This window comes from Astatotilapia calliptera, chromosome 14, assembly GCF_900246225.1.
Source record: "Astatotilapia calliptera chromosome 14, fAstCal1.2, whole genome shotgun sequence".
Taxonomy (NCBI): Eukaryota; Metazoa; Chordata; class Actinopteri; order Cichliformes; family Cichlidae; genus Astatotilapia; species Astatotilapia calliptera.
The window spans coordinates 33,041,641-33,152,092 of record NC_039315.1 but is presented as its reverse complement, the minus strand read 5'-3'; the positions used below and the strand labels follow the sequence as shown (position 1 = coordinate 33,152,092).

Sequence of the window (110,452 nt, the reverse complement as noted above, 5' to 3'; positions counted from 1 at the left end):
TTTGCTCAGCTTGTTTATCCTCTGCTGTGCACATGCTTCCATAAATCCAGCCAGGCTGTGCAGGTTATAATCAAACAGCAGGCAGAGTGGCAGAGGTGGACTTCTACTAGCCAGTGCTGGGAGGCCAAGCGAGCTGGCTCTCATCTTAGGAGGACACAAGCCCGCAAGGTAACACACTCACAGTGCTAAAGCCTGACACACAGAGGAGTAATGTTTCTCTCTCACACACACAGACCCACACAGACAGCCTCACACCGATCCTTTGTGTTTATTCAGACATTAAACAGCAACCAACAGAGAGGAAGAGACAGCAGCCATGTGTGAACTAGCAGCTGTAGAGTCAGAAGTGTGTGGGCGATGTCCTCCATGTTTATAGATCAGAGTTAGAATGTCGATCAGTATGGAAACATGCACTCTCTTCAAAACAAACTGTACACCCATAACATCTTATTTAATCCTCTACTGTACAAAAAGTCTCAATTTTTTGTACCAACAGATTCCTTATACAAAAAGTTTTTTTTGTTGTTTTTTTAAAGTAACACTGTACAAACGCACGATTCTCCATCTATCATTGCTGCACTTTAATGTACAGTATGTTGGCTTGCGTTATATGTACTCATCATACATTCAGTTACTGTGAATGTATGATGAGTCCCAGGTTGTGTGAAATTGCTCAGAGTTCATGAGGAAACATGGGAAATGTGAAGTGTCCAATAGCAGAAGTTCTCCAGGAGAAAAGAAAGAGCTCATGTTGTTCCATGTGCTTTCAATTCTGGTGAGGGAACTCAATCTTTTTTTTCTTTTGTCTGATGTTTGACTGATTGATATACTGGCTCCTTTGAGATGTAGGCTGAATGGAGAGATCCATTTGGCGTTTCACTTTGCTACACATCCTGAGAAAAACACGAGTCTACTTTCTTCTTTTTGTGTGGTTTTTTTTTAAAAAGAAAAAAAAAATCAACAAATTTAAAAAACTTTACAAACGCTCACAATAACAAGAGACCAATGCATGCCAGACGATACAGTCATGACGATTGAACACTGACCATTGCTCTCTGCAGCCACAAGAGTGCAGCAGTATGACACAAATCCAATACCAAACAGAGAGAACACTGATGATCTGACAGGCACGAGGATGCTACTCATCTCAGCTTTCTTGTAAATCGGTCAGTTTACATTCTGGACTGAAATCACATGAGTTGTGAATTTTTAATCTTCACTGAGCATTAATTTTTCTAGTTGATGCTACAAAGGAGAGAAACAAGTGAGAAAACATGTTGCTTGATTAAAAATCTAATAACTGGGAGATCTTTGTGTGTGAGCTAAATACAAAAATAGATGATTTGAAAATAAATGTAAACATAGAAAAATATATGTAATCAAATGATACAGTGTATACATACATAATCATATAATACACACACTCACACGCACACTCACACACACACGCACGCATATACACAATAAATGGTCACGTGACCCATGCTTTGTTCGATTAGTACAGTTATTAATGGACAATCAATATAAGAACTCAACATATATGATGATAATGTTGAAAATATATATTTCCTTCCTGTGTCTTTCTTAGTCATGAAAGGGCTGAACGCTGTACCATCCTTTTGGATCTGGTGATGTAGGAGGGGAGTGGGTGTTTGGATTGGAGTTTAAACATGAAGGTCATCCCATGCCAGATGGAGAGGTCACCAAACGGAGCATTTGTGTGTGGGATTCATCGGGGAACTCTTCGGACAGTGGAAAACACGGGCAAACTCATCAAAATGAGAGACGCTGCCGATCACTCTACAGAAGGAGGAAACACAGGAAGCGCTAGTAGTGATGCAGAGAATAAAAAAAATGAAGAAAAGCTTAAGAAAGGTAATGTAACCAGCCTCATTGTGCCTATTCTGAGGTAGTTCAAACTGGCAAGTTGAGCTGCACTGCATCGTACCCACATTACCCACACCAACATTCCCCATCTCTCCCTCTGGTATGTCAGTGGCCAGCATCCAGGTGTGTTTCACAGTACCTGTAGTGCTCTGGTGCATGCTTGTCAGTTAGCAGTTGCAAGTAGATGGACTGAGATCTTCTCTTCATACACCAATTCTGAAAAGAGAACATTGCACTTTAGTTGAAGTGGGACAGCCTGTGCTGAATATATTCTCTTTCTCCCATTTGAGGAAGTGACTTGCATTAAATACTATTTTGAGTTACCTATTATTTCTTTTTTTTAAAAAATACTAAATACTTCTACCACAAAACATTTCAGAGGGAAGTGCAGTGCTTTTTGTTTTAAGAGCTAAAGCAGGTACTTTTCAGATGAACGTCTACTTCCTGATCTTTTCAGGAGCCCTTATAAAAAGCAGCTGGAGCTCCCTGTAGTTAATTGGAGCTGTTAGCAGTTTTACGAGAATAATTCCCTTCAACACATCTGAGCAATGTTCCCTCTAAGCTGCGCGCGCAACTGTGCACTGCTGGCACGGTCTCTGCGCACAGAAAATCTGTGTTGCGCTCAAAAAAAAAATCTAACCTGAAATGAAATTAAAATTAAAACTTTAACAATTCTGTTTTGCAGTGTTAGTCATTAAGTGACTGGCTGCTCCCATATGGGATTAGAACGATGCCACCTTATCCCATAGTCCAGCCAATAATGCGATTCACATTCGTATATACGCAGCTAACGGGCTGACAGGCTATGACAGCGTCTTTATGTGCCGGTGTTTTAGCTAGCAAAGCGGCGTGGCTGATGTGGAGCGAAGCCACGTTAACGACAGCGTGTACAACCATTGGAGATGTGAACAGGACAGACGGAACAATTGACAGAAAAAGTGTGGACTTTATACGTAAAACCAGAGTTATGTTAACAAAACCAAAAAACCCCACCCTTTCCTATTCGTCGAAAAAAGTACCATGTCGACCAATCAAAAAATTATATGGCAACATGGCATTTAGCTGTTTAGGAAAGGGGGAAGTTTTAGGAGTGACGGTGGTGTTTTGAGATGTGAGGGATTTGTGATGTTTAGCGCAAATCTTGTGTAGTTAGTGTGCAGTGTAGTCAATAGTTTTGTTGTGTGTGTCAGAACAATGAATGTTACAGGTGCTACAGCAGTGATACATCTCCTGTTGTCAGGCCTGCAGGTATCAGGCTTGTGATGTTCTCCTTTATCTCATAGTGGACAGAAATTATTTTTGGAGTGGCACAAATGATTTGTGTGGCATCAAATTTGATGCAGAACACCTGGTTGTTCTGTAAATAGTTTGAAATGTTTATTTAAAAAACAAACAAAAAAGAAAACGCCTTGGCTGCATTTTTAGGTAAACAGCTGCAAAATACTTTGTTGTTAGCATAAAGCAGTTACTTTTTTGTTGTTAGCATAACTCAGTTACTTTTTTGAAGAAGTAAATATATAAGTAATTGCACAACATTGGTCATTATATAATGTATTTTGCAGACAGAGTTACAGGACTCTCTCCCAGACCACAGACTCATACTCATAATACAAGTCAGAGCTTTATAAAAAAAAAAAGAAAAAAGAAAGAAAGTTGTGTTTTCAAATTTGGAGTTCAAGTTAATTTTACTTCCAATAGTGTTAACATACTACACAGGTCATGAACAGGATTTTTTTTCAATTTTCATTGTAAGTGGGCTAAAGCAGTTAATTAAAAGTAGTCTAACATAAATGCTGTAATTTGATTATTTAAATAAACGATGTAACTTGGATGGATTCGATGCTGGCGTGACCACAGTGTACACGTCTAATGTTGCTCACAGTGGTCCAAGGGAGTTTGTGTGTTCACTCAGACACATGAAAAATTAGAGGGAGCATTGCATCTTAGACAGTTTTATTAAAATACCCAGATGAGGTAAAATTACCCAGAGCTCCGTGTCAAGTTATGAACTCTAAATTAAATGTCTCAGCTGTATCCATTGTGGTTAAAGTCAGTTCCAGCTCGACTGCATAAATACTTCTCTTCTTCCTCTAGTCTATCCTGAGCAACTTGCCAGTCCATGTGTTAGACAACACAGCTAAACAGACAAAAGATTAACACTCATCACTAGACCTATCGCAATTTAGAATCCCAAATTAACAAATCTTCATGCTTTTGCAATGCATACAAACGTAAATGTATACAATGAATATATAGTCATGGAAATGTTTTTAAATATTTGGCCCTGTGGGATTCTTGAGGAATCGTTACCCTGCTAAGCAACTTTCAATAATTCAAGTTAATTTTATAATACTTACTTTAAATGAAATAGGTTACTGAAGTTCTACATTCATCCTTTACTTACTATAGGGATCTGGCAGCATATTGTAATGTCAAATATTAACAATTTCTGGCAAAGAACTGGTAATAAAATGAATCCTTGCCAAAATTTGAACTGATCAGACAATACTGGATAGTATAGAGGTGAGGTCTATATGTCCTATTTAAACACACATGAAATTAAACAAATCCAATTTTTTAAGCAACTCAATTTAAGGACATCACTTTGAGTGAAACAAACATAATTTTGTCATTTTGTTTACCAAAAAGTAGAAGCAACCCTTAAAAATACATAATATATGCAGCCTGATATTTGCTACAAGTTCTTTGATAAGTGAAAAAGCTTGTTTGTTGGCCTGCTGTGCAGATTCAAAAACTTGACCACATTCATTTTGGTTGAGGTGGTTGAATTGCCTCAGGCGAAAAATTATGCCTGTTATTCACTCCAGACACACACACAGACACACACACACACAGACACACACACACACACACACACACGACATTTCAAACAAATCTAAACCCATAACACGACTTTCAAATCACTTCCCTGTGGCAAGAGCTTTTGAAAAATGTCCTAAAACACTGCATGTTGCGTTATTAAGCGTGTCTAGATTTTGCCTCTGTTACATTAATCCATGAATTTCAACGATGAGTCATAACAGTTACGAGGAACATGGGTGGTATGGCGCTCAGAGACACTGTACTGTCGTCAACACTTTTGCTGTTTTGGATCCCTCCAAAAGTTAATGCTGCCATCAGCTAATGTTAGAAGCATTAGCTCCTACCTGCCCTCTGTGATCTGCAGCTCCAGCTGAGGAGGGCAGCGGAAGGATTTAATATGTAAATGTAATGAAATACGCTGGTGTGAATTCTGTGGAGAGGACTTTGGTGTACCTGTGCAAAGGCAATAAAGAGCAGCTGTTCATGGGTGTATTTGAGGCCAGGCAGGGGTCTCTCTGGACCATGTTCCCTCACCCACTTCTGATATGCCTGGGCAGAGAGAGAAGGAGAGTGTGATGGTAGCTGCTCAACTTGTGTCTTAAACAGTATATATTTTTAAGTTTAAATATGAACCAAAACCAAACAGGACCTCTAATAAAACAGTCATTATGTTTACTTCCATCAGTCTAACCAGCTGACTCAACTAACAGGAATTATGACCCTACTGGTGCATTCAGTATCACCATTTACTTATTTTAAAAGCCTTCATGTGCTTCCTTTTAACTTTTGTATCTGTGTGCACAAAACACTCCTTATTTCAATGTGGGCTGCTCAAAATGAAAATTAATTATGCCGCACCCTGGATTTTCCACTATCTGAGAAAACACACATGCAAGTATTCAAGTAAAAAGGAATTCAAATCAAATTGTTTGTCTTTTATCGTGATTCAGGGGCACTTCTGCTCTTTATTTTAATGCAAACAAAGCACAGTGGTTATGAAGAATAAAGAGAGGCGGATTTTGAGACAGAGCAGAGACTCATGGGTTGCCTACTAAAAGAGTGAATTCTAATTTCTAGAGTTCTCGGAGCCACACAGTGACCAAATTTGAAGAATGATCGTATCAGTCGGAACTTACATAGTATGACAGTTTCAGCCCTCCCATATCTGCTATGTTTTCTCCCAGTGTCAGACGGCCGTTCACCTACACACAAAGGTAAGTCGTAAAACACTTTACAGTATGTCATGTACATAAGGGATGCAGTTATTCAGCTGTAGAAATACAGTTTTTTATTTTTTTTTATTTTTTTGGTTTTGTTTTTACAGCTTGTACCATTTCACAGAAACATATTTGCTTTTAGGAAGTAAATTTTTTGTTCCAATTACATCACTTGAGATTAAAAATAAATCTTATCTGTCATATCTTTGCATGTATCTATAGGCTCCAGGAACCCAGGAAACTGAGCTAAGCTTAGCCAAATGTCTGGAAAAAGGTGTAGCAGCTAGCGTCATGCTATCCCTAACTAAAAAAAATACCCATGCAGGAGCTCTAAAGAGCACTAATTTGGTTATTTTATAATTGTTTGGTTCCTACGTGGCCTACATGTGTGGAGAGTCATGAACCCAGTTCTTTCCCTTTGCTTAGCTTGAACTAAGCCACATACTGTAAGCTAATCATCCGCTAGGCCAAACTTCATATTTAAATTACAGATGTTAAAGTGGTATCAATCTTTAACTCTTCGCGTTAAAATGGATAAATGCAGTTTTCAAAATGTCAGTCTGATTCTTTACATTTTAAAAAAGTACATAAATAAAGTGCTATTAATATTAGGTGTTTCACAAGGCAATATACCTAGTAACATGTTACGAGACCATTAAAGTTCGTATTCTTTAAAGCTGATAGGCTGGAGAGACATGGATTAAAAATAAAATGGTCAAAAGTGAAGTAGCAGAAACCAAGTTTTTGACTTTTTGACATCTGAGATATCATTAATCTTATGTCAACTGTCTTGCTACCATTTCAATAGTTAGTGATGTTTTTTTATTCAAAACTTGTAAATCCTTATACACTGGCTCTAGATTATTTTCTTAGACCTGACTTAGGTCAGTTACAGATTCATACTGTCTCTAAAATTGGCAGAGCACTTCTTTAGATACAGTAATCATAGCTCTGCTCAGACAACAAAAGTAGCATTGATCAGAGTTAACAAATCAAGGTGCATCAAATCACAGAAGGACACTAACTTTCTATATAAACCTAAAATCAAAAACACATATGTCGTACTACTGTAAAAATTGTATGCACAAGTAGCGACTCGAAAAGTGTGTGTGTGAAAGCCCACCCTCTGACTATAAACAGTGAAGTTATCGTAGAGCTTGACAATACATTCGGCCTTCTTCTGGAACTTTTTGTAGGACTCTTCGGTCCACCACTGTTTGAGGTTACCATGGCGGTCGTACTGGCCCCCTAGGGACATGAACCATTGCATCACTAAGATGAGGGGCAAAAGGGCGAGTGTTAGCATGAAGACAACACAACCTGCAACTTTCCTTCACAGTCCAAAGATCTGCCCAGCATGCCCAAGCCATTAGTGGCAAAACACTGAAAGATGTGGAGTTGATAGTGGTTGATGTATCCTGTTCATGAGCCAACAGAACAAACGGTCCTGCCAAATTACATTTGTACTTTTACAATTGATGGTGGACAATCTGGAAGAGGAGCTTTGCTTTTTTTTTCTGTGGATCTCACAGGGCAGCGCATTTGACTGGAAACCAAAGTTAAAGATTGTGCCTCAAAATAGTCTTTGCTGCACATCTGCCCAATAGAAATGTAATAAATTATATATATAAAAATAAATCACAGAACCTTTTTCAGTAAAATTGAACTTATCAATGCAATGATGGTAACACAAATGGGGAAAAAAACTATAGATGTTCAGATCTTATTGCAGTGGGTAATGGGTGAAAGGTTTGTGATTCTTACCCCAGTCATCGTATCCATGTGTCAGCTCATGACCGATAATTGCTCCTATTCCTCCATAATTCAGAGACCTGAGTTGGAAGGAGAAAGATGAACCTTACACAAACTCAAACTTTCTTGATATTGACAGCTCCCTGGATATTACACTGTACACTGTATATGTATAAACATTCTTTATCGGACTGTTTGCAACTGAACACAATCCAAACTGATAAATGGTAGAAAACTTAAGATTTGCTGTCATTTTGCTGACTTCATCCACTGTTTTTGTAGTCACTATTGTTCTCCAGCTGAATTGTGAGAACGGTGCTCACCAAAGTTGGTGGGTCTTTTGGAAAGTATACTGTTTTGGCTGAAGATGGTAGTTTTATATCTGTTTTTTAAATAAGTGGTAAACCTGAAAAACCTAGCTTAGTGTGAAGCTACTGGAAGCTAAATCTTGGGTGAAAATGTTCTAGTTTGAACTTGGTATTACAGATGTCCAAAGTCTGGACAGTATGTACATTCCCGCGACTTTAGAACAAGGCTTTGTGCCTTTTGATTGATTTAAAGTCTCATTAAAGTCAGCTATTTAGCCCTTTCTCTCTGTTCCCTTGTCCCGTTGTCCTCCTTAGGAAATCTGCTCAGCCAAGCTAGGTAAAAAAAGAAAAACAGATGCACTTGAGATCTAATTTGGTTCAGATTGCTATCTATCACATTTGCCTTGCTCAATTGATTAGAAAACATCAAATTTTAGCTTGACGTGAGGAAACAATAAGCGCTGGGACCTTTAGCTGCACTGTGAACGTAAATCATCATTTTTAAAAATTCAGCACCAAGTAAAACAGGGACATGCCCACAACTCGTATACATTTCTCTCTTGTCGCCCCCTGCTCCCAGAAGGCAGCAGGTCGCTTCACCTCTCCTTCACCCTCACCCTTGGCTGGGGTGAGGTGTCTTTGCAGCACATGCAGAAATGGAGAGCGATGAGAGGGCAGACTCGGGGCTATTCACATGGCTACATCTGAAAATGACTTTCTGACAGCTAGTCGATACGCTGCCTCACACTGGGCTCAACTCCCTCGCTAAACTAACTGGCTGATTGAAGCTTCATTATACTTGACGTGATAGTGGAGAGCGGTGTGTGTGTGTGTGTAAGTGTGTGTGTGAGAGAAATAGGGAGAGTTTATGGGAGGTTAGGGCTACTGCAGTAATAACTTCACGGCGACAGGTGCACACACACTCACACGCTCGCTCTCCTACAATCATTAATTAATATTGATTAGCATGCATGGGAGCAGGTAGTGGAAGTAGTAGTGATCACCCCTAATGAAGACATAGAAATGTTAGCTAATGTTGGGCACACCAACCGTTAGGTCCAATTAGCCCATATTTGTGAGTGTGTGTGTGTGTGTTTATTCAGAGGAGCTGTATGAATGCAGCAGGTGTAGCTACTTGGACTGTATTGTATGTATCTGCTCGAAATGCTGCTCAGTAGTGGCGGCAGTGAGTTGCTGCTTTGGTTAACAAAGAGAGTTGAGTGTTGAGTGGAAAAATAGCTGTTTACCCACTCTTGCCTCAGTGCCGCACTGCAATGCTTTCTTTATGACCACACTGAAACTCTCTGGATTGATTTCCCTCCTTCCAGGCAATAGTTTAGTTCTAATTCACATGAGTACTGTATGAAAAACTACTTGTGGAGAGTTAAAGCTTACTTTTGACTGCTTTGCCACCACCGTGAACAATTATATTTCTTTAATTCCAAAACTTTTTCTAATTGGTTAGTTAATCCAAACAAATCAAACTTAGATTCTGTTATGTTCATTTCAGCTTTTATTCTTGGTCTGTAAAATAGCTTAAAATAGCAGTTCAAAGTAATTCCTGTTTGTCTCAAAACCGCCACAGGCCTTTACACCATCCACTGACTGTAATAAGCTATTGTAGTGTCTCCAACTTTAAAATAGATTTTCTTCTGATTGGCTGAACAAAAGACAGACCAGGAGGTGGCTGGGGCTTAAATGCTCATAGAAGGAGTTGTGTGTCTGACCACAGTCAATGATAGCTGCTTTGTCTGACATCATACAGAGCCAAGAATAGAAGAAAGGGCGAAAACTTACTATTTAGAGCAGTATGACGCCTAAACACACATTACTTTTTCATACTTTGGCCATGTTTAATATGCGCAGAGTTGTGGTCAGAACAGTTGTGGTCACATGTTTAAATTCATCATGGACATCAATGTAATTTGGGGATTTTAATGATTTCTTTGATCTCTTTGGTGGAGGTGGAATGATTATTATGCAGCACACATATTTAGTGACTTCAAAAAATAAAACTTCGAAACCAAATCTGAATTTATTTTGGATTTTCTTGATTCCCTGCATGGTCAAAAGTATGTGTCACAGTATAAGGGTACACGGGAAATAAAGCTTAACATTTCTGCTATAAATCACGAAAACCTGCTTTACCTTGTGGCCATAACAACTCATTATGTTTCGAACGATCTGTTAACATCTGTGTGACTAAAGTAGAAAAAAAGTGGTGGCTCGAAAGGAAGTGAGGTATTCCATGAACTCTTGGTATGTTCTGATAAACTATCTGCAGCAAGATACATTTGAAAAGCCGAAAATCATTAAATATACAGTATTAATTTTTAACTGTCTAAAACATACAAAACTGCCTGATCCTTTAAGAAAAATGCAACTTCATAATTTTAAAAACAACTGAGAAAAAAGGACTTATAGAGAGAGACGGGGAGGCTGTCTGCTTTCATGCACCATCATATTACTCAATGGGCTCAAATTTAGGTGACCTCTAAATGACACCTGTTCCATTAGCGGGACCTTGTTCAGTAATTGAGCTCTTGGTGGGTAGTTAAATTGGTTTAATCAGGTGTGGTGGGACTGGAGGGGAAGCAGAGGCTTCCCGGAGTAACGCAGGCTTCAATGACCTTGTTGTGGCCGTGGGGATGTTGTTGGCTCCCTGCAGACAGCAGCAGGGAAAAGGCAGAAAGCATAAGAGAGCTACTTACTGTGGAAACTCTGGGTTGTAAAGAGTGGGTTGAAGGATTCCAGCAGGAAAGACTGTAAGAGATAAAAAAAAGCAACACGAAGGCAGTCATTTAAAATTCTGATATGCTAACACCAAAAGCTAAACCCTAAAATGTGCTAATTAGCCACTTGATAGAATAGAGACTCGTTTAGAAAGAAAAACTGCTTGAAGGAAATGGAAAACACTGAACCTTTATACCTGCCATGCCCAGGGTATTAATATAAATATGTCAATACACAGAACTATCTAGAACAGCAGAAACTCTAATTTGCCACTCTCAACAGCTTCCTCGACAGTCATACATGTCCATAAGTTTTACAACTTTTCATACTGATTTGTCCTCCGTGAACATTCATACAACACTAAAGTAACTGAGTAAAAAATGAACAATTGAGAGTTCCTTTTTTCACAATTTGCTATTGAAATGTCTATTTTTAACAATGTGTCGACAGTAAAAAAAAATAAAACAAAACAAACAAGATATTTTCTGTGAATTAAAAAATTATTATTGTAATTCAATAACAATTACTGTGTACAATAATTATCTGATTTTTTTTGTAATTTTACACCTTTATTTCTACAATTTAAACCCAAAGACTTGTGCCTTTTTCTTGTTCTTACATTAAAATATCCCAGGGCCCAAGTGTGTGGTTAAACTTCTTTACGCTGACAGAAAGGGCAATTTCATGGATCTGCCCCGTTAAAGATCAAAGTGAGGTAGATGTTGCTCACGATGTAAAGTGAGTTTGACAGCCCTGATCTAGAACCTAATAATACAGTTGCTGCAGAGGACAGTTACAGAAACTACCTCTATTTGCCCAAATGTACATCTGTGATAATAAGTTTGCATAAAATCATTATTAACTGTAGAACACAGATGGCTTCAAAAAACAAGATTTGGATGCACAAGTTTGCATTTATTTAGGATTTTCTCTAATCCACAGAGGACACAGGATATTTATGCCTGTGATGAATGCATGTAAACATCTGACCACAGCTGTAAAATCTGAGCAAACCCGCAGAAGCAATGTAGAAACCAGTCTCATTAGAAGCAAGTTGTTGCCTCTACCAGAAAATAAACTGGATTCACCAAAGTCTCTAATCTCTTGAACTTTTCCACATTTTCATACACTCTTCAAAAAACATTCAGTTTGTTAAAAACACTGTCATCTCTAGAAGTCCAAAAGAGATTTCAAATGGCAGCTCCTGGCGCCCTTTGGAGCTGTCAATCTTTGAATTTAATCCAGCCTTAAATCTTGATGTATCAGATTGTGTTTGACAGGCTGTTTACAGGATGTTAAGCGTCATGTTGTCTGTGTTCTCTAAAGGTCCTGAAAGTACAAAAAGAAAGTGATAAGCGTTGTTGTCATTGGCTGGAGAGAGCGTTAATCCACTGAGTGGTCAAAGGCTCGCAAACAATCATATCCAGGACTACTTCATCTGACTTTACAAAAATCTGACCAATACTGTATGAAGAGTATTGATTCTTGTGAAAATGAAAAAGCACCTGTAGAAGAGAAAATATGTCCCTGGCATTGAGGACAATTTGGGTGATGACCAGGTGATCACTGTGTGCAAATCTGACCAATACTGTAGGAGGAGTAACGATTCTTGTGAACTATTGATGGGTGCACAATCACCATAAGCTATTGGTCCTTTAGAAGGATAAGCTAAAAATAGATCCCTTTCTAAATATAAACCTATTAAGAAAAGTTGTTTTGTTAACAAGGTTACTTTTAAGGTTAGGTTTGCCCACCTAATAAACAATATCTTTCTCAATTTTATTGTTCAAAATCCCCACAAAGCAGCAGGAACCCTGGATTCCAAAACATTTTATTTTTAGTATTACTCTCGACAACAATATTGTTATTTTGTGCATAAAGACAACTGTCTCTCCTAGATAAACAAGTAGTCTGCAGATGCCAGTTAATATATCACAGCCACAGGTGTAGTGCTATTTGTTTAATTACAGACTTAGTTGAGAACATGAAGTAATCCGATTTACCATCTTCTTCAGTTACATACTGCTTACACCTCTCTCCTCCCTGGCACTGTCTTCTCTCTCTTTCTCATTTTTTCCTGTAGGATAGTTTCCTATAGTTTCCTGCTCTTTCTTTAACTTTGATGCCATCTCTCTCCCTTACACACTCACTGGTCTGGACTCCTACAGCTTTTCACAGAGTTAACGTCAGAGCTACAAATCTATCTGACAGCTCAGGATGAGTGCAGGATTCCTCCCGAGGTGGGCTGCGTTATTATAAACTACTCCACTGTGTAAACCTGAAATCTGTGTTACAGTTGACTTGTACTATGAGCAGAATAACACAAAACATTATTTACCATGAGAGCCCGACCTATCTGCGTATTGAACTTAATAACTGTGTCACATGTTTAAAGGTTTCTGTATACCATGTATTGCTTGCTATTTATTAAAGTCAACATTAATAAATTGCAGTTTAAGAGCCAGACATTAATTTTACACACTTACAAAGTTTAATTGCTGCATTTTGCCAGAGATTGGATTTTTTACAGTACAAATCTGTGAGAGGAAAAGCAAAACTACATCAAAGTGATTTGTGGAGCTCCACAGCTTGTGTTCAATTCTATAATTTGGCTAACACTCTTAAATGCTGCTAATCTATTGGCTCACTTTAAAAATATCTTGATTGGCTGCATGTGTCTTGGCTGCATGGGTGGCTCCCTACAAATATTTAAAGAAGTCAACTGAAAAAAAAGTTCACGGGCCAGATTTACTAACGCTCTACACCAGAACCAGAATCTCTTTTAGTGTGAAAAGGCCACTGTCAGCATTTAATGAAGAGGCAAAGTGTGAGTTTTGAGACTGAAAGCTGGGGACATTAATATTTTTTGTGGCTGGCCTTATTGGATGTGTATTGTTCCTCTTTCACAGCACAAAATTTTGGAGAATATTTAAAAAAGTCCTACAAATGCTAAGGTTTGCATTATGAAGTTGAATGCAAAATTTAATGCTGAAAAACGTATTTTGGCTGTGGGATTTGTGATTGTTGGAACATTTATTTATTTGGATTGAAAGAATGTGTCATTGAGATGGGTGGATGAGCCAAAACTGTGCCAAAACTTTGGGTCCGTCCTGAAACTCTTCAGCTGGTGGTTGGATGTGGTTGGATTAGTCCCTGCTCTTCAATAATAATCTAGTATTTAATTAAAACCAGGCAGAATGGAACTTTCAGGTTTTTAGGCACATTTCCGCATGAGGATCAGATTCAAACAACTCTGCATATCCTTTCTCAGCAGTGTGCAGACAGAGCAGTCTTCATGTAGTTTATCATCATTATTTGAATAATTTTTTGGTATCTTATTTATCATGATTACATCCAGTAACTGCCATCCTTATGACCTAGTAGAGACTGGTAGGCTGTGGAATCTTTTCTTAAGCAATAACATTTGTTTGATTTATTTTGTTCAAACATTAAAAAGATGTGCAATTCTTGCATCAAAAAAAATCCTTTGCTCAGAAAGTTCAAGAAAGACATCAAGCAGGTGCTGGTGGTACATGAGCATAACTTTCATTTTGGACCTTTCGATCAACCAAGAAACGATGGTCAGTCAACCTTGATTGCGTGGAACACTATCACCACCTTTCTGGAGAGTAAGTTATACGTTTTTGACTAGCACCAAAATAGTACTTTAAACAAAAGACTTATTGAATTCAATAACAGGCCCTATAAACAGTGTTCTTAAATATATCTTGCAATTAATCAGTTTTACAACCTTTACACAACAGTTTTGCTAAGCATAACATTTCCACGTCAATACAACTGAAGTGGTGTCAGAAGCTCCCAAACTGCTGTGGTTAATGGAAAACAAAATGAAAAGTTCACTGCCGATGACTGCAACCCTTTGTGAGCTTATGTGGCTCAAAGAAGCAGCTGATGCAATATTACATCATCACCTACGTATGTCAATCTTATCTGATGCAATCTGTGAGAAACATTAGCATACACTTAGGATGGCAATTACAATTTTCTTTGAACACCAGTGTATATACGAGTGTTAAATAGGAACTTTTAATTAAACCGCTGATCTGTCTCCATGCGGCGTAAAGGAAGCCAAAGAGTCACACGTGCAATTAAAAAGGCCAACGTTATTTTTGATAGAAGAGCAAACTGGATGAAAAGAAATACTGGGGAAGAAGAGGAAGAGCTGACGGCGGACTGGATTAAGCGGAGCAATAAGAAAGAGAAATCAAAAATTTGTCTAGGTCCTGATGACTGTGTTTGTCTGAATCCTCCTGTCCTCCAGCATCAGCTTGCGAGCGGGCCATTGATTTTTCTGCAAGAGATTTAATCCAGCAGGCAGGCAGACGCCAGCAGCGGGCCAATCTTGGGAGAAAATGAGGGGGAGGGAGGGGTGACACGGCAAGGCTAGATTTGTTAAAACTCGGGAAGGTGTTACTGCTTGTTTTTCCTCCAGGGGGGTATTAGGTATGTGAGGTGGAGATCGAAGTAGAAAGTGAGCGATGAGAGGGAATATGATATGAGGAGGTGGATTTTTTTCCCCCCTCCCTTCTTCTCGCGGCCATCGTATTTGGCTTGTTGGAAACAGACGGCAACATGGTGTAATTGTGTGTAACTAATGCGCAGTCCACGTCGTGGTGCAGAATGGAAATGGAGGAAGGATTGCGTTTGTCTGTGTGTGTGTGTGTGTGTGTGTGTGAGGAAACAGATGACAGAGAATACAGAAATATCAGCACATACACTGTTAAGGCACACACTCACCCATTTGGTTCTTGTTAGGGAGGTAGTAGGCATTAAGCGCCTGTGGGGGGAGAAGCCACCTGAGGAGAAAAAAAACAGTCAAACAAACAGGGTTTTACAGAAGGGATTCCTCTCTCTCTCTCTCACACACACACACACACACACACACACACACACACACACACACACACACACACACACACACACACTGAAATCACCACTGAAAACACACCCAGATCTGGAACAGAATCCAAAAACACCTCTGTGTGTGTGTGTCTCTCTCTAAACCCCCTGGTGAGAAGTATTCAGTGTGTGGGGTCCCACGGCTAAAGCTCCTTTCTGCATATGAAAACACGGACAGTTCCTTTATGGTAATCCACTTAAAGCCAGTCCAATCGATTGTCACGAAATCCCACAAATGACTAACGCTGAAAGTGTGAGATGCCCTTGTTCTAGGAGTGAGAGAATGATGGCTGCGTGTGGACTGCACAGAGATTGAGGGGAGACAAACACAATGAAAATAAGTAGTATTTCTTTCTTTCTTCCTTTTTTATTTCACCGCGACAAAACCGAGTGAGTGATGAAAGGTTCACTTTTTGGATGATAAGGCGAGGAGGGAGTGTGTGATTTAACTCTTCAGGGTGTTGAGTGTTGGCTAATGATACAGTTGTTTTGAGCACCTTGGAATACTAATGTGACTGTAATGTGTTGTCATAGCAGAGAGGCATTCAATTCAGGCATACGGGGCTGTATTTTAGAAAAATGAGTTGCATGTCCCACAGCACTTTTCTCCTGCCTGGCTGCTGCAGATAAGTAAATCAAATGGATTTTCTGCAGCTGTGTGTGTCGACTGGTATCTGTTGCTTTAATTTACAGGCACGTCAACAAATGTGTCCAACTAGAAAGGGATTCATGGGGACACATGTACAGGATGTCTGCCATGTCGGAAACACACTCTCGGTCGGTGAACTGCAGCATCCACTGAGAGCCTTGTTTAATTGCTCGCAGTGCTTGTCAGTGAACCGGTGCAGCTCAGTGTCTGTGCTAGTGAAATTGTGACACTCACGCTGTTTTGTCCACTTTTTCGTGAATTTTCCTGACAGACAGCTTGATGTTGAACTTGATGCTGTTGAGGATGTTCTTGAAGTAGGCCTTCTCGTCCACGTCGAACTGCACAGCAAACATATGAAATGAGTCAGAATGAGAACACTTTCATTACATTATGAATCAATAATAAAATCACATTTTTGGAAACATGCCCATCAGATTCTTCCATCTTTTACCATTTGTGACATAAGACACAAAAGCTACTTTTGGGTTTCCACAGTGGGCAGTGCTACAGGTTTGACTATAATGCCAGGTGCCCTTTCTGATGCAAACCCTAAAGAATTTGTGTCTCTTCCCACGGTTGAATCAGGCAGTGTTAGGTGAATGTGTAAACCACTAGTCTATTAAGCCCTTTTTAGACAAATAGCTGAAGAAGAAAGCTGAAATCTCGTCTCTTTAGAGAAAATGGCCACTGATCACTTGTATTTCTATGATGAAATACAGGGTCTATCAAACACAGTCATGACTGTGCAGCTGTTCACCAGTGGCAATCAAAACGTACCGTTAGAAGGGGAAAATTTGTGAGTTAGCAGCTGATAACAAGCTCAAAAAAGTATGAGACAGATCTGAAAATCATATAAATGTCCAGATGCTGTGCATCCAGAGAAGGACCGGTTGAGCACTGACAATAAAATGTTCAAATTCTTCAATCGGTTAAGAGTTTAGGTGTTGTTTTCAATAGCACATGCATAATATTAATCAAGTATCATCCCTTATAGCTAACAGTACTGCTATTTTCGTATATGTGCTGGTTACATCTTGTATTGATTACTGTAATTGTATCCTCTCTAGTTTGCCACACAAACTTCTACATATACTTTAACAGGATGAACATTGGTTCAGCTGCTTTTGTCATTACCAGAACCAATTCCACAGACCATTATTACCTCTGTCCTCCAACAGCTTCACCTATAAAATACCGAAATTAATGCTGCGATTCCATGCCTTACCTTCACGTTTTTCCATAATCTTGCACTTCTGTATCTCGCTGATCTGACCTAATCATCACCACTCCTTTATGTTTCTGATATCCTCCCCCTCTGTTATATAACCTCTCATTATGCCACCTGACTCCTTCTGACTTCCATGGGCCAAACAGATTTCAGCCGAGTGGCCTCTCGTCTTTGGAACTCACATTTGCAATATTGATTCTCTCCTTAACTTTAAAGCCACTCCTAAAACACATCATTTTAAGTTTGCGTATTCTATTTTTTAATGAATTATTGACTATTCAATTCTGAGATGTATCAACTTTTATTTCTAAGGTGTTTTCTAGCTGTCATTTTGGTTTTTGGTATTTCATTACTTATAAAGTGTCGTTGAGTGTCCCGAAATGTGCCTATGAATAAGATGTATTATTTATTTATTTATTTTTATTATTATTGTTATTATTATTATTATGTAGGAAGTGTCCCATGCAAATTTAACTATTCAGTTGCAAACCCAAACCTCTCCACTTTAAGCTGTTGAAGACTTTAGTAACATTTTAATGGGATTAATTAGTTCTCTCACTGTGGTGAATAAAATTCTATTTGTTTATTTGTTTTTGTGATTCAGTTTATGGTTGTAGCTTGCATACACATACGCACACAAATATGGTCAATTCTAGCTCTAAAGAACCAACATGGCAGCATTTTGTGGGCCAGTTTCCTTCGTGTCCTTTGTCACCTGTCTATAGCTTTATGCAACAGGTCAAGCTTTTCTACGAACACTATAACACTTCAGTCAATAAAAATGTTTTACATTATTGAATTTGGCAAAAAACAACAACAAAAACGTAAAAATTACACAGTCCCATTTTATGTCCCAGATGCCAGGAAATGGCTGTTTTCTAAAGATTAAACATTTCAACTGCAACTTGCTAATTAAAGCTTCAGATGTGCTCTTCCTTGCTGAGTCCAGTCTTTGTGCCGAACTTCATTTGTAAAATATTTCTATATTGTTTGTGAAAGTCTGCCATGCTGTGGGGTAATTAAGTTGTACGAATAGTGGCAAATAAAATGAATAAATAGTGGTAGTCTGCGTTGACTAGGAGGATCTTATTTTTGTTCCAGTACATGGCAGTACTGCTCCTCCTGCAGTGGCGCCTCAGTCCTGACATTAAAATGCACTTGCAGTAGTTTATTGTACACAGACCGATTCTGTTCGCTTGGCAAAAAAATGTAATGTATCTTGCTTTGTAACATCTCCATCCTTTACACTGGCAATAAACACACCATTGCTCATGCTTGCTTTTTTTGCTTGTTGAGTCTCACAGGGCTAGATGAGCTTCTGTGAGTTTGTGACAAAAATGCACATCTGTTGAAAATGATGGTAGCAGACTGAGGAACAGAACTTTCACTTACTTCAATAATGGATGAAATTGTTGACATATATTTTGGTGTTTTAGTCTATACAAAAACAAAGATAAACCATACTAATGAGCGTTAAAGGAGACAATCAGTTTGGTTACCTTTGGATTAAGCAGGCTAGCTCTTTCCTATTCCCCTTGCTGTTGCCTATGCTAAGCTCACTATCTGCTGATGACATCCTAAATTGTAACACATTACTTAAGGAAGGAATTCTTCAAAAGCTTAATTTTTATTTTTATTTTTGCATTAGCGATGTTACTTTAAGTGAACACACAATAGTGTGGACAAAGTCTTTCACACATGTGAAGTGATGAGGAACTCAAAAACTCTGGGGCTGAAAAATGAAGCCAACACTGAAGCCAAAAACTGCAGTTTCTCTAAAAGGACACTTCAACGGAGCGAGTCCCCATAGACTCCCGTGTTAAAGTATCTAAATAAACAACAATACAATCCATAATTACAGTCTGGTATAAAAAATAATGCTTAACAAAGTGCTTAACAAATTTATCAGACCGCATGTTATAAAAAAAGAAGGGTTAATATTTTAGAATCCTGTCAAAAACTTGTTTGAAACTAAAAATTATGTTGTTATTTAGTAAATAACCGAAATTTTGCATGTTAAATAAAAAGATAAACATGCACTTTACTATGCTAAATTATACCATAATAATGTGTCATAGAAAAACAACTGTAAAGACAAAGACAGAGTGAGGTAGAGCAGGCTGCTGGGCAACTGGATTAGCATAAGTGTGGTAAGGATGACCGCATGCTGCAGAGTGAAAAAGATGATGATGATGACTCACTTCATATTCTTGATCAATGAGCTCAGGTTCGAGCAGGAAGTCTGGGTATCCTGTCATCACTATCATGTGCTTCAGCTGGGTGAGAAGAGAAAGAAAATGACAGCTGAAGGGAAGAAAAAGTGGGGAGCAAACAACCAAACACCCCACAGCAACTAATAAGCACCCATACACACTTAGTTTAGGACACAGGCCCTGACAGAGCACGCAAGCACACACACACACATCTACACGCACGCACGCACGCACGCACGCACACACACACACACACACACACACACACACACACACACACACACACACACACACACACACAAAAGCATCTGCTAATCAAGCAAACCCAATGTAATAGGATTACAGGGAAGCTCTTTATATTCAGCATGGCCCTCTAAAAGGATTATAACTTCAGATTGTAAAAGTATTAGAAGGGATATCTTCCAGTGCAGACCCTAAATCAGCACTACAGAGAGATCCGGATTAGGCAATCCTCACTTCTCAATGTCAAGCCCTAGATGTATTCTATCACACACTTCTATCTAACAAGCAATCAGTCAAAGTCCCGGAAAGAAAAGAATCGCAAAGAAATAATTGAATCCTTTTCAAAAACTAATTGGATCTAGCAGAAGTCGTGTTTGTGATGCAGAGGCTCAGTTAGTGCTCCAAACCTTTGCTCTAGCAGCATCCTTGGTGGCTTCATCCATCCAGTCAAGTTCCTGCAGCCGGAGGTCCAGAGAGTGCTTTATGTCCTCTACCAGCTCCTGTACCTGTAGAGAGATCATCCCGCAATTCATTACGTGTTCATTTTAAGCCCCACATAAGTGTTCTTGTACTCTATTCTAGAGTAGCTTTGCATGATTCACATTTAAAAATAATCCTTATTTACAACTGGGTGTTGGTGCAGCTCCTTTAGTCATCCTATCTGAAATAAACTGTTTTAGCTCCACTCCCTTTAAATATATTTCCACTGTCAAATACTTTGTGGCAAATAAGTAATAGCTGCATCTGCAGTGAGCCTGTCATCCTGTGCTCCATCTGTAGCACGCTGGATTGTAGTTACTGACTACAGTTTGACAAACTACTTGGAGAAGCAAGGTAAACAACTGAACTGTGAGGGGACTGTCCACTACTAAACTGATTACAAAATGTCTTGGTCTTTCACACAAATGAAAAAATTAAATAATACTAAAACGAGCTGTGAAAAACTTGTTTGGTCATGGCGAGGCTGCTAATAAACATGATCTACAAGGTCCTAAATTAAGAAAGAATCTAAAACAACTCTAAAAGGTTGGAGTATTTTTGGTGACTGGTGACCTTTCGATTTAATGGCTGTTTTTTTTATCCCACTGGGCAAACTGATCAAGCCAAAGGGACTTGAACTGCAGGTTTATAGTGCTGATATCAGCAGGCAGAGAAACAACAGCTGTGACCAGCCCAGACAAGGAAGTTTACCATGTGACAAATGAGATGAAATTTAAATGTGTCCATTCATCCTTCCATTTTCTTTCTTATCCAATTCGGGGTTAGACCAGCCTACCCCAGCTGCTATAAGGTAAGAGAACACTGTAAAAACCTCTACAGTGGGGACGCCAACCCGAGATTTGAACCTATACTTGCTTGCTGTGAGGTGACAGTAACGTCTTTACTCCCTACTGCCTGAACTACCATATAGATGTATGGAAATGCCATAATTGACAGATTCATAGTATACCAGTGCTGATTCAACCATGTTGACTGGGTTGTGACTCCAAAAAGAGACGCAATTTCTGATGCAGATTCTCATGCCTCAGGTGTTTCTTTCCATACCTCCTCCTCCATCTTCTACCAGTGTCTAAACCTCTGTTAGATAAACTGTTTTCAAGGGCTTGTATTTAGAACGCAACAAATCCAAATAATTAAATAAATGGAAGGTCAAGCTACAAACTGCAGATGTAGTGTTGTTTGTGCTGGTGTGTCTATAACTAATTAGATTTTGATTACGTTAGGCTGCAAGTTTTTGTAGCTCCATTAGTGCAGTTTTTAATGTCACAAGAGTGGAAAGCAAACTTTATTGTCTGATATGTAATTACCTAAACTGTGTTGCTGAAAAGTGTTCAAACCAGCACTCAAGCGCTTACATCGCTTTCTCCGTTTTCCAGCTCAAGCAACTGAAATTGGACACTTTTAAGCCCCAGCTCTGCACGCAGGGTGATAAAACTTGCAGACTTTTGTTTTTATTTTTAAATTTCATACCGCAGAAGAAACCTTCTAAAACATTTTCATCTTAACCTGTAATTGAAGATCAAGTACCTACTTAGTGCCACTAATATAACACTAATCTTGACGTTTTTGGCATCGACTGTCCAAAACTTCTCCGGATTACAACTTGTGCTTTCTGGAACTGCTCTAAGCAGAAATGCTATTCCTAGACGACACCGGGACATATTGTGTCCTTCAGTTCGCTCCACATTGGTGATTCAGGATAACAAGGAGGCTCGTCTTTCCCCCTCTGTCTTCTGTCTTTCAGCGTCAGCTCCCGAGACTCATTAATTCTTGTTGGTGCTGAGATAAGCAGGATTGGTGAGTCAGTCAAGGCATCGCACATCGCCACCGGCTTTGCATCCGGTAATGCTCTTGTGTTGATAATGAGGGCTCCAACCTGTGTGGACGTGGCATGATCATACACAGCGACGTCTGTGAGCAGCGTGAGATATGACCGGTGTGGAAAAGAGTGAGGTTAAAAAAACCCAAAAGGCAATAACCTCGCTCAAGGCTTCCCTCCACATCTGCAAGAAAGAGGAAGATGATGTTTTGAGTGATTTTTTTAAATGACTTAGAGATGCTCATGGGATTAGCACCACTTCATCTGATGAGAACTTTCCCTACTGTATGCTTGATCATATAAATCCTTCCTCTCTGGTCTTTTATTAATCAGAAAGGCTCCACTAGCTTGAAGCATTTTTGAGATTTACACTTAGTATCTTATTAGAATCTTGAATGGAATTTAAATTTAAATTAATTGCAAAGTGTAAAGAAAGTATTCAGCACCCATAACTTATCCAGTTGGGCCAACTTTCTTTATGTGTTATAGAGCTTTGGTAGAGTTTTAAAAGGTTGCAAGACAGATAGCTGATGAGGGATGAAGCATGTACAGTGGACAGTGAGAGTATAAGAAGATGATGAAAGGGAGATGATGGAGAGCTTAAAGATAGAGCATAGGGTTACAGAGGTTAGAAATCCCATTGGGAACCATATCCCCATGTCCCAGAGTAGACATGGGACTGAGATGAGACTATGTATGGGGAAAGATTAATTTAAGCTGAAAGCGAACGGGACCAGAGGGCAGAGGTGAGGGGTTTAGTAATGACTGACCTAGGCAGAAAGCAAAATAGCGCATGAGAAGTAGAGACTAGAATCCAGGATTTTCAGATCCCACACCATAAAACAATGTCAAATCACATGGCACACCATCAAACAACAATCTGGCTCGAAATTTTCTCCAGCACCCAGGTTAGAATGACTACTTTAAAATTCTTTTTTTTAATCTATTGCTATTTTGCACTGCGTTGTCTCACTCGCGCATGACTATATAATTTCTTCTTCATCTTCTGTTTCACCAGCAGTTAGCAATACATTTAATTGGAGCAAGAAGTTGTACTGCCCTCTAGTGGAAGAGAATGTAATTGTTCTGTCCGTTACTCACTGCCGGTTGCTTAGAGTACCAATCAGGTGAAACCAGACATTCTTCCACGGCACACCTCTGTGCCACAGCACAGCGATTTGGAAACACTGGAATTGCATGTAGGAACAGAAACAGGGGTTTCATGTTTTGTGCTAATAATGCATCATGGAGTAAATGGTGCAATGGTGAAACTCATAGCTACACAGTGGGGTGACCGTGGTTCACGGGGTTGGGAAGTTTATTTCAGACAGTGTATGAACTGAGGTGCTGCACCTTGACCCTGTATAAGATCATGCACAGTGGCTCTAGTAGAATGCAAAAATTAAACTTTGTAATTTTTCACAATCACTTGTGAGTCACCCAGATTATTTTATGACTTCTTTTCTTGAAAAATAATGACCCCAAGTTTGGTTAAAACATTACAGTTTTGGGTGTATGAATTAATAAACTTATAAACGTAGTTCAGCAAGGCTGGGTCTCTGTTAAGAGCCTAAACTGCTAATACATTCAAACTGATGTAATATCTGTCGAGTTTCTAATGTTAAAAAAGTGGATTCAAGTCTGAGGCTGATTTCCTTTGAAAACAGCCTCTTTACTACTTTACCATCTTTACCACTACAGCGCCCCCTACCACCAGTCCACCCAGATTCCAGACCTTAGCCCGGCTCTCTGAGGAGAAGTGTTGCTGGACGAACAGGGCTCCCAGGGCCATGCCGAAGTGTTTGTTTGTCTGGGTGAGGCAGAGCCTGCCTAGTTCCAGCTGCTGCTCAGTGCCGTCAATCTCTCGGGAAAACTCATGGATGGTGCTGCGGAAGGCCGTGGACAGATGTTCACTCAGTGCTGCCACAATACGCCACAGCATGTAGTTATGAAGAACCCTAAGACAGAGGGCACAAGAAGTAGCTAGTTACATTATGTAGTTTAAGGAAAAAATATACTTTGCAAAAATGTTTTTGAGACATACGTTTCTAGCAGAGAACCTTACTTAGATTAGATATAAAATGACCTCAAGGAAAACAGTGCAGACTTCTATAAATAAGACTCCAGCGTCATGTGATTGTGTTTAACATTACAGGAAAAGGATAAAATACTTCAAGTGGCCCCTGGTAATTAGAAGTTGTTGCCAAGGATGAGATTTTAAATCTCAAAAATGACAGAATCATACCGTCATGACATCTAGCAAAGTTGTAACATGTTTTTAGTGTCAGTATAACAGACTGATGGTTTGTGGAGCTGACATTACAAGCAGGAAGTGCGAATCACTAGTATGGTGTCCATCCATCGGCTGCATTACATCCTGCAACACCTTGACCGCCCGGGAACGTATGCCAGGGTCCTGTTTGTGGACTTTAGTTCGGCTTTTAACACCATTGTGCCTGAACTTCTCTCCTCCAAACTCTCCCAGCTCAGCGTGTCACCAGCTACCTGTCAGTGGATCACCAGCTTCCTGACAGACAGAGAGCAGCAAGTGAGGCTGGGGGAGATCACCTCTGAAACTCGGTCCCTCAGTATTGGTGCCCCTCAAGGATGTGTCCTCTCACCACTACTGTTCTCCCTCTACACTAACGACTGCACCTCCAAGAACTCGGCTGTTAAACTCCTAAAGTTTGCAGATGACACCACTGTCATTGGCCTCATTCAGGATGGTGATGAGTCTGCATACCGGCAGGAAGTTGAGCGGCTGGTACTCTGGTGCAGTCAGCACAATCTGGAGCTGAACACTCTTAAAACTGTAGAGATGACAGTGGACTTCAGGAGACATCCCTCAACTCTGCTCCCCCTCACCATATCAGACAGCCCTGTGTCAACTGTGAAGACCTTCAAGTTCATGGGTATAACCATCTCCCAGGACCTGAAGTGGGAGACCAACATCAACTCCATCCTCAAAAAGACCCAGCAGAGGATGTACTTCCTGAGACAACTGGGGAAGTACCGTCTTCCACAGGAGCTGCTGATCCAGTTCTACACTGCAGTCATTGAGTCTGTCCTGTGCTCCTCCATCACAGTCTGGTATGGAGCAGCCACTAAACAGGACAGGAGCAGACTGCAGCGGACTGTACGGGCAGCAGAAAGGATCATCGGCGCCCCCCTGCCCTCCATCCAGGATCTGTACCTCTCAAGAACCAGGAAACGGGCAGGGAAAATCATCACAGACCCCTCACACCCTGGACACAGACTTTTTGATCTGCTGCCCTCTGGCAGACGGTACAGAAGCCTGCAGACCAGGACCACCCGACACAGGAACAGTTTCTTTCCCCTTGCCATCTCCCTTCTTAACAGTTGACCTGTCACACTGCTCCCACTGCCAGACTGCAGCTGCACCTTATGTACATTCTGTAGTATTCATTCTACCTCATTCATTTCTGTATTTTATGTATACAAGTTTAGATTAGTTATTTATAGTTGGTTTACACAGCTTTGTGTATGCATGTGTAATGTGTGTATATAGACACGTGTGTGTGTGTGTGTGTGTGTGTGTGTGTGTGTGTGTGTGTGTGTGTGTGTGTGTGTGTGTGTGTGTGTGTGGTTTATATTGCTGTGCTTGAGAGCCGCCATCTACCGGAACCAAATTCCCTGTATGTGTCTGCACATATACTTGGCCAATAAACACGATTCTGATTCTGATCTAATGAGACATTATTAAAACAACATTTAAATACCAAAGAGCATTACAGTCACATAACTACCACCAAATTCAGTCCTGTTGCTATGACACACTTTTAATGACAAACAGAAACAAGCTGAACTGTATTTTATAGGATACTGGTAAATACTAAAACAAAAGCATAAAAAGAGAAAAGTCAAATACTCCCTTGTGTCAGTTTTAAGCAAATTACCTAACATTAGCTAATTTTAACTAAAAACTGCTAGTTAACGGGTAGCAGTGAAAATCCTGAACTATACCAGAGTGTATTCATATTCCTTTTGAATAATGATTTTTACTTCTAAGAACAAGGCTGTGTTACTTTCAAAACCTAAATAGCATTGCTTTCTAGCACAGTTACGCCTGTGTTCTCTTTGTAAAGTGACATCCACTATATCTAACAGTAATCTAGTCCCATCTGGCCCAAACTGCTGTTTTTCCATCTGCCCTCAAAGCCATTTAAGAGTCAGAAAAGTCAGAGAGAAAACAAGAGGGAGACAGTGATCGAAGAGAATAGTGAGCAGTGAATAGTGAGGAGTCAAGAGGGCCCAACAGTTAAAGAACAACTCCCTCCAATCCAGACTGACTCACAGCAGAGGGGTGACGAAAATGTCGAGCGGGAGGAAAGAAAATGGATCATTCATTTATGTATTCAAGCTGTGTCTTCTTCGATGAAGTGCTGGTGTGTCCTCGTGCCCCCACTGGGAGCAAGCATCTACTCTGCCCTGCGGGGACAAATGCCCTCTCCTCCTACTGTGAAGCTCCATGCAAACCTCGAGGCATATTGTTGTTGTTTTCCTCATTTTTATACATAAAAAAAAAATTCCCTTTGCGTGACAGATATTAAATCAAAAGCGCCTTGGCAACAGCACCCTGAGGTCTTGCCAGCAAAGCACTTCTGAAGTGAATTTAATTGACGGGAAAAGGAAGAGGAAGGCAGGAAGTGGAGGGAGGGAGGGTAAAAAAAAACAAAAAAGGAGAGACTCAGGTGGTATCATCTAATCAGCACGAGTTACAGGTGGGGCTTCTTTGTTTCATTAGCTGGTTTTGTTGTCAAATATTTGTTCCACATTACTGAACATGGACAGGTGTGAGTTTATTTTTTTAAATGCATTTGAGTATCTGTGTATGTGTGTGTATGTGTGTGTGTATGTGTGCGTTTGGCACAGGGTGCCCAGCAGGGCAGCCACATGTGTGGAAGTCATCTATATGATAATAGTAAAAGTACAGCGTCTCTGCTGTTTGTGTGGGAGCGATGCGTGAGCTGTTTTACTCGAGGCATCTTTGAGGAACAGTAATGACTGTAATCTCTAAGAGTAAGTGCGGTTACTGAAACCCAAACTCGCATCTAAAGTTTGCTCATTTACAGGCTCATAATTTTGTTTTAGGAGGCTTCTGGAAAAGGTTTTGTAGGTAACAAAACAAAAACAACAAAGGGAGGCACATCCATCACACAAAAACTTTTTAAATTCTCAAAGAATCTAAAACATATATTTACAAGAACAGACACTTTTAGGGTACAGTTTAATTAATGTGCTAGTGTAGATATCAGTTGTATCTGTTTGCTTTCCAGGGGAATGTTCAGGTTTCAGGAATGGGATAACACATGCACCACCCGGCACCACTGGTTTAGAGTACTGTTAATTACATTGTCTCTTACATGACCATCAGGTGAGAACATGTAATGTACCTTGGTACTTTATTCAAGTACTTTATTAAAATAAAGTTTTAATGTTCTTGTACTTCTTATACTTGTGTTTCTGTTGTGCCAATTTTACCTCTACTTCACTACATGTTGTGTGAAACTATTAGATGCTGTCAGTACCATTTATTTTAACGTCTTAGTTAGCTTAGCAGGTTGTTTGTTATCCACACCACCTACTCTGTGCCTAAAAATGAAAGTCTGCTTTAATGCACTGAAGTAAAAGTACTTTTTTTAATCAGAAAAATTACTTTATTTTATCATAAGTAACAGCAGTTGGTTCTATAACCAATCTAATCATAGATTGGTTATATGAGTAATATCAGTATTAGATTACTAATACTGATATTACTGCGCTAAGCAACATTTTAGTATTGTAGCCATAGGCTGTGTATAAAAAATGGACATCATGTCTGTCTTTCTCACATTAAGACAGGGACATAAAATAACACATTTAGAAACTTTAAAGGTTAAAGTTGAATTTAATGTTTAGCATAAATCAGCAAACTTTCCCCCCCGAGATAAAAACTTCAGACTTTATAAACATTGCATCACATGATTAATAAACTCTTTCAAACACGTAAAATGTAACACTTGATAAGAGTGTTTTCGGCACCCTCATCCATACTGACAGGCACATGTGTGTGTACTTTGCTGCGATTCCATTACTGCACAGAGTTAAATGAAAGCAGTGTCAGTGAGAGCGCTGCACAGATCAAGTCTTAATCACCAGAGGACTGAGTGAAGGCTCATTAGCTGAATGGATTTTAATGGGGCTAGTTAGGGAGATGAAAAGACACTGTCCCCTTGCACTGCATCAGCGCATTACTGCAGGTAATGACCCTGACGGTAATGGAGGAGGGAGGGCCACCTCTCTTCCAGGCTTCACTAGAGGTAAACTATAATTTTGGCCTGACAGGAGAAACGTCTTGCGTTTGATTATTTTGTTAAATCATAAAATTAAAGTGGAATAATGGGATTCGGGCACAAGGCTTTAGGTTGCAAAACCAAAGCACAACAGAGACAACAAATCACATATATTTATACCTTTTAGTGGGGACTTACCCAAATTACCTGAGTGTAGCCTAACTGCACATAAATTTCAGCTAAACTAGGACTCAAATCATGCCTGCTGAAAGCTATAGCGCCATAAAATCTACTGTTTGGTAAACCACTTATTCGCAAAATGCTTTACGGCTACACTGAGCGTACTGTACATTTTTAATGGCATCCCACCCAGCAGGAAGTAAACCCTCCACTGCTGCTGCCCCACTTCTGTGTGCTGAAACGCACAAAAAAATGACAGATTCTCCCGCTCGCCTTCGAATTGCACATCCCAAACAAAACCGGATTCCCACACACACGCCCTCAAGAGTGACAGATGAACAGACGGAGCAGACAGAGGGAGCCGCAAGGGAGGAGTGTGTGTGTGTGTGAGAGAGAGAGACGCTGGTGTTGTCATTATGCTTTCCCCTTCATTGGAGGCCTGCTCATCTGGCTAATGGGATTGGCTGCAGTTGCCACTGTGCGTGGGGACCACATACACACATGCAATGGAGGGAGTATGAAGAAGAAGAGAAGGGTGGATGAAGGATGAGGAGACATGCAAGTGTGATTGCTCTTGTCAGTAGATTTGTATGATGAGAAAGACTTGAATGTGAGAACATGGAAGAGAAGAAGAATAAAGAGAAGGACCTTGGCTGTAGCTGCCTGTAAAGATGGAGGGCTTGCAAAACTGGCAGTGGACAAAAAAAAGAGAGAGTGAGAGCTGTCAGTAGCAACCTGAAACCACTAAGGTGAAGAGGAGGAAGGGAAAAAGAGCAATAAAGGAAGTATGCAAGATGGAAACACCTGGGAAGGAAGGTAAAGAGTGACAGGCAGATGCAACTTAAAAAAACAACAACTTTGGAGACAGTATAAAAAAGGAAACTGTCTGGAAGTAAATGAAGCAAAAGAAAAGGAATCAAAGTCAGAGATAAAAAATAATTGATGAAGGAAAGAAGCAGTGGTGGAAACAGAAAGTAGGAATAAAATGGAAGGAAGAGAGCGAGGAACAAAAAGAAAGCAGGGTGTTAAAACGAAGAAAGGGTGACTCATTAATTTTTAACCAGCCATCCTGTCATCCTACAGGCGGCTCAAGCACCTGTCTGTGCCATCTCCTTCTTCGCCTGTGACCTTTTCACCTCTCAATGTATTTTTTTCAGTTCCTTGACTTTAACAAGAATCCAAACTATCCTGCTTGGTTTTTTTTTGTATTTGTATGAATGTCAGCCTGTGCTCTTCCTTTGTGTGTGTGTCTGTGTGTTAGTAAGTGATAGAATCCAGTAGAGAACAAAATAGTTTCTGTTTTTTTAAGTGATCCATTAGTGGCCTTGCGAGAAACCAAACCTGCCCTCCATCTGCTCTACAGGATGATGACAACTGCCCAGCACCTCCGCCATGACCTCTTACTCCTGCTGTGTGGAGCTAACCTATTTCACTCTGTGGTAGTTGACAGGAAACACATGTTTGGAGGGAGAAGTTTCTTACTACAACTGCGATGAAAAAGGTTATATTTCTGTTTTCTTTTCCCACATTATGCATTATGGTACTTATTTGAATTCTGAGATGGACTGAAACACTAATTCTGCAATGGGAATCACCCTGTTCATGCAAACCTTAACCTTAATTTTGTAGGATAGCGTCAATACATGCTGATAGAAAGAATACACATCCAGAACTAGTCTATACTTTTTTCTTTTTTTTTTTGCATCAAGCACTTCACACAGAAAGCAGGTGGAAAATGTGTGTTGTACATAAAAGGCACCCCTCTTGCCTGAGAATGCAGCCAACAAAGAGGTGCCAAAAACTGCAGTTTCTGTCTGGAGCAGCCACTTAAGGCTGGCTCCAAAAGCAAGTCAATCCCCAACCACTGACATGTTAAAATCACAGAATTAACAGCAATAAAAAGCATGTTTATTTGGTCTCTATGAATAGTAGTGATGGGATTTCCGGCTCTTTTTAGAGAACTGGCTCTTTCGGTTCGGCTCACTAAAAAGAGCCAGCTCTTTCGGCTACGAACCGGCTCTTCAGGTTGTTTTGTTGCTTTAATTAATTTATTATTAACAATAATATAAAATCATGCACTTTTTTCTTTACTAATGTAAAGAAAAAAGTGGTTTTATTTATATATGTTTATATATAAATTAGAGATGGACCGATCCGATATTACGTATCGGTATCGGTCTGATACTGACCCAAATTACTGGATCGAATATCGGCGAGAAATAAAAAACTGTATTCCGATCCATTAAATATCAAAAAAGCACCTCACAAAACTTGCTACACGGCGTAACTCGGCTCATAAACGTAGCACATTGCAGCAGTATGCATCACGTGATAGAGCGGCTGTGTGTATTTGTAGCCTCACCAGCATTTCATCTCCGAGGAAGTTATCCCAGAGAGAAGTAAAGCAACTGTGTAAGTTCATCTCTGAATGTTTGTAAAGCATTCCCACGTTAAGCTTAACAACCGATATATGGAGCGACTGCCTCTTCTTGCTGCTACTTCAATCATGAAACTGCTTAATGATCAGCTGATCGGCTTTTCTGTCGGGAGTCCGTCTCTCTTCTTTGTTTTTGGCCCACTTCTCACCAGAAAGAGGAAACCAGCAGCTGAACAACAGCAGCACGTTTAAGCTTGATAAGCTGTTGTTAGAATTTATTTAATATTACTTTCTAAACCAGGATCTTTTTCTACGTAGCTGACGGCTGGTAACTGTGCAGGGGCGGATCTAGCAAAGTTTAGCCAGGGGGGCCGATAGGGCATGAACAGGGAAAAGGGGGCACAAAGACATACTTTTCTTTCTTATTCTCATTTAAAATGTCGAGCTTTTAATAAATAATTATCTGAAAGTTTTAATCTGATGTAAGATATATAGAAGTCCATTACTGTACATAGTAACTATTAAGTCTAATATACCCTAGTAAGCTATAGTACTTTTTCCTTTAGGAAGGTACCATCTGTGCAGTCTGCAATTCTGTTGAAGAAAGATGTTGAATCTATTTAATTATTCTTGAAAAATAATTTATTTCTGTGCATTTTCCCCCTGCATCAAATTAAATTTGATTACATCGATTAAGCATCAGGAGGTGGAGGGTGGTTCCTTATTTTTTTTTGCTGGGAGTTTGCAACCCTATTAGTTAGGTTGCTTAATATTTATGCTAAGTACTCTTTAAAATACCAGAATAGGGAGGATGGAATAGGTTTAAGTTTATTAGATTGATCAGTGTTGCTGAACTATGAAATATTTTGGGTGCAGTGTATTTTTTACATACAGGTATAACAGAATAGCTTTAGTGTTGTTATTTATTTAAACTTGAGTATAAACTTATACAAAATGCATATTAAAAAAAACGTTTTATTGATTAAAAAACACACTATATCGGATTCATATCGGTATCGGCAGATATCCAAATTTGTGATATCGGTATCGGTATCGGACATAAAAAAGTGGTATCGTGCCATCTCTAATATAAATATATGCGGTGGCCCCTAGAGACAAAACACGTACAAACTCCAAAACACATTTCTAGCATGAACTGAACATCCTTTATCATCTGCAACTGAAAATAGTTGTGGATGATAACTATACCTTTCTACGCTGTTGTCCCTGGCTCTCTTTCTCCCTCCTGCTCTGTTCCTGTGCTACTGAGTGTAACTACCGCCCCTCCCCCCTCTTCCCAGCGTAAAGCACAAGGCTCGCATGCTGAGTGAAGCGGAAAAAAAGTGCGAGAGAGAGAGGGTGAGAGAAAGAAAAAAAAAACAAACCCCCCCCCGGCTCGCGATAAGGAGCCGGCTCGCCTAGTTCACGTCAAAGATCCGGCTCTAAGAGCCATTTCGTTCGCGACCGACCCATCACTAATGAATAGACTGGCCCTTCTGTATGATGCAGCTGATCCAACTTTATTAAGACTTTAATTTAGGGTCACTCTGACTGGGAACATGCTGACCCAGACAGCTGAGGCCTTGCTTCTGTTAATTCCTGGAGAGTGAAGTGGGCCTCTCGACAGCCTTAGTACAGTTGGTACCTTTTGGATCAATTTATGGGAAATTTAATGTAAGTATCTCAAAAATATTACATGTTGTCTGGTACAGACTGTGCGGGAAAGGTGAATAAAATTAGGACATTTTATTAGCCTGTTACTTAGCACTTAGCAGTGGTCAGCTAATAACATTACATTACAAAGTTCCTCTAGAACACTGTAAACTAGCCGTATGATAGTTTATGTTAAAATTCCATCATTTAGAAGTATTCAGTTTGCAATGTCAAGCAGCGCTGTTTTCTTATGATAGTATTTTGCAAAACATGCTAATATGCGTATTTAAGGTAAACCTACATAGCTCTGCTAGCAAGGACGATGACTCCTATATTAATTGGTTAATAGGCACCTTTGGTTATTGTGACATCACTGGTATCACCCCAACCGGTTGCAGCAGATGGCCCCGCCCCTCCCTGAGCCTGGTTCTGCCGGCGGTTTCTTCCTGTTAAAAGGGAGTTTTTCCTTCTCACTGTCGCCAAAGTGCTTGCTCATAGGGGGTCATCTGATTGTTGGGTTTTTCTCTGTATCTACTGTACAATATAAAGCGCCTTGAGGCGACTTTTGTTGTGATTTGGCGTTATATAAATAAAATTCAATTGAATTGAATTGAATTATTGGAAGTTTAGCTTCACCTTCATGTTATCGGTAATTTTTATTTTGAAGCATGTGTGCAAAACTGGAAAGACCTCTTGATGTGGAAGCAAGTCTTCATAAGTTATGCTAATGAGCAACATCCCTCAAGAAATCGAATAGCTCACCATCCACCTTTGTTTAAAACCTAATAATGAATTTCCTGTGAGACAGAACCTGAGATGGACTGAAGGTGGGAGGAAGATGACAAGAAAGAAAGAAAGATAGTGAGAGACTTGGTGGTACAGGTAGGATCATTCGAGGACCATGGATGACGTGCAGATGGAGAGAAAAGAGAGCGAGAGGTGTTGATGGATTGAAACTGAGCTGTGGGATAGACAGATACAGTGAGAGAGGAGGAGATGGAGAAAGATGACGAGAGTTGGGAGAAAGAAACAAGTTTGTTGAGGGAGAAGAAACAAGAAGAATATCTGACACAATGAGGGAGAGGGGGAAACGGAAGAGTTCAAATTTTTACCACTGTTGGTGCAAGGAAGGCTATATCTGCCAAGAAAAGAAAAGAATATATGAAATAACTATTACGAATGGAAAGAGTAAAATCTTTTGTAAGCCAGTATCATGACGCAAATACAGAAAAACGTTTACGTTTAAGGAAATATATATATGGGATATTGCGTCACACTTCTCTTTACACTTTTAGTTAAAACCCGTCAATAAATGCTCAAATAGGTGTTCTAAAATCTGTGACAATAACTTTGACAATTCGTCAGGATGGCTCTATGATATTTGAGTCCATCTGCAGCTCCATGCTATTGTATTAAATGAAATTAATGAAATTAATTTAAAAAAAGGATTTGTTTTTTTAAATAGGGTACACTAAACTTACTGGACAGATAAAAACGTTGCTTCATCTGAGACTGAAGCTTTTACCTTTCAAATGAAATATAAATATTGGCTGCAATCAAGCATAAAACTCAGTGAAAGAGCAATGCTAAACTGCGTAGTTACAATAAAGTTTGATTGATTTAGGAAATCTTACTATTGCTTTTTATTTAAAACCGAAAACCTTCGTAAGTCAAATGTCTAAAAAACAAAAACAAACCCAAGTTAGTTGAATAATTCCCATTGATACATATTTATTTCATAGGTTTTATGCTTATCTAACATCTATTTCCCTATCAGAAACAGACTGCAGTGTTTTAAAGGTCATCAGTGTGCAAAATGGGCAAAATTCACTAGTACAGTTTAGAAATATTAGTTTGACTTCAATGCAGTCTAATAAATGGCACTTGTGGTGAGGTGGAGGACTGGAGTGAGCGTGTCATCTAGGGCTAGGCCACATGTGTGAGAGGTTTTAATCTTTGGTTTTAAATGGAAGCAGTTCAGACTGCTTTGAATCCGAAGGTTGTTTCTCCTTTGTGGCAAAGTGAGAACAGCATATCAAAATTTCTTTTCACGCGTACAAATGGAACTGAAAAGTTAACATTTCAGATTCTATCTTTTTCTTCTTATCCAGTTCAGGGTTGTTGGATGGCTGGAGCCTATCCCATCTACCATACTGGGAGAACATACAAACTCCACACAGAAAGCAATCAGCCAGTAGGTAGTTTCGATCCCAGGACCTTTTTGCTGTGAGAAGGTGCCAGAGTGGTTAGCACTGAGGCAGTAGTGCTACCACTATATCACCACGATGCCCCCATTTTAAAATCAGTGTTACTGAGTAGGTTTAGGTATTAGGCTGAGTTTAAAGAAAAGAGGAGCTAAAACTTCTTGTCAGACAGCGGGTATACTGACGGGCCACATACAAGCCAGTGTAACGTAAAATAGTATTTTTTTGAACTGTGAACCATGCTTCTCAAATGTGGTTCGAGAATAAAAAAGCTACAGTAAGAAATGAGCATAATGGGTCCCTTTACACACAGTGTTCCCAAACACCAGTCAGTTTAACAAGCAGAGGATGAACTGCAGGCAGGTTTACCGGGATAAATACTGCATGTATTGAGTATAAGGTGTGCAGCTCCACACTAAAGCCTATATCTGCCGATTGTTATAGCTGACTGCGTGCATGAGTGATAAAAGAGAGAAAACACAGGCTGTCAGATAGTCACTGGTGGAGAGAACAAAAGACAGAAGGAGAGGATGATTGAAACATTGTGCAGAATCTGTTACTAAAGCCATCGGGGGGATAGATGGACGTACCACTACAAGAGAAGATTGGTAAACAACAAGGGAAGAGACAGAGCATCAAACCTGGAGTCTGCAACCCGAAGAGACATGAATTGGTGGTGCTAATGGATGTGATGGTGGCAATGGTAATGGTAAGGGTTAGGAATCCCTTAAAGATATAAAGCTTACAGTCTTGTGATTATTTCACAAAGAGAAGACTTTGTGAAATAATAGGAAAGAACCTGTTTAAAAAGTGGAGCAAAAACAGATGAATTGACAAAATGTGATATGGAGGAGATGCTTTCACTGATGGCACTTGGACTAAATCACAGCAACACATCCTGTCATTCGTAGAAGCTAATGAAAGTAAGCAGGGATAACACAAAAGTGAACAATCACCTTTATTTAAATCCTTTAAAATGGATGAAAGGGGAATTAAAAGCCAGCAATAACTTAAGTAAAAGCATTTAAAAAATGCCCAGCAATCATTCATCTTTTGTACTCTGTGTCTTACCTCAAGCTACACTACGCTTTTGCAGCACAGTCTAGCAAAAAATACATCATGGTGTTTGTACTTGTCTAGAAATCACCCGACCTAGGTGCATGTCAGAACACTAATGTCTGGATGCAGTGGGAGATCCCAAAATACTCTTTAGGAATTGAGTAAAATTCTTCTGTGATAATCACTTATCAGAAGATTTCTTCTGTAGCTGTTACATTGAAGAAGTCCCCAAAATAAAACAAACTTGCATTTTTGTTTAAATGATGGTTGTATTTTGCTGTGAAAAACAGGAAAACATTAGCACACTGACCCCAGAAAGTTGATTCTGTTCATCAGGACGTAGTGCTTTCGGTATGTTAAACATTTCATCACTCAGCCTCAGCTGCAGGTTTCCCCAGCCTCATAAATGGTGCAGTTGCATAATGGATACGATTAGCTGTGAGCTCAGCTTCATGATCATTAATATGTAAATTGTCACGACCATCCATGGTATTGTTCTCACAGAGTTAGGGAATGGCTGCAATCACAGCAATGTAACATGGTGTAAGATCTTCTTCGATTCAGGAATGGTCATTCTATTTTCACATAAATGGCCTCCTTGACTCCTCATTTAAACCAGTGTTCCTTCCCCTCCAGGATGTGCACATGCTCATTATTAAACAAGTGGCCACTGGCCTGGAGGTTTAAATAGACCACAGAGTCCCAGCCCACTGTGGTAGCTCTTCTGTAGCTCCCAGAGGTTGTATGGGTTCCCTGATGTATAATTCACGGCTATCCTCCAGGCAACTCTGTTTGTCCCAGGGGACTCGATCCTTGAGGTGGACCAAATTTTGGCGCAGTGTGTTTTGGGGTTTGAAAGCCACCGAGATGCAGTGTTTTAAAAAAAAAAAGTGTCTCAGCTGTACACCTGACACATAAGGGATCACCAGTGGTTTTTGCCTAGACAGCAATTGTCCTTATTCTCTTCTGGGTTGCCTGGAGCATACTTTAGGTGCCTTCGCAGCTTTGATAAATGTTTAGCTGGATTAGCTACATGAATTCAGGGCCTTTTTTAATATGGCTGCTGTGTCTGTGGGGATGGTGTTTGTGTCCTGATGACACACAGTTGTGTTCCAGTGGATGGTGAGAGTTAAACGGTAAATACTGATGTTTATGCAATGCATTATCTTACAGGTTGAGTTTGTCCCCCATTACCGATGGAAATTTCACAGTCCAAGAATGCTAGCCTGTCATTTTTCATATCTTCTGTGGTGAACTTGATGTGTTTGCTCATAAGTTAATGTGAACCTTGAATTGTGGTACACCCAATCCATAGATTTGATTGTTACCCAGGTGCCATCAACATACCTGAACCGATCACTCGGTGGGGTAACAGAGCCTTTTCCCCACTGTCTCCATATACTGTTAACCACAATGTGTGATACTGGGGAACCCATGGCGCACCCATGTTTTGGTGTGATGTGAGTGCCTTCTTGATGCTGATATTGGACACTGGAGGCTTTGTATAACTGGGACAGGCTAAAGCTTTCATCCACAGTTGCAGTTGTCGCCATCGCTCTACTTTAACATTCGTATCTGCATCTACAGTGTTGTTATTTGTTATATTTGATTCTGTGGCTGTGATCAGTTCTACTAGCATATTTGCCTCTACATGAGAGCAAAGTTCGACCCCTTAGGAATAATGTCTTTCTCTACCTGAGTGAGTTGCTGTCAGACAAATTCTTCACCCACTTGTCCACTACCCCTGTGGCTTGTTGTTAAGGAAACTCTCTACTCTATGCTGATGTTTCTGGTGCCCAACAGCTAGATCCTGCCCGGTCTTACACTTTTCCTTCTGTGCTAAATGACCCTTCCTGGTAAATTTGAGCACCTGTTGAAGAGTAATATAAGTCTTTGATGGATCTGTTCCTCTTTCAATTGAACACATCACCTGATCAATGGAGAAATTAGTTAGTCTCACCTGCTCATTTAGCAGCTGACTCTGTGCCTTCTGGAGGACTTTGTTAGCTTGGTGGCCCTTGACAGATGATCTCAGTGTAGACTTTTAGGAGCAATCCCACACTGTCTGCATCTGAGACTGGATCTCAGGTGGTAGCTATAGTCTGCCGTCTTACATGCCGTATGCTCATACTCATGTACCAGCTTTAGGCAGTCCTTGCCAAAGTGAAGCAAAATGTCTTGATACGTGCTCAATCATCCAAGTAAGGAAATCCCAGGAAGTTGATTCTGTTCATCTGGATGTCACGTTTTCAGTGGGAGAAATGTTTCATCACTCGTCTAACTGACTGCTTTAGCCCACTGAAAAATCACCAGTGCTGAGTGATACAAAGCTCACAGTGAAACTCAGGCTTTCCTTTCAGTCTGTTTAATGTAGGCAGTTGCCATCTGTCAAACATCTGCGCTTCATCTGTACCTTCAGCCGGGTGTGTCCAGAATGTTCTGTACAGTCTGAATATTAAAATGTGATTTTTTCAGATTACAGTAAAATGAGTGATTGGTATATATTGCTGTTTAAAAACACTTAAAGAGCTGAAGTCACTGAAGAATAACTATTATTCAGTAACTATACTAACACTAGCAGTTCTTTTAGGCATTATAACATCATATAACATTCTGACAAATTTGCATTGGTTAATTCCCCTTATACATACCAATTCTGATTTGTAATTGCAAACTTTAATAATTATACCAAGCTGCAGGATGTCAGATAGCTAATTACTTGTTTGTAGAGTTGCACTTTGTGTTGAATTTTTTATGTAATATATCCTAAGATCTGTTATAAATTCTTCCAGGGGGCAAAAGTTTTCTGTTGAAGGTAACAAAGCTGGGTGGGTTGAAACTGTACCACAGTCAGTTATTTCAGCATTTCTTTTTTTTAATGACAAATCACACAATCATTAGCAAATGAGCCTTAATACAGACTAGAACTAAAAAGCTTTGTGTGACAGAGAAATTCAGATCTACGTAAAGCTGGACAGTCAACTAGATCAAGCTCTCTGTTATTCAGAGGAATTACTCAGATATTCAAAGTGTGGCTTGTAGGAAATTTGGTCTTCACTTTGAAAAACACTCATGCTGAATTGTATTGTTCTCATTCCGATTAACAAGCAAAGAAAATCTATTAATTGGGTAATAAACCTACACTGAGTGGGACGTAATTGAGAAAACAAAAGCAATCAGTCATTTCCACCATAGTGTCAATATTGCACATTATGATCTGTGAGCTTCATGAATAGTATGACAATATGACAATATGACATTGTGACCAACACAACCCCTGTGGAAATGCTGACTTTTGTTACTATTTCAATGTCACTCCATGACCTCTAATAAAGTAGACATGTTACAGTCTGACTTTTCAATTGATTACAAATCTTGTGTGAGACTGATCAATATTACACCAGCGTGAAGCCCATGACTTGCACAAAATCAATCAAAGGTTTCACAATACAATGTCACAAAGTTTGTAAATCTGAAACAGTGAACAGTGGTAATAAAGGAGCAGCACTGAATGTCCTCGCAACTTCATGAAGTGGTGAGTCATTAAATTACCAAAATGTCTGAGTAAGTTACGTTGCCACTTACTCAGACATTTATGTTGCTGGACAGACAGACATGCATCCTGTATCAGACATAAATGACAAGCAAGTAATCCACCCGCCAGTCATCCAGCCATTCAGCTGTGCATGAGGGCTGGGAGCTGTTGTGTATTTGTGTAGAGCACAGAGACTATTGGCGAGCTGTCAGTGGCTGTAACACACATCCTGACGTACAGCAGCCCTCTAAGGCCTCCCCTGGAGTCTGTCAGGAAGAAGAAGGGAAAGGAAAGAGTGTGTGTTTCTGTATATATATATATATATATGTGTGTGTGTGTGTGCTTATGTGTGTTTGTGTCCATCCATGTGCGTCTGCGTCTGTCTGAGACTGCAGGAGGTAGAAAGGTGTGGGGGTAGATCAATAATAATCAGCTGCAGTAGAACTGGAAGTTCACTCAACAGTGACTCTCCACACACACACACACACACACACACACACACACACACACACACACACACACACACACACACACACACACACACACACACACACATTAATGTGTACACAAATACATGCACAGCAGCACTCAAAAACCAATCCATACACCTTGTGACACTGCATTGTAGCCCAAACTATAGTGACAACACTCAAATAAAGGCAACCCACACACAGATACACACACGCACACACACACACACACACACACACACACACACACACACACACACACACACACACACACACACACACACACACACACACACACACACACATATACACACACACTTAGAACTACCTCAAACTAAAACGCTTACTCATACTCTCAAAGTACCACTTCTAAAATGCATGCGTCTAATCTCATTGATTTTCCATACATTTCAGCACCTTCATCTTTCTCTACCTGCTCCACACGCTCAACCTTCACCCTGCACCAATGCCTCTGATTTCTTTACCTCTTCGAAGTGGTCTTGATGATTTCAGAGACTTTCTGCATGTAATCGGTGGCGAGCACCACGATCTCTTCATCTTCTGAAAAGTTGTCATGGAAAATTCTGTCCAGCAAACGTTTCCAATGAAGCTGCAATAACAAGAGGGTGGTTTAGATTGTATGTAATCATACAGTTTAACCTTTTAAGAGACAAAAAATTGGATAAATGGATTATACTATGCATAAATACATAGTATGATCTACGGGACTATTGCTATTCAAAATCAAAGTAGGCCTGTATCAGCAACTCAGTCCAGTCAACCTAAACAACCATCTAAATAATTTGTTCCTATTCTTAGAACCTATACTGGTAACTGGATATATGCTGTAGGTAAATGGTTAATGGTAAATATTTAGGTTTAGGCAAAAAGAAGAAAAGAAGTTGCTTGGTGACTGTTTTCAGTTTTCAGTTTTATTTGTCATATGCAAGTTAGCACAGGGTCAACATTGCAATGAAATGTATTTTGGTGGTTACTGAACATTTCCAAGCTGACCAAACTGACGCCCAGTTCAGCAAGCTCCAGACTGAGCAGTACCAAGCAAACAAGGTGGAATTTCAAAGGGAATCTGGGCCTTCTGGTGCAGGTAGTGAAGCTAAGATGAAAATGCTTCTCTATCTGTAAACAGTTTCTTTCAAATGAAGTATAACTGTCAAATGCGATCAAGCATCCATCATGAATGTACAGTAAAAGTACAGCAATAAAGTATTGCTCCAACCAAGTGCTTTAAACACTGACTAACGTTTCAAACATGGTGAAACATTGTTAATAAATTTAAGTGTTGTTTTGGGGAATTACTGACCATGTCCAAACCAAACAAATTGAAAAGAGGCCACTTGACTACTTTATAACGGCTAACTGCTAAACTATACCTATGAAAAGTATTCGATTGTCTGCATTCATACACATATAAACTTGAGTGACATCATTTTCTTAATCCATAGTTATGGAACCACATTCCATGAAGTTCTCTATGCACTGTTCTTGAGAGAATCTGAAGGCCACATTAAGTTTGGAGGTCTCTAGTCATTGACTCTATAATTTTACATGGCCTACCACTTTGAGTTGCTGTCATTCCCAGTTGCTTCTATTTATACCAATAACAGTGGTAGGGATTTTCACAACTAGATTTGTTGCACAGGTGGCATCCTATCAGAGTACCACGCTGGAATTCACTGATCTCCTGAGACTGACCCAGTCTTTCACAAATGTTTGCAGAAGCAGTCTGCATGCTTAGGTGCTTGACTTTATACACCTGTGGCCATGGAAGTGATTGGAACACATTCAAAGATTTGGATGGGTGAGTGAATACTTTTGGCAATAAAATATATGAAAAAAAAAACCTTATTTAGTTCATACGACTAGGATGTAAGTTTGGGAAGCCCATACCTAGCACATAACCAAACACCAACACTGAACACAGTTCTCTAAGTAAAACCTAGTCCTGGTCCAATGCTCGGTATACATACCTACCTTCACCTATGGCTGGAAGCTGCGAGTAGTGACTAAAAGAAAAACAGTGCAGATATATGCAAACCCTTAGAGGTGGTGTGATGAGCTCAGTGACTTGGAAGGGGCTCAAGGAAGAGCTGCTGCTGCTCTGCATCACACAGAGCCACTTGAGGTGAGGAATCTGACTAGGATACCTCTGAAAATTAAGGTGTTTCAGGCATGTCCAGCTGGGAGCAGACCCCAGTTAGACACCTGGAGAGATTATTTCTCTTGCCTGGCTCAGGAATGCCGTGGTATCCCAGAGGAGCTAGAGGTGGCAGTAAGGCAGAGGGAGGCCTGGCTGTCTTTGCGACCCTTTCTTGGAGTGGTGAAATGAATGGACGGATGGAATTCTAGACTCCATTCACTATTGCAACATCACAGATGAGGTCACTAACCAAAAAGGTTACTGTGGCAACAGATGTAAAACATACATAAAACATGGGGCACTCTGGCGGTCCAGGGATTTAAGATTGTGAAGATAAAATGCAGTATCCCCATCGCCCATCATTCACTTTTTTCTTGCCATCACTATTGTCAGCTGCTGAATAATGTGTAATGTTGCATTGCATGTCTGCAGCAAAACTGAAGAAACATAAGACTGGACTCCAGATCCAGTCAAAAGCAAATATTTTTTCTTACAAAACACTGAAGTGATTTAGCAGCAGCCTCTGATCGAATCTCAAGCCTCTAATATGCTTCTTCCTATGTGTCCCTCTTTTTTCTCCTCAGCATCTCTCACACCCCTTTTATCCACATTCAAGTTCAAACTGTGTGTGGAGTTTCTTTCTTTCTTTTTTTTGGCTGAGAAACTAAAACTCAAACTGCTCATCTCCCTCTCAGTATATGTCCAGTTTCCATCTCTCCAGCTTCCCCCTTCAGCCATCCCTCAGCCATGAAACATAGTGAGGATTCTCTGTCACTGTACACGCTGCTTCACAGAAGAGCTTCCTCCTTCTCTTTCTCCATCTTTCCCGCTGTCTCCAGTGTCTTTCCCTTTCCTCTCACCTCCCTCCCTCACTTCAACCCCAAAACACCACCCGGTTTTCTCCTTTTCTTTCTACCTTCTTCTTTCGTTGTGTCCCTCAATCTGCTCGTCTACCCCTGCAGGGGGGACAGCTTTTGTGAATCACTTAGGCCTCGGTGTGTCTATGTACGTGTGTGTCTAAGTGTGTATGTGTACATCTGTGTGTATGTAGTGCTTCACTGCACCGACCCTCCCCAAGCACACACACACACTCTGGCTGCACAGTCACACACTCGCCACACTACTTAAAATGCTCAGTTTGTCATGGCCTGGGTCTAGGGACCCAGGGCTTATGTATTTTAGTGTATGTTTATGTTTATATTTTCTGTGTGGTGTTTTGGTTTTCTCTCCTTTTTTCTCCTGGTTTCTCCGTGTGAGCTTCTGGATGTTTTGGTTCGCTGAGGAGACTGCGAACCCGGAAGTGTTTCTGCTCTAGAGACAGCTACACCTGCCGCTCGCCCTCCTCTGCCAGCTGCAGCAGATTACGCTCGTCAAGGGAGCGGAGGCCGACGCTGGATCCTTGAGTCAGAACTCGTCAGTACAGCCGTGGACTTTTGTATAAACCTTCGAGATAATAGATGTCCTGCTAACCTTAATGTGTTTGTGTTACCAGGAATCTGGAGCGGAGTGTGTTTTGAAGTCACGGTGTGGGAATAGGAGTTTTTTGGAGTCGCCACTTTTCACCTTTCACGGACGTCTGCACTGTGTGGGATTCAGGGAGAATCGCCACGGGACCACAATGCCTGGATTTTGTATATAGTTGTGTGTTTTCCACCCCCTGTCAATAAATCCACTGCCCTTCACTAAAAGTCTCGCGTTTGGGCCCTACTTTCACTACAACTCCACGGTCTGCCGTCGCAGCCCGTGACACAGTTGGAGTTCAAATCTTAATCCATCACGTCTGCTTCAACCCAGAATATACATATATATATACATATATATACATATATATATACACATATATACATATATATATATATATATATATATTTATCTACATATATATATGTATATGTATGTGTTCTGGTTGTACATGCACGTGCACTACTCACGCTGGGAGCAATACGCTGCAGCTGCCTAAGGGTGATGCGGTTATACATGGTGCTGATGTCCTTTCTTTGGTCGTCATATTCTGACACAGTGATCTGGAAAGAGAGGAAATTTTACTCAGCACTGCGCACACACTCATGTGAAAAAAGAAACACATACACGCACACACGCACACACGCATACACACACATACACACACACAATCAGCTTACATTGGCCAGACGGGTCTCCAGCTGTATAATCTCCGTGGACTTCTGTGTGGCGTTGTGAGCTCCCAGCATGCTCAGCAAGCGCTCCATCAGACCCTTGTATGCCGTCAGGATCTGAGAAGCAGAGTGATATCAGCGCTAATAGACAGGAGGTGCTGCTGAGACATCGTCAATAATGTCCGGAGACGGCGGTGACATGTGGCAAAGTAGACAGCACAACAACACCACAGTGGGTGACAGAGGAAAACAGGTGGATGGATGAAGAAGAGCGAATGAAGAGTCAATAGGGCAGATGGGAGGAGGAGAGAAGGAGGAAAGGACTGAGGGAGAGAAGATGGGGGAAAGAGGGGAAAGAGGAAGGGAGGGTGGCAAAGAGAAGTGGAAAAGAAAGCAAAAGAAAAAGATGATGTAGGAAGGAGAGAAGAAAGAAGCGAGAAGGCAGGCAATGGTTGGGGTCAAACAGGAGGTGGGATGAAATGAAGATTAAATTTAGGCCAGTGAAAGGAAGAAGAATCAGGGAAGTAATGAGAGGAAGGGAGAAGGAATGGAGGAGGAAAAGTGGAGGGATACTGGTGGGTGGTAATAGAGGGAGAAAGCTCACCTTTGTACTATCTTCATCCTGGCCCAGATAGAGACTTCTTTCAGGCAGTGTGAGCCCTTCCTGATCAATCTGCACCAACATATGCACACATACAGTCAAAAGCTCAGGAGAGTTTTTATCTGCCATGTAGTCATATGTTTTACTAAGCACCCCACTGGTACATATTCAAAGGGTTGATTAATATTTGATACTCTGAAAAAATGGTAACATTTACAAACTATTCTCCACACTGTATGCTAAACATTAATCATTTATAACATTTAATGAATAATTCACACAGAGTAATTCATCTTTTATTAAACTGCAGATGTTTGACATCTAATATTACTGGGTTTTGTGAAAATCCTATCCAGAAGTTTTGGTTTTAAAAAAACTAAACAAAACTCTCCACACACTTATAGTCTTCTGACTAAAATCTAAACATGTGACCTATGCATGAATCCTGGGTCAAAATAGGGGCTTCCAAAAACTTCAAATAGAATAAAGAATTAGACATTTGAAAGTGAAAATTATAAATTATACTAAAAAAAATATTATTAACCAAAGAAAAGAAAAGAAAAAAGCAGCACTGCTGGAGGCTCTCTGTCTGACAGGTAAAACTGGATTTCTGTTCTATCTACCCCATACTGGGCGCCAAAGTAGAAACAGCTGTTTGCTGTGGGCCGAGATCCAGCTACCTTAAAACACACCATTGGTGAGAAAGAGAGTAGTTTAATCCCTGGCTCTATTAGTTTGCCCTCATGTGTACATAATGTAATATTAAATTGTTTTATTCCATGAGAGTTTTTTTTTTAATAAATAAATAATTTAATATGACTTTGGCCAGTTTCGACAGCACTAATGATAATAATATGTCTGTAAAGAGGCAAGTTCAGCTCTAATTTAGACTTCCATTGGACCTTTTGTGCCATTGTTGCACTGTATTTGGAAAAAACCCCACATTTTTTTAATACCATTAAAAACTCACACAACAAGCATTTTCAAATGGACTGAGTTTTCTCATAAGTTCTCACCCTGATAGCATTCCTTGAGGAGTTTTTGTCATCCACATTGACGGTGAGGGAGAAGAAGACAGCAGTGCTGTACTCTCCCTGCGTCCTATAGAGCAGCTCATTAAAGTCCGGTCTCTGTGGTGCACCCTCCCTTTCCCACCCTGCAGCACCAGGGGGAGCCCCCACCAGGTCCCACCCTCCACAGCTGTCTATTACCTCCATCATGGGGTCAGACCCCAGCTTGTCAATCTCCTGGATGTTGATGCAAGATCGATAGAACTCCTTGACTTTACGCTCTGCTGAGTTGGGCCCACGCCTCCGAATTGGCTCCAGCAGAAGGCGCTGTAGTTTCTCCTCATTATGTTCTCCTATGGCAGTAATGATGCCGTAGCTGAGCTTGTCCTCTGGGATGCCATGGCGCCTCAGCCAACCACCACAGGCGAAGGAATAGAAATCCTGGCATGGCTGGATGGTTGGGTCGATATTGGCCTGAACAAAACGAGCAGCCCGCAGGAGGGAGCGTTTCCGCTGGCAGTCCTGACGGCACTGCATGTCCTGGTGGACGTCCAGTGAAATGTACTTGAGTGCCAGCATGCTTCCCAGGATGACACACATGCCTGCAGCAAACACCAGTGCAGAGAGGAGGCAGATTTCCCTCCGGCTCCATCGAGGGAGGCCCCCACTGTTGCCGGTGCTCCCTGGATCTTTGTTTCGACCACCTGACCAGGTCCCTCCCCGACTTCGTCCCATGTGACGGTCCAAGCTGCCCCCCAAATGAAGAGTCATACCATTACTGAGGATATCACTGCTGTAGCGACCGCCATATTTAATTTCCTGGAACTCATCATAGTGGGCTGTTAGTGAGTACGTCTTCTCCATCTTAAAGTAGAGTTTCTAGTCAACAAAGAGAAAGAGGAAGGGATGGAATTGGAGTTATTTTTGTGTTCAGAGTACTTTTATGACCGCTCCTACCGAGGCAGAAGCATAAATACCTTGTATGGGGCAAAACACTCAACTGATGTCAAAATAATCCTGTTGGCCTTCTTTAGGAAAAGTCCCCTTTATTCTTTTTAAATCAAAAGCCAGCAGAGCAAGAGACTTCCATTGTTAACAAGGAATCTCTCGGGTCCCGCTCTCTCTCGCTCATTCTCCTCCCCTCTGCTCCCTTTCCATTTGTTTTCCTCTCCCCGCTCTCTCTCTCTCTCTCTCCAACCAGTTACAGGTCACCTGTCGATAAAAAAATAAAAAAGAAATGAGACAGAGCAGGGCTGTAAGTCGACAGAAAGATGGGAAATTGAATCCATGATAACAGCCGCACAGGATGACAAAACAGCATCTGTTTTGCCACATTTCCCCCCACTTTGTCTCCGTCTGTTTGTCAGGTAAAGCTGTTGGATTGATTGGTGATAGTCAACCCACAAGGAGACGATGCCCCCCCTCCCAAACTGAATTATGGCTTTGGACAGATCAATGGCGAGTGAGAGCAAAGACTTGAGCATCAGCTGGGCAAAGATAGGTGTGGCAATCACCATAACGTAGCCCATCTCAGTCCGAATTGATGTAAAATTTTACTATATTGCAGATGGGTAGATAAAATGTATTACCTCTGTTTTGCCGAACGTATATGAGTGGACCATCATAATACACCTGCCAAGAGCAGACCAATGTTTCTGATCATTTTGAAGAAGTAAAACTGAATTGGAAATGCCTTCCTCCTTAATATAGCTGCAGAAATGCAGTTTCCATGTCACTTTTTTACTTACACGCCTGCCAACTCCCTGTTTGTTAATGTAAAACACAAGGTGACAGAAAAACGGAAAATTGAATCTATAAGTACAAAAGCAGAGAATGACAGAAACAGCATCTGCTTCGCAACACTTTCCCCCACTTTGTCTCTGTTGGTTTTTCAGCTGAAGTTGTTGAATTGATTGGTGATGGTAAACGCACAGGGAAACTATGTCCCCCCACCGACTTGTGACACATCAATGGAGAAGACTTGGAACAAAGATTTAAGCATCAGATGGACAAAGATAGGTGAGTCAGTCCAGTTTGACACAAAACATTTATTACTGCAGAAGGACAGTTGATCACCTGATGACACACACACATGCCAAGCTGACTTGCTGTGGACCGAGCTAATACGCCAGCAAAGAGTGGACCAGTGTTTCTTGTCATTCTAAGTAAAAGTGAAGGGTATTTTCTTTTAAGGTCTTTTTCTTTCTTAATGTCACTTCAGATATCATATATGTTTGTGTTGAATCTGCCTTCCTGTTTATGAAAAAAAGGTAGACCCTTTGCAGAGAACTTAAAAGAACACCAAGTTCTCACACGATGAGCAGCTGCATTTGAATTTTAACACAAACACTCATAAAGCTCTTAACATGGATTTCTGTAACACATTAAAATGTATTCTTTTTCACTTTTGGCTATGTTCTACATGTAGCCTTTAAGTTATATCACCGGTCTTTAGAAAGATACACTGACTGATTGTTTTTTGGATGGTGTCCCAATCGGAGCTTGTAAGCGTGCCCAAGTCTGTGTGTGTGTGTGAGAGAGAGTGAGAGTGAGACAGAGGTTGTTTTTTAGTGGCTAGGCACAATGGACCTGCTGAAAGCTGTGAACGCTATCTGTAAATATTGATCCCTGTTATCTCCACTGAGGATAGCAAACTTCAGCACTGATTACTTTAAACAGCTCTCCTTATAAGAATGCTGTATGTAGACAAGAAGAAAAGAAAAAGCAAGAAAAGGAAGAAGGACAAATTTTTTTAAATAAACTAAAGAAGACTTTATAGGTAAACAGGTGTATAGCTTTCCCCATTCTGTGGCAGATGGATGATGAGTTGGTTCAAATGTTGAGTTTTAGTGGGAAAAGGGCAGCCTAAAAAAAACCCAATACTGTAGAAAGTGTGCATGCGCGGTGCAGGGATAACATTATTGTCTATCACTGCAGAGATGTGGACTTTCGGTCTCAGTAATTGCATGTTTGAACAAATACAGCCATCTTTATTGGAAGGGTATCTACTCTTAACTTCTGATTATGCCTGCATTCAGGATAACTCTAAATAAAGGTATGATTCATGCTTTGGGACAGTAGCAGGAAGCAGCAAGATATCGGAGCAAGCACCAAATAGCAAAATGGAAAGCAAAGACTAAACAAAGCCTTACATGTGGTCATAGTGTCCACAGTGTCCAGAGTTAAGGGTTAATTTATTTGGAGTCATATTTTGGAACTTTTGTCCAGTACTCTCTTTTAGCATTGTTTTTCTGTACCAACTCATGAGGAAAATACAGTGGGGCAAAAAAGTATTTAGTCAGCCACCGATTGTGCAAGTTCCCCCACTTAAAATGATGACAGAGGTCAGTAATTTGCACCAGAGGTACACTTCAACTGTGAGAGACAGAATGTGAAAAAAATATCCATGAATCCACATGGTAGGATTTGTAAAGAATTTATTCGTAAATCAGGGTGGAAAATAAGTATTTGGTCAATAACAAAAATACAACTCAATACTTTGTAACATAACCTTTGTTGGCAATAACAGAGGTCAAACGTTTACTATAGGTCTTTACCAGGTTTGCACACACAGTAGCTGGTATTTTGGCCCATTCCTCCATGCAGATCTTCTCCAGAGCAGTGATCTTTTGGGGCTGTCGCCGAGCAACATGGACTTTCAACTCCCGCCACAGATTTTCTATGGGGTTGAGGTCTGGAGACTGGCTAGGCCACTCCAGGACTTTCAAATGGTTCTTACGGAGCCACTCCTTTGTTGCCCGGGCGGTGTGTTTTGGATCATTGTCATGTTGGAAGACCCAGCCTCGTTTCATCTTCAAAGTTCTCACTGATGGAAGGAGGTTTTGGCTCAAAATATCACGATACATGGCCCCATTCATTCTGTCCTTAACACGGATCAGTCGTCCTGTCCCCTTGGCAGAAAAACAGCCCCATAGCATGATGTTTCCACCCCCATGCTTCACAGTAGGTATGGTGTTCTTGGGATGCAACTCAGTATTCTTCTTCCTCCAAACACGACGAGTTGAGTTTATACCAAAAAGTTCTACTTTGGTTTCATCTGACCACATGGCATTCTCCCAATCCTCTGCTGTATCATCCATGTGCTCTCTGGCAAACTTCAGACGGGCCTGGACATGCACTGGCTTCAGCAGCGGAACACGTCGGGCACTGCGGGATTTGATTCCCTGCCGTTGTAGTGTGTTACTGATGGTGACCTTTGTTACTTTGGTCCCAGCTCTCTGCAGGTCATTCACCAGGTCCCCCCGTGTGGTTCTGGGATCTTTGCTCACCGTTCTCATGATCATTTTGACCCCACGGGATGAGATCTTGCGTGGAGCCCCAGATCGAGGGAGATTATCAGTGGTCTTGTATGTCTTCCATTTTCTGATGATTGCTCCCACAGTTGATTTTTTTCACACCAAGCTGCTTGCCTATTGTAGATTCACTCTTCCCAGTCTGGTGCAGGTCTACAATACTTTTCCTGGTGTCCTTCGAAAGCTCTTTGGTCTTGGCCATGGCGGCGTTTGGAGTCTGACTGTTTGAGGCTGTGGACAGGTGTCTTTTATACAGATGATGAGTTCAAACAGGTGCCATTCATACAGGTAACGAGTGGGGGACAGAAAAGCTTCTTACAGAAGATGTTACAGGTCTGTGAGAGCCAGAGATTTTCCTTGTTTGAGGTGACCAAATACTTATTTTCCACCCTGATTTACGAATAAATTCTTTACAAATCCTACCATGTGAATTCATGGATTTTTTTTTTCACATTCTGTCTCTCACAGTTGAAGTGTACCTCTGGTGCAAATTACTGACCTCTGTCATCATTTTAAGTGGGGGAACTTGCACAATCGGTGGCTGACTAAATACTTTTTTGCCCCACTGTATCTGGCTACACTCCTCTGTCTACTGACTGGTGACGACAAAAGCCTGTGATTGGTTTTACACATTGTTTTGAAAAATGTTTACTGGGATGGTCTAAAGTCGACATTGGACATTGTACTTTATCAGAAATGTTCAATAGGTGAATATCCTCCTGTCCAGCATTTTTCTGTCTAACAATTTTTGCACAAGTGTACATCTACTTCACATTGATGCTGAAAAGCTGTGAAAAATGAAGCAGAGTTGTTGCGCGTCATTCGCCCAATGATATCTCTCGTTATGATTGACAGCGTTTTTCTTTTGCCTTTGAGTGTGGCTGTGAACACTTCCTATTTTATAACTGCTTTACCTGCAGCACAGCCTGACTCTGAAAGCTTGTATGTAAGGTTGGTGGCTGGTCTGACGTGCATGATGGTAAATAAATGTTTTTTTTACATTTTTTAAAATCATAAATGTTTTGGTTTTCTAACAATTTAATAATTAGGATTCATTTCATGTGTACGTGCCTTTCAAACAACTCAAGGTAAACTTGTATACATACAGCATTTAAAGCCATATATACAATTATAATAACCAAATAAATAAAATCACAAAGCAAAATTATTAAAAAAAAAAAAAAACTGATCACAGTAACAAAGGCCATGCTACAATGAAGGCTATGCAAGTCTGAACAGGTTCTGAGATGAGATTTAAAAATAGAGGCAGTTTATGGTTTGGAGATCTGGAAGAAGTGTGTTTCAAATCTTGGGGCAGAGCAACTAAAGGCTCTAAGTCTCATGGCAGTCAGATGCAGCAGAAGGAACAGACAAAAGAGAAGCTGAAGAGGACCAGAGTGTGCTAGAGAGTAAGTATTAGCAAGATCAGATAAGTATAGAGGAGTAAGGTTATGAAGGGCTTTGAAAGTGAGAAGGAGGATCTTGAAGTTAATGTGTAGGTGAACTGGAAGCCAATGGAGCTGTTTAAGAACAGACGTTATGTGTTCAGTGACTCTGGTTCGGGATATAATGTGGGCAGCTGAATTCTGAACCAACTGCAGTTTATGGAGAGATTCATGAGAAAGACTGTGGAGAAGAGAATTACAGTAACCAGGATGAGATGTGACAAGAGCATTGACAGGTATGGCTGTGGAGAATAAGTGAGGAACAAAGGGGTTATTATTGTGAAGATGAAGGTAGGCAGACCAGGTGATATTGTTTATGGGCCGTGATGGAAAGACTACTGTCAAGGATGATACCCAAACTCTTAACCCGAGGGGAAGGTATGACAACAGAGGTATCAATAGACATTTAAAAAAGTTATAAGACTTAGACGGTGCAAAATTGGTGTTCAGTTTTATTACCATTAAGTTTAAGAAAATTGTGTGTAAACCAAACTTTACTTGCATTTAAATGTTCAGAAATGGATGTGGATGGGTGAGCAGAAGTGGGAAGAGAAATAGAGCTGTGTGTCATCTGCATAACAGTGAAATTGAATCTAATATTTCCAGAAAATATTACTAAGGTAAAGATGACCCCTAAAGCTTGTCTGGGGGCTGGAGGGGATATCATCAACCTCTCAGCCTTTACATCTTTCTAGTGCAGCGCAAAGCTGGCAGGTGGTTAGTGCAGTGCACAGAGATGTGAACAAACTAGAGTGAGCTGAAAGAGGAGAAAAAACAGGGTGAAAGTGAAAGCCAAGTATTGTGTGTCTCTGTGCAGTGTCACTATCAATGTAACTTATCATCCATCAACCTTCTGCTTTGTCACACACACACACGCACACCATAAACATGCTGGATCTATAAAACTGTAACTGATCACTATTACCCTCTTGCACTTCATGCACATCATTTATTATAATGTAAATAAAATCAAATTATTGTTAAAATTATACACCACACAATCTCCTCCTGCAAGTTCTCCCCTTCTCTCTTTCAGCTACAGACACGAACACACATACACATCTTCTTTGTGTCACAATTCCTTACGCGTTATAATAAATTATGACACACACACTCACATGTGCACACACACCATCACACACTGAGTGGACATCCAGCTTATGGCTAATGGATTGGATCTTGCGGGTACCATCGCAGAGAAAGGCATGTGTGATAAATGGCTATTTATCGAACATGACAGGGCCTAATATCTGAGAGGTATACTAACACAGCAGCAGACACACACACACACACACACACACACACACACAAACACCCTTTCTTTTTCCTCACTCACACACTTTCCATCCATGTAACAAAAGCACACCCATGCAGATGCATAGCACCATGTCACTGGTCAAATATTTCCCTTAAATCTTATAAGGAAAATATAGCCTTTTGTTTTCTGATAGCTGTGGTTCTCTAAGAGTGATCTGGTACCATTTCTAGTACTGGGATCTTACTTAAGGGGACATTAAGCTAACACACGCTTATTCTGTCAGAACTACTATAGTTCTAGTTTTCAAAATTTGCCAAACAGCTATTTCTACAACTTTCTATAAAACACTCATTTCAGACAGTTTTTTCTTCACTTGGACCTTTATGACATCACAGAGAGAGGTTTTTCTTAATATGGCCATCTAAGGCACACAGCTCTAACTACGAGCACAGAAGTCACACCCACCTTCCTTCCAACTCTTAGCTTCAAGATAGAGGGGATAAAATTCAATTCAATTCAGTTTTTGTAAAGAGCCAAATCACAGCAAATCACAGCCTCCCATTCTACTTTTAAATATCTTAGGAACCACAAGTAAACCAGCAGTCTGAGAAATGGCGTGTTTCAGAGAGTAGATGAACTGTGGGGATGTACCAAGGCCCAGTATGAAATTGCTGAAGATTAATCTGAACTTTAATTCAATCTAGTTCCATTTAGGTAACAGCATTCGTCCCAAGGCACTTCATAATATAAAGTAAAGACGATACATTAAAGAGAGCACATCAACTATCTTGTTGTCCTCTAGAAGCATGCACTTTGCAGTGGTGGGGATGAAGAAATCCCTTTTTGAGGCTAAGGGTGGGGCAGCGACCTACTGTAACTGACTGGGAACTGAGGGGCCAAAAAAGGCCAAAAAAAAAAAAAAAAGCACGTCTTTTATAAGAAAGGACAGAATCTTGCAATTCTAACAGTCCAGGAATAAAACCATGAATAAAACCATGGTGTTTAAATCGAGCATAATAGGTCTGTTTTAAGTGTCTATTCCTTCTTTTTGAGGGTGATTTGAGCCAGCTGTGAACACATTTGATTTCCACTGTGTCCAGGCAACATGCTGTACAAACTAACTCTGACTGAGTATATCCCGGCGCTTAGGTGGATCCGTTTCTGATTCCAGGTTTTGCTGGTAAGAAAGATGCTTCAGTGATGTGTGCACAGAAAACTGCTTTTGTATAGGTGCTAGGGTTTACATATAAAACTGCGGTTCCGTGAATGCCCTCATGGGTGAACTGTCAGGACCACGGAGCCAATTTTAAAGTTATGAAGTTGTCCTTTAAGCAAACTGCAGACTCAGAAGGTTGCATGGACCTTCCCATTGCTTTTCTCACCGCTAATAATAAATCCTTGAGAGGAGCTCAATGCATAATCAATAAGCAGAGGCTTCCAATCATATCAGGGTCAGGTTCACACCACTGTAGATGGATCAAAGTACTACTGGGCTTGGAATGTGGAGTTACTGGTGTGAGTTAACTGATTTCAGTAATGTGGACAGGCAATTTTACTGGTGTAGATTTATTTACTCCTCATTTCCTAAAACGAGCATATCAAATGCTCATTGTGTATCAGCATGAGCTGTACTAACACATCAACAGATCTAAAGTGTTCCCCGTGGTCCAAGGAGGCAGACAGATTTGCTGCTAGCGAGATGGAATGTCACCTGGGGCAAACATCGGCTGGCATCAGAGCTGCGAAGTTGCTTAAACGATTGCTAGGAAGACCATCAAGATTAAAACCATAAATACCGGCTCTGCCAGTGTTATGCATTCACCCATTAACAAATGGCAGCAAAATAGTGACCCCACCGACAAATACATAAAGAGCTACACCCTCATATTCATTTCCTAGCTGAAAACTTTTTTTTGGCACAGGATTTTGAGATACTTGTCTTCCACAAAACTAAACCATACTCCGGATGCTGCTTTTTACCCACCTTGCCTTCATATTAATACAAATTGACACAGAACAAACTTCCTGCCGCACCTTCACTGTAGTTTGTGAGGATATTTAGTGTTGCCCAGAAATAACAGCTTAGCGGCACCCTCTCCTCTCCCCGCCACTTTTATCTCTGCTCGGGAAAGTTACGTCACCTGAAAGCATTCTATAAATGGACTTATTATCCCTTAATCAAAGTGGTCACAGAGCCTGCCCCAAAAGCTTCACGGTGCTCTGAAGGTTCAGCGTGGAAGCCAGCCTTATCGCCGGTCGCCAGAGGCAAGGGTATAGTGCTGCGGTGCGTTTGTATGGGCTACAGATTTGGACACACAGCTCAAGGGTCCTGCAGTGTAACGGGACTTAGACATGTACCCAAGCAAAGCCTCCTTTGTGCTGCTTTTAAAAACTATGTGTGTTGTGTATACGGAGTAAATGTCCCACATCAGACTTACTGGAGAACTTTTTTTTTTAAGGAACACACTGGGCTCCTTATTCTTATTTTATTATTAAAACAGATGAGTTTGAGTCATCCTGAAGAAAAATTAAGTAGCCCCCACCCCACCCCCTGCTCTCTCTCTCTCTCTCTCACATACACATTGGCAGGAATGAAGTGCTCACATACTGTAACTCTATTATCTTTAATGAGTCCCCAGGCTCTCCTTTTCCAGCACTGTGCCAAACTACAGTTCAAACATCAGGATTATTACAGTTTTAATTTGATCTAGGCAAACATTTATTTGATCTGCTTTATTTTATTAGTTAGGCAGTTTTGGTGGATTTCGCTGAAAAGAACCAAGAACCAATATTTTTAAAGAATTAAACTACAATAAATAAACAAATAAATTAAATCGTGCTTCATGGTGCCAGATTTTCATTATAGAAAAACGATTTTTTTTAAATGTTTTTTATGATTTTAGATGGAAAATTCTGACCAGAGCAGAGCAGTTTCTCTCATGTATAGACCTCTGTCTGCAGGGTGGCTGTTGGCACAGAGGCGCTAATTCAAATAAAACTTTCTGGCGTTGCGAAAAGTGAGTAAAAAGTGCGTAAAGACACAGAATGAACTGCTGTGAGTGCGCGAGGAGAACGCATACACATGTCATTTATTCCCAAGTTTATTCCTTAGTAAGTTTGTGCACGTTGTTAATTTCAGCCGGAAATACGGGCAGCATTTAGAGCCAGCGAGGCACGCGGACCTGTCGGACCAGCGCACGTCGTTCGACCGGAAAATAACGCACTCAGTCAGCAGCCAATTAAAGTCTCTTCCACGCGCAGCATCTCGCGCATCAATTTCTCTCTTTTTACTTTTGCCCACCAAAACTTCTGGCCACGTTCGCACAGACACACCGCGAACTAGGAGCACACGTGCATGGCGAAAGCGCAGACTTCTCACTGAAAGGGTGTCTTACTTGGACGTGATTCCCAAGTCAATCTGTGGCACTTTCCCGCCCTATCCTCGCTCTCCGTAATTCAGAAAACACACAAAATGATCAGATTTGGAATCATAAGAACCACCCAGCCCCCTGGTCCCAGCCTGCCGTCACATACACATACGGTGCGCTCTGGCTGGCTCTTTGAGGGAGGAGCAGTTTCAGAACGCTCATTAGAGGTGTGGATATCCGCAGACTGATGGAAACTTGTGCAAGAAAAGATCTTACCTGTGGTGAGTCAATTAAAATCCCTGCTGGGAGTGTAAAAAAAAAACACGCTACTGCATGTGTGTGTGTGAAGGGAAGAGATCCACTCCTCTGAAGGATCTGGCTAGATTATCCGACTCCCCCCCCCAACTCCTCCTCCGGACATCGGCACACACCGGGATCCGCACCGCGTTCTGCTGCCGCTGCAGCTCACAGCCTCCGATGTATGGAGGAAAGAGAGAGAGAGAGAGAGGAGAGAGAGAAGAGAAAGAGGAGGGGGTCCATTAACGAGAAAAGGTCCAGACAGACACACACATCAACACTTAGGCACAAACAGATGTTCCTCCTTTAGTCCACTTAACATTTTCTCTAATTGGCGCTACTTTTAAATAATCACTACTCCGGTGAGTGATTATAAAACCAGAAGCACACTCGGTACATTTTCATGCTGGTGCAAATGCTTTAACTTAATATACTGGCTCAGTAATTACCGTTAATTCTGATCTCTTATGTAAGAAGATGGACTTTTGAGACTCAGTGAGCGTCACAAAATTCTCATTTCATTAGAAAAAGCAGCCACTGCTGACTCATGCAGTAGCGCGCAGTTCCACGCACATTAAAATAACCTGAAACCTGCTCAAAACAACATCAGACCTCCCGTTCACTTTGCTGTAATATTAATCGCTTTTCAACTTTCCCTCACACAGCGTTGAAGGAGTTTTCAATTAAAATCGCCGATTCTACCAGCCCAGAGAGGGAACATCAGCTCATTCCCAAATGAGGGAGCCTATTCCACTGATTGATACCATCAGGCTGAGCGGAGCCTCCAAGTCTATTTGAATAAATCTTGTGGTCTAAACAACCACTAAAACCATGAGCTACAGAAACATTCATCTCCACGTGGCCTCAAAGTCACACTAACCAAAGTAATCAAACCAAAAGCTCCACTAATATTATAATGTAAATCAGCTGAGTAACTGAGTGTCCGGTTCACTTGCAGTGATTGTTCAGCGAGAGGAAGGGAGGAGCACTGGTTTATGGTTGATTTTGGAGATTGGAACCCTAATTTCATTATTTTGTCCCTGACTTATTAACCCAGGAGAAAATTCTCAATATATTTTAATAATGAGCAAAAACAGTATTAAAAATTGCTTTGACTCTAAATATGATATGGTTTAAATGTGAATTAAAAATGACACCAAAGCAGAGGAGTTTATGTTTAGAAGTTTAGAATTGCTACTGAAGTCAAAGGTAAATGAACAGATTTACATTTGCCAATGGAGGGAAAGGCCAAACAGTCAGAGAAATCCAAAAGGCTTAAGCAGGAAAGCCCTAAAAACAACAGAGGGCAGAAAGCCAGTTTATAGAACAGCATGAATCGAAATTGCTGTTTTATTATTTATTATTTATTATTAATTGTTAATGAGAGCCAAGTGTGCCAACAGTGGAAACTCTGAAAGCATCTGCTGAGCAGGTGTGGGATGACAAATCCTGGAAAGACTGATTTTTGATTAGTGGCAGATTTAAAGGTGCACCAATCAATTTTCTTTCATTCAGACACTTTGTAAGTAACACTCAGATTATGCAATAAGATAAGCATTACTTACATACACAGTCAGCAGTGAAGTCCCAGTTTGATTCCCTTTTTGCTGAACGTTTTGCCTTTTGCACCACTCTACACTCCCCTCACCACCAGCCAGTCATGGCAGATGGCTGTCCAACCCTGAGTGGTTCTGCTGGAGGTTTCTTCCTGTTTTCTTCCTGGAGTTTTTCCTTGCCACTGTCACCAAGTGCTTGGTCATAGGGGGTCGTTTGATTGTTGGGTTTTCTCTGCATTGTTGGGGCTTTACTTTACAGTATAAAGTACCTATAAAGACTGCTGTTGTGATTTGATGCTTTACAAATAAAATTGAATAGTTGCTTGTTAAGTGATGACAATGCATGTACGTAAAAGAAGTTGTCTTTTTTATGGTCTGCAAAGCTTTATCTCTTGTTTTTTCAACAGACATGAGCGTAGCAAAATTATTTAGTCTCTTAATTGTTGTGTGTGGGTTTTTTTTTTTTTAGCACAATTCATATTTTTTACATTACCCATTTAATAACATGTAATCACTGACCTTGGATGAAGATTTCTCAAGTTTTGTCTGTTTCTTTGTACTCTAATATGCTAGCAATTGGGGTACATCAGTATATTTCTAATCTTCCTCCTTCATCTTCTTGGTGCTAATGTGTTTACATTAGTCGGCCATGAGGTAGCTGACTATCAGATGTCAACTAGCAAACTTCATTAATCCTAAAAACATCACGAGCATTTAGTTGCCAGTGATGTGCCAAGGGATAGCCTTCATATAAATGTTAATTTATGGTGACAAATTGACAAAAAACTATCCTTTCATCTCCCTCTTTGTAATATTTTTGTAATATTATTTTCTATATTATTGTAATATTTAATTAAAGTCATTTTGGTTTTATGGCTCTGAACGTTATTGTTTTGATTAACCTAAAGTACCATGTCTTGAACTTTAAACCAGTGGAAGTAAACTAGTGAGCAGTAGGGGAGATGGCCAGTAGGTGTTGGGCTACTGAGTCATTTCATTTTTCCTTGTCTGCTTATGATACCATTATTCAAATTCACTCTTATAGCAATCAAGTAGTTAATAGGTCTGAAAGGCAGGTATGTTTGGGTATGTGTCTGGCTTGATTGCAATTCCTGATCTGGAGTGATTAACAAGCTGTTCTAGTGAGTCAGGCTAGGAGGGCCATTTACAATTTGAGTCACAGCAGTATAATAAAGTTGAGCAATGACAGTTGTTTCTTTATTTTTAATCAAAAAATGTACAATTTTAAAGCACTTTAGATACATTTTGAGACTTGAGTAGGACATGTATGATGCACCTTGGTCTTTTGCTCACATACATATGATACCTTGCACTTGCCTATGTGCTGATCAAGTTTCAGCCTCTCCTCAAGCCTGAAAAGATGGCACCGACTATTCACTGTGACCTTGACTCATAGTCTGTGGCTTTGGTTAATTCTCTTATCTAGAGCAGGCATTTCCTTTGAAAAGACTTTGATAAAGCCACTGTACCCTACCCAGCAACAGGAGAGCAGAAAAACGCTAGTGTAAGTTAGCTGCTCCACCAGTTCTGATGAACAGACTTAAACTCATAGGATTAACAGCACTTAAAATTTCAGCCATATAGAAATTTTGGTTTATTATGAAACACCACTTATAGGATTATTACATACATAACACAGTGATGAGGCAAAACATTATGACAACTGACAGGTGAAGTATGTATCACTGATTATCTTTATTGTGGAACCTGTTAAGGAGCAAGTGAACAGTTTATTCTCAAAGTTGATGTTAGAGGCAGGAACGAAGGACAACGGTAAGGATTTGAGCAAGTTAGACATGGACCAAACTGTGATAGCTAGACGACTGGGTAAGAGCATCTCCAAAACTGCAGTGGTCAGCATGTATCAAAAGTGGTCCAAAGAAGGAACAGTGATGAACCAGTGGCAGGGTCATGGGAGTCTAAGGCTCATTGATGCACATGCGGAGTGACCAACCAACAGACAAGCTACTGTGGCTCAAACTTATGACAAAGTTAATGCTGGTTCTGATAGGAAAGTGTCAGAATACACACAGTACTTTGCAATTTGCATCATATGAATCTGCATAGCTACAGACCAGTCAGGGTGCCCATGCTGACCCTTATCTACCACCGAAAGCACCACCAATGGGCACGGCATCAGAACTGGACCACAAAGCAATGGCAGAAGGTAGCCTGGTCTGATGAACCATCTTCATCAGATTGTGTATGTATATATATATATATATATATATATATATATATATATATATATATATATATATATATATATATATATATATATATATATATATATATATATACATATATATATATATATATATATACATATATATATATATCCAGACTGGTCTGGAGCAGCTGGATAGCGTAGTGGTTAAACTACACACCTTTGGAACAGAGGATCGCAAGTTCGATTCCTGCCTGGGGCGTCTGTATCCAGTAAGGGTCCTAAGGCTAGACCCCCTATGCTAAGCAAGCCTACCGCAGACATGAGCGAGACAGATAAATATGAAGGCATGCCGGCTCGGACGTCGCCCGGATCAACAAGGTCCGCGTCAGGTGTTGAGGAACCAGGGCACCCTGACGAAAAGTGGGCTACTGGAACAAGAAGGCATCGGTGGGCAAGGGACGAAAACAGGGCGTTGTTGGAATGCTACTACGCAAGTAACCCCGGCAGAAGGGGCTACATGAATTCGGAGCACTAGGTGCGGTGACTCCCAAGCTAGGCGAGTGGCTCCAGCAGATCCCGGGAAAAACATCGGAGATCTCTGTCCAGAAGAGCGCAGTCCTGGGAACAGCTAAGATACTGCGCAGGACCCTCAAGCTCCCAGGCCTCTGGTAGAGGACCCGAGCTTGAAGGATAAACCGCCCGCAGGGGCGTGCTGGGTGTTTTTTTTATATATATATATATGCAAGATGCTAGCAGGCAAGGCATACATGGAACGCCATAACCAAGTGGCCGGCATAGTGTACAGGAACATCTGTGCCGAGTATAACCTAGAAGTCCCGAGGTCAAAATGGGAGATGCCCCCAAGGGTGGTGGAGAATGACCGAGCTAAGATCCTGTGGGACTTCCAGATACAGACGGACAAAATGGTGGTGGCTAACCAACCGGACATAGTGGTGGTAGACAAACAGAAGAAGACGGCCGTAGTGATCGATGTAGCGGTTCCGAATGACAGCAATATCAGGAAGAAGGAACACGAGAAGCTGGAGAAATACCAAGGGCTCAGAGAAGAGCTCGAGAGGATGTGGAGGGTGAAGGTAACGGTGGTCCCCGTGGTAATCGGAGCACTAGGTGCGGTGACTCCCAAGCTAGGCGAGTGGCTCCAGCAGATCCCGGGAAAAACATCGGAGATCTCTGTCCAGAAGAGCGCAGTCCTGGGAACAGCTAAGATACTGCGCAGGACCCTCAAGCTCCCAGGCCTCTGGTAGAGGACCCGAGCTTGAAGGATAAACCGCCCGCAGGGGCGTGCTGGGTGTTTTATATATATATATATATATATATATATATATATATATATATATATATATATATATATATATATATATATATATATATATATATATATATATTCAAATATGTGTGTGTGTGTATATGTTTGGAGCTGGCTAATTACAGATGACTGACTGCATGTTCACTTAATGTGAGATGCTGATACTGAGCTAATTAGTTTCTATAATATTTTAACATTTGCAAAAAAGACAGACATTCCCTGATGCTTTGCCTACATTTTCATTTACCTTAATTGCTAATCACTTTGTACACAGTGCGTCCCTCCTTGCTCTTATTGATGCGATTTTCTAATTCAGATTACTTTTAGCTCGAGGCCATTTTATCCCACCGTCCCCACCAGTTCCCGTGCACATTTCAATACCAGGTAACAACAGTGAGGGAAACGAGGCAAACTGGCCTATAATTCGGCTTAGTGAAGCAGTGGATTTGGGTTCAGCTGTCGGCCCAGAAGCAGAACACTTGGCAAAATTATGCCACAACACTCGCGGCCTACAGACCCAGAATTATAACAAGTGCCCCAGTAGACTAGAGAGGAAGGGAGGTAGTGCAGTGCAGCCGGGGGACACTGATGATGAGCAGATGAGCTGGGATCAGTGTCAGGAGTCTGAGGAGGAGAGGGGAGGGTGTGTGTGTGTGGATGAGCGGCGTTCTGGTCCCTCAGCACTTTGATTCAACCTCATTTTATATTAGGGTGTTATTTACACACCTGCTGCCACGGGGATAGGCAAGAAAACCCAGCCGCTTCTGGCTCTACTTCACACACATACAAACAACAAGATGGCAAGTGAATGCACACATCTGTGTGTGTTCCCCAAACACTTCCTCTTGACAATAATTGAAGAGTTTATAAGAGGTGCAGACTGCAAATCTATTTTTTCCAGTGACTAAAAATATCCCTTATGTCCTGGTTCACTTGATTCATTAAGGTCCCTCATGAAGCAGACATTTCACAAAGGAAAGTAAGTCAGAAACACAAATGATAATATACAGTGGAAAGTCAGCTGATTTTTACAACACCATATTAGCCTGTATGACCAATGATATATACTCCACCCTCTTCTGGGATGCCTGTAATAGAATTAGCGAGTTAGCCTCCAGGTAGCTTAGAGCTTTAGCAGACTTAAGATGGATGGAGGCAGTTTGCCTAAAAGGTACAACAACTTAGATAAGAGGAAACGGGAGGAGGATGAGGGGATGTTTTTTCTCCTGTCTGCTCAGCACCTGAGCCTGACCCCACCCTATGTGTCCACCCCCTACATCATCCTCTCAGACAGACTAATGGGGAGCTGGGAGTCCCATTTATATTCCTCACCCCCCTAGTGGCACCTTACCTCAGCTGTCTTATAGGCCGATTTTACCCCCTGGAGTTAAATAGAAGTGTGTCTGTGTGTATCTGTGGTTTTGTACTTTTGTTCTAATAAGAAACAAGTTTCAGATACCACTTTACAATATGTTACACAGTGAGTAACTATGATGGTCAGGAATAAATCTATTAATCTTATTCGTCTGAATCAAGGACTATATAATAAACAACGATGAGTTACTGGAGTTGACTTGGAGAAGCTCTTTTAATGACTCATGAAGTTATAATTAGTTCTTCAGTATCCATGAAACAGAATAACAATCACTTTATTCATAAGTAATAATGATCATTTTCATAATTACACCTTTTTGCTTGGCTGATTGTAAAGTATTCGGTTAAAGTCCTGCATGTGCTTGTTATTTTTATTTAATTAATTAATTTTTTTAAATGATGATGCTTAGGGACTGCAAAAAGACTAAGTAATTATCAGATTAACATGAAGTGGTGAATAGTAGTAGTGGCATATTTTCTTGCTAGTGAAAAGACAGGAAATAATAATTCACCCAATGATACTGTACACAGATAAATAAGGTATTTCTGTGATCTTCATGGTCATTATTTTATAGAATTTGGTAAAGAAAAACTACAAAATTAATTTCATGCACTGGCAGATCAAGAAGCTTGGAGAAATATTCCAGAAGAGTACTTGAAATTAAAAGAGAGCTTGTCTAAAAGGTGGTTATACCAAATATTGACTCGGAAGCTCATTAGAATTACACCAACTTTTTTTTTTGTAATTCCATGTATGTTTGTATATTTCAAACAACTGCTGCACTTATTTCCCACATGCAGTATATTAATACCATTGTCACGGTGTAGAGATAAGCTTGATTAATTGATTGATGAAGCCTTTATTTGTCATTTGCAATTGCCTGTAGGGCTGCCACTAACGATTATTTTGATAGTCGACTAGTCACCGATTATTTTTGTGATTAGTCGACTAATCACATCATGCATCCATTGGATGTACAACGTACAGCTTATTGCACCAGCATGCATCTGCTCATATATAACTATCATTAGCTTACAGCTTTAAGTGTTTAAGGTATGTGCTAACTAAAAATAAAGACAAGATGATAGTTTATTGAATTTAAATGAAATTTGCAGATTGTTTGTTGAAGTTGGGGGCATAAACTCAGCCGTCTGCTCCTTGCTATCTAAAATATAACAGGACACTGGAGTATATTCTCGAGCATCTCACACTTCTGATAATCAGTTGTCTCCTTGATGTTTGTTCAGCTGTGCAAAAACTATAACTTTAATCTCAGCCAAACCGATTTACTCAGGAACAAATAAAATATGAAAAAAGCCAAACAATAACATTTTTAAGTTATCTAAGTGACTTATATGTCATGTTTAACCTGAGCAGTGAAAGACGGCGGTGGGTTTGAAAACGATTTGCCGGGAGTCTGGTGTTCTCACGGGCTCTAGTGAGCCTTGAACCCCGGCTAGCTATTGAGCTGGTGGGTAACAGACATCTCCGAAAACGTCGGAGCGCTTTTGAAAATATGTGGTGTCTTGATAAACTGAGCAGATATTTGAGGTTTACACAGCTACAATTTCGCCTGAAATTTTGTTAAATGTTTATTGTGACCCAGAAAGAATAATAAGAGTCATATTAAAACTAACTAGCTGCCGCCATTGTTGGAAACTGAGCAGGGCCGCGCTATGAATTCTGGGACACAGCTTCTTCTTCTTCGGGGTTTAACGGCAGCTGACATCCTTGTACATGCAGTGCTGCCATCTTCTGTTTCAATCCGTTATTACACTCTTAAATCCTACTACTTATTCCTGCGTCTTTTGGGATCTTACAAAGCTTCAAACGACGCATCGACTATTAAATTAGTCGTCGACGATTTTGATAGTCGACGTAATCGTGACTAGTCAACTAATCGTGGCAGCCCTAGTTGCCTGCAGCAAAAGTGGACCTCTTCCAACCATACATACATCACACAAACATCACATTGGGGAGACAGGTCAGAACAGGTAGCGTAAAGAAAAACAATGAAATGTACAACACAATAGGGCAGTGGAGGAGAGAAAGAGAGAACTCTACTCAGACTGAGCTCCTGAAAGGGGATCAGTATGAGAAGAGAAAACAAAAACTCCTCAGCACAAAGGCACATTATAAGTGGTATTTGGTTATTCAGCCTAACCCTTTTTCAAAACTACTAGAACACATTTATATGCTGGCAATGACAAATCAAAATGCCACACAATGAAATGTTAAGCAGGTAGGCTTCACCATCAAAGTAACATTTTTAGCCTGATTTTAAGATTCTTTATTGTATTTTTTGTAGGTTAGCTTTTATGTAACGAATATGTTACATGTCAATGGTGGCCAGCGAGCTTCTGCCACATATGAAATAGCTCAACATGCTAGGTAGCTAATTTGAGGACTGGGAAATGTCTGGAAATCATAAATGTAGCTCCTTGAACAAGAAAATAAGAAAAAAAACTTTGACAAGCTGACAATTAATAAAATGTGCCTCTTGAAAAATATTATGTATGTATTTTTAATTTAAAAGGGAGCACTTTTTATTCTATTTTTGATTAATTCCAATACAGCAATGATCATCTGAAATGATCAAGTTAGCCAGGTATACTGTACTCCTGCTACTCTTGCAGAACTTAGCTATCTGCAGATACTCTGGGAGCTATAAGCTAATCAATTCTAGAAAATAATCTTTTTTTTTTTGGAATTTCACTTTAGCAAATATGTAAGCGTAATGGTCACACAAGAACTGTAGATTTAGCTTTCTGTTGACTGACAGTAATTTTTGCAAATGTCATGATGACTTCCCATCTAAAATTTCCTACTGCCATACAACCACACCAACTTAAAGACAGTCCTCCCCAGATTCCACCAACATGTCTCCTGCCACACCAGAGGAGACAAGACTTTAGACCATGTGTATTCCAACCTGGCTGGAGCCTACAAAGCCACACCCCTCCCCCACATTGGACAATCGGACCATCTCTCCCTGTTCCTCACACCTCGGTATTCACCACTCATCCAACGTGTGAAACCTGCTGTGAGGACAATTAAAGTGTGGCCAGAGGGGACAGACGCAGTGCTCCAGGACAGATTTAAAAACACAGACTGGAATATGTTCACCCACACAGACCTGGACCAGTACGCCTCATCTGTACTGGATTACATCTCCAAAACCACAGACAGTGTCACCACCCAGAAACGGATCACCATGTACCCCAACCAGAAGCCTTGGATGAACCGGGATGTTCGTCTCCTCCTGAAGGCCCGCAACACTGCCTTTAGGTCAGGAGATGCACACGCCTACAGTACAGCCAGGGCTAATCTAAAGAAGGGCATCAAAAAAGCCAAACACCATTACAAAAAGAAGGTAGAAGAACACTTCTCCAACTCCAACCCCCGACGCATGTGGCAAGGACTCCAGACCATCACAGACTACAGGACCACCAAACCCTCCCCCGCATCCTCTGATGTCTCCTTCCTCAACGAGCTCAACAACTTTTATGCTCGTTTTGAGCGAGGGAACCCCACAACCACAACCAAAGCAGACATGACGCCAGACCACCAACCTATGACTCTCTCCCCCACCGATGTAGGAGCGGTGCTGAGCAGGATCAATGTCCACAAGGCTGCAGGCCCTGATGGCATCCCCGGGCGTGTTCTCAGAGCGTGTTCTGGGGAGCTTGCAGGAGTGCTCACAGACATATTCAATCTGTCCTTGGCCCACGCTGTGGTACCGGCCTGCTTCAAATCCACCTCCATCGTCCCGATACCCAAAAACTCCAACCCATCTTGCCTCAATGATTACCGCCCAGTAGCACTCACCCCCATCATCACTAAGTGCTTAGAGCGACTGGTCCTAGCACACTTCAAATCCTGTCTCCCCCCCACCCTGGACCCCCACCAATTCACATACCGCCGGAACAGGAGCACAGAGGATGCAGTCTCCATCGCAATGCACTCTGTCCTCTCACACCTGGACAACAACAACACCTACGCCAGAATGCTGTTTATAGACTTCAGTTCAGCATTCAATACAATCCACCCCTCACAACTCATCAGGAAACTGACAGACCTGGGTATCAGTTCCCTCATCTGCAAATGGTTACTGGACTTCCTGACCAACCGCCCCCAACATGTCCGGCTGGATAACCGCTGCTCATCTACCATCACAATGAACACCGGTGTACCACAAGGCTGTGTGATGAGCCCTTTCTTCTACTCCCTCTTCACCCACGACTGCAGACCTGCTGATGGTTCCAACACCATCATTAAGTTTGCAGATGACACCACGGTGATTGGCCTCATCAGTGACAACGATGAGGCCGCCTACAGGGAGGAGGTGGATCGTCTGGCTGAGTGGTGCGACAGAAACAACCTGATGCTTAACACCGAGAAGACCAAGGAGCTCATCGTGGACTACAGGAGGAATGCTGACCCACATCCACCCATCCACATTAAGGGGACGGCTGTGGAGCGTGTGAGCAGCTTCAAGTTCCTGGGAGTCCACATCTCCGAGGATCTCACCTGGACGACCAACTGCTCCAAGCTGGTCAAGAAGGCTCACCAGCGCCTCTTCTTCTTGAGGACTCTGAGGAAGAACCACCTGTCCTCAGACACCCTGGTGAACTTCTATCGCTGCACCATCGAGAGCATCCTGACCAACTGTATAACAGTCTGGTACGGGAACTGCTCTGCCTCGGACCGGAAGGCGTTGCAGAGGGTCGTGAAAACTGCCCAGCGCATCGCCGGAGCACCACTTCCTGCCATAAAAGACATCTACAGGAAGCGGTGTCTGAAAAGGGCTGGGAAAATCATCAAAGACCCCAGTCACCCATCACATGGACTCTTCACCCTCCTGCCCTCTGGGAGGCGCCACAGGAGCCTCCGGACTAAGACCACCAGGTACCGGAACAGCTTCTTCCCCACAGCTGTCAGACTCCTGAACTCTGCCTCCTGACATCTGACCCACGTTAAACTCATGGACTGAACATACACACACCCACAATGGACAACTGTACCCTCAAACACAATAATAACATGGACTGAACCACCACTCACAACCACTAGCACTTTATATAGCCTCTGTAGAAACTATCTACACCCTCACTTATCTTAACTGCACTACTGTATAGCTCTGTGTAAATAATCATTCTGTACATTCGATAATCTTTAATCCTACAACTGTTTACAACTTGCATAGTTCCCATTTCTGTATAGCTGTATATCCCAGATTCTGTAAAGTTATTTATTTCATATTCTGTATAGTTTTTCATATTTATATCCTGTTCATATCCTGTACATAGCTTGTACTCACTACAGCCTGTACATACTTATAGTTATAGAATATTCACAACATACTTCATACCGTGTACATTATAACATACCATAATAGACCCATTTCTGTAATATACTCACATATCTATATTATTGCTAATATATATTGTAATATATCTATATCACTAAAGCACTTCTGGATGGATGCAAACTGCATTTCGTTGCCCTGTACCTGTGCATGTGCAATGACAATAAAGTTGAATTCTATTCTATTCTAACTTGACAAGAATAAAGCTCACCATTCATTAAAAAAAGTAACCCAAACTAAATTGTGAAATTGGGACCTTGTGAGGGCCTTCAGCAATGGATCATTAGCTACAAATAAACAATGTGTGTTGGGCTGAGTCCTCATGCTTTACATGTGCTTGTAAAAAACCTTCAAAAATTAGAAACCAGGTCTCAAAGCACAATACATACAATCCAGTACATTAAATGTCATATCGACATCTAGAGCAGGGCGATATGACCAAAAATATTTATCACGATATACATTTGAAAATTTGCGATAACGATATAACTGACGATATAATTGACACTAGACAAAATACTTCACAACTCCACAACTTTATTAGTGCAAAAAAACCATCAATGTATTTTCACTTAAACAAGCAGCTATTTTTTATGTGCATTAAAGTTATATAAAAATTTAACTGTGCAAATGCGAATTCCTTGCTGACAGTTTAACCAAAAGGCGTTTCCAGTGGAAATTGGCCGACATATCCTCAGCATAACCATGTATAATATCCACAAAACTCAAAATGAGGTTATACACACACACACAATACGGTAATATTATGTTGAAGCACAGTACGTATCACTCCGCGAGGCTCCTGCCTATGACAGTCGTAATGCTCAGACAATCCATCAAGCGGTGCAGCTTCGTAGCTTAGCAAAGTCGTACTAAAACATTTGACCGATGTTCGAGCGCCGTGTACCCACATAAAATCGTTTTGAGGTCCGTAAACACAACCAGAATTCATACATAAGGCACACGGGATTATAAGGGGCACTGTCGATTTTCAGAAGAATCAAAGGATTGATTTTAAGTGTGCCGTATTTTCCAAAAACACGGTAATAACGACGGCCCGCTAGCATGTGTTACAGGTACCGGGTGGCAGCACCTGTAGGCAGCTATATATGTGTCCTGTAAACAGGAGAGAAATGATCAGACAGGGAGACGTGGCTTGCCGTTTCCTGAATACTCCGCCATTATTTATTCAAATTCACAATTATGCACTCCTTTCATTAGTTTTACAGTATTACTGTGTATTTATTTATTCTTAACATAGCTCACACACACATTCTCCATAACACATTAAAATGTTATAAACATGACCAATTTTCTTGTAAGACTTGGTTCAAAATGAATTCCAACAAGACAAATCTATAAATCTCAACTAGCTTGAAAGAATGGTATAATCAGCACCATCTTGACATGTGCACTGAATTCACGGAAACACTTTATGGCAGAAACAAGATACTAAAACAATACAGAATAACGGTGGAGTCGATCACTAACATCACAGAGCATAGGAGGTGTGCGACCCAAACTAACATGCTAACCTTAGCATGCTGCTAAAGCCGTAAACAAATACCTACAAAAGTGTAATTTACTGTACTACACAATGTTGTACGCTTTCACTTTCCAACCGTAATGGTTAGTCTATGCTATATAATGGATGTGATTGCTATTATATTCTATTTCGGGCACGATACGAACCTGTAAACAGGAGAGAAATGATCAGACAGGGAGACGTGGCTTGCCGTTTCCTGAATACTCCGCCATTATGAGAAAACAGCGCGGAGCATGCGCTTCAGGCTGCTAACAACAGGCCAAACCATGGTCTCACACTGCCACCTATTGGTATAAAAATGAAGCGTCCGCTACAAATATCCCAGGGTAGTTACCAAGTTTCCTGTTACAATTACTGTAGTTATTTAGGGCATTTCCAAATGGAAATATCACTTACATTGAAAGTGAAATTACTTAAATTAATTCACATAAATGTGATCACTCATTAGTGGGTATCACACATGCTCTACCAAAAATAGTGCTTTGTTGTGTATCTGACGGACAAAAGTTAAACCATATGTCTGTGAAGGTTCTCAGTCATCCAGGTCATCGTAGTCAAAGGAGCTTGCAAAGAAAAGCGTCTGGACTTCTTTAAGTTGCTTGAAGACGTTTCACCTCTCATCCGAGAAGCTTCTTCAGTTCTAAGGTCAAATGGTGGAGAGTCCCAGATATAAACCTAGTGGGAGTATCCCCCCACAGAGGGACAAAAGGACCCCCTGATGATCCTCTAATCGCCTGAGCCAAGGTGGGAAACTGGGCGTGGGTCCCAATCAGCCAGAGTTTCGGGTGTGTTCATTGTGAAACCTGGCCCCACCTTATCATGCGAATTCCTGAGATCAGATGGCCCAGGATGTGAGTGGGCGTTAAGGCGTCTGGGGAGGGAACTCAAAACTGGATTATAGATGGCAGAGACTTGGTGTCGTAAACCCCCGCCTCTGTTCAAAGATGGTCGCTCACAGTGGACATAGATGGCTTCTTTCACTCCTCTTTCAAACCATCTGTCCTCTCTGTCCAAAATGTGAACATTGGCATCCTCGAAAGAGTGTCCTTTATCCTTAAGATGCAGATGGACTGCTGAGTCTTGTCCTGTGGAGGTGGCTCTTCTGTGTTGTGCCATGCGCTTGTGAAGTGGCTGTTTGGTCTCTCCAATGTAGAGCATTCCTCGCTGCACTGTACAGCATACACCACATTGTTAAGTCTGTGTTTTGGCGTTTTGTCTTTCGGGTGGCTCAGACCTCTACATTGGAGAGACCAAACAGCCACTTCACAAGCGCATGGCACAACACAGAAGAGCCACCTCCACAGGACAAGAATCAGCAGTCCATCTGCATCTTAAGGATAAAGGACACTCTTTCGAGGATGCCAATGTTCACATTTTGGACAGAGAGGACAGATGGTTTGAAAGAGGAGTGAAAGAAGCCATCTATGTCCACTGTGAGCGACCATCTTTGAACAGAGGCGGGGGTTTACGACACCAAGTCTCTGCCATCTATAATCCAGTTTTGAGATCCCTTCTCAGACGCCTTAACGCCCACTCACATCCTGGGCCATCTGACCTCAGGAATTCGCATGATAAGGTGGGGCCAGGTTTCACAATGAACACACCCGAAACTCTGGCTGATTGGGACCCACGCCCAGTTTCCCACCTTGGCTCAGGCGATTAGAGGATCATCAGGGGGTCCTTTTGTCCCTCTGTGGGGGGTCACTCCCACTAGGTTTATATCTGGGACTCTCCACCATTTGACCTTAGAACTGAAGAAGCTTCTCGGATGAGAGGTGAAACGTCTTCAAGCAACTTAAAGAAGTCCAGACGCTTTTCTTTGCAAGCTCCTTTGACCAAAAGTTAAACCAGTTCCACACCACTGAAGTTGCAGCATTTTTACAAACCAATTCTGGTTCATCCGTTTCATTCAACGATCCGCTTTCGCCCTTCTCATTCTCTGTCGCTGCCATGTGCGTATGAAAACAAAGGCACTGCGCATGTGTGTTTTACCCATATTCTATCGCGATATTTCATTTTCTTATCGTTGCCCAACATTATACCTGTATTACAGTGAACTGATATGGCCCAGCCCTATCGACATCTATATCGTCTAGAGGAGGATAGACTTTGGAGAACCAGTAACTTTTTCTTTCTGAGGCCCACTATCGAAACTTAAGCAGTTCTTTAGATGACAGCATGTCTTTAAAACTGCATCCTTGCATTTAAATGGTTGTTCTTGTGCTGTTCCATGGAGCGCCAGATTCAATTGTATTATAAGATGGGCCTAAAATTAACACTTATCACATAACATACAGTATGTGATTTCACTTATTTAATCTTTCTTTCCTGGTTAGTTAATGCCTGTATTTTATACTCAATTCCAATTTTATCTTTCTATATATCTTCTATATAACTTTTATTCTTGTGTAATTATTGCCATTGACCTGTTAGCATATACAGTACTTTGTTAATCATCTTATATTATTCATGTTTTAACCTGCTGTTTTATTGTGAAGCACTTTGGTATACCGTTGGTTTTTAAATGTGCTATATAAATAAAGTTGTATTGTAAAGTTGTATAACATACAGTATCACACATAACAGCATTATCTGATATTTACCATGAGACCTGGAGAGCACATTCATGCTACCAGGGGGATTTGAAAGAGCAGTAAATGGGTTTGAAAGGGCCCACGTGTTAGCATATTTACATGCAGCATTTGTAAAACGTGACCGTAAATATCTGTTTGTGTGGGTTTCTTGAGTTCATTGAATTTAAAATGGAGTTTGAATGTGCATTTTAGACTTCTGGCAGAGAATTCATTCTTCTTGTTGTGGAATTATAAATTCAAATAAGCTTTCCATGGTGAAAGTTTTGTGCTTTTTAAAATCCTGAGGAAATTTCCTTTTCTGATTTAATTAAACTGAAACTGAATTGAGCCTCCTCTAAATATCTGTGTGCTCATCCTTGTTTGTGTGTTCGTGCCAGTATATCGAGCCAGACGTCTGAGATGTCTCTGTGACTGATAAAAAATGAAATGAACCGTAATGAAGATGGACAAGAAGTTGGCTCTCATTTCCTCCTCCTCCCCCTCCTCATTTCTTCTTCCTGATGTTTTTGTTTTTTTTGGCTGGATCCTTCTGTCTTCCCCCCCCCCCCCCCCCGATTTCTTCTGCCTTCATCTCAGTTTGAAAGCCAGATTGTGAGGCTGGTGACAACATGGGTCACTTTCATTTTCCTGTCAAACATATAAAACCAGATTTCAGAGGAAATCTATGTGTTTGATTCAGTTAATCAACCAGAGATGTGTAAAACGTCATTATGCTAAGGATATAAGCCAAATATGATATTTAAAAGGTTGACTTCTGTGGGGAGTATTCCCATTAATGCCCATAATGTTGAGCTAACTTCTGGTATAATAGCAAAAAATAGAAACTTTTTAAAATTTTTTGCACAAATCCCAGTTGATCTTCACGAGGACCTTTAGGAACTATGAAAACAGCTGCCAGAATCAACCTGAAAACCAAGAACCTCAAATAACCTGCTGCCACATTTCCCGTGAGACAGGGCTGCAATGTTGAATAGTTGCTTAATTAATAGTTTTTCTGAGAAACTCTTCTGAACAATGATGAAGTTCTATGAAAATGTTCACAAAACACACATACACATATGCAAACATGCAATTACAGACCAGCAATAATGAAGGACTGATGAAGAGTGCAGCAAACTGCTGCAAAAAGAACGTGTCTCTGTGGAGGCCTGGAGTGCTTTATGTTATGCTCATGGACCAAGGCTTCTATATAAAACTAATAACAATGTCCTTTCATTTGCCCCCTCCCCAGTCCCTCTTCTCCATCTTTTTTTTACTTCTTTAGTCTCAAGTGTCAGAAACCCCATTACAGTAATTAAGTCAGTGGACCCTCAAAGAGCTCTCGTTCAAACAGCCAGGGAGCGAGAGACGCATGGAGGGGGAGAGATATGGTGGGAAGGAAAGAGATGGATTGAGAGAGCTCAACAGCTCTAAGGAGAGATGAGGAGAGGGAGAGAATAAGTGGTGGATTGAGGAGCGTGGAGGAGGAAAGTAAACTGGGAAGAAAATCACAGCAAGTAACTCTTAGGTGTACATGGAGCCGTTTTTTCTAACTTAAAGAAATCAGCAACACATTACCTTGGAGATGCTGCTGTAATTAGCACAAACAAACAATATTATTTTCCAGATGACTGGCAGGCTCCTCCAGCTTCTGCATTTTTACACCAAACACCGCTCAATGGCTTTATAGCACAAAACAAGAATGTACCCGTCTTCACTGTGCCTTGGTTTCGCTCCAACTTTTTGAGATGAATTGGTAAGGGTACCCACAGTTAATTTGCAAATGGTATTATATTGTGTTAAATACTGTCATACCTTAATAAAGTTAACGAAGAGCAAAAACAAACAGCTTTATAAGATAAATAAATGGAAACAAGTCATCACAATCCATCTACTGATAAGAAATATGAGCTGAAGTTGAAAGCTCTGAGAAAAAAAAGCTGTACTGCTGCTTTACTGAATGTTTTGTGACAGTTGCTCAGCACTATAACTACATTGTACTTTTTATTTATTATTTAATCAAATCAAATCAAATCACTTTTATTGTCACATCACATGTGCAGGTACATTGGTACAGCACATGTGAGTGAAATTCTTGTGTGCGAGCTTCACAAGCAACAGAGTTGTGCAAAATACAATAATGTAAACAAGCAAAATACAAGAATGGCTACATCTGAAACTAATAAATATATGTACAATATATAATAGTATATGCATTTCTGGATGTGTATACTAAATATTTTTCTACACGTGTGTGTGTGTGTATGTGTGCGTGTGTGTACACATATTTTACAAATTAAATAGAGTAAACAATAAATAAAATATATAAAAATATACAGAGTTGAGACATGTGCAAAACAGTGGCATTACTGTACAGTATGGAGTGCATAATGTTAAAGTTCCAGTAGTGAAGGTGAGGTGAGGTATTTACCATCTAGCCTTGCCATATTTTTTTTATGAAAAACTGACTAAAAATCAGAAAAAGCTTTGAAGAGAAAGCTAATGTGAGCACCCCAACATCCTAACAAAGACAATGCAAGCAGTTTATGTTAAGATTAAGTTCTTTATTTATAGTTATCCAAACAACTAGAGAAGCAACTCAACTATATGTCTACTTGTTTGGTTATGCCAGTTGAGACCTTAAATGTGCAATGCTGCTTGCATTGCTAAGTCCTGTCATTTGATCTTAGTCATTGTCGCTTTATAGTTAAGTGGGAAAAAGGCTATCTCACTTTTTATTGGGCACAAGGTTTATAAGAACATTGGGCATTGATTCAGTTTAGCTTTTATAATAATTCATACTGACATGAAGTTTCTGGGTTGTGAATATAAGGTGAAAAAATACTTTTCCAATGGAGAGGTCAATAAAGCCAATGATGTGTATAATAATTAATGAATCGAAGGTGCACCTATGCCATTGACAACAATGGCAACAATGAAACAGGAAATGTTTCAGCCTGTTGTACACAGTGACTGCAACAAGCCAAAATTAAAAAAGGAATCAAGGTGCTGAGGAGAAAGTGGCATCACTGTGATTGGAAGCGGGACAGGCTAGCAGACAGCAACCTGAATTCTCAGAGAGAACCTATGAGCATGTGGGAGGGGTGGGAAAAGGACAGGTGTCAGGGCCCCATGATAAAAGGCTAGCAGCAGTGGAGTTCTAGACACTGAGGGGGATGAGCGTACAGGGATGGAAAAGGCTAGGGCTTCAGTGCCAGGAGTGCTTAGAGCTGTACTCCTGCATTGATATTCTGAGCTCATAGTTTGCTGAAAAACCCCTCCTCCTCTTTGCTCTTTTTCCCTTCCTTCGGTGATGTCATCTCTATATGGATCCTCTGGTCAGATGCCACCATCGCTTACATCTCTGTCACTGTCACCATCTGTGCGCACACACATCCACTTAGCCTCAAAGCGACCTACATCTTAATGCACATTTGCTGCAAAGGACACAAATATGTCTGCATTATTAGATGGGTGGAGTCAGCAGAAAACTGGATGGAGTGGTCATGAAGCTGCATATAGTCCATGGTCTGAGATCTACTGAAGGGAGAAAAGCTTTATTGGTTGTTTAGGCTGGATAACCATACCGGTCGCAGCCACTGTGGAGTGGCGTGTTGTTTTTTAATATAAGAAAGTGGTTCCAGTGGTGGCCATTCATGTGGGGGAGAGGTGGGGCCATAAATCATTTCAAATCATTAGGAATTCATGCTTGGGAGTAGAAAGCTGTTGTGTGTGCGCTTGTGTTGCTTTTCTGTGTTTGGAGTCAGAAAAGAATGTGGCCAAAGGCGCCTGCCATTGAGATTTCAGTTTAATTACCCAGCAAACCACCATGAGAGGTAGCAGGAGGCAAATACTAGTATATAATGATCACCTTAGCTTCAAGCTGCAAGGCATTGTCAACTAACAACAAGACAGGTCCAAATGACACTTTCTTAAATCAGCTGGAGAAAGAAATCTACCAGGTCCTCTGCAGGCCTCATGTTAAATTTCTAATATTCAGATGAGTTGATTTGGGAAGAAGGTGTGTGTCAGATGAAGTGTGTAAAGTATGGGAATTTGCCCAGCAAGACCAAGCCACAAGGAGGAAACTACTGGAACGATCTACTTCCCGATTGGCTGTCGATTGATTAAGGAGGTCACCTGAAAGTCATTCTCTTGCTCTCCACCGCCCCCACGTGTGACCTACCCCACAACCCTCCCTGTTCTCCCCTTTCGTCTGTCCAGAATTACAACACAAGGCAATTAAAGCCAACCTGCCAAGCGACTTGCTGTTCCGGGCTCGTAATTTTTAACTCGCCGTAATTAAAAGTGTTACAGCGACAGCAGTGAGAGGGAGGTAAGGATGGGTAGGTGTTGGGGGAGGATGAGTTGAGCCATGATTGATTGATGGATGGAGCAAGGTTGAGATTTGGTTAGGTTGGAAAGGGCATGTTTTGAAAAGGCAAGGTAAGGGCAAAAATAAAAGCTTAGAGTTTGACTGGAGAAAAGGAATGCAGAGGAAAAACAGAGCTACGGGTTGGTAAGGGAAAGAAATTGCATGGGCATGTATCTGTGAAGGAGTGGGTGTCTACTATGCTGACAGGATCCTGAGGGAATTACTAACGAGATGACCACGGTGAACTAATTGTATCTGCTGTGCTCTCTTGTACAATCAATCAGATAGTGCAGTGGAGGCCAAGAGGAGCATGTGTGTCTGTGATGGCTTTTTCTCATGAGATGCATGTTCATCACAATGGAAACAAAACACTTGTTTTCGTTTTCGTCATTTGTCAATGTCATCAGTCTAATGCCAGAAACGTTAAAAGACAGAGGCTCAAAAACACTGAACCTTTGGGAGAATTTTGCAACTAAGGGTTAGATAGATAGATAGATAGATAGATAGATAGATAGATAGATAGATAGATAGATAGATAGATAGACTCTCCAGTGACAAAAAAGCATAAAGCTAGGTTAAGATAAAAAAAAAAACTTTAAATGTATCAGTGACTACTAAAATAGAAGTCAATTTCTATAATGTTTCAATAATAATGATTTGCTTCTTTTGTAAAGCACAACCATAATTTCGTGCCATAGGGTGAATTTTTGGCCATCAGAAACAGCTCAGGCCTTCAATAAATAATAGCTGCATGACATGAAAAGTGTGAGTAGCTAAAATTGTAAGTAAGGAAAATTTTACTTAGCCAAAATATTTGACAAAATGCTAACATTTTTAAAACAATAAGTAACCGTTGACCTGGCTTAAATAGTAAGTAAGAGACATATTTTCAAACCAGTACAATATATTAGCATAACGTAGTGGGTAAATGGTTAAAATGTCCAGGTCCTTTCCTTGTGAGGTTGTTACTGTTGATTCATATCAGAACATAATCAAGTTTATGTAATTAACGGTGTGAAATGACATACAGCTTTACACAAATGCAACACATGATGTAGCTGACTTTATGCCTGAGTTTAGATGTCTTGCTGTATATAAAAATAGGCTGGAACCACACAAGCACAGCAAACACTATGTACAAATATACATTATTCCTTTCTCGCTGTTTTGGACGGTATGGCCTAATATCTCATTTTAATATCCAGCCAGGCTTTATGGCACATTCTCCAGACAGAAAGACACACACACACACACACACACACACACACACACACACACACACACACACACACACACACACACACACACACACACACACACACACACACACACAGTGTGCGATAACAGATAGTATAATATGGAAGAAATCATAAGGGTTGAGTTAACAGTTACAAACCTTTCGGTATTTTTCTTCCTTCTGCCTCGTCTATCTTCTCTGCTTCTCTCTCTATCTTCCTTCCTGAGTTTCTGTCCAAATTTTTTATTATCAGGCCCAATAAAAGAGCGTGAAATGAAAACATAATTGGGTTTTAATTTGTCTGTGGTGCTCCAGACACCCAGTGACAAAAGCCCAACCAGATCTCTGCTCACTGCCTCATTAAGGGACAGAGACAAGGAGGAGGTAAAAGTGCTTCCAGGAAATAAATTTTTCTTCCCATTAAAAAAAACTTGTCTCAGCATATGTGTTGATAAGAGCCAGTCATGTGTGTATTTATTTACACTGCTCTGTTTCCTCATGTGTTGGTTTGGTTTACTGTGTGGAATACACATTATGCTCTGCTGCAGGACTAGGTATGCTTAGAGCCTATAAACAAGTGTTCAAGCGGGAAAGCTCAAGTACCCTTAAGTAGCTCCTTATCACCACCTTGACAATGTGTGTAGCCTTGTGTGGATGTGTGTGAATCTGTGTGTATTTTACTCTCTGGCTCGTGGCTGTGTAAGCCTTGAGCTTCTTAAAGAGCCCAGTGGGACAAGTAGGAACCAGAGCAAGTGCTTAACCTGCTCCACTCCCCAAAACAGTGGCTTCACTCTGCACAGGCTCACATTTTTGCCTATCTAGGAACATTCAGCACCCCTCTGTAATATTATAAACTACATTAACTCTCACTTTATTTTTGGTCCAGTTAGAGGCAATATTTACTTTGTTCCAAATAGGACAATTGTATCTGCTGTATCTGCTAAATTTTAACTTTAAGGGGTCTTGATGCATGCTCAATCATCCAGGTACGTAAATCTCCAAAAGTTGATTCTGTTCATCTGGACTTAGCGTTTTCATTGGGAGAAACGTTTCGTCTCAGCTGACTGCAGGTTTCCTCAATCTTATAAACAGTACATTTGCATAATGACTGAAACTAGCCCACTGAAGGAACAATGGGCTGGGAAGTCAGTTCCTTCATCATAATTATGCAAATTCTCATGACCATTGATCAAAAACCACTGATCAAAGCCCACTGATCAATGGCCATGACTACCGTTCACAGAGAGTTGGGGGGATGGCTGCAATCACAGCATTGTAAGATGGTGAAAGATGTACCCTTAGATGTACCCCTCCTCAATTCAGAGATGGTCTTTCCCTTTTCTGGTTATATTCTCATCGTCTTTGTACACCTGCATTTATTGACGAGTTTTACTGCAGATTGTTTTTCCAATATTGTAAAATTCATAAAAAAAACAAGTGCTTTCTATTTGGGTGCTATAGTGTCAGGGTCCTGGTATTCTGCATGCTGGCTCATTGATATGAGTAAATGGATGGAACTGAGCAGGAAACATCTGTCATAACAAAAATAATCACTTCAAGTTGTTGCTGCTGAAGGTGGCTCTACAAGCTATTGAATCACAAAGACTACACAGAGTCCTGTGAAATAATTTTTTCACAACATGTATATAACTGTGCATAATATTGCTGAAAAAGTATGAAGTATCCCTACAGTTGTAATGGAGAGCAGAGCTCTTCCTCAGAATAGCCGTTGTCAAACACTGTAATTCAACAATAGCTTATAAAGTGAGATTTTGCGGTACAGCTGGCACGTCTGGGCTGCAAGAACAAACAATTTTTAAAAAATTTGTAATAAGCAGATAGATAAATTATGGGCCAAATTTTAGTGACTAAGGTAAAAGTTGATATGAAAGATGAATTTAGAGTACTCTGTATGTTTGTCTGTTACCTGAATTAAAGTCTGCTGAAATTATGTTTTATCAAAAATAATTTATCTTATATAAAAAGGTGCTGTGAGACTTCCTTATTGGGTACCCTGAGAGTATGAGACAACTCCTGAAATCTAGTGTCAAATATCAAAACTGTGAGAGTTCTAAACTCAACCTAACTATATAAGTGAAAACACATTGAATTCAATTAGATATAGTTGAAGATCAACGTAAAGAGCACGAGCATTACCCAATGACTTGAATGAATTTTAATGCTCAGCAATACACACAAGACAGAGTGGGCAAGCAACACACAACAACAAGTTATGGAACTGACCCATTAGTTACCTTAAACTAGAGATGGACCGATCCGATATTACGTATCGGTATCAGTCCGATACTGACCTAAATTACTGGATCGGATATCGGAGAAAAATAAAAAATGTAATCCGATCCATTAAATATCACGAAAGCACCTCACAAAACTTGCAACACGCCGTAACTCACCTCAGAACGTTAGCACGTCGGAGCAGTATGCATCACGTGATAGAGCGGCTGTGGCATGCGGGACCTGTCAGTGGTCTGGATAGCATGTGGAGCTTCGCTAGCAACCTGGCATTTCATCTCCGACAAAGTTATCCCCGAGAGAAGTAAAGCAAGTGTGTAAGTCCATCTCTGAATGTTTGTAAAGCATTCCTGCGTTAAGCTTAACAAGCGACTGCCTCTCGCTCTCCGGCTGCTACTTCAATCATGAAACTGCTTAATGATCAGCTGATCGGCTTTTCTGTCGCGAGTCTGTGTCTCTGGTTTGTTTTTGGCCCACTTTGCACCAGAAAGAGGAAACCAGCGGCTGAACAACAGCAGCACGTTTAAGCTTGATCAGCTGTTGTTAGAATTTATTTATTATCACTTTCTACTCGAGGATCTTTTTCTACGTAGCTGACGGCTGGTAACTGTGCAGGGGCGGATCTAGCAAAGTTTAGCCAGGGGGGCCGATAGGGCATTAACAGGGAAAAGGGGGCACAAAGACATACTTTTCTTTCTTATTCTCATTTAAAATGTCGAGCTTTTAATAAATAATTATCCGAATCTTACACCCAAAGTTTTAATTTGATGTAAAATGAATAGAAGTCAATTACTGTATATAGTGACTATTAAGTCTAATATATATACCCTAGTAAGCTATAGTACTTTTTCCTTTGAGAAGGTACCATCTGTGCAGTCTGCAATTTTGTTGAAGAAAGATGTTGAATCTATTTAATATTTCTTGAAAAATAATTGATTTCTGTGCATTTTTTTTTCACACTGCATCAAATTAAGGTTGATTACGTTGATTAAGCATCATGAGGTGGAGTGTGAGGGGTGGTTCCCTATTTTTTATTTATTTTTGTTGTTGCTGGGAGTTGGAACCCTATTAGTTAGGTTGCTTAATATTTACGCTAAGTACTCTTTAAAATACCAGAATAGGGAGGATGGTGTAGGTTTAAGTTTATTAGATTGATCAGTATTGCTGAACTATGAAATTATTTTTTTTTGCATATAGGTATAACAGAATAGCTTTAGTGTAGTTGTTGTTTTAAACTTGAGTATGAACTTATACAAAATGCAGCAAGATATTTTTAAAAAAACAGTTTTGTTGATTAAAAAACACTATATCGGATTCATATCGGTATCGGCAGATATCCAAATTTATGATATCGGTATCGGTATCGGACATAAAAAAGTGGTATCGTGCCATCTCTACCTTAAACTAGCTTACTTTTATGTATTTTAATGAAAGTTTCCTATAGCCACTCTTTTAGTATGGAAGCATACTTATTTTCACTCAAAGTAATGGCCTGTATTGCTGATAACTCATTCACTGAGTTTTTTTTGCAGGTAAAATTTAATCAACAAGGCTCAATCATTTACAGGGAGCCTGTTTCAGTGTGACAAAACAACACATTGCAGTCATGTGTCAGGTTTTTCAATTAAAATGTCAGCACAGAATCTATCTTGTAGACACACAAAGGCATTTTGTGCCCTCAGTGTTATAAATCATGGCTTCAACATGTAATGTTTGTTTCCTATGATTGCAGAAGAGGGAGAAGTGAGGAAACAGAGAGTGAAGCTGGTCGAACAACAAACAGTAAAAATGAGATAATGTGTTTGTAAAAACCCTAAAGACTCTTTATCTCAAAAAAACAGATTTGCTGCCACCCAATCCAAAAACATGTCTGGAAAAATTACTTTCATTGGTTTTGCACAAGCACGACTAACTGTGGATGTTGCAGTGTCCATGGCAACCTACCTGGCTTCTGCTGCCGTGTTTTGCTGAATGGGCCAATGTCGAGATAGCCAGTCGATAACAGTACATGGTGTAATGGACGGACTATATGAAACAAGGCCAGGGGCTACACCACTCCAAAGGTAGGAACACGAACAGAAAAAATGCTGACTGTGTTAAACAAAGATACAACTAAAGTAGAAATAGCCCCAGAGCCCAGCTGTTGAAAAGGAAGAGATGAGAAAGAGAAGCAAATTATTTCAACTGACTCCATTCAGCTTTACTTTGATTTATTTAAGGGGAAACTTATGAAAGGACAAAGGAGAATGTGAATGCCTTTGGCATGAGGCTTTCTTATTACCTGAATGACAGCACAGCAGAATCTATTTTAAACCAACATTATTCACATGTATTATGAGGTGTGAACACAAAGTACAGAGAACATGTCCAAAGAAGTCGAAAGTCTAACCCAATTTAAATTTGGCTGATCTTCCATTCAAGATCAGCTTCCAGTGGACTTTAGGACCATTTGCAGCACAGCTACTATTTTTTATTTTTCAAATTAAAGCCACGCTATGTTGCTTTGCAGATATGCCTCTGTAGTCCACACTGGATCTACTGAAGTGTACCAAAGTGGCTTAAATCTGTTAACTTTCTTACTCAGTGGCTCATTGAATGAACCCTATTTTATCAGTGTTTAGGTATGTCTGCACCGGCAACAACCAACAGTAATGACCAGAGCCCATAGAATGCTGGTTAAATCCGCAATCTGTCACTAGCAATGACAGGTGGTGTTTATATATGCAGTCCATTAGTTACACCTTGCTAGTACCAGGTTGGATCTTGGCATTCTTAATGGCATGGAAGCAACAAGGTGCTGGAAAAATCTACAGATTTTGATCTACATTAACATGACAGCAACACACAGTTGCTGTAGATTTGTCAGCTGTACATATAAATCAAGACACATAAGTCCAGGCAATATTTTTCCAATCTTCTGCTGTTCAATTGTAGGCACTGTTTTCTATTCTTAAGACAGGACTGGAATCAAGTGTGGTCTTCTGCTGCTGTAGCCCATGTGCTTCAAGATTCAATGTGTTGTCCAATCAGAGATGACCTTCTGCATATCTTTATCTCTCACACAAAGAAGGCCTCTCACTGGATGTTTTATGGACATTAAAATCACTTTGTTCTTGTTTGATGCTCCAATTACACTTCAGCTGCTGACAATTTCTATGAGACACTTCCATGTGATTTGCTATTTGAGCTAATGAGCAGTTGAGTGTATATTATATATCGTGTTCCTTATTTTCCACTGGTAGCTTTTTTCTCTTGTCTAAAAGAGTCATAGTAACTTTATTTTGTCCTCAGCATTGTTGCTGCAGCAGTTTTGCGCAAAAGATTTTTGGGCTAATAAGTTGACCATTTTTAACTTTGATTATTAACAAGAATGAACTCACCCTGCAGAGTAACTTTCCAGCAGCAGTGTGAGTAAATTAAGCCCTGAAAGCAAAAACTTCTTAGAGTTCCCTCAACTACTGTTGATTTCTTAAAAATCCACACAAGATCGGTGTTGCAAATCTCTCTGTTCCATTATTAGTAAAGAGCAAAATAGCTAGACAGCAGTGTTAACGTTAAGTAAGAAAGCAAACCCTCATAAAATATTAAAACATAAAACCTGTGGAGGTTGACAATTCTTTAAGCCAATACAGACAACAGAACAAACCTTACAAAGAAAGAACACACACACACACACACACACACACACACACACACACACACACACACACACACACACACACACATACACACACACACACGCTGTGAAAATGAAAATGAAATATTTTAAGTTTGTTTTTGAAAGTAGACACAGTTCTAATTGACCTCGGGTGAGTGGATGGTCCTTTCAAAGAACAGGAACGCAGTAACTGAAAGCCACTTACATCTAGTTCTGGGAACAGTTTAACAGTCTGCTGCTGATGACCTGAGAGGCCTAATCCGGTTATAGACAGTGAGTCAGATAGGACCAAACCATTGAGTGCTTTATGAACCGGTTGTTTTTGTTTAATCTTCTGGAAAAATAAAAACAACATAAAAACAAAACAAACAAACAAAAAAAAACCACAGTCATGACAGGTCTCTGCTGGATTTGTTCTTGTTCCTGTTTCTGTAGTAAGTTGCTTTTCAGCCCTTCTTTAGTTCTCAAACTGTCCAGTTTTCTCAAACCTTAAAAGGCACACTACACACTATGCAGAGATAGGCTGAGGTTTTGCCTAATGGCTATTTGAGAATAATGTTGTAGCAATAAATACTCATTTCTAGTTGTCAGACAGCTTTATCTTTGGCCTTTTTCAGAGATTGAACTAAAGAAATGGAAACAATATATATAACGGGCTGCAAAGTGCCAAAAGATACAATTTAAAATGAGCTATTTGTTAAGTTTTTGTTTACGTGTAAAAACAACATTGGTTCATCCCTTAAGTTAGGTAGGTTATGCTAGTCAGGTGTTATGTACAAGAAAAGGAGAAAGAAAGAAAAAACATAAAGATATGAGTGGAGGCTCAAGACTTTTGCACAATACTGTAATTTCTTAGTGAACTCTCTTTCATTGTTCCAATTACTATAGTATTTTGCATTGAGATAGACATCAAAATATTCAGACAGGTTATTTATCGAATGCAATAACTAACCTGCTTTGTTTTTTTAAGTGCAGTGCATAAGAATCAGCTGTAATATTGGAACTCTTTATAGCACATTCATTTTAGCGTCATGCTTTGCTAGTTTATTTTATTACAACTAATTAAGCATTTCATCAAGCTTGCTTGCTGTTAAAATCCCCAAACCAAAGAACCCTCAAAGAACCCTTGTACGTTCTTTTACACAGAAACACACAGCTCTTGTGTCAGCTTGCACTCCTTGTGTTCATTGTCATTGTCTGCATAACACTAAACAGTACAGTGTTCCTGTTTCCACAGAGTTCCTTTACACATCACAGTTGCCTCCTGGGAGGGATTTTCTGCATGTAATAGTTTTACTCCATATCACACTGCATGCAGACACACACACAAACACACATAAACACACACACAAAGACTGTCGTGCCTGATTGCAAGTTAAACCAACATGAAATGAAATGGAAAAACAGCCCCTCGCTTTCTAATCTGCTTAATCGACACCTCCTCCTATCTCTTTGCCTCTCCTCTTTCCATTTCTCCTCATGCAATTTCTTCATGCTGCCCCCTTTATAAATAATCTGTCCAGCTCTCCTTCTATTCATTTAACAACTCTTTACCTGATCTCACCTCTGATCTAATCTTCCACCTCTGGCTCTGTGTTTCTGCGTGTCGCCACCTCTCCTCCCCCATCAGGCTCGGTCGGGAGAGCGGAGTCAGTTCAGGGATGTAACCTCTGTGTGCCCTGCTTTCTCTCCTTCCACTCAATCCATCTTTTCTAAAAAAAACATAAATACGAGTTTCCTATTACATCAGTCTGATGAAGCCAGCAGCTGAGACAAGATTACATTACTGCTGAGAACAATATACTTGTGTATGTGTGTGGGAGAGTTTGTGTGTGTGTGTGTGTGTGTGTGTGTGTGTGTGTGTGTGTGTGTGTGTGTGTGTGTGTGTGTGTGTGAGTGCTGGTCTCCACATATGTGTTTGTGTCAATAAATCAATCCATAAAATTTGATTTTCTCTTTCTCCTTTGGGAATGTGTGTGTGTGTGCATGTGTGTTTGTAGATGTATGCTTTTGCTTCCACTTTGTGCATTCATGACATGCAGCCAGAGGAAAAGGACATCACTGTTTTCTTGTGTGTCAGCTCCAACGAGACAAAAGGCAAAGTGAGAAAGTCCAATATTATGCAAAAGAGACTTGGATTCAATCATGTATTTGTGTGTGTGTGGTTGGGGGGGGGGGGGGGGGGCACTGTAGTGTATGTGCCTGCAAATCACATTGATGGCAGCTATAATTAAATTGTATGTACTCCCAGAGATCATGTCTACCTCTCTCTCTGTCTCTTATCCAGTCTCTCTGTCTTCCTCTTTATCACATGAGCAGGAGATGGCCGTTCTGCCTATGTGCTTGAAAAAGAGGAAGTCAATAAAAAAAATGAAACAAAAAATATGCTTTATTATTGGATTATAATGCTGTTTGCCATCCAAAAATATCCACATACTTACCATTCAGGGCCCATTTCTGGATTTTCTAGTCAAGTTGTGAGATTTCCTGCTTTGGAAATGAAACTCTGGAAATAAGTGTGAAGAATGAAGGCATGTGATATTTTCCATTTTATTTGTTGTCTGCAAAACAACACCTACATCTCCACAAAGTTTACATTTTTAAGCATCTATACCTGATACCTTAATTATGTATCAAATGATAATGTATAATGTGAGAGGTGCTGCTCATGTTCACAAACCCAGAGAGAATTATCAGCTTAATCTGACGCTCCCGTTGGCATTTACAGAGCTTTATACCCCAATTGAGCTCATTGTTTAGCTGTCCAGGTTCACTGTTCTATGTCCTTGCTCTCAAAAAGCTCTTTTCTGCCACACTGAGCAGCTTTAAAACCCCAGTGTATACCAACTTCAGTGGAGGCAAAAGGAATGTGTTTACCATTCAGACCCAGATATTGATGTTGTTGGAGATACAAATATTCACAAATAGACTGGTGCTTACTCTATGTAGTGCTTTTCTACTCTAACTGAGCACTCAAAGCAGTTTTTCGCAGCAAGCCTCATTCACCAACTCACATTCACACACACAATTTCTTTCTATACCTAAAGCACATTGTCTAATATCTGCACATGCACTGACATCGATGTATCGGGAGCAACTTGGGTTTCAAAATTTTCCCAAGTACTCTTTAACATCGCTGGGCTGCTTGATGACCAGCTCTATCTCCTGGACCAATATTGCCCCTGATATTGGACTTGAATGGACAGTTGGTGGTGAAGCAATACTAAGAAAATAACCTACAGTATGTGCAAAATGTTGTTGTGTTCAATACTGCAACTGTTTTAGGTGTAGACAATACTTGTTCATAGCATTTCCACTGGTGGGACTGTATCCGGGACAGAAGTGGCATTTACTCTTTAAATCCAGCTCAAAATAGTCATTTTTGTGATGTTTAAAGATGAATGTAGCATTCTTGGACTTCACTGTTAAAGATGCTGTTGAAAAGTTTTAGAATACTTTTGAAGACATCACTGTTTAGTCATGCTTTGTTATGAGGCTGTTATTCATTCTCGAATGTATGTTTTTAAATCTCATGCTGCCCTTGCAAAGGGGACAAGGAAATTTATTGTATTTCAAAATTTCCCTGAGGGTCCTCTGTGTAGAGCCCAAGGTTGTTCATGTTGGCCTTTCACTTGTGAAACTGTTGTTGACTATACTGCAAAAAACCCCCAAACAAACAATGTGTCCTTTTATCCACCCTTTCATTTTATAAAAGTTTTCAGAGTAAACTAAAAACGTCTCCATTAAAGTGAACAGTATGCCTGAGCACACGCTCAGTAGTGCTGTGTGATACTGCAGATTGTCATATCAATACCAATACAGGGAAAGTATTGCAGATACTGATACTTTTAACATATAAAAGTATCTTATGTAGGGGAGAGCAGTGTGTCATGATTTATGAGATTGTGGAGGTAAACACAGACGACACGAGAGCTCTCGATTAACGCTTACTCATCACCACACAACTAAATACTTTTCCCTCCAAAACACAGCAACAAGACTTCCTGAGAATTGGGTGTGAGTGGAGCCCTCTAGTGGTCCACCACACATCCCCCCCCCCCCCCCCCCCCAATACCCAGTAAGGTCATCCCCTAGTCCAGAACCCTTGCTTTAATCAAACATCCATGTGGCGGGGCGTGGCCTGCGGTGCCGTGCAGAGGAGGCGGACGCACCTGCACGGCATCCGCAATCACGCCCCACCGAATTAAATATTGTACTGGGTCCTGTGGTTGGGTTGTTGGTGTTATGTTGAGCTGGCAGCGGGAGAGCTGCAGCTCTGAGTGTGAATGTACAACAACCGTGTAGGGATTAATAAAAAATTATCAAAATGCCACTGGGTCTGCCGTGTATGTTTACAGTCCAGAACGGCTGAACTGGGGAGGTGGAGAGCTGGCTGAGGGGAAACGAGCCTGAGGACCAGGCTGGCATGGGCGGTCAGGAAAAGCTGAAGATAGCTCGGGCCCCGCCAGGTGGGGGGCGCTCCCAGAGGAAGAAGCAGAGTTGTCCAGTCCAGTGGAAGGCGGACGGCCACGGCGGGGGGCCTGAGCCGGCACCACCTGATCATCCAGAAGCACATGTGCCGGTTTAAGTCTGTCAATAGAAACAGCCTCCTGCTGACCCCCAAAGTCCAAAAGGAAATGCTTCCGGCTCGGTTGAATAACCCTAAAGGGGCCGTCATAAAGTGGATGCAGCAGAGGCCTATGAGTGTCATGCCTGACGAAAACAAACTGCGAAGAATCCAACGACCTCGGAACAAAGGTGTCGGGCAGACAATGGTGCACTGGGCCAGGAACAGAAAACGAGTCTCTTGGGGGACAGAGAGACAGCACAGAGGGAGCGAAGCATGGGGGTGGGCTCTCGGGCAAGAATTCCCCGGGGACCCGGAGGGGCTGGCCAAGGACAAGTTCAGCTGGGGAAACCCCGAGGTCTTCTTTAACCTTGACCCCCAGGCCGTCAGCCATGGCAGACCAAAGCTCGGAAACGAACCGGGGGGCCCCCTTTCTTAGGTGATATCGGCGGGGGGACAGAAACACGAAACCCACGTTGACAAAAATGCCCTGGCCACCGCTGCTGCTGTAGTGAATGCCAGAGGCACTGCCTCGGGCCAGTGGGTTGTGCGGTCCACTACAGTCAAAAGGTGCGTGAAACCTTGTGACTGCGGCAGAGGACAAACCAGATCCACATGTACATGATCAAAACGGCTCCCTGGTAAATGGTAAATGGCCTGTATTTGTATAGTGCTTTACTAGTCCCTAAGGACCCCAAAGCGCTTTACGCATCCAGTCATCCACCCATTCACGCACACATTCACACACAGCAGGCTGGGCCCGCCGTTCCACACGGGTCTGTCCTCTAGTACAAGGCCCGTTTGTGCAGCCCGAAGGGCAAGGACGTCCGGGTCGACCTGTTGGTCAGCGGCCATAGTGTCAAAGTCTATGCCAACATAAACGGGAGAAACCAGCGCACGCGACAGACAGTCAGCCACGCAGTTGGACTTACCAGCCACGTGCTGAATGTCAGTTGTGAACTCGGAAATGGCTGCCAAATCAGGAGGGACTATGCGCTTACCTGCTGCTCCTTGGCAGGTAGCTCCATGCCCTCCTGGGTTTTAATTGCACCTTAGAACACACATGCATCAACACTACAATGAGCGGGTGGAGGGAGGTTTGGAGTCTTCTCCCACCCCCATTCTCTGCGGCCTGCTGGAGCGGGAGGGCTAGGTGGAGTTGGCCGTCCGACTGCGGTCTGGAGTGTGGGGCCTCCCTGCTGCTACGGAGTCGGGGTGGTCTGCCTCTCCCCACCGCAGGGAAAAGGGTAACACCACCTGGGTCTGGGTGCAGTTCCCCCCTCCAGGGGCAAGGGTACCTAGACCCGGTTTGTAGAGTACGCTTGGGGAGTGTGATCGTGTGTACAGCGTCTCTTTATGTCTGTCTCCACGTTGGTTGAGTGTGGAGTGAGTGCATATGAGAGCATGAGGGGGGGAATGGATGTTTGTGTCTGTGTGTGCCTGTATGTCTGTGTCTATATGTCAGGTTGGGTATCAGACGCCACCTCTCTGGGGACACCTCAGGCCCTCCAAGGTTTGGAGGCCTATCTCCATCTACCACCACTTCCCCTGCCGGTGGCGGACTCCCTCAGGTGTCGGTGCGTTGGTGGTTCCTTGTGTCTGGGGGTGGGCGTCCAGGTACACACCGGCTCACTCCTTGGCGGCCGCTTATCGGGGCCTGGAGCCTGGGGCTCGCTCGGGCCCCTTCGGGGGTGGGGTGCCCCCGGCCTCTCGGCCTGGGGCTCGGTCACTCAGGCACAGCTGGCGGCCGGCGGAGCTCACGGGCGCGTCACTGCAACTCCCCCTGGCTTCTGCTCCGCGGCTGCTGAGTGAACCCTCATCTGGGACTCTCCTCAGCTCTTACTGGAACAGTGGCGCGGCTGCCCCTCTGTTGGTCTTCCATGGTTTCTTGTGTTCTGGGGGCCTCTGGATGTCTGGAGTTTTGATCTCCTCCATACCTGCTTCACACCCTGGAGGACGGGGCTGTGGCCCCCCCACACTCCCTAGCAGATCGTTACATGGAGAAACCTTTGGAATACAAGCGCGCTGATCCACACAGGTATGCACACGGGTGTTCACTGCTCGTAGACCCAAATTACACCTTTCTTGGCTGCTACTTCGAAGCACATCTGTCCTGCGTGCTGCACAACAACATTGAATATTTAGTATTTACTGCTGTTTACACTTAGCTAGATTAATGCGATGGTGTTGTGTTTAGTATGTTGCTTTGTTTTGTTTTGTTTTTTTTGTCTTTTTTTTGCTTGTTTTCTATTCTTCTCTCAACAGGTGATCCAGGAGATTTTTATTTTTTTTCTCCCCCCCTTTCTCACTGTCCCTCTCCCCTTCTGTTTTTCCTTTCCTTCCTCTTTCTTTCTCCCTTTCCTATCTCTCACTCATGTCTGTCCCGTCTGTAACATCTGAAAATAAAATATAATAAATAATAAAAACAAAGATCGACCAAATGGACCAATACGGCAATGCCACGATGATCCATTTGGCAAAGTAAATCCATTGGGTATCCTTGTTGGTCTTCAGACAACAATTCTGATGGCTAAAGAACCAAATGGGACAGGCGGCAGAAAAAAAAAAAAAAAAAAAAAAAGGAAATGGCTGCCAACTGGCGCTGCTTGCGCCCACGCCATGTCTGACGCATCGGTGGTCAACGCAATCTCTACCGACGGAAACGGGTGGGCCAGCAGGGTGGCGTTGGCCAGCAGGGTGGCGTTGGCCAGCACGGCCTTGGCCCCAGAAAATGCCTGGATGTGTTCAGGGAGCCAATCAATCGGGTCCTTCCTTAGCTGTTTTACCCTTCAAGGCAGCATAGAGAGGCTGCAGCAGGTGCGCAGCTCTGGGGAGAAAGCGGTTGTAGAAATTGACCATCCCCAAGAACTCCTGCAGCGCTTTAACGGACGTGGGACGTGGAAAATCCGAAACCGCCCGGACCTTGTCCGGCAACGGAACCACACTTTCAGCCGAAATGCGGTGGCCCAAGAAATCCAGAACCGGCAACCTGAACTGGCATTTGGAAGGGTTGATGATCAGGCCGTGCGCCGCCAAGTGCTGGAAAACCTGACGCAGATGGGACGCGTGCTGACTCTCAGAACAGCTGGTCACCAATATATTGTCAAGGTACACGAAGACGGAAGGCAGCCCGCGCAAGACAGAGTCCATCAACCGCTGGAAAGTCTGGGCAGCGCCTTTCAGGCCGAACGGCATGCACAAAAACTCAACAGGCCGAAAGGGGTAATAACGGCAGTTCTGGGAACATCTTCGGCGCGCATGGGAACCTGGTGATATCACCGCACCAAGTAAATTTTAGAGAAAAATCGAGGTGCCGGTGAGGTGGGCGGAAAAATCCAGGGCATCGATTAAGCGTCTGTTAGCGACATTGACCAGCAGTCCATGGGCACAAAGAAAATCGGCGCCCAAAATAGGTACAGAGCTAGCGGCAACAACAAAGGTCCATTGGAAATCCCGACCATAAAAACAAACAGTCACGAACCTTTCCCCGAACGTTGCGATGGGAGAACCATTAGCTGCAATAAGCTGCGGTCCGCAGCCCGCTGCTAAACTGTCGGCGCCGGTCGGGGGAAGGAGGCTCTTCTGGGAGCCAGAGTCGACCAGGAAACGTCTCCCGGAGCGCGAGTCTTCTATGAAGAGCAGTTTTCCTTTGTCGCCAGCGGTCGCGGCCGCTACTGCACGCTGGCGGGGCCCATGTCCCAGGGTCGGAAAAGCACAAGGCTTTCACTTTGTGCTTTACTTAGCGCAAGGTCAAAGCTGGAGCACCAAAATGCTGATGGTAGAAACAGAGGTCCCGTCCGTGGTGTCGCTGTACCGCGATCTTTGCCGTCAGCGAAGGATCTGAGACGTTGGGGCAGGTCGGCGGGGAAGTGGAAGGTGCCGCCGGCGAGGCTGGAACTAGGCCGTGATCGTGGAAAGTGCGGGTAGCCACAAGAATACGATCCACTTCCTCAGCCAGGGAGCGATAATCCTTTGCGCCCAGAAGTGGAGAGTTGGAGACGCCGGCTCTCATGGCCGCCGGCAGCTGTCGGAGGAAGATGTGGGTGAAGAGGAATCCCCCGTCATCTGGTCCGAGAAAGGATAGCATGTGCTCCATCAGTTCGAGAGCCGTACTTCCACCCAGGCCTGAGAGGGAGAGGAGCTTCTCGGCTCGCTCTGCGTTGGAGAGGGCATAGCGCCGAAGAAGCAGTTCCTTAAGGGCGGCGTATTTCCCTCGGGTGGGTGGGTCCTGGAGGACAGTCAACGCACGACGGGTGGCTAATGGGTTCGAGAGAACCCACCACATGGTGATATTTCGTGTCGTCAGCCGAGATGCCACGAAGGGCAAACTGAGCCTCCACGTGCACGAACCACGACGGGGGATCGTGAAGCCAAAAGTCCAGCAGCTCGAGCGCCACAGCAAACGCAGCTGCAGGAGGAGGCAGAGGGCTGGCGGCTGCTGATGCATCCAGAGCGGAGTCGGTGCCACCATCGGACTGCAGCATGTTCGAGTCAGGGGTCACCAATCTTGAGGTAAACATAGACGACACGAGAGCTCTTGATTACCACTCCTCGTTTGTTACTCATCACCACACAACTGAATACTTTTCCCTCCAAAATACAGCAACAGCACTTCCTGAGAACTGGGTGTGAGTGGAGCCCTCTAGTGGTCCACCACAAGATGACCCATAATCAGTTTGCAAATTCTGAACACATTTACCACTAAATCACTGTGATTTTTACTTTCCACAACAAAACACTCTTTTTTTTTAGCTTTTTTATGTATTTTTTATGCATGTATTGTATGAATTTCTTTGAGAAGTGAAATGTAAACGTGCCTGTCTCTAAAGCACTTTTGGTCAGCTTCTGTTGTTTAAATGTTTTATAGGCTATAAATGAAAAAGATGTGACAGTTGACATTAAATGCTTCAGATGCTTTGAGGTATATTTTTTTTTCATTTATTTAAAAAAAATAACTCAGGGGGCTACATACTGAACTTAGGGTATGGCAATGATCTATTGTGCTAGTATTGATGATTGCAATAACAGCATTGGTATTAATACTGATTGATATTTTGATCTGATCAACTCTATTACTTAGGAAAAAAAAAAAGATAAAACAGACCTATTATGTGACCAAAAGGTTTAAATACTTACTGTTCCATCTGTTCCCCCTCAGCAAAAGCGAATATAGACATATTGAAAAAGAAAAAAATGAGCTAGGCAGCATTTTCTTCACTAATGATAGTAGTAAGATAGTGATATCCAGACATATAACGCACATGAACTGCTTTCTTGGGTTTCATTAGTTTTTTGTCAAACCTTTAATTACAATCAGCCTACCAACTTAACACCTTCTCATCCCCCTTGCTGAGTCCCAAGTCTGAAAGAGTGACAGCAAAGATTGGGAGATAAGAAATCTAAGCAGATGGGCCTCCACCCAAAGCTCCATTGTAATTTCTTTGTTAAAGAGGGAGGGATTGGCTTGCGTGATCACAGTTGGTGCCTCAAGTTGGCATTTGTAAGACTGACACTGTGATGTGAATTTTATTATTCTCCGTAATGAGCTGACAGTTATTGCATTGTTGAGCCTTAATTGTGTTGGACTGGAATTGGCTTTTCGATAATGAAGAGCCACCTTCAAGATTTGTATTCAATTTTCTTGCTCCTCTTATTCCCTATCACCTGACATTACACCTTTTCCTGAAAGCATGAAAATAGTGTGGGAACAGACCCCAACACACATTTATGATAAATGCATACAGGAATACCTGTCTTGAACGTTTGCTGTGGATGTACAGTTAGGTCCATTAGTATTTGGAGAATGGAGAATTTTTATAACTTTGCCTCTGAACACAAACACGGTGAGCACAAACCTTCAGGGGTTTAACAAAAGCATTGCATCAACTCTTTAAAAAAATAGTTATTTTTGAACAGTCCCCCATTTCAAGAGGCTCAAAATTGGTTGCACAATTGACTGATAAGTAATTTGATTACTAGGTGATGCCTGCTCCCTTGTTGTTTTCACGACAAATTAAGGAAATAAGGCTTCAGTCACATGGGCCTAGAGACTGCTCAATGACCCCTTGGCAACTGCTGGCCGCTAGTGAAAAAAAGGTTGGTAAGCGGCTTTTTGAGGTAGTTGGTAGTCGCTGTAAAATCAATTCTAAAGAGAACACTGAACCAAAAATCTCCTTGTGATTGCTTTGTCACTAATAGATTGCTGCAGTTGGCCCTAGTTTGCATGGAGGATGACTCATCTGCAAAAACTTGACATTTAGCCTCTGATCTGTGGTGAAATGTAGAAAAGTAAACATGGCATCTTCGCCTTTAAAATAAAGTTGTGCCTTACACAATAAACACATTTTAACAGCAATATTCAAAGATTACTTTGAATATTCACAGTTTCATTACAAAGTGGTTAATAACTGGTGAGTGCTTCGAGACAAGTTGGCATCTTTAACACAAAGTACTGGAGACTGAAGCAACCTGATAGTAACAATGACACTCTTTGTGACCAATTTCATGCTATGACTACAAGTAACTTCCACCAACCATGCACTACCCAGTCATGGAATTCACAGTTATCCCTGTGACCGGTGTTTACCAGGGGGTCACTGACTGGTTTCTGGACCTGCATAAATGGGGCTCAGTAAGTGTCTTCACAGGAACTGCTAACAACCTCCAGCAACCACCGATAGTTGGTTTTGCAAAGTTACAGAAAATGTTAGTTCACAACAAGCACACCAAGTATGTGTTAAACACCTAAAGGATGGAGTTGAAATCTTTCAAGGCTGAAGGTGAAGAAGCATAATCAATACACAGTTTAGTCACAGCATGGAATCTGCGTATTAGTACTATTCACCAAATAGGATCGCTTCGTTCAAGCACTATTTCCACTGTTCTGTTCTAGCAACTGTATATCATTCATCAAATGAAAGGAGGCGATCAAAGCTGCGGGGGGCTGCAGTCTCTCCTCCTGACGTGCTTCATCAGTCCCGGTGGCTTCAAACAGAGCATCAGTAGGTGGGATTGTTGGGCACCCAAACTGTCAAAGCAGATGATCAAAATCTCCCTCACAGACTTTAATTAATCCCAATATACCAATAATTAATAAACTCAGCTCCCTGTTGATTTTGAATTATTTGATGATTTCCCTGTCAATAACTCTTTTAAGGTGCTGTTTGATTGTTTTGAGAGACTAATTGGGTGTAAAATCAGCATAAAAAGAGAAAGTTGAAAGCAGTATTAAAAAAATTTGTGAGCTTTCAGATTTTTTATGCTTTTTCATTTTTGGAGTCAAAGCTGATCTCCATTACACACAAACACGCACCCACCCACACACACACACACACACACTGACAAAAAATCTTCATGGTTAAACAACTGCATGGCCATGAAAAGTTCAGATAAAGCAATTCAACCACAAAACATCTGCCCTTTCTCTCTCTCTCTCTCTCTCTCTCTCTCTTTCTCTCTCACACACACACACACACACACACACACACACACACACACACACACACACACACACACACACACACACACACACACACACACACACACGTAGAAACGCCGCAGGCAACAACTCCAAACAAGATTAGGCCCCCTGTTGATGACACCTGTCAATACAGCTTCGCCTAGAGGATGCAGTTGATGTTGCGTGATGATTCATTACACACATCTTCACACACAAGCAGACCCACACTCATGTCCAAACACTCGTACACATTTACACAAACACCTCCATGATTTCTTTTTTTTTCTTTGCTCCTTTTAATTTTGACAGCTGAATATATTCCATACTGGCTGTTCTCCACACTGTGTTCCCTTTTTTCTAGATCTCTGTTTGCCTCAGCTTTATTTGAAGTTCTTTCCTCTCTTAAACACAAAAAACAACCAAATGCTCACGTACCTGTCTTGTTCTTGATGCATCTTATTTCCAAAGTCTGCTTTCTGTAAGCCTCAATTAATCCCTGAGACTTTCAGGTGAAACAGCCACCTTATTTTCAGACATTCTGTCATTCAGCTGTTTCTCTCTATCTCTCTAGTTCGCTCTCTCTCTCTCTCTCTCTCTCTCTCTCTCTCTCTCTCTCTCGCCAGGGCGGAACTCATTATGGGTTCACGCCCTTGGACCACGCCCTCAGAGGAGGACACACCTGTGCCTCATCAGTGTGGATGGCATTTAAGCCAGGAAGCAACGGCTGTTCTTCGCTGGATCGTTGTGAGAATCGCGTCAGTGAAAGTCGAGCGTCTAGCAAGTGTTTTTCCATGTAGTTGTGTGTTTGGAATCTAACGAGCGTTTCTTTGTGTACAGACCCTCTGGACTGTTTTCCCTGGTGTTCCCTGAGTGACGAGTGTTTGAGTGGATTTGTGTTTGGATTGTTTGGAGAGAGACGAGAGTGTTGGATTTCCCCCGGAGCCCTGCCCCTCTCACCTTTTGTAGATAGCACTGCCCCGCACCTTTTGTATATACACTCATTGGACATTGTTCATTAATAAATTCTCTTGTGTGCATCAATCCCCGGAGTCCAGCGCATGAGTCCACCTTGTACACCGTGACACATTCAGCAGTTTATGAGACTGAAGACATTTCCCTGGTCTGTTGTGAACAGGCTGAACCTTTGGTGCAGTGACATGTGACTGAAAAACATTTTTATCAGTCCTATCTTTAGTCTGTGCCCTGAAAAGGTTGCTTATATAAGTTATTCAATAAGTATTAAAGAATAAGAAGCTGAGGCAATTTAAGATGATAAAGTATCTGACAACCAGACTAGCATGGTGTTGGTGCCATGAAGTCAAATTCAGCCCACAGTTAAGTAGCATTAGCCTGCCTACCCTTGCCCCTTTCTCTTCAAACCACTTTGCAACCTTATCTCCAACCCCGCTCCTCCTTTCCACGCTGTGTCTGACTTGATAAATGTCTGTTGTAATTTATGATAAATGTCATGCCTGTTGTAATTTATGCCTGCTCTGTTCTGTGCCTGTCAGGATTCACTGTTGCTCTCTCTGCCTCAGGCTTTCCATGTATGCAGCGGGAAGGAAAGGAAGGGGTGGTCCACTTGCTTTAGGCTTTTTACCTCCGTGTGTAGAAGGGTCAAGGAGGTCCCAGAACAAAGCCATTCTCCCCAAAATAAATGTCTGCAGAGAGACTGTCTACAATCAAACTGTGTATGCACCTTATGTGTATTGCACATACTGTATACTTCCACATTGTGTATTTAACACATTTTAAGTTTGGTCTTTACCACTTGTGCTCGTTCTTGTTATCCAACAGGTCCTTATGACAGAATAGGTTTGGGGTTAGGACCCTCCAGTACTGAATGACTAAAGCATGATCATTTTTTACAACGTCCTGATCCAAAGCTGGATATGACCCAACACCGAGAGTGGTGACAAAGCAAGAGTAAGTGCACACTAACCTCAATCATCATCTACAGGGAGTGCAGAATTATTACGCAAATGAGTATTTTGTCCACATCATCCTCTTCATGCATGTTGTCTTACTCCAAGCTGTATAGGCTCGAAAGCCTACTACCAATTAAGCATATTAGGTCATGTGCATCTCTGTAATGAGAAGGGGTGTGGTCTAATGACATCAACACCCTATATCAGGTGTGCATAATTATTAGGCAACGTCCTTTCCTTTGGCAAAATGGGTCAAAAGAAGGACTTGACAGGCTCAGAAAAGTCAAAAATAGTGAGATATCTTGCAGAGGGATGCAGCAGTCTCAAAATTGCAAAGCTTCTGAAGCGTGATCATCGAACAATCAAGCGTTTCATTCAAAATAGTCAACAGGGTCGCAAGAAGCGTGTGGAAAAACCAAGGCGCAAAATAACTGCCCATGAACTGAGAAAAGTCAAGCGTGCAGCTGCCAACATGCCACTTGCCACCAGTTTGGCCATATTTCAGAGCTGCAACATCACTGGAGTGCCCAAAAGCACAAGGTGTGCAATACTCAGAGACATGGCCAAGGTAAGAAAGGCTGAAAGACGACCACCACTGAACAAGACACACAAGCTGAAACGTCAAGACTGGGCCAAGAAATATCTCAAGACTGGTTTGTCTAAGGTTTTATGGACTGATGAAATGAGAGTGAGTCTTGATGGGCCAGATGGATGGGCCCGTGGCTGGATTGGTAAAGGGCAGAGAGCTCCAGTCCGACTCAGATGCCAGTAAGGTGGAGGTGGAGTACTGGTTTGGGCTGGTATCATCAAAGATGAGCTTGTGGGGCCTTTTCGGGTTGAGGATGGAGTCAAGCTCAACTCCCAGTCCTACTGCCAGTTTCTGGAAGACACCTTCTTCAAGCAGTGGTACAGGAAGAAGTCTGCATCCTTCAAGAAAAACATGATTTTCATGCAGGACAATGCTCCATCACACGCGTCCAAGTACTCCACAGCGTGGCTGGCAAGAAAGGGTATAAAAGAAGAAAAACTAATGACATGGCCTCCTTGTTCACCTGATCTGAACCCCATTGAGAACCTGTGGTCCATCATCAAATGTGAGATTTACAAGGAGGGAAAACAGTACACCTCTCTGAACAGTGTCTCGGAGGCTGTGGTTGCTGCTGCACGCAATGTTGATGGTGAACAGATCAAAACACTGACAGAATCCATGGATGGCAGGCTTTTGAGTGTCCTTGCAAAGAAAGGTGGCTATATTGGTCGCTGATTTGTTTTTGTTTTGTTTTTGAATGTCAGAAATGTATATTTGTGAATGTGGAGATGTTATATTGGTTTCACTGGTAAAAATAAATAATTGAAATGGGTATATATTTGTTTTTTGTTAAGTTGCCTAATAATTATGCACAGTAATAGTCACCTGCACACACAGATATCCCCCTAAAATAGCTAAAACTAAAAACAAACTAAAAACTACTTCCAAAAACATTCAGCTTTGATATTAATGAGTGTTTTGGGTTCATTGAGAACATGGTTGTTGTTCAATAATAAAGTTATTCCTCAAAAATACAACTTGCCTAATAATTCTGCACTCCCTGTAAAGCTGGATTGTCAACAGGTAACAAAAGCATATTATTAACAGACTCATAGCATCACAGACTCCACTGTGGCTCAGCAGGGGACCAGTGAGGCTTACCTGGCTGGCTTCTTTGAGGACACTGATCTGTGTACTGTGCAGGCCAAGAATAGCAACTGTGGCTCCAGAGGCAAAGTGGGTGGTCATGTCACAATCCAGGGTCATTTGACCCAGCGTTTTGAGTTTTGATGTCACTTTGTATTGTGTTTCATGTTTAAGTTCTCTTTGGTACTCTTAAGTTGATTCTCTAGTGCCTAGGTTGCTCCTGTTTTAGATTTTGATTATTTAGTATTTCCCCCTTGTGTCTTTGCTCTCTGTGTCTCCCTCTGTGTGGCTGTGATTATCTTTGTTGTGAGTTCTTCTGTCTTGCTTCAGTTCCCCTCTCGCTTGTCATGTTATCCATGTTTCCCCAGTCATGTTCTCTGGGTGTCTGTCTGCATCTCTGTGCGTGTGTTCCCTGTACTTCTTGTTTTATTTTGGCAGTCCCCTGTCTGTGTGTGCCATGTGTTGTTTTGCTCCTCTTACTTTGAAGGTATCCCATCTCATGTGTTATGTTTAGTTTTACTTCCCCTGTCTCGTTAATGTTATTCATGTCAGCTGTGTTCCTTGTGTTCTCATTTCCTTGTTAGCCTTATGTGTACTTATGTCAGCGTCTCCCTCATATCTGTCTGTGTGTTCTGCTATCCAAGCCTGCCTAGTTAATTTTTTTTATCTTCAAGTTTAGTTAAGTTTTTCTTAGCAATATTTTTGCTTTTTGAGTTTAAGCGTCACCTCCCCATATGAGTCTGCATTTGGGTCCTTTTTCTGCCTGCACACAGATCATGACAGGTCTAGGTTAGAAGTTTGATCCTGGCTATGCATGTCAAGCTGTCCTTAGGGCCTACGTTCACACTGGAGGTGAAAACACATCAAATCTGACTTTTTTGACTTTATGCAACCCATATCCGATCATGGTATGACAGTGTGAACGGCACAAATCCGATATTTTCAAATCCGACCTGGGTCACTTTTGTATGTGGTACTGAATCCGATACATATCTGATGTTTTAGAAAGCGACTGCTGTTTGAATGGTCATGTTGCATTAAATCCGTCTTTGACGTCACTGACACAAGACAGACGCCGATTATCAGCACCAGAAAAGACATCGTGAACGCTTCCTGGCCATCCAGTGTAGATGTTAGTGAAACTGTTGGACGTTGGAGAAACGTGAACATTTTATTTGTACGGTATAATCTGCAGATTCTGACAGAAATCTGCAACTATCCTTTGAAGCACCGCTCCTCTCTGAAACAGCAATAAGGATAATTGTTAGGCCATTTGTAAATAGCAAAATAACTTTATAACTTAAAGCAAAATTGGGAAATGTAAAGTCTGAAACAAGTCTTTATATTAACGGCCATCAGTCAAACAATACTGTTTTAGAAATATCCTGTCTCAGAGTGAAGCTGAAAAACTAGTTCATGCATTTATTACTTCCAGGCTGGACTACTGTAATTCATTATTATCAGGATGTCCAAAAAACTCACTGAAAAGCCTTCAGCTAATCCAAAATGCTGCAGCAAGAGTACTGACAGGGACTAGAAAGAGAGAGCATATTTCTCCTGTTTTGGCTTCCCTTCATTGGCTTCCTGTTAAATCCAGAATTGAATTCAAAATCCTGCTCCTCACATACAAGGTCTTAAATAATCAGGCCCCATCTTATCTTAATGACCTTGTAGTACCATATCACCCTATTAGAGCACTTCGCTCTCGCTCTGCAGGCCTACTTGTTGTTTCTAGAGTATTTAAAAGTAGAATGGGAGGGAGAGCCTTCAGTTTTCAGGCCCCTCTTCTGTGGAACCAGCTTCCAGTTTGGATTCGGGAGACAGACACTATCTCTACTTTCAAGATTAGGCTTCAAACTTTCCTTTTTGCTAAAGCATATAGTTAGGGCTGGACCAGGTGACCCTGAATCCTCCCTTAGTTATGCTGCAATAGACATAGGCTGCCGGGGGATTCCCATGATGCATTGAGTTTTTCCTTTCCAGTCACCTTTCTCACTCACTATGTGTTAATAGACCTCTCTGCATTGAATCATATCTGTTATTAACCTCTGTCTCTCTTCCACAGCATGTCTTTTATCCTGTCTTCCTTCTCTCACCCCAACCGGTCGCAGCAGATGGCCGCCCCTCCCTGAGCCTGGTTCTGCCGGAGGTTTCTTCCTGTTAAAAGGGAGTTTTTCCTTCCCACTGTTGCCAAAGTGCTTGCTCATAGGGGGTCATATGATTGTTGGGTTTTTCTCTGTATCTATGAAGCGCCTTGAGGCAACTTATGTTGTGATTTGGCGCTATATAAATAAAATTGAATTGAATTGAATTGGTATGGGTCTAAACAGAGCGCGTTGTGTGTGACGTCTTCTTTTGCGCATGTGGGCTGCTTTGAGGGTTCACACTAGAGCGCATTTGCTGTCACATTTTATTTGTAGTGTGAACAAGCAGACTAAAAAATCGGATCTGATCAAGAAATCAGAATTGAGCATTACCCTAGGTAAGAAGCAGAATCCTATTTTACCCCTAAATGGCTCAATGTGGCTTACAGTAAACAAAAAAGAAAACGAAAACGGTGAAAGGTGAATGAATCAGTAAATAAGTCTGTTTTTTCCTGCTTCCTTTTCTTATTAATTCAACCAGTTTGTTGCCCTTTTGCACTTCCAACATAGGCACACAGATGACATCTGTCAAGGTCTTTGAGTTACTGTAGAGTAGTAACTGTAGCGTATTTAGTTTGGAATAAACATTATTGTTTGCTGGTACTTTTGTATTAGACGTAATCCAACTGATTTACTGCTTGCATTGTGGAGCTGCAGAGCAGCTCTTGTTGCCTACACTGACCTCATGGAGAAAAAATCACCATAACAGACTATTAATCCTGAATGAATGAAGTCTCATACTGTATCACATTTCCTGTTTTCTACTATCCACATCTTCAATTTCCGCATGTTTCTCCATCTCGCTATTGAATTCTCCCTCTGGGGTATATCAAGCTGCTGTCTCTTCTCCTCCCACCTCCCCTGATGAGAATGGACAGTCACGTTCCAGTCACTGTGGACTGGGAAGGGTGGGAGCAATGGACGAGTTGGCGTAAAGATGGCACATAGCACGTGTGTGTGCGTGTGTGTCTGGCTGCTGGCAGTACGTACCATGCTGGGACTGCACTCTGCAGCAGCCGCTAAACATTCAGCTGCCTTCCATCAGCCCCTCTGTTATTATCACGGACCACCAGACCCACTGACTGACTCAACAGCTGTCCAGGCTATATAGATGTATGTATGAGTGTGTGTGTGTTTGAATTTGTTTGTTTGAGTTTTTTTTTTAACTTTTGCCCGAGCAGTGTGAGTGCTTACATTTGAGAGTGGAATGACGCAAATGAGTGTTTAGGTGATTCAGCTGCTGTGGAGTCTGTGTGTTTGCTCCATTTGAGGAAAATATAATGTGAAGATAAAATGACTGATGCATTTGTATGTGAGGTGTGGTATTTGGGGGGTTGGTGGTTGGGCTTAGTGTCTTTAAATTTGTGTGTGAGCTCAAGTGAAATAACAACGTAAGGCAATTGGTGGAGAGTTGGCATGCAAAAGCAGGAAGTTTATTCCACGAGCCATTAGCAAAAAGTCTTAAAACGATCTAATGTGCCTTTAGCTTTAAGCAACCCTGGTGTTTTGCTATTTTCAACTGGTTGCCACTTTGCTTTAACTAATCTCTTAACTTTACAGAAATTGCAATTTCAAATTCACCCTTTAGATGGAATATAAAGATAAAAGAGAAACACAAGTTAAATTCAGTTTTATTTATATAGCACCAAATTTCCACATTTGGAATCAGAGCTATAAGCTCATATCAAAAACACATTACATATAAAACAGATATATCTGACATGCCTGATATATCTTTTAGTCTGGTCTACGCAGTACATTTTGCTTTTATTTGGGGGGGAGGATTTAAAATAAACAATTAAAAAAAATTAATAAAGGTTAAAGGTGGATTTCGAGGTCTCCCATTGTTATTTCTCATTCACCGCCTTAAATAGCTGCATATACTTTGTATCCATAACTTTCAATTTGCTGATACTTTCTAGAATGCACTTATTTATATTTATTCAAGCTTACTTCTGCCAGACTCTGCTACATAACGGCAAAGCAGAATATGTATATACCCTTGGTTAACACTTACCAAGCTGTTCTTTTTGTGATATGCTGCTCAGATTTTGTATAATTGTGATCCCAAAAGCTCAAATCAGCCCGGAGGCATTCTAGCTTATCCAGATGTTTCTTTGTAAACTTCATTGTTGACTTTTGTGACCTAGTTGCGGTTTCCTCTTTATGACTATTGCATGTAGTCCCTATTTGTGCATCAGCACTGCACAGTTAAATGGTGCACTACCACTCCTGTCAGCTAAACCGTCTCCTCCACAGTCACATGGAAGTTTTCCTCTGTCTCTCTGCCCGGCAGACATGAGGTTTTATCTTCAAGTCTTCCAGACTACTTGTCTTCGTTCTTCGTGACTCCCATTCCATGTTCAAATTTTAGACAGTGGAAAGTGCAAGCCAGCACTTTGATATCTTTTTAGTATTTTCCAGCTATATTCATGAGTCTATCTCCAGATCCCCCATCAGTAGCTTAGAGGTGGCCTGTGCTGCTCAGTGTAGGGTTTTGATAATGAGAGAATTTAGCAGCAGCATCAAGGTGACAGTTCTTTTCCCACCTCTAGGTGTTCTGAGACATGTAGGAAACACATTTGTGTCTATTGTTTTCACTGTCTGGATTTAAAAAAAAGTAACATATATTTGAAAAAAACTAAACACATATTTTAATTCATCAATATACCTTTTAGTTTTTTCACCCTCACCAAAACATCCATACAAATGATTTTATAATGTGTTATCTAGGATGCTTTTTTAATTAGCTTTTTAAATTATTATTTTTTAAATACAATTGTCTGTAAATGGTTTAGACATATGAAATCACAATTTCAAATAGGAAACAAATGACAGATATTTTTCAAGGGGACATGACAGCACTGTATTGTTCCAATTTTGAGTTTCTGCCTAGGTGCCCTACGTTCAAGACTTTACTGTCTCTGACAAGAAATTGCGTTTAAGGAGAGAAAGAAGTGTAAAACCCATGGTGCAGTGGACTCGATACATTCCACAATTATGGGTTATACATGCAGGTAATAAAACAGAAGAAGATTTGATATCATGTCAGTTAAATCAAAATAGATCTTTTCTGTAGGTATTCCTGACTTTACATATATAACAGCATTTATGTAGAATGTTTGAGCTGATTTAGATACAATCCACGAGAAACGTCTAGAGTCACTTGTCCTTTCCTGTGAACTTGAAATTAATGCTGGCAGCACAATTCTATAAGCAGGGAGGTAAAAAAAAAAAAAAAACTTCCCAAAGTCTCTCTGGCAGATGTGTCCCTTCCAGACATCTTAAAAGCTTTGGCAGCGTTACCTTACTGTGGCCACAGCCAGAGTGTGACATCATCATCAAAACCTGAGCATATATGGTCACAAGGTCATCAGGCTACTCTTCACTGCAGGTGAGGTGGATTAAGTGTGAGTTTGCCTCATCTTCAGTGACTTACAAAGGTGCTGCATATTTACTGCTCAGGCCTTCAGGCCCCTCCTTCCAACATTACACAATCTGCGGAAAAGTAAATGACGTAATGATTTATGACCCAATGATTGCCTAAATTAGCACAGAGACCACAGAAAAATGTTATGAATTTCAGATCTTGCATTTTATATCTCAGAAGTGCTTCATGTGAAGGTTTAAGCAATTATAAACTTAATCTTAAATTACTCCCAATATGTAGGTTTGATTCATGCTTCACTGTTTTTTATCCATCAGACAATGTTTGAAGATATGGATTACCCATATCTGTAACACTAGCCTACTTAATCAACTTAGCTTGAAATTTGTGTAAACTTTCTCAAATCTAGTACAGAGCCGGACAGAGGTGCTAACACCACAGACTGTATGTAAAAGATGGATGTAACCAGCATAATGTGTATCATTTACAGAGGTGGGACCAAGTCATTGTTTTGCAAGTCTCAAGTAAGTCTCAAGTCTTTATCCTCAAGTCTCAAGTCAAGTCTCAAGTAATGTCAGGCAAGTCAGAGTCGAGTCTCAAGTCACTGGTGTAAAAGTCCAAGTAAAGTCACAAGTCTGAAATTTTGAATTTCAAGTCCTTTCGAGTCTTTAAAAAAAAATGAAAAAAGAATGTTGCAGTTATGCTAAATGTAAATATTAGACCATGTAATTTTTAAATCTGTGTTTTTCTCAACACATGACAAAATAGTGAACTTAGAAAATATACACAAATTGTGAAATTGCACCTCTTTAAAATGCAGCTCAATTAAACCTAGCTCCAAGAATAATTTTCACCGACAGTTCTGAGATAAGCTGCATGTTATTCTTGGATGCGGTTGTAGGACCGGCTTTAAAATCGCATGACAAAAATATCATACACATTAAAAAAAACTGCATCACCAACGTAGCCTGGACAACATTTGCTAGTTAGATGAAGTCAGCTATCTCATCGTAGCATATTTATATGCATATTTATAATCATACGGTTCTTGGAGTGAGTGCACACACTCATGAAGTTTAGTAACTTCAGGTCACTGCAACAAGCCCAGGTACAGTTTACCGACGGATGGGTGCAGGACCTTGAAATGCACCGTGTAGAACGAAAGACCATCGTACGTATCATAAGTTTACCAGTCTCACAAATCATCGTCATAAATACACATTCATTAACCGTTTATTAATATAACCTTTGAGCTCAACGGTAATTAATTAGTAGTGGAAATAATTTCTGGTACGCGTTACAGAAATGTAGCAGTGACAATAATATTGTATGCTGTAATCGTACTGGGCAATTAGTGATACAAAACAACTGTTTTATCCTGTGAATAAAAGTATATGTTTTTGTCAATGTACCATAATAACAGAAGCGAAACACAATATTGTGTCAGGACAATTCACTATTTATGCACAATAAATAAAGGAGCATAGCGCGACAATTTCTGTTCAGCGTCAGACTTGCTTGTAACCTATATCACCAATTATGTTAAGAAAAATGACGCATTAACTACAACAGCAGACTGACCTTTGTGTAAATGCTTGGAGCAGACTAACCTGTGAGCTGGAGTGTTCTGGGACGTTATATTTGGTCTTTGAATGGCTGCGATCCAGGCCATCCGTCGCCTCTTTGTTACTTCGAAAACATGGCTCGAACAATTTCTCTTCAACGTCGTAATCCGATAACAACCGATTTCTTTACCCGACGACTTCCCGTGGCTGTCATGTGACCGGCTATTGCAGTTAATAATACAACAGCTTCTTGACATTTTTGTGTTTCTTTTTATCGCTGTATAACTGATTTCAATTAAAAGCCTGCGTGCGCTAGTACCTCTTGCCACGAGTTCCCAGAATCCTTTGTGGTTCTACCCCAGAATGACATCACATTTTCAATCTCTATATGCATGTTACATTTTATATTTGGGGTGAAATATCAAGTCTTTTCAAGTAAACCGGTTCAAGTCCAATTCAAGTCCCAGGTCATTGGTGTAAAAGTCTAAGTCAAGTCACAAGTCTTACAACATTTTTTCAAGTCAAGTCTAAAGTCATAAAATTAATGACTCGAGTCTGACTCGAGTCCAAGTCATGTGACTCGAGTCCACACCTCTGATCATTTACATATGAGCTAATCATAGATCCCACAGACTCCAATGCACAAACACATATGTCTACCAGTTAAAACTGATTAATAGACTAATTAGTCTGTTATTAAATAGTACAAGTTCTTTCACCAAAACTGAAGCAGAAACCACTTGAATGGGCTTCACCACCCAGCACAACACATTGTTTGTCAGATTAAAACTGCTCCAAAAGGTATCAACAGCACAAATATGGTTGAGACGTCCAATTCAGTGACTCAGATTAGAGGAGGTGAGGCCCAGGCACAGCTATCTGCTACAAATCTTATTCCAACATTTCAGTCAGTCACAACAACAACATCCCTAACTTTAAGCATCCAAGTATAGTCCTAAAAAAAATTAACTGGACATTAACATTAATATGGACATTTTTCAGGATAATCTCTGATATAGTAGCATTCAGACGTTTTAGAATTTTGTGCCATCTGTTTTTATCCCCTAAATTCTTTCATTGAAATACAGTCCCTCTGTTGAAAAGTAGTGTTTTTTTTTCATCTGAAAAAAAAAACAAAACAAAACAAACAAACATAGTTTACAAAATGTTTTACTGTTTGATTCTGGCTCATAAAAGTGCTCACACAATGAAAAGTGAAGAACAACAATTGGGAATCAAAGACAGAGACCCTCTAGCATTGTAAAACCCTGCCTGCAGCATCAGCCCCAGTGAGATAAAGCTGCTCAATAGCAGTTAAATTGAGCACCTACAATAACTAACAATAAGAAAAAAACCTATTGAACTTGTTTAGATATTTCAGCTTAGTGTCTCCTTTGCCAATGAATTCTACTTCTATATGTTATGTGTTACGACTCTTTTGGTTAAAATCAATAAATAAGTAAAATCCATCTGTTAATTCAGACCTTTCTTTAAACTTTTTCAAACAAACTTGCCACAGATTAGGTAAAGTCTGTCATTGTCTTGTCTCATGTTTACTAAAATAAATCCTGGTGATGTGCAATACTTTTGGGAAAAGATTCTGTGGACTGATGAGATCAAAGCTGAACTTTTGGGAAGGTTTGTGGCTTACATTTGGTGTAAAACTAACATAGCAATTCATAAAAAGATTTATGAATTTATGGTTTATTATTATACCACAGACATGGTGGTGTTAGTGTGATGGTCTGGTGCGGCATTGCTGCTTCATGACCTGAACAACTTGTTGTAAATGAGGGAATCTTGAATTCTCAGTTTGCGGTTCCATCAGGAGGTTTACAGTTCATACCCTGAAGTTCAAGCACACTTGGGTTATTCAGAAGGACAATGATGCCAAACACACCAACAAATCCACTTTTAGATGTCTGAAAAAAACATATGTGAAAATGACACTGCATGGGAAGAAAACTTCAGATTTGAAGTTTAAAAAATTAAACTTCAAATCTGAACAAGCACCTAGCATGCTGCCACGGGAATGTGAAATTCACAGAGAAACCCACGGATCCATCCATTGACATGACCGCTGCGCCATCGGGCAAACATCCACTCCTGCTAAACAGTTGAAAATAGATTTAAGAGCAACAGGACTTAGTGCTGCTGAATCTTTGATTGTACTTAATTTTTGCTGTTTTACTTTCATCTATTTGAAAGGGTGTGTGTAAACAGAAAACACTATTTTATTTTATATGCTGGAATATGCAGAAAATAGGTTTAAATGTTAAACAAATTTCTTCCAGTCAAAGACAGTTGCATATAATGTAATTTTTGCTATATGTAATGTGCATAAAGTTAAAAGATTAAAACTAATAAAAAAAGTTTTAAAAAGAGACTTTTTCATTTGATTCAATTTTATATGATGGATTATACAGAAAAAATAGAATCGGGCTGAAAGGTCTATTGCTTTATGACGTATTCAGGTTGTGTATCATGTTTTCAAAAAGTAACTAAGTAATAAAGTAACTAACTACTATTTTCAACACTGCTTATCACAAACACTTGATTGTAGTTCTTGCTGCCGAGGGTGCTAACACCTCTTATTAGATTAGGGGCCATTTACTTTTCACATAGAGGTGATGGCTATGGATCATTTGTTTCCCCTTAATAAATAAAAGCAGTTTTTTAAAAATCACATTTATTTTTGATATCTTTGTATAATATTGAAATAAGTTTGATATGAACCATATAAGTGTGACAAATACGCACAAAACTATAATTAGGAAAGGGCAAAATGCTTTTTCACAGCACTGTATACAGAAAAATTGGTTGGCACTAGACAAGCATCACATACTGCATTCTTTTCATTAGTCAGGAACTCTCTACTAATTCACCTCTCGTTGAGTGATTTAAAATTAACTAACAGAATCTTCCAGAATTAAAGAAGCAGAACCTAACCCTGATTGAAACTAAATGGTTTTAAATCACAGAAAAAGTAATGTTCTTAATAGTCCTTCAAGGCCTCAGTGTGTATACTCACATAAATGATGTCAGATTCTCTTAGAAAGAAACATAACTTCTAGGCTATACACTTGTTGACTATGTGTTCAAAGACAGTGTCTCCCTTTCACGATAAACTCTTGCTAAAATAACCTTATGAAATAAATGAAGCTTTCAACACAAACAGACAAGGCCTCATCCAATAAGAAAAGCAAAGTGTTCTATAGAGCCAAGTAAATTAAATGCTTTGAGTTCAAAATGATACCTAAACAAATTATGTATTATTGAACCCAGCATACTGACAGAAACCTTGAATTGCGTTCTGATCTGCCGCTCTCCTCATCACTAATGTAAAACACAAATTGCATCTTTCACACTACAATGCATCTTTTAAATACAACAAAGTTCAGAGAGTTGAAGTTATTTGTGGACTTCCACCTGCTCAATTCAGAAACTTTCAATCACTGTGATTTTCCCTTTAACCAAGAAAACAGCTCTAACATGCCTAAATGACCATTATCGCACAGAATTATCATAAACTATTGTGACATTTGTTTAAAAAAATAATTTTTTGAGAATTATTATCGTAATTCAAACCAATGTAAGGTATGAGCTAACATATACCTA

General features: G+C 41.0%; 1 protein-coding gene across 4 annotated transcripts; it reads right to left on the bottom strand.

The window, feature by feature from the left end:
• Positions 1-252: 252 nt before the first annotated feature.
• On the bottom strand, positions 253-57,240 carry ecel1 (endothelin converting enzyme-like 1). Of its 4 annotated transcripts, XM_026192231.1 has the most exons (20): positions 57,099-57,240; positions 56,629-56,824; positions 46,946-47,180; positions 45,975-46,847; positions 44,962-45,030; positions 44,364-44,474; positions 44,154-44,246; positions 40,550-40,674; positions 24,029-24,251; positions 20,381-20,479; positions 19,719-19,793; positions 16,524-16,627; positions 15,479-15,537; positions 10,699-10,750; positions 7,692-7,759; positions 7,051-7,199; positions 5,847-5,912; positions 5,164-5,259; positions 2,027-2,103; positions 253-1,800 (listed from the first exon to the last, which is right to left on the bottom strand). In XM_026192231.1, the coding sequence occupies exons 4-20, from the start codon at positions 46,830-46,832 to the stop codon at positions 1,701-1,703; spliced, it is 2,424 nt and encodes an 807-aa protein (XP_026048016.1). In that variant the 5' UTR covers positions 46,833-46,847; positions 46,946-47,180; positions 56,629-56,824; positions 57,099-57,240; the 3' UTR covers positions 253-1,700. The 4 variants fall into 4 exon arrangements, with proteins under 4 accessions (XP_026048016.1, XP_026048017.1, XP_026048019.1 ...); XM_026192232.1 differs by lacking the exon at positions 57,099-57,240 and having other exon boundaries at positions 46,970-47,180; positions 56,629-56,850; XM_026192234.1 differs by lacking the exon at positions 57,099-57,240 and having other exon boundaries at positions 7,051-7,175; positions 56,629-56,849.
• Between the last annotated feature and the right edge of the window lie 53,212 nt (positions 57,241-110,452).

What these genes read in the sequence shown, in the direction of transcription:
- ecel1 (XM_026192231.1), bottom strand. Translation starts at nt 46,832, where the DNA reads ATGGAGAAGACGTACTCACTAACAGCCCACTATGATGAGTTCCAGGAA. An exon ending in ATCAAGACCACTTCGAAGAG is followed by an intron (nt 24,252 to 40,549) that starts GTAAAGAAATCA and finishes CCTCTGTCTTAG; the next exon opens with GGTTCTTCATAACTACATGC. An exon ending in TCACTGTTTATAGTCAGAGG is followed by an intron (nt 5,913 to 7,050) that starts GTGGGCTTTCAC and finishes CTTTGTGTGTAG; the next exon opens with GTGAACGGCCGTCTGACACT.